At 43.0% G+C, this 121,063-nt stretch overlaps 1 protein-coding gene across 1 annotated transcript; it reads left to right on the top strand.

Annotated features, from left to right (window-relative positions):
* Positions 1–6,814: 6,814 nt before the first annotated feature.
* Mdr50 (Multi drug resistance 50) lies at positions 6,815–81,285 on the top strand. Its single transcript, XM_080279986.1, has 25 exons — positions 6,815–6,853; positions 10,191–10,287; positions 14,375–14,586; positions 17,390–17,540; positions 21,777–21,877; positions 22,409–22,580; positions 25,610–25,734; positions 27,161–27,347; positions 32,551–32,728; positions 35,472–35,644; positions 38,969–39,172; positions 39,582–39,752; positions 44,019–44,211; positions 45,282–45,481; positions 48,778–48,927; positions 49,142–49,246; positions 53,196–53,357; positions 60,087–60,290; positions 66,347–66,476; positions 70,898–71,009; positions 75,271–75,427; positions 76,830–77,027; positions 77,733–77,939; positions 79,425–79,571; positions 80,838–81,285. Exons 1-25 carry the CDS (start codon positions 6,840–6,842, stop codon positions 81,027–81,029), a joined length of 3,942 nt encoding a protein of 1,313 aa, XP_080136112.1. The 5' UTR covers positions 6,815–6,839; the 3' UTR covers positions 81,030–81,285.
* The last annotated feature ends 39,778 nt before the right edge of the window (positions 81,286–121,063 follow it).

Below are 121,063 nucleotides of genomic sequence, written 5' to 3' on the forward strand. Positions count from 1 at the left end.
GATGATGTGTGCCAGGGAGGAACTGAGGGTTTAATAATATAAAGTTTATTGTTAACCTGAAGGTCCTGTGAGGATTTCCAGCGTTCGCGGAAGAGATGAAGGAGTTTAGAGATCTACAGGGTGGGCCTTAAATAGCGCCGTACTAGAAACACCTAGCGGTTTCCTATGTGTTGCAGGGAACGGCTCAGTCTGCTGGTGTGGGTGGGGCAGTCGGAGTAGGAAATCAATAAATGATGCTGGATATGTTTTGTTAACACCGACAGAGCCCCATTCACACAACACATGAGAAATCACTTGGCTAAATGGAGGGGAGCGTTATATATGTACAACCATGCACCTCAGCTTGAAGGCGTGATTTAAACAGTCCAACGATTTATTTGATGGAGGGGTGATCTCTCGTAATGAAGACGGTCACGATGCCCGCACATGCCCTAGTTTGCACAGCGTTATCAATGATTAGCTTAACCGTCCCCAGATCCCTCGCTAACCCCCCCGGTCCCAGACGCACAGCCATGAGCAAAAGTTCGTTGGCAGCTCCTCATCTGGATGTGGAAATAAAAGGTGTTTTATATAATAATGCTGTATGAACTATGTGATAGCAGTGGGAAGCACGCAACAAAAGAACTTTATGAAAAGAGAGGATACTCACCGTTGTTTAGGAAGAAAAAGAAATAGGCCACAGAAGTTAGGATAAATACTGACACAGGATTGTCGACGAACTTTTGCCCATGGCTTTACTTTTGCAGGTTAGTCTTTCCACCTCTACACTATTATATATATATATATATATATATATATATATATATATATATATATATATATATATATATATCATACAGTATATGGTATTTCTTTGTTCTTTGTGCATTAGAAATGATTACGTATGCAGTCCCTTCTCCCAAGACACGTCCTTCAGTTAACATCCATTGTTAGTTTCCCCACGCACACCAAAACAACCATCACGTTATTCACCGGACCCTTATCAACTCTTCCATTCAGATCACCCACCACACTTTCTTTAATTCCCTGGTATGATTTCTGTTACTCGTCTGTGTTGATTCCAAATCCTAACCTTTTCTTCTGTCTTCATGTGGTGCATATACAGTGATCAGATTCGCTGTAAGCCATCTTACATGTAAACTTTACATATAGTCTATATACGCTTTGAGTTTATATAGATACATTCATAATCAGTCATTCCTGTCAATTATTCTTCATTAATCAGTAAACAAATGCCCTTTTTATTGCGTCAGCGAGCGTTAATACTTAAGTCCTAAACATGTCACCCCCTTGCATTCATCTACCACACTCTCACTTTCACCTTCGTCTTTCACAGTATCACCTTATATCTTGTTTCTTTGAGCACTTTCATTGTCTCCTCCCCTCTCTCTTACCCTCCTGATTCATTCCCCTAACATTTAGTACAGCCTCACAAGCCTGCCTAGTTTTACTGGACCCTGGGAGTCCTGGACAGGCACCTGTGTCAAACAACGCCAGGTACATAAGAGCGAACCATGCTTAGCTTATTGTTCGTCCTTGTGGAGAAAGCTTTACGTTTAAACCACGAGCACGAGCACATCATCCAATCTACAATGCCACCAATGTGATTTATTTGATTAACGTATACATTATCTTTTTTGAGGCCACGTACAACTTACATAACGTCGAATATAACTGTCATTTCATACTGGGACGAATGAAACCTCTTTTTAAATAGTTCACTAACTCGGTTCTTTCTTTCTACTCTCTGCAATCTTCCACACGATTTCCCCGTGGGCAGCTATCAGTAACACAAGTTCAGTCCTTCATCTTCTCTCAGTAGTATATCCTTGGTATCTCGTTCTCGTGATCAGTCTTCAATTGACCACATAACTTCTCTTGCGAAATCAGCACCTTAGCGATTGCGATACGTCTCCTGAGTTGCCTCCGTCCTCCAGTGCTGGAGAGTGACGCTTCACGTGGTGGCACTGATATCATCTGTCGGCTTTGCTGTCCGGTTATACATATGTTCCTCAGCTCACTCCCCGTTCCCCTGAAAGGTGGATGGTTGACTGCTGGATGAGGGCAACCTTAGTCTTCAGTTCAGATGAGTCCGAGCTTTTTGTTACCCTTCAGACATATATATATTTTTTCTGTCCGGACAATTTTGTTCAGCTTAGGACAGACTTTTCTAACTGGAGGGGTTATGTGTAGCCTTCACTCACCTCTTCATTATGAGACACCTCCATAAAGTTGAATAAAACTGTGTAACTAAGAATTAAATACAACATACCTAACTGTAGCCAGGGGGATAACTACTTCAGTGTAATAGTAGTAGTAGTAGTAGTTGTTGTTGTTGTTGTTGTTGTAAATAGTAGTAGTAGTAGTTGTAGTAGTAGTAGTAGTAGTAGTAGTGGTGGTGGTGGTGGTGATTGGAAACCAAGGCTCATATGAAGTGTGAACCCAGGGGACAGCAGGTTGAAGTGCCCCACCTCCTGTATTCCACCAGCTTCCTTTCAGGGGACAGGGAAGTTGGCAGGGGACGTTTGTATAACCAGTCAGTAGATCGGGCCGGCTTTATCAGTGCCAACACGTGAAGGCGTCCCTCTACAGCACCCTTTTGACTGGAGAGATTCGATATAGCTTTGATTCCCCCTTTGCCAGCCACAGATCCTTCCTGATTGAATAAAATTGACAGTGAACTGATTAAGATGAAAGTACTTCATGGGACTGAAGGGTTGAAGGAGAGTATGATCCTCGGGTGGTTAAAAATAAAAATGAATAAGGTTGCTGTGTCGTCATCGTAGGGAAGGCGTTTTGAAATCCGCCGGAGTTGTCTGTCCGAAGCAGAATCGATCACCATGATTAAGTAGGCCTAGCTGACTCTCTCTCTCTCTCTCTCTCTCTCTCTCTCTCTCTCTCACACACGTTATTCTTGCATCCTCTCGACGACTGTATTCAAATTGGTACGGTATTAAGCTTTCGTCCTGGGTTAAGTTCAGCCTTCAACATTTACCTCAACAGGACAAAACTTTTCCTCAAAGCTGAATAAAATCCCCTGGAGGTTGCTGGAATAAAATGAATAATGCAGGGTGATCCGTAAATAACGCTTCTACAAACTCATCTGGCGGTATCGTATGTATTGAGGAGACAGGTAAGATTTGTACTATAGGCTTGGGGGTGGCAGTCGGTTTAGGAAGTGAATGAATTATGAAGGGGAGATATCATCATTATTATCAACATCGTCATCATTATTCAGACCTCTTTTCTGACCTAAGAATGGAGTGAACTTTTCTTAAGTCTTATCAGCGAGTAAAGATAGTGTGTGGGGTAACTCTAATCTCTGCCCACCAGCTCCCCTTTTCCTATCCCTGCAGGGTCGTATGGTTACCATCCAGTGTAGTAAATGGTTTCCCAGGTTCCAGGAGACTGTTTGGCTTGCCACACAGCATAGATGTACACATAGATAACATAATATGGAGTGAGTGGATGATGGGCGCCCCAGCCTAGCACATATTCTTTTATTGTACTCTTGCTAATCGCTAAACAACTTTCATAAACTTAGGAGACACCTTAAGTAGTGAAGGAGTTAATGGAGGGTACATCTAACCTCCCCCCCCATTCAAAATGTATTTCCTAAGCTGACAAAGATGGTCTGGATATAGCGGGAATAACTAAGGAATGTATGTTACGCAGTGGAGGGGTTAAAGTGTAGAATTGAAGGTTATTCGGCTGGTTAGCTCCTCTGCGCACATGATGCCTTCAGCATCGTCTTCTTGCGTCATCTCTCCTTACTCCCTCTGTTACAATGGACACAATTTCTTCTTCTTATGGTGGCGCGCGCGCGCACGCGCACACACGCACACACACGCACACACACACACACACACACACACACACACACACACACACACACACACACACATCTATGCTTATCTATGATTATCATAGATGTACTACTTTAACTAGGTACAAACGTCCCCTTGTTCCAAATCCTGTCATACATGTAGACGTTGCGCCATGGGATGCCCTCGGCCAGGTATTTCCAGTGTAAGCATGAGTAGGCTGCTTTCATCACAGGCATAAACGTGCCTTATTTAGTTCCCCATTGTGCCACGTATTCATGTTCCCTGATAAGATAGGGTTTATCGCCAACGCAGCTGCTCTTATCCGCTGCCTAATTTTTCCATTATATTATTCTTGAATTTCTCACTTCCCTGCAACATTCCATGTACGTGGAGGTCAGTTCTTAGTTCTCAGGCTGACATCAATGCATTCGTAATCTTACAGGAAAGGATGTTTTGCGTATTATCCATGGTATTCATGCAATCTCCAGTCGTCTTTATTGATCCTAGAAGAGGCTTGTGGGACTAGAGGAGTAAGTCTGAATTAATTGCATCAGTATGATAAGTCTTTCCTAACCGAGAGTTTTCTTAAGTAGCTACCGAATCTCTCTCTCTCTCTCTCTCTCTCTCTCTCTCTCTCTCTCTCTCTCTCTCTCTCTCTCTCTCTCTCTCTCATACCTTTTATCACATGTCCTGATGATTACCACTTGTATTTGATAAGACACTGTTACGTACCCCTGTAATATGAAGTGATATGAATATGGCGATCGTGCATTAATCTTGCAGTTATTCTGACAAAAAAAAAAAAAAGTATTTGTCAGTTAATTAAGGTTTGGATTTAACATAATTTTTGTGTGTAACAGTTTTGATTAATACTGACACAACATTTTCATGATAGCCCACCCTTGACTTTTATGAGCTACGGTAACTAATACAATAATTTTTATTATAACTTGGCCCAACATTGTCATCTCTTCACCTTCATTGCTGAGCTATAACACTGAATTTATAGTAGACTATGATGTTAATCATGATAAAGTGCTGAGGAAAATAATGTAGAGTTGCAGCATTGTCGTTTTCTGCCACTGAGCTTCATGAGCGTCACGAGGACGAAAATCTAGGCCACAGTAAGGAGACCAGATTATACCGTATACACGTTCTTTACCATTTATTTGTTAAAGAAGAAAAGAAAAAAAACGGAATGTGTGCGATGCTGTCCGAAATGATCAGTGTACCAAGTAAAGTCTCTCGAAGATTAATTTATTATCGTCTGAATATGCATACAATAACAACGCTGACTACACAGCGTCACAAGCAAGTGACATATTGCATCATATGTGAGGAGGTTTATCAGCGTGAGGAAAATACTTGAGTATTTTGCAGTTGCCATCGTCTTTGTTGTCAGATTGTTTTGTGCCAAATATGCACCGATACTTTTTTGATCGACTGTAGCAACTTTAAATATATATATTTTTTTTACTATCATGCAGTATGCGTTGTCATTTAATAGTTTTGTCCTCCAGTGTTATGCTTTCAGGTGCTTATTTGAAGTTTTGGCATCTCATTAAATCTTCTGTTTTGACTAACAGGTGTTCGTCAGCTGAAGTACACCTGCCGCAGTAAAAGGGTCACGGGTAACTGAAGTGACAGCGAATAAGTGACAAAGCGTACTCAGCGATATTTATTAATTTATTTTTAAGACTTCCTTTTTACCTGTCTTGTGATGGTTACAGGTAGTCTTATCTAATCCACGATTCTGTTATCAGATCCAAAGAGACGTAGTGTATGTTGAATGAATGAACTGCTGGGAAGTGGAATGCCAGGTTTAATACGCAATACATTTTCCGGGTAAGATACGGAACTGCACGATATTTATATCAAACAAGATCATACAAGGCTTCAGGTAAACTAATTACGTAAGTTGTATTTCATTCATGCCCCTAAAATATGTTTTTATTATCAGTTTTTTAATGCCATAATGAATATTATTTTCCTTCTCTTTTATTTCTTTGCTTTTGCTTTCTTTTCTTTTTTTTTTTTTGTCATCGTGAAATAAGAAATGTAGAGAGATTCTTGGCATTCGGTTTGCGTAAACAGTTTACCCCTCAGGTCTAAAATTATCCCAAGCTAATATGGTACACACTTGTCCACGAATTCATAGTCTTAGTATTCTGTGTGTGTGTGTGTGTGTGTGTGTGTGTGTGTGTGTGTGTGTGTGTGTGTGTGTGTGTGTGTCTTTTTCTCTCTCTCTCTCTTCATTCTTTTTTTAAGAATCTCTCGTACCTCTGTCCATAAATGGATAGCCGCTCGAGTAAATACTGGAAGAAATTGGTAGAAAAGTTCAAATTGAGCGTAGTACACAGTCATGACAATTTATTTGAGATTCTTTTCTATCGCTTTGTCCACTGTTTCAGAACATAAAGACGAAAAAGTTACAGATAAATTTTTGATCGACCTCTCTGTTGCTGACTAATATCGCTCGAACATTTATGAAAATTTTACATTATTTTGTGAAAGTGTGTTGGGCTGTAAAGATGACATCACTGTTCCAGAAGATATTGTTCACTGTCTCCATACTTATCATTGTTGCTGTTGTTGTTGCCTAACCCTGCCTAACCAAGCAGTCCCATCGACCACACGTAACTGCTTCTGTCGGGCCGTCCTACAGGTACAGTATAGTTCCTTCCCAGGGCAAGGTGCGGGGAAATATGGGCAGGTGTAGCTGATGGGCAGACACAGCCTCTGCTCTACCCAGGGGGTACAGCACCACCAGGGGTAGACTCCCCTTCAACGCCTGTCTCGTTACGTATCGTTGCGAAGTGATTCAGTGTATATGTCTGCTATTGTACATTGCCAGTGTGTATATATGCTTTTTAATGTTACAGGGATCACCCCCCCCCCCCGACACACACGCACGACATGGGGTTGAAATCAGCAGTAGAGGACAGCAGTGAGGTGGCCACCAACGGCGTCTATGAAATGAAGAATGAAATTAATGATACTCAAGTTGTCAGCATGCCGGCGGACAGGTGAGCTCGAAAAAAAAAAGGCAATTATATAAATTAACAGGTATTACATATATATATCCCATTGGATCCCCGGGGTGCTGGGCGAGCCATGGCGCTGGCTGGATCCTAAGCGTACCGCCCTCCGCCTATCGGCTCATTGTCGCGAAGCTCATAGGTCCCTACCCGGGGGTTCCATACTTTATAAAAGACTTGAAAAATCCCAGTTCTGTCCAGTATTCCGGACACCAGGCTTCAATGGGATATATATACATACACTGTGAGAAATGTGCGCAGCATGTGATGTGGTGTGTGGGAGGAAGAGAAGACGGAGGGGGATGCAAGGAACAGCGTGGTGGACTGAAGAGGTGAGACAGGCTGTGGCACAAAAGAAGAAAGCATACAATGAGTGGATGAGTAATAGGGGCGTGGAAGAAGTTGAGAGGCGGAAGAGAGAGTTATATGTAGAAAGAAAGAGAGAGGTGAAAAGATTAGTAAGAGAGAGTAAGAAGAGAGTGGATGAGGAATTTGGAAGGAATTTGAGTGTAAAGTGGAGGGACTGTAAGATGATGTTCTGGAAAGAGGTGAAGAGAGTAAGACAGGGTGGAAGTGAGGTTAGCAGGGGAATGAAAGATAAAAATGGTAGATTACTAGTGGAGAAGGGAGAAAAAGTGAGCAGATGGAGAGAACACTTTAAGGAATTGTTGAACATACAGGATGGAAGTAATGCGAGTATAAGTGGCTGGGGAATGGCTGGGAGAAGGAGGGAGGTGAGAAGACAGGAAGAAATCAGTAGGATAGGGGTTGTGGAAGCAATGAAGAAAGTCAAAATGGGGAAAGCCCCAGGAATTGATGGAGTGTGTGGTGAAATGCTGAAGCATGGGGGAGAGATAGTAATAGAATGGATGTGGACGATGTGCAGATTGGCCTGGGAGGAAGGTAGAGTCCTGGAGGATTGGAAGTCAGGTATAATTATTCCCTTGTACAAAGGAAAGAGGGAAAAAGAAGTGTGTGGTAATCATAGGGACATTTGTCTTCTTAGTATAATAGGAAAAGTGTATGGTAGGATACTTATTGACAGAGTTAGAGAAAGAACAGAGGAATTAGTTGGAGAAGAACAGGGAGGCTTTAGGAAGGGAAGAGGTTGTGTAGATCAGATATTCATTCGTAGATCTTTAGTGGAAAAGTTTCTAGAGAAGGGAAAGAAGTTGTATGCGGCTTTCATGGATTTGGAGAAAGCATATGACAGGGTGGATAGACAAGGATTGTGGAAAGTATTAAGAATATATGGAGTAGATGGAAAGTTGTTGAATGCTGTAAAGAGTATGTATGATGGTGCTAAGGCTGCAGTGCGTGTGGATGGTGAACTAAGTAAATTTTTCTCTTTGAAGGTTGGGTTGAAACAGGGATGTGTCATGTCTCCATGGCTGTTCAGTCTGTTCATGGATGGGGTAATAAAAGAGGTACAAGGTAGGGTAGTGGATGTTGGAGTGGCCCTGGTGAGAGAGGATAGTGTTTGGAAACTCCCTGTACTGTTGTTTGCAGATGATACTGTGTTCTATCGGATGCGCCAAAAACATTCACCACGTTCTTTAGCTTCACATATAATCGTATATATATATATATATATATATATATATATATATATATATATATATATATAATCATAGAAACGTCATTTTACCACGTAAGATAGATGATTCAGGGTTCAGAAGACTGGGAAAGGGAAATTACAATAGAGGGAGAATTCTCAGTGGCATGCCCAATGAAATTCGCTCACTGTTTAAAACACCAGATTCTGGGCTCTATCTGCACATTCTTCTTTTTTTTTTTTCGCTTTTTTAGATCTTGTCTATATAGATGGGCTTTACATTATCTGCCGCATTGAGCTGCAAGACAATGGTGTAAATATAAGTAAATTAATGGGTGAGTGTGTGTATGCGGCGTGATGTGAAGGTAAAAGGAGGTAAAAGTAAAACAGTAGTTGAATGACTCACTGAGATGGATTGGTTGGGTTATTGTTGTTGTTACCTCAGGCTCGTCTGAACGTGAACCACTTGAAGAGTTAAGTTGCCCGTCTCGTACAATCCATCATCGTGCTTTCGGGGAATATGTAACCTTGTAACGTGGAGCTGCCAAATGTCCCTCACCAGCGCCGTAATTTGGTAAATGGAGATAAACAGGGAGTGGTGAAGGAGTTTAAGTTCCTCTGAACAGTGACAAATAAGAGAGAGGTAAATACTCGTATGCAGTGACAGGACAGTAGAATGGCCCAGGGTAGTAATGTGGTAGATGTTGATGCCATGAACGCCTTAACACGAATTAGGGATTTGATTAAACGATACAAGAGGACTGCATGAAGGTGTGTTTGGTATCCAAATTAACGTATGGGTGTGCCACGTTGAAATGAGTATAAAGAATCAAGAGAGAGCAGTAGAAAATGTGAGATGCATAGGTTGGACTGGATAGAAATGTTAACCGAACCGTGAAAGATCTGGAGCAGAGAAGCCTTGTCGATCAAAGAGTGGAAGATATTGTGTCTGTACGAAATAATAACATGATCAGGATAAATATAAAGTAAAAATAGTATTGGTGAGTAAGTGTAAGGAAAGAAGGGAAACGTGACAGGATAAAGGACGATGGAATTAGTGAGTTTGTGAAAGGGAGAGGTAACAAGGTTGGAGTAGAGAAAGACCTGACGAATAACATCCCTGGATGAAAATGAATGAAGTTTACAATGCAGTCCAACTATTTACTGTCTTCTGAGGTGTTTTAAAATTGTCTGTCAGTCAGTAGCCTGCCTTGGTTCCGAAAAGGGTGGCCACAAGAGAATCGCCTCTATGTACCCCTGTCTTTCACCATTGCGCTGCCGGTCGTAAAACCTACTCCACCTTCATTCACATAGCTTTTCACCCCATTCTTCCATCACATCCTCAGTCTCCCCCTCCTACTTTCCCTTTCCACGCCACATATACACTCTTAGTCAATCCCTCATTATTTTTTCTCTCTACATGGCCAAACCATTTGTGGTGCTTATAACGCTTCCCAACACATCCACATCAACACCGCAACGCCATATAACTTCCTCATCTGTCTGTCTGTCTCTCCTCGTGCGCTAACTTCACATTGTACTTTCAGGTAACTCCTTTCCATAGCTTCAGTTCCATACATTAGAGTGGGAATCACAGTGCTGTCATGCAACGCCTTCTTTACCTCCTTGCTTTCCCAGTTCCTTATTCCTCTCATGGTTCGTGCAACTTTCCCGTCTGTACCCTCCATGGAATATATCCTTCAAATATCCGTCAGGTTTTATAATACGAATGTTAGAGTACTGAAACTTTTGTATACTTTTGCTTTTCAGTAAAAATGAAAAGCGTAAAGGGAAGAAAAAGAAGAAGGATAAAGACAAAGACAAGGAAGAAGAAAATAAACTACCCCCGGTTCCTTTAACACAACTGGTAAGTATTTGTAGCACATCATTGTATTGCTTTCACAGAGGTTCAGTTTATAAACTCTAAGCATAAGTTGGGTTTAAGATTATTTGTATATATGTTTGTCTTCACACACACAAACACACACACGCCTACCAAACATTTCACACTCAAATTAGGGTAAATATTGAAGTGGTAAAATTTAAAAACAAAAAGCAAAGCAAAACGATCTGGTTATAGTTAACAGTCATGGAGCTCGTTTATCCTGTCAGTAGGTTAACCACTCCGATGACGTATTGTGTATACTGTTATTGTTAGCACAAGACAAATATATTTGACTTTGAAGACACTTTTCCAAATGGAAGGGTTGGATAGGGCCTTCCTTAAACCCTTTGCTATGAGAGGTCCTCCTGAGATAATCTAGTAGTGGTCTAAGTTAATTACTTCTTTGTAGTGAAGGTGTGAAGATCCTTTTTATAAAATACACGCCATAGTTTCAGGACCCCTCGTGTCAGGTGTCATATTTTTAAAACCTCGTGACCTGCAGCATTAACTGGTGTCTGTAACAGTTACCTGTGATTGCTGGTCATTTTGTTTTTCAGAGTTAGTCACCATGATATTGATTCGAATCTAATTGTGAAGTGTTTTCTATTTCATACCCACTGCCCTTCTCCAGCACAGAATACAGCAGGGGCAAAGCTCGGCCAGTAGTTGACTTCTCCTACTTGTCGTGTTGGTCTGGTGGCTAATATTCCTGGCTTGGGAAAGGCTTGGCATGTTTTTCCACCCAGTGATAATTTTCTCGGATAAAATGCATCAGGGAGGCAAGTGACTGGTATGCCTTAACCCCGCAGTCCCGTGATGTAGTATAGACTCTCTTATTGCTGCCTCCAGGCGATTTTATTCCCTTTAGACTTTTCCAAGTGGAGGAGTTAGATACAGCCATCATTACCCCTTTCCCAGGTTGATAAAACCGTCTGGTAGCAGTGTATAAGAACTAATGTCATTGTACTGAAGAAGGTAAGTGTAAAGTAGATGCAGTAGAATATTAAAAGAACTTTTGTCCCGCAGCACTTTACATGCTGGTAAGTAGCCTTCTCTGTGTAGTGTGTGTGTGTGTGTGTGTGTGTGTGACTCGCTGTCATGTGCTGTATCTCATTGACTTTCACCATCTCTCTCTCTCTCTCTCTCTCTCTCTCTCTCTCTCTCTCTCTCTCTCTCTCTCTCGCTCCACTCTTTCTCTTTCTCCTGTTATCAATAAACCCCAACCAACCCTCGGATGTAAACCTTTACGGGCCTCATCCGGTTTGAACACCTCCTCCGGCTACACCACCAGGTGTCATATGGCTATATGGTTACCACCCAGCGTAGTAAATGGCTTCCTGAAATACAGGAAAGCATTTAGTGTAGATTCGATGTAATGTCGCACTTCATCGAGTGAGTGGATCGTGAGCGCCCCCACTTACCACAGATTACTCATCATCATCATCATCATCATCATCATCATCATCCGGACCTCCTTTCCCACCCTAGGGCAGGGTGAGGAGTAGCAACGTCCAGACAACTAAAGTTTGCCCAGTTCAATGGGCCACGCTTCCATTCACTCGTCATTCAAGCCCACGGAATCCTGGCTCCATCAGATAGGCCAAAAAGCTTTCACCACGTTCTCTATCCTCACATACACCTGTCCGATAGAGGTTACTAAAAAGTATAGGAGGACTGGGTTACTGGTAACCTTGGCCCACTGAGTGCGAGTAACTATACCAACAGCGGACAAGCATGACTTGCTGAAAGACTAGCTAGCGTGGTAATGAATAAATATTTTTGTCCACTGGGTAAGTTTCACAGTGCCATGAGGTGAGCGTCAATATTTTATCACAAAATCTGCCATGGTTTAGCACTGGATTGCACTTCAACTGTCAGAAGTTACTTGCCATCTCATTAGCAGACTTTGTTTTCCCTGATTTTCACTATAAAGTTATCCTGAATATCATTATACCATTCAGTCATAAAAATGTAAATTGATAGTTTTTGCATTTGTTTTCTATTCCAAATCTCAGTACGAGAAGCAAGGTAACCAGGTTGCTTCGTCTCGCTGCCTCGGAGAATATATTTTACGTTTTCCTACCCACGATATACTGTATAGTTATTATGTTCCCTATTATTGTAAGATTAATTCAACTGTCTTAATAGTGTATCACTTATCTCGCTTTTAACTTCGTGAAAACCCATATTATTGAGAAGTGAAGTCGACTTTTTGAACGTTCTTTTTTGAAAATAAGGTCCATAGTATATTAACTAAAAATTACATACTGAGGTTCCATTTCTAACGGTAAAGCCAATTTACAAGTTCTCACAATCTACAGCAGTAGCTGTTTAAATAAGTTGACATTTTGGAACACATGCATGGCTTATAACGTAGGCTACACTCCTTGAGAGCTTTGTGGGAAAGCCCGGTCCCGGCCATGGCCTTCCTTAGGGACTCGGGGCTGTTCGGCCAGACTTCCTAGGGAACAACTACTGCCTGCTACTACTACGTAGGCTGCGTGTCTCATCCCATAATTACAATGAACACAACCAGAAGTGATCTTGGTCATCACATACACCAAGTTGATGTCAGTAGGGTACTGTCTATTGAAGAGCATCATTTACCCCTTCAGCCTGAGACTTTTTTTTATGTCCATCTAGTGCCTGGTAATTTTATTCAGCCGTGAGTGCGTCATAGTTGTCTGTAAAACTTAACATTTCAGTTTTTTTAGTCTTTGGTTGCACTTCAGTCGTCGCTGTCATCCTAACCTGATTTTCCACATTGAGTAAACCCCTTCACCAAGAAGACCAGCGTTGACGGGGAGCCTAGACGTGGTACTGATGTGCACCCTAGGTGGAAAAGATGCGGTGTTCACCCAGAAGGCAAACCTCCTCATATTTAACTGTACCTTGCCGTGGGAAGGACCCCTGGGTGAGTCACCGACTTCCACAATGGGGCGCCGGATCCCCACACAATGTATACATTGTACTGTACTGTACTGTACCTGTAGCGGCCCCACAGAAGCAGCCGCTTACCTGTGGTGGACGGGTCTGCTCAACCAGACATATCGGGGTTAACCAGCAACAGTAACAACAACAGCTGCTACTACGGTGGCTTTTGCGTTTTCATTCTACTCAGGCGTCCACCAAATGATTATACTTTAGTTAGAAAGGAAATTTGACAATGATAACCTGAATGGGGTTAGTGAAAGCTGTTTCTAACCCTTGGAAGTTAAAAATGCCTCCCCTGAACTAAATAAAATAATTAGGAAATTGCAAGAATAAAGTAAAGTGTACCATCGCACTGAAGGGCTAAGAATCAGAGGAGGCTCGGTATTGTGCAGTTGGTGACAGAATTTAATATTTAAGAGGAGCTTGTGGAGTCACGTGGAGAGACAGGCTGACGAATGAGGATATAAAGGAGCGTTGTGGTGTTGATGTGGATGTGATAGGAAGCGTTGTGAGGAACACACTGAGGTGGTTTGGCCATGTGGAGAGGATGGAGGGTGAAAGACTGACGAAGAGAGTGTATGTGAGTGAGGTGGAGGGTGGAAGAGGGAGGGGGAGACCGAGGATGAGATGGAGGGATGGGGTGGAGAGGTATATGAGAGAGGGGGGTGTGAGTTGGGAGCAGGGTAGTGAAATGGCGGGGGACAGGGCGACTTGGAGGCGATTTGTTTGTGGCCACCCCAAACGGGATTGAGGCGTCTGGCAATAGATAGATAGATAGATAGACCTTTTCTTCTCACTGTCCTCTGCTAGTTAATATTCCTAAGCTCAGTGTGCCTGGTCATAGATGAAGATCTCTGATGTGATGTGCCAGGGAGGAAAGTGACGGACATGCCCCTAATGCGAAGTTGACGTAGTTGTAGTAGGCCAATCTCTCTCTCTCTCTCTCTCTCTCTCTCTCTCTCTCTCTCTCTCTCTTATGATATGCCACAGGAAGGGGAAAAAAAAAACGCTCACGGTCTTTGGTGATGTAGCGGCGTTTGTGTCACAGGTCCGTGTATGCCCGTGTCTTTCATCCTTTTGGTCGAAGTTGTCAATGCCTTCTTTAATTATTTTTATTATTATTATCTTTTTTTAGTTTCGCTACGCCACTGCAAAAGAAAAAGCGCTGACGGTCCTTGGCATTGTGGCGGCGTTGGTGTCAGGTCTGTGTATGCCCGTGCTGTTCATCCTCTTCGGCGATGTGACCAACGCTTTTGTCTACCATGAGATGATCAACAGCTTAGACAACGAGACTTATCTTGAATATGTTGAACAGTATCCGGACTTGGAGAACTACACCTTAGAGGAGTAAGTATGGTTCTGCTGTACTGTATATGTTAGGATTGTGTGTGTGTGTGTGTGTGTGTGTGTTTAGGGCATTAGTAAGTAGTAATTGTGGGTATCGCTGATTTTTGGTTTTCTTATTAATGAAAAGGAAAGTAACGGCTTTCCTAGACGCATTAAGCAAGAGTGCATGAACGAATCACAGTTACATCAGAAATGGGTAGGAAGTTATATCACGGACAAAAGTTCTCTGACATTTTCTTGTAAGCGGTGGCAATGGAAGATTTTACATGAAATATTAGTCCACTATGTCATGGCAATAATAAGCATACGCCAAAGAATTTGAGGAGGAAAGATGCTCTGTGATTGTCGCGGGAGGAAAGATACTCTGTGAGTGTCGAGGGGAAATGAGGACTACAGGAGGTAGGATACAGGAGGTTTGGCTACTGGGTGGATGCCACGTCTGCCCACGAAGAGTGCATAGCGATACCACATGGAGGTTCCTCGTCAGAGCCATGTTATATTCGGAATTAACAATTACAGAGGTAAACACTTAGTTTAAAACGATGAATAACAAGAGTCAACAGTGCCTGTCGAAAACCACTGATGCGATCTTTGGAGGAAGCAAAATTTTGAAAGTACAGAGTGCTTCAAAAATATTAACGCTTAAATGGGACCAACATTTGTAATGGGACAGACCATCATGCAGGGTGCTTCAGAAATATTAACAAGACTAATGTTAAATTTTGTAAAGCTAGTCCCACCAGTTAACGATAACAAATGCATGTTCATTCATAGCTTCATAGAGTCGGTCTCCGCTTACCTTCTTTGCTCAGAAGTCAGCTTCCGTGTCATTTAGTCATTGCATATAAAAATAAGGTAACAAGATATTTTCCATATACAGTAAGTGGAACATTTTTAATCACCTTGTATCATGTATGAGATTCATAACTGTTAGAGTAAAAAGTTGAATTATATTTCCAGTTAACAGAAGAACGTAAGTGTGAGTGTGTATGCCTGTGAGGTGCAGTCGGGATTCTGAGGGCTTGAATGGTGAGTGCCTGAGTGTGACCCATTCAGTTTAGCAGACTTTGGTTAGTTAATCTTTGTTTTTCTTTTGTGGTTGATCCCTATCTAATTCTATCCTGGAGTGGGAAACGAGATCTGGATGATGATGATGGTGATTATATTTTGTAGGTACATTTCACCAGGCATTGTTCATTGTTGAATTATAATTTTGTCTTCCTTCGTGCTATATTTCTGAATCCTTTCTGCCTAAACATCAAATCATAGCATCATATAACGTCGCATAACCTCACATAGCATCACATAACGTCGCATAACCTCACAACCTCACAGAACGTCGCATAACCTCACATAGCATCACAGAGCGTCGCATAACCTCACATAACCTCACAGAACGTTGCATAACCTCACATAACCTCACAGAGCGTCGCATAACCTCACATAACCTCACAGAACGTCGCATAACCTCACATAGCATCACATAACGTCGCATAACCTCACTTAGCATCACATAACGTCGCATAACCTCGCATAGCATCACGTTACCTAACTTTGTAAAATTTTACCACACGGCCTAGCAATTCTACCTAGCTTCTTCATTTTCTTGAGGAAAGCAACTTTAGTACAGTATGCAACACACATAACTGCTTGTTGATTCCAGACCACAAAACATATATAGAACAAATTTAACCTATTGTAGGGCATTTAACCCGCCCTGTACCGACTAATGTATTACAAAACCCACCCCCAAAACCTGACAAATTTTCACCTTTTTTTTATTTGGCTCAAACCTCCGCCTGTTATGAGAAGTCGCTCACCTTAGGTTTGAAATTCCGCTACAGGTAACAATACCCTTACCTGGGTCTGTTTTCAATGGGGTCTAGCCCCAGAGAAAACGTTCTGTGGGAGGGGTAACTATTCCAAACAACTCATAATTGGTATTTATTTATTTTTTGTACGAATTTATATGTAGTACAAGAGTATATTAGTTTTCACACAGTAATATAGGCGAAATAAGCCTTGTTTCACCTACTAAACACATCAACATATCGCACCTTTTTTGGCGACATTACCTGATCATCATTTCTGACTGTTTTTTCTTCTAACGCTACGTAAACTTTGTCCTCCACATTGTATCGATTGGGGAATCACTTTGGCCTTGAATGTCGTACCGTGGCGCGGCATATCTTTACTGGCCAGGTCAATGGTAACAGGTGAGTTGCCGAGACAGTGGCGTGCGGGGTTGGGGTGAGGTCACGTGGGGTAAGGCATTTCCCCGCCGGGCATCGGGTAGAGGAAAGTGCCTCGTGTATACGGGCCAAAAATCACTCACGAAATTTGAAAAATGTGCAAATGACGGACTTTGCAATAGGAAAACTTTCATCGTACGTGAAAAAAGTTGCAACGTGCATCGTACGTTGTGAGTACGGGGCGGGTTAATTAAGGAAGCTTCCTGGACGCCCACGGCAGCTTGTTTACTGATGATCCCACCAACCTAACCCAACTTAACCTATTTGGGAGGCTTCACCCCCCCAGACCCCTATGATTTTAACCACCTAGGATTGCTACTACACATAACGTTGGAAACGTCTAATTCCTATCAGGCTAAAACTTCTACCTTAACTTAATCATCCTGTGAAAGACATTTGAACAGGAAATTTGGAAGACTTGCGCCCACTTGGTAAACTGCTAATCCTAACTTAAGTTAACCTGACCAAATGAAGCCTAATCAAGCGTAGAAATTGGGTAAGGGTGATGATACATTTCCCCTACTATCCGTTGCCTTGCCTTTTCCCGTCAGAGCGAAGGAATATCTGTCAAAGGAGTTGGGAGTGGAGGACTTTTTCCAGGATGTGATCAACTTTGGTGTGGGTACCACTGTCATCGGTGCCATACAGCTGATCATGGGGTACCTCTTCATCTCATCCATGAACTATGCAGCTGAGGAACAGGTGGGTGGGGGCATGCATGGTTAGAGGACAGGTGGGTATAGGCATGCATAAGTAAAGGGCAGTTGGGTGTAGGCATGCATAGGTAAAGGGCAGGTGGGTGTAGGGATGCATAAGTAAAGGACAGGTGGGTGTAGGGATGCATAAGTAAAGGGCAGTTGGGTGTAGGCATGCATAGGTAAAGGGCAGGTGGGTGTAGGCATGCATAGGTAAAGGGCAGTTGGGTGTAGGCATGCATAGGTGAAGGGCAGGTGGATGTAGGCATGTATAGGTGAAGGGCAGGTAGGTGTAGGCATGCATAGGTAAAGGGCTGGTGGATGTAGGCATGCATAGGTAAAAGGCAGGTGGGTGTAGGCATGCATAGGTAAAAGGCAGGTGGGTGTAGGCATGCATAGGTAAAAGGCAGGTGGATGTAGGCATGCATAGGTAAAAGGCAGGTGGGTGTAGGCATGCATAGGTAAAAGGCAGGTGGATGTAGGCATGCATAGGTAAAAGGCAGGTGGGTGTAGGCATGCATAGGTAAAGGGCAGGTGGGTGTAGGCATGCATAGGTAAAGGGCAGGTGGGTGTAGGCATGCATAGGTAAAGGGCAGGTGGGTGTAGGCATGCATAAGTAAAAGGCAGGTGGATGTAGGCATGCATAAGTAAAAGGCAGGTGGATGTAGGCATGCATAGGTGAAGGGCTGGTCGGGGGGGCATGCATAGGTACAAGGCAGGTGGGTGAAGGCATGCATAGGTACAGGGCAGGTGGATAGGGGCATGCATTGGTAAATGGCAGGTGGGTGAGGGCATGCATTGGTAAATGGCAGGTGGGTGGGGACATGCATAGGTACAAGGCAGATGGGTGAGGGCATGCATAGGTACAAGGCAGATGGGTGAGGGCATGTGTAGGTACAAGGCAGGTGGGTGAGGGCATGCATAGGTACAAGGCAGGTGGGTAGGGGCATGCATAGGTACAAGGCAGGTGGGTGAGGGCATGCATAGGTACAAGGCAGGTGGGTGGGGACATGCATAGGTACAGGGCAGTTGGATAGGGGCATGCACTGGTAAACGGCATGTGGGTGAGGGCATGCATTGGTAAATGGCAGGTGGGTGAGGGCATGCATTGGTAAATGGCAGGTGGGTGAGGGCATGCATTGGTAAATGGCAGGTGGGTGGGGACATGCATTGGTAAATGGCAGGTGGGTGAGGGCATGCATTGGTAAATGGCAGGTGGGTGAAGGCATGCATAGGTACAGGGCAGGTGGATAGGGGCATGCACTGGTAAATGGCAGGTGGGTGGGGATATGCATACTGTAGGTAAAGGGCTGATAGGGGGGCATGCATAGGTACAAGGCAGATGGGTGAGGGCATGCGTAGGTACAGGGCAGGTGGGTGAGGGCATGCATAGGTACAAGGCAGGTGGGTAGGGGGATGCATAGATACGGGGCAGGTGGGTGAGGGCATGCATAGGTACAAGGCAGGTGGGTAGGGGGATGCATAGGTACAAGGCAGGTGGGTGAGGGCATGCATAGGTACAGGGCAGGTGGGTGAGGGCATGCATAGGTACAAGGCAGGTGGGTGGGGACATGCGTAGGTACAGGGCAGGTGGATAGGGGGATGCATAGATATAGGGCAGGTAGATGAGGGCATGCATATGTACAGGGCAGGTGGGTGAGGGCATGCATAGGTACAGGGCAGGTGGGTGAGGGCATGCATAGGTACAAGGCAGGTGGGTAGGGGGATGCATAGGTACAGGGCAGGTGGGTGAGGGCATGCATAGGTACAGGGCAGGTGGGTGAGGGCATGCATAGGTACAGGGCAGGTGGGTGAGGGCATGCATAGGTACAGGGCAGGTGGATGAGGGCATGCATAGGTACAGGGCAGGTGGGTGAGGGCATGCATAGGTACAGGGCAGGTGGGTGGGGACATGCATAGGTACAGGGCAGGTGGGTGGGGACATGCATAGGTACAGGGCAGGTGGATAGGGGCATGCACTGGTAAACGGCATGTGGGTGAGGGCATGCATAGGTTCAGTGCAGGTGGGTGGGGGCATGCATAAGTGCATGGCAGGTGGGTAGGGGCATGCATAGGCACAAGGGAAGTGGGTGGGGACATGCATCGGTAAATGGCAGGTGGGTGGAGACATGCATAGGTTCAGGGCAGGTGGGTTGGAGCATGTATAAGTGCATGGCAGGTGGGTAGGGGTATGCACAATTACAGGATTATGTAGCTGAGGGACCAGTGGGGGGGGATGTCTCGTACAATCTGCGACATGAGTTTGATGTTTTCACCTTTTTGTCTTTTCCCTTCCCGCTGCTGGCTAATATTGTAGAACTGAGAGAGGCTGGGTCTTCTACACACCTACTCCCTTCCCTTTGCTGGCTAATATTGTAGACCTGAGAGAGGCTGGGTCTTCTTGTACACACCTACTCCCTTCCCTTTGCTGGCTAATATTGTAGACCTGAGATAGGCTGGGTATGTTTCTGCACATCTGCTTCTCCCATCCCTTTAGTGGCTAATATTCTAAAGCTGAGATAGGCATGTGCAAGTACAATCAGGGACAACTTTTCTCCTGTAGATCGCTCACCTTAACTTATCCTAGGTTTTCGTCTTTTTGGAGCTTATTTCACCTAGCTCAGTGACAGTAGAATGACAGTGATATGGTTCTACATTCTTTTCATAGCGCTTCTTCGTGACTAGCATCATAATCTGGTGTTAAGCTATAATACACCACCTGAGCAGTAAAAATGGAGAGTTGGTAATTTTAGGTCAAGTTGAGTAAAAAGAGAATGGTGGGTTGTGTTTTCAGTGGATTTTGGGATTTCGTAATGCTTTCTGTTTGACAGTTTATTTACTGCATTGCACTTCAGCAACATGTATGTCATTGATGCAAACTATGTCGATATCAAAGCGATATAAATAGCATACAAGATCAGGTTAAGGTAAATATGCTAAAAAAACTGCAAAGGAATAGATGCTGCGTAACCTCCTGTGCCACTTATCAATTTCATATGCTGGTTAGTATTCTAAGCTGAGAGTTTCTGTAAGTTATCGTACATCTGTACTGTTTGTACACTAACTTGGCTCAAAATCATCACTCCATCTTCAGTGCCGAGTTGTAATAACATAGTAACAGCAGAATATATTGCTGGTCACGAGGAAGTGCAATGGAAAGATTGCAGAGCTGTAGTACTGGCTTCTTCTGCCACTGAACTACGTGAAGTAAGGTAAAAAAGGACGAAAATCTGTGCCAAGTTTGTGTGAAAGTACTCTAGTTAAACAATCTGGAACAGCCTCTTAATGCTCGTAATGGTCAGACTATAATGTTATTTATGCATTGCCATATCAAAAAACACTGATAATTCAAGCCTCGGTACCAGGAACTTCTGATCTCTGCCGTACATAGTAACATGGAACTGTACTCTTTTGATTTTAACTTGCCCAGAATGTTATTCCCTTTGCTTTGCACCGTATTTCACGTAGCTCACTGGCAGAAAAAGGCAGTACAACGATTATACATCCTTTGCACAGCATTTCTTCGTGACTAGCATCATATTCTATTGATAATTGATCTCTTGTTGCAGCTCAGCATTCACGATGAAGAAATGGCGATTTTAGTTCAAGGTAGGGGAGTATAGTTCTAAAAACTTAAGACCTTCCTTTACATCGCGAAGAGGGAAGTAAACTGCATTGATGGGTATTTATGGAATTATAGATTTGATTAGCCTGTATCCCAGAATGCATAGTGCAGCCAGCAGCGATATGAAGAGACTAGACACGTCCTACCTGCGTCACGTGTTCCAGATATCGCCAAAAACTGAGAGCTTAACTTCCCATTCGTGACATTCATTTATACATTTTATCTCGGCTTTAAGGTCTCTGCATAATGGCACGGATTAAGATGAAGGAATAAAGTTGGGGAGTGTGTGCAGGAGAGTGAAATATGAAAATGATGACATGTGTGTGACAAAGTGGATAGGGAAGGATGAAGGGAGGTTTTATATACATATGGTGTGGATGAGAAAGTGCTGAATGCTGTACCGAGTGTTTATGATAACAGTCAACCATGTGTAAGAGCAGACATATGACTGAGTGGATTACAATCAACAGATTAGAATCAGTGTTGGAGTGAAAGTGAGCCAGGGAGTGAAAGTGAGCCAGGGGTGTGTTAGGCTATGTCCCTGTGGTTGGCTGTTCATTTGAGAGAGAGAGAGAGAGAGAGAGAGAGAGAGACGCAGTAATAATGATATGCTTGCAGATCTACCGTCTACGTGGCATGTTCCTGCACAGCATCTTGAGGCAAGAGATTGGTTGGTTTGATACACATCAGACCAACAACTTTGCGTCTAGAGTCACAGAGTAAGTTGCATTCCTTGATAAATATGACACGTGATAACTATCATAGTTTTTTTTACCAGTGTAGTAACTATTCAGTATGTTTTGTACTTTATTACTGATGTTTCCATACAGTTTTATTCACCCTAAATAGTCTATCGTATTGAAGGGGTTAATGAAGGCAATATATAACTCCTCCAGTTCCAAAGCTTCCGAGTTTAATAAAATCGCCTGGAAACAACAGTAATGAAATAGAAATGGGGTTGCTGTTGCTGTTAATGTTATCCCAGGTTCATCTCGTGAAGCTAAAATCATTGCTCACTGAAATGGGTTACACACTCATTTGCTAACCATTGAAGCTCTGGAATCCTGGCTCCACCTTAAAATTCTTCAACTGCAGCATGCTGTAGTAGAGGACATGGTTTTGACTGCTGTGTATTGTAACAGAGATCAACAAAAATAGTTTCTATCCATCCATCCACCTGTCAGTTTCTGGAGATGACTAAATGTGCTTCCTATTTATAGATCCCTAACACAAAGTCTCACCAACCACAGGGACCTCAGCAAGCTGCAGGAGGGCATTGGGGAGAAGGTTGGCATGTTCGTGTTCTTCATGACCATCTTTATCGCCTCGCTTATCAATGCCTTCGTTCATGGATGGGAACTCACCCTTATTATCCTCTCTGTCTTCCCACTTCTTGCCATCACAATGGGAATCATTGCAAAGGTAATGCATGTATTTCATCAACTATATTCTGTTCACTATAACTGAGTGCAAAATTGCCATCTCACTATCTTGAATACTGAGTTATAGAAAGATTTTTACAGTAGAATGTGATGTTAGTCATGAGGAAGTGGAAATGAGTTATTTGAGAGGAGCATGTGGAGTCACATGGAGTAGACTGACTGACAAATGAGGATGTGAAGGAGCGTTGTGGTGTGGATGTGGATGTGATAAGAAGCATTAGGAGAAACACATTGAGGTGGTTTGGCCATATGGAGAGGATGGAGAATGAGAGACTAACATGGAGAGTGTATGTGAGTGAGGTGGAGGGGGGGAGAGGGAGGGGGAGGCCAAGAATGAGATGGTGGGATGGAGTGGAGAGGTATATGAGAGAGGGGGGTGTGAGCTTGGAGCAGGGCAATGAAATGGCAGGGGACAGGACGACATGGAGGTGATTTGTTTGTGGTCACCCCTTAGGGGATTAGGGTGTCAGGTGATAGATACAGTAGAAGTCCGAATTTTCAGCATCTATGGGACCAGGCAAGTGCCGAAATATCAAAATTGCCGAATTATCGAAAACCCTACCCACTCAGTACCTTATATGTTTCGGTGAACACTATCATCATTACTCACATCATTACAAATGTGTTTGGAGAGAGTACTGTATACTGTTTGATACTGTACAATACTGTAATGAATACAGTACTATACATGAATATGAAAAATAAAGAAATTAGTGAACATACTGTATATAAATGTAATGGTACAGTAGGCCTACAAGTTCACATGCACTTACCTAAACTTATAGTAGGTTCCTTAATTACATATGTATAATAGAAGGGGTTGATTGGAGTCTGCTACTGCTGGAAGAAGTCCCCAGCAGTAGAGGGTCCTGCAACAGGCTCTAAGGACTCTTCTCCCTGTTGCTGCGGCAGTAGAGCTTGAGGTTCAGAGACTGCTGTTGGTGATGGAGAGGAGGGAGCAGAGGAGCTTACGTTAAACTCATCCATAATCTGTTTCCTACTCATGCCAGCCTTTAATTTTTTCAACAGCTCAATTTTCCGAGCAATAGTCAACATCTTATGTGTAAGCTTCTTGCTAACACCAGTTAACTTTCCACACGTGGAGGCCATTTTCAAAGCACGCAGAAGATGTTTATACTGTTCACAACACACGGCTGGTCCACTCAGGTGTTACAAAGCTCCTGTCTGATGTTACGGTGCTTACAGCACACTCGAATAGTAATTTCAGAGGTATTTCGGTACGAAGTTCACAAAGCACACAGAAGAATCAAGAGAAGTCGGCAGCAGCACGGCAACAACTCGGAAGAATGGCGGAAGAATGGCAAAATAGATTCTCTTTCCCATGCTAGACTCACTACATGTTTGTCCTCTCTTTATTCTATAGGAGAAAGAGCTAGCCTCTGAGCTTCATGGCAGTGGTAGACTCGTTCCATCACTTTCACTATCTCACTCACTAAGGCGGGTAAAGGCGGGTAGCTAGCTGGCGAGCCTCATGGAGAATTTCAAGACTGACGAAAAAAATCGAAGAATCTGCTGAACGATCGGAGATTTTCGTAAATGGGACTATTTCTCAAAACTGCCGAAATGTCAGATTTGCCGGGGATTTGGATGCCGAAATATTGGACTTTTACTGTATATAGATTTTTTCCAGATTTATATAAGATATTTTTATTGGTTTTAGTGAGTTATTTACAGGTGTTAGGTTAGCTTCTTTTACAGCTGTTAGGTCATTTAGATTGGCTTTAAATTTGTTTTTGGGCTCATTTGGGTGAATTTAGGACTTGGTTGGGGGGATAACCCAATGCTCAAAAATGCATCCCTATACTTTACATGTTAAATCTACCCCAAGATACAATACCCCACCAAACGATGGGTTTTTACCTAACATTTTCATTGTTAAACTGGGATATACCTATATCTATCTGTCTGTCTATATATATACATACTGTATATATATATATATATATATATATATATATATATATTGCTATGAGATGGGAGTAGGCAACACAAGATAACAATCTGAATGCATAAACTCTGAGAAAAAAACAAGTAAAAGGGGAACTGAACTAATAGTTAAGTGATGAAAACAATTAAAAAAACTAACTCCAATCCCGCAACACAGGTCCGAAAGTAAATAAAAAGCTGATGTTAGCCGGGCAAAATAAACACAGTGAAAACTACCTAATATAATACAGGCTAACAATATTTACAGTATTTACAATGAGATAATAAGTTGCCAAAGAATGAGGGAAAAAAAAATCACTTGATAATACCCTGAATAATCACACTAAAGTCTGGGAACAAACTTGCCAAATAAAAGAAATGAAATTATACAAAAAAGAGATGACTAAACTGCACTCAATTGCCAATAATAATAATAATACAATAATACTTGCGACTGGATGCTGACACGAAGTGAAAAAGATGTTCAAAAATATGTGCAATACACAAAACACTGCTTCTCCTCCCTCTCTGAACTCCAACTAAACACACCCTCTCCCGATGCCAACCCACAAAAAACTCTGTCTCCATCCAAAATCCTCCACCTTATATACCCCTCCCCGGTTTTGCACGCATCAACATGCAGCTAGGCCAGACAAGGAATATACAGAAAAGAGTTAAGCAGTTTAGTCTCTCCCCCATACTGCAAACGTTATAAATATCACTGGTGAATACAAATCTTTATGTCGCCAGTTAAAGCTTCACAGCAAGTCACTGATATTAAAAACAATTTTGGTCACACCCGCATCAAGAGAGCAAACAGAATTAACTAAGACTTTATAAATGTGTAAGCAACGAATCAGGCAAAAACAAGTACACACACACACCCTGGTAATGCATGCACTATACATAATATACAGAAAAAATATGTATACTGAATATTCTTACACACATAACAACATACTGTATATATATATATTAGTACTGTATATATATTCACGCTTTGTGTGTGTGTTGAATGTGACAGTATGCTGTGTATTATTTACCACCTCTTCACCCACTTAGATCGGTGCTGGCCTCTCAGCAACAGAGATGAAAGAGTATGCGAGGGCTGGCAGTGTGGCCGAAGAAGTAATCTCATCCATTAAGACTGTAGCAGCTTTTGGGGGAGAACGGAAGGAGGTGGAAAGGTCAGTAAAGAAGTTAGAATACAGGTACAGTATATGTAAGTGGCAACTTTTGCCTTTCATGTTGACTGAAATGTCAGAAGTATTGTCACTTTTCTGAAGTTTAGTTTTTCATTTTGATATCAGTGTCCAGCAATGGAAACATCTTTTTACATATAAACTTGTTTTTCTGTTCCCTCACAGTAACTTTTCTCATATCACTTGTAAGCCCTAACAAGTATTACATTTGTTGCCTATATTTAGTATACAGTAAAACCCCAAGCTTAGCGACATCTTCGTTCGTGGTTTCATGGTTAGCGGTGGCCTGCAAATATTCCCAAACACTGGGTTTCGCATGAAAACTCCTCTGTTCGCAGCAAGAAAAACTTAAACAAACCTCGCACATGGAAAGCGATCGTCACTTGTAGAGGTGCCAGAGGTGGCGGGGCGTAGTAGCCTTACCACCTGCCGCAGAAATTACACCCCTGTCCCTTCTGTTAAGCAGCTCCTTCCAGCCTTCCAAGTGAGTTTCGTTGCCTATTATGTACTTTGTATGAATGGTAGTTTCTTTACAGGTGTGATCAGTAAATTTTACATTTCGTTAATGGGTTTTACAGGGAGTTGGCATGGGACTCGGAACCAATTAGCCTATTTCCCATAGGATCAGTGCCCCAGATTTAGTGGTTCCATGGTTCGTGTTACTTTTCATGGAACCAGATAGGCATGAAACTTGGGGCTTTACTGTAAACACACACACACACACACACACACACACACACACACACACACACACACACATTCACATACATAAATGAAGACATGCTAAGAAGGATAATAACATCATTCATTAGACCAACCCTGGAATATGCATCAGTAGTCTGGAGTCCTCATCTCAAAAAGCATATAGACAAGATTGAAAAAGTTCAAAGGGCTGCTACAAGATGGATACCAAGCTTAAGGGACCTAAGCTACGAAGATAGACTAAATAAACTGAATCTACCAACACTACAGGAGAGAAAGAAAAGAGGAGGCATGATAATGCTATATAAGTGCATATCAGGGAAGGAGAAAATAGACATAAATGATTACTTAACATATGGAGAAGCATCAGCAAAAGGACACTGCAAAAAACTGCATAAGAAGAGAGGTGATAAAGACGTAAGGAAATTCAGTTTCCCAAACAGAGCCATTGATCAATGGAATGCACTGCCGAATGAAATAGTGTGTGCCAGAACAATTCACAAATTTAAGGATATGGACGATAAATATGGTTTAAGACACGGGACAGTACGAGCTTGACTCATTCCTGTAAAGATACAATTAGGTAAGAACAATTAGGTAAGAACATATACACATACAGATCATATCCTTGTCACCTTCACCCCATCACACAGCCTCTTCTTTACTTTCACACCTCAGACTGTCACTCACTGTTACTCTTCACGTACAGATACTCGTCCAACCTAGTGTATGCACAGAGGGCTGGAGTACGACGAGGTTTCACAACAGGGGTGGGTGTAGGGATGATGTGGCTGATCATCTATGCTGCCTATGCCCTCGCCTTTTGGTATGGCATTAGCCTTATTCTGGATTCACGTGGAGGAAGTAACGACTATGATCCATCCAAGTTATTGATTGTGAGTTGCTTGTTGTTTTACTTGTTGTTTTGTTGATGTGAAGGTAAGGTTATTTTGCCAGTTTGTCTTTGCAGCATGAGTACTCCCTAAGCACATTACTTTCTGTTTGTCAATACCCAGATTCCTAAATCCCACAAGGTGTGGCCACAAACAAATCGCCTCCATGTTGCCCTGTCCCCTGCCATTACACTGTCCTCCCCTCAACTCACACCCTCCTCTCTCATATATCTCTCCACTCCATCCCATCATCTCATCCTCAGTGTCCCCTTCCCTCTTCCCCCCCTCCATCTCACTCACATACACTCTCCTCATCAGTCTCATTCTCCATCCTCACCACATAGCCAGATTATCTCAGTGTATTTCTCCTAACGTTTTCTATCAAATTCACATCAACACCAAACACTTCTTCACTTCCTCACCTGTCAGTCTGTCTCTCCATGTAACTCCACATGCTCTTCTCATGTAACTCATTTCCATCACTCTCTTTCTTGATTAGTGTCCTTCTAGCAAGGTTCAAGCTTTGCTTCCATATGTTAGAGTTGGTATCACAATAGTGCCATGCAATGACTTTTTTACTTCCATGCCCACTTCCATATTTCTTAACACTACTTTCAAAGAACCAGCAACCTTTCTTCTGTGTTGCACCCTTTCAAGCACAGCATCCCCTAAACATCAGTCCATATCACACTACCCAGGTACTTAATTGCACTCACTTTTTCCATTTCCTAACTATCCAGCCTCACTGTGCATTCAGTGGCTTCATTTCTCTCAAATACCACAGCTTTACTCTTCCTTACATTCATCTTTAGATTCCATTTTTTACACACTCTGTCAGACTCATTCATCAAGCCATGCAGTTCCCCTTCATCCTTACTGAAGAATACAGTATCACTTGCAAACAACAGAACAGGAAGTTTCCAAATGCCACCCTTTCTCATTAGGGCCATTCCAACATCCACTGCCCTGCCTTGTATCTCATTTATAGCTTCATCCATATACAGATTGAACAACCATGGAGGCATGACACATCCCTGTTTCAATCCAACATTGAGATGGGAAAATTTGCTCAGGTCACCATCCACGTGCACTGCAGCCGTAGTGTCCTCATATATACTCTTCACAGTATTCAGCAGCTTCCCATTTATGCCATATATTCTCAATATTTTACATGTTCCTGATCTATCCATTCTGTCATATACTTTTTTAAAATCCATCAAGCCACATACACCCAGCCCTTGGTTTTCGACTGATCGTTAATCGAAAATTCGTCGTTTTGACATGTATAAATTTGAACGCTTTTTCGTTATTTGACATGGTTATCCCCGCCATTTTGACAATTCAGACCGCGCGTTGCCAGACAGCTGAGCTGCCTCAGTCTCCTGCGCTTAACCCTGCTCATCGGTTGACTCTTCATCCGTTTGCATTTTTACACAACGACGTGGAATACTACAGCACCACCATGGCTCCACCCAAGACCCCTACTACTACCACTGTCACGCAGTCATGTGCTTACCAACCTGAGTGAGTGTTTATGTAAGTGTGTGACTTTCGTATATAATTTATGGTGTGTATTTACCTTGTAGTAATATACAGGAAATGAGCTATACTCGTGGGGTCCCGTTTCTGTTTCTTGATAAGTCAGATTTTGCGTTGAACTTGTTTAAGTTTTTAGACTGGATGATCTCTTTGTCCAGGCTATTCCATAGATCTGTGCTTCTATATTTCTTAATATCCTTCAGACTACTTGGCTTTTTCAGTTTCATTCCGTGTGCTCTTGTTACTCTCCCATCCCCTAAAAACAGATATTCTGTCAATTTTTCTACTCCCCATCATGGTCCTGAACACTGCAATCATGTCACCCCTCTCTGTCCTTTCTTCTAAGGTGGGCAGATCTAGCGTTTCCAGCCTTTCCCTGTATGATAGATCTGCCAGACTAGGGACCATCTTGGCTGCTTTTCTTTGTATTTTCTCTGTCTTGTTTATGTCTTTCTTTTTACGTGGGGACAACACTACTGCTGCATATTCCAACCTGGGGCAGATCATGGCCTTTATCAATTTTTTTTCATCTCTTCATCCATGTAGTGAAATGCTGCTCTTATGTTAGTCAAGAGATTGTACATCTCTCAAACTATCTTGTTAATGTGCTTTTCAGGTGACATGTTATCCTGGACCGGCACTCCCAAGTTCTTCTGTGTTCACTCTTTTGTGTGTAGTTCATTACCCATCAAATAATTCAGTGATGGTCTCTTGGTACTTTTACCCATTTCCAATATTTTACATTTTTTTCCATTGAATTTCATTTCCCTCATCCATCTCCAATCATGAATCCTATCCTGGTCCTCATGTGGCATTTTACAGTCTTCTTCATCTTCTACTCTCCTCATGATCTTTGCATTGTCAGCAGACTTGCACAACTGTTCATTCCATCTATCACATCATTTATGTAAATTTGGGATATTATGGGCTCTAACACCGAGCCCTGTGGGACTCCATTTATTACTTCCCTCCATCCAGGCATCCTGTCTTTTACTACTGTCCTCATTTGTCTGTCTCTCAAGAAGTCTCTCATCCACACCAAGAGGTTGCCGTTCAGTCCTCCTATGTGTTCCAGTTTCCACATTAGTCGCTTATGGGGTTCTTTATCGAAAACTTTCTCCAGTTCTAAATACAGTAATCCCTCATTTATATGGACATTATAGAGCCACCTTGACCCAGCACCACCATGCCATTGCGCTGTGGCCCAACAAGATGTCACAAGAGTCTGACCCACGAGCAGGAGCTTGATGTCATGGAGCAGAAGGAGAAAGGAGAACGTAATTGTGACATCGCCAAGCTATATCAGGTCACTGAGTCTACAATACTCACCATTTTGGGAAAGAAGGATGCCATTGTGAAGACTGGGAGGGCCTATGGGGGATATCCTATGGATACTGGGATTCAAGTGTCTGACTCTGTCCATGTGATGATGGAGAGGTTTCTAGTCAGGTACTGCAACTGAAAGTAAAGGGAAGAAGTTCCAATTGACTCATTAAATATTAGGAGGATGGCCCGCCACCTGTGTGCTGTTGCCTGTCGTAAGCTGTCCAGACCTCCAGGTTTATTTGCAAAATTCAAGGAGAGGAAAGACTTGAAGAGAGTATGTGTGACAGGAGAATGAGCTTCAGCTGATAAAGGAGCAGCAGAGATGTTTGTGGATGTTCCCGAAGAAGTGATTAGGGATGGAGGTTACACTACTGAGCATCTTTACAACATTAACAAGACAGGGCTGCGATACAAGAAGTAGCTCAGGACAACGTTCATCTCAAAACAACACAGGCAAGGCAAGTTTAGAAAAGTTGAGAAGGTATGCATCACTCTACTTCTGTCATGCAGTATAGTAGGCCAAAAAATGTGGCCATTATTTTTGAGTAAAGAAACCAAGGTGTTTCAAGCAATTAAAGGACATGAATAAGTCTGGGGTTTATTGGGAGAAATCAGAGATGGAGTGGATGACCAGGTTAATTCTGAATAGGTGGCATAAAAAACATTTTATTCCTGATGCAAATAGGTGTGAGGAGTTGGGCATACCATTTAAAATCCTGTTGATGATTGATGACGCACCAGGGCACCCAGCCCACTTGGAAGGGTTACATCAGAGTGTCAAGGTATTGTTTTTGTCAGGTAACACCATTTCCCTCTTGCAACTTCTAGACCAGGAAGTGATAGCTAGTTTTAAGTACTAGTATGAGGCCATCATGTTTGAGTATCTGAGGGAGGTCACAGACAATTTGGAGGAAGAACATCTCCTCCAGGAGGAAGTGCTTGATGGTGATGATGAGAAGGTTATTGATGACCCAGCAGAACCCCAGCCTGGTCCCTCCCATGGGCCTGACCCTGACCCAGCTGAACCAGTGCCCGGTCCTTCTCTTGAGCCTCACCGTAACCCTTCACAGCGTTGCCCTGTTACAATGAGAGTGATTTTGGAAAAGCTATGCTATGAGGAATGTTGTCAAGAATATTCTTAAGGCATGGGATTTGGTGTCAGTAGGAACAATAAATCACACCTGGCACAAGCTGGCATCTGAGTTGTGTACCGTGAGACGTTGTGAAGTTCAGTTGGTCCACTCTGTGGCAGGAGGCAGTGAGAGCATACAGGTCTGTGCCCGGCTGCGATGAGGTGCAAGAGGAGGATTTGGTGGAGGTGTTCAAGAACAACATGACATCAGAGGAGGCCATGCAACACATTGACGACATGGACAGGGAACATCGCGAAGCAGAGGAGTAGGGTGAGCAGGCTGAGGCTCTAACCACAGCACCAGTGATTACCATGGCTCACAGATATATCTTGGCTGGTGCAGAGGTGCCCTAGGAAGCCATAATGGCTTTTGAGGTGGATGAAGTTCAGAGGACTGATATGCTGGGCACTTTGTTGAGTGTAATGCAGCCTTATGAAGACCTAAGCAAGAGAAAGTACAACAACGCCGCCAAACTCTACTACCAGGTACTTTCGTTTTGGACAGATGGCAGAGCAGCAAGAGCAAGAGGAGCATGCTGTGTCTGTGGGTTCTCTTGGCTCTGAGGGGTTTGTGCAGGAGGCAGAAGAATTGCAACAGAGGATTGGGGATGTACAGGATTTACCTTCTTCCTCAGATGAGGACTCTATGGAAGCAACACGGCAAGAGGACGGTGCTGGGGATCAGTAGGAGTCCTGTACAACCTCGGAAACCCCACTCCACCTCTCGCCAGCAAGCCCACAACCTCTTCAATTCAAGGTGAGGAATCCTTTTTAAGGAAATCTTATTAGGTAGGTAAATGTCCTGGAAAAAAAGAAAAACTGAAAATTTACCCAAACTTCGAACTCAGGCTGGCTTGGTTACCATGAAACCCTTTAACATGTAAACATATGGTCCTATAATACGGAATTCTCAGAAAGCGGGATCTTCCGGGTAGAATATTAGTGCGTTATGTGAGACCTGGCTTTATATTAAATTCAGATATATCAAAGTTTTACTGTACGTTTTTTTCCAATATATTTTTTTTTTTAATTCTAAATTATTTTTTACATGAATATTTTTTTGCCTGCTAACTTAGCTGTACTTCTGATGAAAAAAATGCTGACTATGAGGCATTTTACTCTGTTATAAAATATTATGACCCTGCATAATTCATCAGGCTGCTTTTCCGGCAACCCAGAGTACTCTCATTCATATACTTGTGTGTTCAGGTGTTCTTCAGTGTGCTGATGGGTGCCATGAACGTGGGTCAATCCGCACCATATGTTGAGGCCTTCAGTGTGGCAAGAGGAGCAGCTGCCACCATATATGACATTGTGGAACGCAAGTCACTTATTGACCCTGCAGACACATGTGGAGAGAAGCCAAGCTCCATCAAGGGAACTCTTGGTAAGTTGTTTTACCTTTGTCCTGTTTGCTCAGGAGACAGACAGACAGACCATGCAAGAGCCCCATGGAGAAAGTGGTGGGAGTCATGTCATAGAGTATGTACTTTGAACGAACCAACAGGACATCAGTGATCTTAGGGAAAGGGTAACATGCTATGTCCCCCCCCCCCCAGACTCTGGACCTAGACCCAGCAGTTCTCCTATGTGCCAATAGCTAATGTGCGTGGTCGGACTGTCTCATTCAAAACTGATGTGTTGGTATTGAGGGAGGGAGAAAGGGAGAGTGATTTTTATGACATGCAAGTGGGTATCATGGAAAATCAGTAAACTCTGCTGTAACAAAATTCAAACCCAACTTCCTGGCTCCAATTTGGGATTGAATTTGCATCTTTTTGGACAGCAGATAACTTTTGTAATCACGTGGCCGCCACCTCCAGTACACTCTCTCTTCAGCTCTGCATGATGATATTGTAAGAAAGCCTCTTCCTCTGGGTGTCTCCAGATTCACTTACAAAGTGTGGAAATTTTTTTTTTTTTTTTTTTTTTTTTTTTTTTTTTTTTTACATTGTGTAACTTGAGTTACACATAACAGTTGGGTGCAGAAAGTGAGAAGTGTTAATGTTGGGGATAGAGTTGTGTGAGGTAGACCGAAAAAGACCTGGGACGAGGTCATTGAGTGTGACCTCAGGGATAAAGGACTGAATAGGGAAGCTGCCAGAGATAGAGCAGCATGGAGGCCAAGGCTGATGCATGCAAGCATGTTGGACCCCTCAAAAGTGAAATGAAACGAAACATAACTTGAGTGTCCTGCTGAAGTGTGGTATTTTGTGCAGTATAGCTATAACTGTTTTATCTGTTTATTCATTTTTTTTCGTTTATCATCATCAGCATCATCATCATCATCTGGACCTCCTTTCCCACCCTAGGGCAGGCCTGCAGAATCCTGGCTGTATCTGATATGCCAAAAACATTCACCACATTCTGTAGCTTCACATAAATGTATCCGACGGAGTCAGTCCGAACGCTATCATGTTAAAAAGGGGTGCCAGATCCCTGATCGTGCACTTCTCCGTACAACATTCATCCATGCAGTGTGATCTCTTGTCAATCCCCTAGCCTCACCGACATCCAAACCTCTCTTCCTCTCACACTCATCCACCATATCCCTCCACCTTTTCCTCGGCCTAACTCGCCTCCTCCCTCCTTCAGATTTGCTCAGATATACCTTTTTTCACCATTATTGTTATCCATTCTCTCCACATGACCATACCATTTCAGTACACTCTCCTCAATTCAGGTGCCCACAGACTACAGTACCTCACTCCACATCTTTCACGAATCACATTATTCCGTATTCTATCCACTCTCTGTACTCCACGTACATTCTGCAGCAGTCTCATCACCACTGCTATTACTCTTGCCTTTTCATTTTCATGCCACACCATAGTCTCACATCCATATGTTAAAGTTGACACTAACACTTCTTCATGGAAGCCTCGAGCAGCTGCAGCACTCATGTCTTAGTTTCTTATCAAGGCCCTCGTAGCACCAGCGACTTCCCTTCCTTGTGTCATTGTACTTTCCACTTCTTTTGCACATTTTCCTCTCTTTTCTATCACTGTAACCAAGTATTTGACCTCTCTCGCTAATTCCAGTCACTCACCATTCACTGTAACATCACACTGGGAGTCATCTTCTGTCTCAATTACCATCACTTTTCACTGTTCTACATTTACTCTCAAGGCACGATGCTCAACATCACACAGGGAGTCACCTTTTGTCTCGATTACCGTCACTTTACTCTTTTCTACATTTACTCTCAAGGCACGATGCTCACAGACACTAGGAAAACTTTGCAGTTGTCTACTAAGTTCTTGTCTGGTACAGTACACTCACTATTTTCATGTCTAATTGGTACCGCAATTGCGGCGTGAAACTCAAACTCACGAAATTCGTGCGTATACTTTACACGTAAGAAGTGGTAATGGTTCCAGGGTCAGCCACCTCATTCCCCCTTAGCTACCTATTAAGGACACAATACCCCTGCTATAAATTACATACAGGTAATCAGTCTGTCCACCATTGGGAGGAAGGTGTCCCTGATCTTAGGCCTTCCATCACAATCCTCAATTTGCTCTTTCAAACGAGCAGTGGTTGCCAGCAAGTCTGTGATTTGGCGAGATGTTGGCTTACCTGGTGGGATAGGTAAGGGTTCCTGAACTTCATTGTCTTTGACTCGTTCATCTGTTTCCAACATCTCAATGGTCGGTTCAAAACAAGTGACCGCAGAGATGCGGGGGCTCGTGAAAATCGTAGGAAAATCGCGAGACTCCTGGGAAAAAAATATTCTCTTGCCATCGCAAAACGAAATTTGGCGAGAGTATATATCGCCAAAATAGTGAGTGTACTGTATTTGCAAGTAGAACTGCATCATTAGCATACAAGAATTTGGAGATATTCCATCCATCACCATTTGTTACTAATGCCATCCCCCTCTCCATTACTCATGTTTTTACTTCTCTTATCATCCCATCTATCTATCTATCTATCTATCTATATAGAACAGTGGAAAGAAATGTGAAAGTTTGAAGGATGAGTGGTAGATTATTAACCCATTGGGATGAAGTAAGAACTTCTGATAACTCTCATATTTTCTCTATAATAATTATTCCATATACCTTCCCTACAACACTCATTTATATACATTTCATTATGATATGGTTAGCATGTATATTATCCAACAGAGTTGCAAGACATCCACTTTCACTACCCATCACGCCCTGATGTGCCAGTGCTGCGTGGTGTGAACGTTAGGGTGGAGCCAGGCCAGACAGTGGCTTTGGTGGGGTCATCTGGCTGCGGCAAATCCACCTGCATCCAGCTAGTGCAGCGATTTTATGACCCTTTGGATGGCAAAGTAGGTCTCCCCACTGGTTCCTCTAATCATTCATTCATTCATTGCCAGACGCCATGTATCCCAAATGGGGTGGCCAAGGCTTAGAGTTAATTGTTTTACAGGGAGGGGCACTAATCCTCCACCAACCCCACTTGACACGTAGGGAGAACGTTATGCAGTTGGTATTATTTTTCAGTCTATCCTGTGATCACCACTTAACTGTTGTTATTTTTGTTGTGGTGCCAGGCTCATCAGGACATGAACATGGAGAACTGCATACTGAAATTGCCTTTCTCTTGCAGTTCACAATCCTTCTATTGGTAGATACAAAAAAACTTGAGGAATGTTTGTGCATCCATTTGCCTATTTATGTCAGTGCCACCTTGTGAAGTTATCATATTAAAGCACTTACCATTTGGCATTGAAGGATTTTAGATGAAAATAGAGCAAATGTAGTGAGCATAAGAAATGTGTAAATTGATGTTCAAAGAGAAAAATAAAAGGGTACTTGTAAATTATGTATGTAGATGAAAAATTACTATAAACTTCCCAGAAAACATGAAACTGTTATGAAAAGAGGTGCAATGACTTGTCTTGCTCTCGTGTTCCTGAACTCGACTCTTCTGAATTCTTTACACTCTGGCTTCGCCTTTCCTGTCTTTCTCTGACTAAATATATCTGCGCTGTTTACTTATCCCCTAATTCTACTGACTATCAAAAATTCTTCGAATATCTTACTTCTATGATGGAACACATTCTATCCATTTCTCCTTTCTTTGAAATCTCCAGTCTAGGAGATTTCAATGTTTACCACCACCCTTTGGCTCTCCTCCCCTTTCACTGATCCACCTGGTTAACAAGCCTACATCTTTTCTATCCTTAATGACCTAGAGCAACTTGTACAGCGCCCTGCCCATATCCCTGACCGCCTTGGAGAGAGCTCCAACATACTTGACCTCTTCCTTACAACTAATCCTTCTGCTTACACTGTTAATCTTTTCTCTCTGTTGGGCTCCTCCGGTCACAACCTTATTACCTTAGCCTGTCCTATCGCTTCGATACAGTCTGTGGACCCTCCAAAGAAACATCGTCTGTGGCACTTTGGAGCTGCGGATTGGGAGGCCCTCAGGCAGTACTTCTTTGATATTCCCTGGAATGATTATTGCTTCCATGGCTGGGAGCCAACTGAGTGTGCCTTAAGCATTGCAGAGGAGACAGGACAACACAAGCTTAGGTCAATTCCTGTATACTAGAAATAGGTAAATACAGATAGGTAAATACACACACACACACACACACACACACACACACACACACACACACACACACACACACACACACACACACACACGTAGAGGGATTCAACCGAGGTGGACGTGCGACATCGGCGCTCCGTACCGAACCAACACGGCCAGTGGCACTACCTAAATTAGTATCTTTGTATGAGTCAAGCTCTGTACTAGGTTAGACTAAATGATTTTTCATTATTAAAAGGAAAAAAATAATAAGTTTAAACAAGACTTGTTCAAACAAGAAAGAGAAACAAGACGAAAGAATATGCTGAGTCATCTGAGGTTTGTTTAGACTACAACAACATGGGGATTGTAAGTACATACTTTGCACTTTTAGTATTGCAAAATGGATACATACTTTAGTAAAGCAAATTTGGAAGAGAAAAGGGATAAAAGTAAAAACCAAAACGATGATTTCTACCAAGAACTGGTTGAAGTGGAGACTCACAATAGACTGGTTGAACGTGTAAACAAACTAGAAATGGCTTTCAAAAATGAAATTGATGAAATAAAGAGCCAAATGCAGTTGCAAAAGGAAGAAATAGAAAAACTAGGAAGGGAGGCCAATAAGAAAGACACAACCATCAGTGAACTAACAGTGGAATTGAGTACACTCAGGAAGAAAATGAGTGAAATGGCAAGTACAGTAGTCAATCACGAGAGTGTTATGGAAGAGTTCAAAAATGACACAGAGACAATTAGGCAAGTAAGCAGTCTTATAAACCAGAGCAGTGATATTGAGGAGAAGATAACACAGGTGAATGAAGCTGTGCAAAGCTACAAAAATGATGTGGAAACCACGTATACTGAAATGGTGAAAGTAAAGAAAGACTTGGAAACAACGGTGGAGGAAAAAAGCATTAAAAAGGAAGTGAAAAGAATAATCCAAAACAATCCAAAGTTAGTCAGAGATTCAGTAGATATAAACAAATCTATAGAAGAGGAAGAAGTAAAAAACAAGATCGCAAGAGACAAAAAGGAGATGGCAAATGTAATGAGCTTACTGAAGGAAATATCAGAGGAAATCTGTAGTAAAGACATAGAGGAACACAAAAGGTTAGGGAAATATGAGAGAAGCAAACAGATAACTCAGAGTCAAATGGCCACCCCTTATGGGATTATGGCCTCTGGCAATAGATAGATAGATACATAGATAGATAGTTTCACACACCAGAAAATGTATATATCACTCTCATATGTTTAATGGTCACCGCACAATCAACCGTAAAAGATTTTAAAAAGTCGCTCTTCGAGAATGGGATGTCCTTGAAATATAAGGGGGAATAGGGAGGTGGAGGGAGTGTGAGGTGGGGTATCAGGCAGAGGGGAAAGGGAGGGAATATGCCTGCCACACACAGCCAATATGGTCTAGAGAGGGTATGGGAGATAGTTTGGGTGGGAAGGGACACAGAGGGCAGGATTCAATGGGGCAGATGGAGGTGGAGAGATGTCCTGGGAGGGGGTAGGGGGTCCCCACACCCTGGAAGGGGGCCAGATCATGCCTCCCACCACTGTATCTCTTTGTTTCCATTGGCTAGGTACCATTGTACATCATTAAAGCGGTGGGGTTACAACTGTCCAGTTTTATGTAACCTTGCTATGATCATGGTACATAGGACCTCACGTACCAAGCTCGGAAAACAGCAGTCATGGTACATAGGGCTTATGGGGTAAACTCTGGTCTGTCTACTGAGCAGACCCATCAACCACAGGTACAGTTCATACTGGTATACTGTGCTGGGAACCATCACCCTTATGTGGTAGACATTGCCTTGCTAAGGTCAGGCCATGGTCCTCTCCCATGGCAAGATGCAGAGAAATATGAGTGGGTATAGTCTTTGGGTGGATGTTACAGCTGCTTTGTTCCGCTCAGAGTGCATGGAGCAACCATGTATAGACTTTTTATCGGTCCATGGTGCTGTAACGAGTTTTATGGTAGTAGTGCATCATATTTTGTGTGAGGGTAGATGGATGTCTGAGTAAATGGTTTGTATCAGTTTGGTATCAGTACAATATGTTTAAATTGTGTGACCTGTAATTGGATTTTTGGCAGGTGCTTCTGGATGGAACTGACTTACGAGACCTGAATTTGGGTTGGTTAAGGGATCAGATTGGAGTGGTGGGGCAGGAGCCAGTCTTGTTTGCCACCACCATTGGTGAGAACATTCGATATGGTCAAGAAGGTGTCTCCATGGCTGATATCCAGGCAGCTGCAAAGGAAGCAAATGCTCACAACTTCATTATGAAACTGCCAAAGGTAGTGGAGTTCATTGCTAGTTGTGCCATAAATAATAGTAGACAGTATGAATTTATTCTTTGTTTGAGGTACAATACCATGTTAAGTGAAAGGCAGTGTAATGTATGTTTTTTTATTCACAAATTCAAAGAACTAGTGTAATGGGTGTTCAGAAACAAGTACAGTCTTTGAGTTATGTTCGAGTTTGGGGGAAAATGATCAGTGAATATTCTGGGGGAAAAAAAACACACATTAATCTTAAAACCATGCCTAACATGTACAGTTTATATTTTTAATTAATATTATAAAGTGAACTTCATGTATTTTTACTAAATTATTAATGCGCAATCTTCTTTGACAGAAGGAAAGGGTTAGAAAGACTGACAACACAAGTTTATATATCAAACTTAATAGGTCATTATCTTTATAGCAATATGATACTTATGTTGGGGAACGAGGTGCCCAGCTGTCAGGTGGTCAGAAACAACGAATTGCCATCGCTCGTGCTTTGGTGCGTCAGCCATCTATATTACTGCTGGATGAAGCCACGTCAGCCCTGGACAACCAGAGTGAGGCTCTGGTGCAGCAGGCCCTTGATAAGGTCAGTGGCTGATATGCAATTTTGTAACTTTTGTGCTGAACCATGGTGACTATACTTGTACAGTAGCCCAAAGAAGTGATGGCAGAGTTTCAGATTGGTTCGATCACTCTGCACTGCCATACATTCAATGCAAACTTAGTGAATGTAAGATAAAAAATTCTGTGCCTTCTTCACGTCACATCGAATGAAATATACTATAGCGCACTAACAGTTATGTAAAATGAATAACATGAGGCAGTGATATATTAGAAGTTAACACATAGATAAGTTTCCCGACTTGAATGAATGAGTAATGTATTACTCCGCACGCGGCACGTAGCATAACCCCGTGTTCGTGATGTAAATTTTGTTTTCCAGGATTTCTAATACAAATGCTCTAGTTTCGAAGAGCAGTTATGGAAAATTCTTGTGACTTCAATATACTACCTTATTTTCCAATGCTATGATGATGATGTAGCAACCATAAGGATGCCACAACAATGAAATTGTTCATATTAATACGAGTAATACCCTACCTTCGGTAGCAGCAAGACCATCCTGCCTTTACTTCTTGACTTCTCACTTATAATAATTTTAATAGCTACTTTATTCCCAGTGATGCAAACTTATTTTCAGTTGTAAGGGGGTATAACAGATTTTACCCTTTTCCCTTACATTAGGCAATAAAGAGGATGAAAACATGAGTTTACGAGTATAAACTTTTGCATTACAGAAGCACATACTACTCTATCTTTTAATCTATAACATCTTTCATTTTAAATAAACCACTAAATCCTGGGTAACTGAAAATGCTGATTTTGAAGTTTTGAACTCAATGAATTTGTTTATAAACTTCTACATCTGATTACTCTTGACAGTTGTTTATGCACAGAGGATACTAAGCTATGACACAAGTTGACATTCTCCAAGGAGCTCTGACTCTCGGCTAATTTCCGAGGTTCTTTCTTTATATTTTAGTCACTGACCTATATTGATTCTTCCAGGGATTTTTCTTAATGGATAACTGGTCAAATGCAGTGTAATAACTGAACGTCTTTCAATAAAAGTTGTCTCCTTTTGTGCTTGTTGAGCGAACCATTTAAAATAGTCCTGCTAACTTACGCCGCTTTCCCGCTTTCTGTCGTTGACCATGGAGAAAACAGACGGAAATAAATTACTTTAAGTTATTCCAAAGAAGCCTATCGCAAGCGAAATTATTTTATAAATGATGATGGCAAATTTTACTTCTTTATTGAATCTCTCTTCTTTTCAGTCTTATGATATTAAGAATTATTGCGTGTCACCGTACCTGATATGAACTCTGCAAATTATTCTTGACCGTCCCTGAGTGATGGTTCTGAAATTTCAATTAGTTCCTTTTAGGATTTTTTATTATCATAAAAAATGCATTGCTTCCAATAATTTTGATATATACTGTACTGGTATTTTGACGTTTACATATTGTTATCTGTAACAGTTTTACATAATAGGTTTTGCCTTGTAAAGATATAAGCAGGAGTATGTGCATCATTGCTGACCGATAACTTCTGGATACTCTGCCATCACTTTTTAGGGTGACTGTACAACATCAGTCTTAACATGGTGAGGGAAGGGAAAAAAAAAGTTCATTACTTCAGAGCCATCGTTATCTTTGGCAATTAAGTAACTGGGGTTGGAGTCACAGTTATTAATCAGCTCTGATTATAGGCCCATGATGAATATACACTTGAGAGTTGTTAGTTTACCTTATTACAGTATATGACTGGGCATAGAGTGTCCTTTTGTATAGGCTTGAGAAAATTCCCTGCTGTAGGTACTGTTGGGCACAATGAAAGGGATGCACTTATTTCCAAGGTTGTGAAATGTTACGACTTATGGCAGCCTCTACTAGGCTGTAGTTTTCTTTTATGATTGAACCTCCCACCATTCATTACATGGGCTTGAAACAAGCATGGTGATTGACTGACTCACAAGCGTCTGCCTCTGCAATGTGTTTTACCCTCAGTATCGTGAATATGCCTCCATTCCATAGTTTACGTGTGTGACCTAACATTGAATTACTGACTGCAAAATGTTCCATGGATTCAACAGAAATTTTTGAAGCAGATGTAACAATCTCAGCACTAAATAAAATAATTGTTGGCATCTGCAGCACTCACCTCATACGCTGATGATCAGCAGCTCAAAGAATGAAGCATTGATCACAGTATAGCTTTTTTTTTTTTTTTTTTTTTTCAATGCTAGGAAGAAGGAACATGATCCCACAATAACTGTTCCTTCCGAGAGAAAAACAAAATACAAGAGAGAGAGCCATATTCAAGATCTGATCAAGATGCCTGGACACACTGTGTTTGAAAGACTAGAGATCATAGCTAGCGGGAAATACAGACAGAGGGAGACAGTGCCAGAGCTGACCTGTTGTATAAATGAAGGACTGGGAGTAACGGTTAACTCTTGCATTAGAGAGCTGGACAGAAATTAGACGAGAGCTTGCTGCTAGACGGGTGCCATGCACCCGTTGCAGAGGTGGAGGAATGCAAGCAGACAGTTCAGAGGAACAGTGACCACTGAAGCAGCGACAGAAAAGAGACAAAGATGCAACAGTGCTGAATTAATAATTATGCTAGTACTTCAACACAAATTTAGCTGAAGATTTTGTAGGAAATAACATGCAGCTGTTAGGAAAGTTAAATGAATTACATACTAGAAAATGAAGTGTTAATGTTAGGGGTAGGGTAGGAAGAGGTAGACTGAAAAAGACCTGGGACAGGGTCAATGAGAGTGGCCTCAGGGATAAGGGACTAAATAGGGAAGCTGCCGGAGATTGTGCTGCTTGAAGAGTCGTCATTAGGTGACCAAGGTTGACGCATGCAAGCATGTTGGAGCCTTCAGAAACGAAAATGATGAAAACGACATGAATTTCTGCCGAGAGACTGAACACGCGAAGGGAAAGTAGGTCATATGAAAACCTCAATGAGATATGCTGATGGTGCAAGAAGAGCGTGCATAGACGTCTGTAGAGATGCATACACAGACACAGTATTATACAAACATATTCCTGTTGAGTTAATCCATAATAATCTTTAGATTAACGAAATTTAAATATAACCACGTGGTAGCCTTAGGCATTAGCATATCTTTAAGTAAATGTTATACTGTCATAAGTGAAGACATTTTGGCCTGTATGCCTGTCAGTCAAGTATTATGCAAAATTCTGTTGCATGTTGCAGTCAGATTTTACACAGTATTAACGTATTTAATTTAATCTTTCACCTCATCATTCGCTTCCCTTACATTCCAGGTTCCAATAACCATGTCCTTTGTCCGGTCCTTGGTCGTCATCGTTTGGTCAGTCCTTGTCCGAGGCTTATTGTTTGTTTTTTTAGTTAGTTGTTTTCCGGGGAGTTACATCTGCTATAAAATTTTCCGTTAATTACATGTAATATTTTGTACTGCACAGTACTGTAGTCAGTAATTCAATGTTAGATCACACATGTAAACCATGGAATGGAGGCATATTCAAGATACTGTGGGTAAACTATATAGCAGAGGCAGATGCTGCATGTCAGCCAATCACCACCTATGTTACAAGCCCATCCAAAGAGTGGTGGGAACTTCATTTATAAAAGATACTATGGCCTACTAAGGGTTGCCGTGAGTCACATTTTGCAACCTTGGAAAAAATAGTATACCTTTCATTTTGGCTAACTGTACATTACATCAGATGGCACCACATTTGATCACATGTCACCTCTTTGGAAGGCATACTCACCACCCATGCTTAACTCCTTGAATCTTGTGATGTCATTTTTTTTCTTTAGCTTATCCTTGCTGCATCCAGACATTATCAGTTAATTTAGAAAAACCATCTCATACTAAAAAGATTAATGAAGACTATGCAGTAACTTACTCCTCAATTCGAAAGCTAAACATGTCATAGAGTAGAAAAAATTTAACAGAAATGGCATTATCAAACTGAAGAGGTTAATACAAGCTAGGCCATCTCATTCTGGACCTGCTTATTAGCAGGGATATCTTTATGACATGGCAGTAAGTCTTAGAGAATATCAGTGAAGACTCCTCAAGTGAGATCAAGATCTTGAAAGTTCCCTGCTCTGGGACCTTTTGGTCAACAATTTACAGTTACACTACTTGACTCTCACTGTCTAGCATGGTTATAATAAAAAAAACTCTTACATAATTTACAAAATTGTGTACTGTATATTAAAATCTCATATTGTATGTTGGTTGTAAACTATCGTTAGTATTTGTATGTTTTTTGTGCAGGTACGTTTAGGGCGGAGCACAATCGTAGTGGCTCACCGCCTGTCCACTATCAGGACTGCTGACAAGATCATGGTATTTAATGAGGGCCGCATTGTGGAGGAAGGCAGCCATGGTGAGCTCATGAAGCTCAAAGGACACTACTACAGTCTAGTCACAGCTCAACTCATGCCAGAAGAACTCAAGAAGTTGGAAGGTATGGGATAGTTGTGATGGACAACTAAATCAGAAATATTAGCCACATCAAATGAACTATGTAGCCAAGTCACTTTAAAGCTAGGTTAATTGGTTTCAGAACAGTTTTTGTTGGGTATGACTAAAGTTTAGTAAGACATACATAGAAATGGTGCCATGCATCCTTTTACCCTGTCCAGTGCCAGAGCCTTTGTCGACATTTGTGCCAAGATTGCCAAGAATCTGTGTGGCAAAGATACCTAGAATGCTGGACATTTTTTTTTTTTTTTTTCATGAATAGACCTGAAAAGAGATCAAAATAATGCTAGTGATAGTAAAAGTGTTCACTTCAGCTGTTTTCTACCTGAAAACAGGTGTTTTGGTCTACCACACCGAGATTTGTGTCAGATGGCTGGCAAGCTGCTCGTTGCTCTCTCTGAACGTCTTTTATATTTTCTGTTCTCCAATGCCATTTCAGCACAAATTTGCATTGGTCGAATGTTAGTCTGGGATTAGCCATATTCAAGGGTGATTTGCACCTTGAAAAGAAAACAAAAATTTAGATTTATAAGTTGTTAAAGTGTGTATACATCTTTCTGGGACACCCTGTATACATATACATATGCACACAGTATGTGCAGCATTGCAGCATCCTGTATGCATTGTGAGATCCATTTACAATTTACTCCTTCCACCTGTGGAGGTCTTTTTCATTTTATTCTTTCATCTACCTAATTAATTCATGATGGAGATTGTCTCTAACCCCTTCACTGCAAGAGCTTTCCCCAGACTTCAGTAACATCATCAGATAATAACAACGATAAAACAAATAATATGTCATGTGAGTGAAGGGAGCAATAATTACAGTACAGTATTGTATGGACTCTACAGCATAGTTGTAGACAGTATCATGTAACTTTCAGACAAGCAGCAATAAAAGTCTAACATAGTATTTTGGAAAGATTTTGAGGTTTTGAAGATTGCATCACTGGGTTTTCTAAAACCATTGTTCACTGCATTATAGTTGATTATCATAAAGTTGATCAAAATTTATGTTCATAGGTGTACAGTGCATTTATATTCTCATGGCAGCCAAGGATGGATTATCAGACGGAGACGAAACTGAAGATGAGGATGTGGACACCATGGTTGAAATTGGTCAAGACTTTGTAGAGGAGCTGGTTAACATGCCCCCAGTGGCTATTTCACGAACGCCTTCCCTCCGCCACAGTATGAGAAGAAGAAGGTCATCAGCAAAGCCAGCCAACCTCCGTGGGAAGAAGAATAAAATTGTAGAGGTTAGTAAATAACCCTTTGACTGATGGGATTTCTATGGACTAAACAAAATTGTCAGATGTTACCCTAAATAACATTGCTATAGTTCATTCACTTTAACTTGCTGGAGATTTTTTTACCTATGGCAGCTCATTTTCTATAACTCAGTGGCAGAATGAGACAATATTGTGGCTTTGTGACCTTTCCAGAGTATAGCACTTCTTGATGATTAGCATCATATTCTAGTGTTATTCTGTTGTTACAGCTCAGAAAGCAAGATAAAGTGAATAATCTATTGGTAAATCAACAGCAAAGAAACAGTTGCTTGAGTTTAATATATTTTGTTTTAATTTTCCAAAGACTCCATCATGCTCGCATGCATCGGCCTTGGTCACCTAATGTCAGCTCTCCATGCTGCTTGATCTCTGGCAGTTTCCCTATTCAGTCCCTTATCCCTGAGCTCACACTCAGTGACCACATCCCAGGTCTTTTTGGGTCTGTCTCGCACAACCCTTCCCCTAACATTAACACTTCTCACTTTCTAAAGGTGAATGTAGGGAAGAGTAAAGTGATGGTCTTTGAGAGAGGTGAAGTCAGTGAATGTACAGCGAGGTTGGATGGTGAGGAATTGGAAAATGTGAGTACGTTTAAGTACTTGGGTAGTGTGATGAGTAAGGATGGAGGTTTGAAGGGTGAAGTGCGTGAAAGGGTACAGCAGGGAAGAAAGGTTGCTGGTTCTTTGATAGCAGTGATAAGAAACAGGGAAGTGAGCATGGAAGTGAAATAGTTACTACATGACAGTATTGTGTTACCAACTCTAACGTACGGAAGTGAAGCATGGACATTGTTGGAAGGACACAAGTCAAGAGTGAGAGCAGTGGAAATGAGTTATTTAAGAGGAGCCTGTGGAGTCACATGGAGAGACAGGCTGACGAATGAGGATATAAAGGAGCGTTGTGGTGTGGATGTGGATGTGATAGGAAGCATTATGAGGAACACACTGAGGTGGTTTGGCCATGTGGAGAGGATGGAGGGTGAAAGACTGACGAAGAGAGTGTATGTGAGTGAGGTGGAGGGGGGAAGAGGGAGGGGTAGGCCGAGGATGAGATGGAGGGATGGGGTGGAGAGGTATATGAGAGAGGGGGGTGTGAGTTGGGAGCAGGGCAGTGAGATGGCGGGGGACAGGGCGACTTGGAGGCGATTTGTTTGTGGCCACCCCAAACGGGATTGAGGCGTCTGGCAATAGATAGATAGATAGATAGACTTTCTGCACCCAGCTATCATCCCCCATCTTATTCACAGGGTAATTCCTCCAAGCTGCCTCCTTTGTGTTATGTAACTTATATAGCTAGTTGCCTGCTTTTGTTTCCACTCATATCCATCTACGCATCTCACTTTAATAAATAATAAATGTTCTTAGTTCCTGTAGCACCTTGTGAGGAAAATGATAAAATGTTTACATAAACATTCATGCATATGCTCAGTTCCTGGCCATGTTGACACATCACCACACAGGACTTGAGACTGTCGGCACTTGGCAGACCACGTTTTTTTTTTTTGGAGGGGGGGGGGGTGGCATTTAGGGATTTTTCCACTCAGACAAGATTCTTTCCTGTGTAACAAGATTCAGGGTAGGGTTTGTCTCTCCATGTAGATGGTAAAAATCGCAAATGGAACCCGCATGATTGGAGGGTCACTGTACTGAGCTGAATCCCACCATGAATGTCTGTTTAGGTCAGAAAAATAATTGGCTCTTTTGTTTTATTTTATGATGCAGCTCAAGCATGTGGTTGACAATTGTGTGTATTTATCATCTCATTTTTGTGGCTAAGATAAAAAAGTTTACACTTTTATGGATCTTTGGGTATATAGGAGGATATGAGAAAGTTCATACTTTTATGGATCTTTGGGAATATAGGAGAATATTGTGTGTGTGTTTTTTTTGTTTTTTTGTTTCATAAAATAACATAAAGGATGCATGAATTGTGTCAGTAATCCATTCTCCATTCCTTTTTTTCATTAGTTATGTTGTGGCTTCAGGCTTATGGCTGAAATGTGACCCTAGTAAACTGCAAGCTTGAGATGCCTTTATCTTGCAGTCCACCATTCAACTTTCGGGGGCAGGAAAGTACAGTAGTTGAGGGACACATGTATAATCATGGAGCTCAGCTGCCTTGGTACATTGTTGCCACCATATGATAGAGTCCCTCTCTAGCACCATTTTCTGTAGTACAGTACAGGCTCCTGGTAGTTGGTGGTGACCATTATCCACTTACTTGATGTGGTGCTGCTACTCTTCCATCACCTTTATCATTCTTTTTCTGTGTCTGTCCTCCTCACTTCCTATTGCTCCCATCTTTTCTGTTGTTTTTTATTACTCATTTTTCATTTTCATGAGGCTTTGCATTGAGTGGCAAGCCTAATGGTATAGTGTAAGCCAGGAAACCATTTACAACGCTGGCTGGCAACCACATAACCAACCCATACATGTTCCCTGTGTCAAAAAGTGGGTTGGCGGAGGGTTAGTGCCCCTCCCCATAAACCAACTAACTCAAAGACAAACACACACCCCTTATGGGATTGTGGTGTTTGGCCATAGGTAGATAGATAGACAGCACAGGTATATGAGTATGTACTACAGCACACAAGAAGTAGGAATTAACAAGGACATTTTTCTCAGTGTTGTTCTTTAGGTCTCCCAACCCTATGGGTTCATGGGACAGGACAGTATTCTTGAGTGATTTGGAGGTTTTCTGGCACTTTTATCTTAGGGATTTATCTTGTACTCTGATATCCCCCATGTTATTACTGATACGCTTTTGTTGTCAACATAGCTCATAAATATATCGCAAATAATATTTACTGACTTACTCTGAGCAGAAATACACAAGGAAGGAAGAGGTACCTTACAAGACTAATGGTAAAGGTAACAACCAGTCCCATATTATCCCATCAGAGGTGGAGGTGCCTAAGGTCACAGTAACCTAGTTAGGTACATTTGAAGGCAGATGATTAACATATGTCTCTTTATAGCATGATATGATTGGAAAACCTCCAGTTGGAGCTTTGGCATTTAACTCATGCAAGGCTATTACACTGACTGGGGCATTCTAACCATTAGACCACCTGCTATTGCACAATACTGTAATAGGGAGTCTTCTTAGCCAGTTCAGCTTGAAGATGGTGGTGATTGTGGATTATAATTTGTTTTTTTTTTTGTCATTTAATGTATATTAGTTAAAGTGACATCCAATAGCTACAGTAAACTAATACAGTAATGTCAAATTTATTCCAGACGCAGGATGATGATGAGTATGGCGATGAATATGAACCAGTGCCAGTATCAAAGATCATAAAGCTGAATGAAACTGAGTGGCCATACATGCTTGTTGGTGTGATAGGGGCAGCAGTCCAAGGTGTTATCTTGCCTCTCTATGCCTATATGTTTGGAGAAGTTCTCGGGGTGAGTTGCATATCAGTATTGTATTTCTCTGCAGAGCTAGGCAGAAGAGAAGGGTTGGCAGGGATTAATGGTCTTTCACCTTCTATTTTGTATTCTCTTGTGAAGGTACAGAATGGGTCTTTATTTTTGTGAATCTTACCTTACCCTGTCTTGAGATGAAAAAGAGATTGTCATGATGATGATGATGATTTTTGTTTGTTTGTACCATATACAGACACTTGCTGTTGCTGATCCAGATGTTGCCAGGGAGGAAGCCAACCTCTACTCTCTTCTCTTCCTAGTAATTGGAATCATTGCTGCCTGTTCCATGTTCCTGCAGGTGAATATAATTGTAAATAGTTTATTTTGTTGTGGAAGGTTCGTTTGTTTTCGTTTTGAAAGGCTTCAACATGCTTGCATGCGTTGGCCTTGGTCACCTAATGGCGGCTCTCCATGCTGCACGATCCATTGCAGCCTCCCTGTTCAGTCCCTTAACCCTGAGGTCACACTTAATGACCTCGTCCCATGTCTTTCTCGGTCTACCCCTTGTAACCCAACCCCCAATATTAACACTTCTCACCTTCCTCACCCAATTATCATCCCCCATCCTCTCCACATGTCCAAACCATCTCAATCTACCTCTTCTCATCACAACACCAATACACTCCAGTCCCATTCTACCTTTCAACTCTTCCATCGTGAACCCAGCCCCCCCGGACCTTGCACACAGGGACGCACTACACATCCACCTAATCATTGTCATTTCTGTACGTCTGAGCCAGTGAGCATCCTCCTCCTTCATTGCCCAGGTCTCACTACCATACAGCATTACAGTCCTAACACATGCTGCATACAAAGACCCCTTAGCATGTAGGGAGAGTCCTCTCAATGTCAGGAGAGGCAAGAGCTCCCTGAACTTCTTCCAACCACTTCTCACCCTAGCCACAGAGCTAGCTCCAGCCCCACCTCCAGCACACAACATGTCTCCCAAATAACAAAACTCTTCCACACACTCAAGAGGTTCACCAGCAACTTCAATCCTTTCACGCCTGACAATCTCCACCTGCTCTCCCTGACACACCGTACACATAAAATCAGCATAAAATCAGCTGAAATGGTCAGGCAGTCCGGACTGTTTCGGGCTTTATCAGACTTTTTCTGATATATGAGAATTTAAATTTTTTTATTGTACCATATTTATATAAATCGTGTATACATTCATATTCATTCATTCATTGCCAGACGCCATGTATCCCAAACGGGGTGGCCAAGGGCTTAGAGTTAATTGTTTTACAGGGAGGGGCACTAATCCTCCACCAACCCCACTTGACATGTAGGGAGAAAATAAATTAAATGTTGCGAGGATTCGAACCAGCGCTTGCAACTGCCTGAGTACAGCAGCTTACCAAGCGAGCCATTTAGGTATATACTCGTACTGTATATGTTTGCAGTAGAAGCCCAGTTCAGTGGACTAATTCAGCTAACCCCCATTCCGTTATCTCGAATTTTCTGCTAAATCGAGTTATGTAACCAAGGCTATATATAAGGGAAACTTCTCCAGTAGTTGGAGGTACAGTACTGTACTTTCCGCGGTACATATGAATGAAAGTGACGCAGGAATTTGAGCTGTTTTCTTATGACCTACGTTCTCAAGGAAAATTATTTTAGTACTAAATATACCTCAGGTGATTAACATTTGATTTTTGATAAAATATATTGGAGAACAAACAAAATACTGTATGGGATACCTACTTAGCGATGGTATAGAATGCTGCCTGAATACCCCCAATAGTGTTTGCTGCTGATCTCACCGACTGGACGTGATGTCACCACACCAAAACAAACTCAGATGTATACAGTTTAAATTCATAAATAGCAGTGGAGGCCTAACTAGAAGCACTGAAACCTAACTTGGAGGCTTTTGCCCCCCAGACCCGCCAATAATTATAATCTACCTGACATAGTGCAAACTAAAATGCGCATTACATAAAACTTGAGCCAAAACATTATTGTTTGTTAAGAGTGTTCATTAATCATGGCGCAATTGTCATACAACCATTTGGTGGTGAAGGTAGGTGTGGTCATAAAGCAGATTTTTATATACTTCACACAGGAGACATCCATTAAAATATGATACCGGTTAGTAAAACAGCACTCGGCGATTAAATTAAATTTCGTCATATTCCATAAAATATAAGATACATGCTGTATTACGTATGATACTGGAACCCCCTATTGATGAACATTTTAATAAAACAACATTAAAAAAAAAAAAGCCCAGTATATACGCTAGTCTGTAAAAAATAACAAAGGCTTTGGTAAGTCGATGGTTTTGGGAACGGAATTTCCTTAATGGAAGTAGACTAATGTTAAACTGAAATTTTTCCCTTAAATAAGGCAAATAAATACTGGAATAAAATGCTTTCATTTTGGGGGGCTTTCCTTTGTATCGAGCTTCATTATATCTTTTATCTTCTGGGTTCCAGGACAACTCGCCATCAAGTCAGTTCACCATCACAACAATAACAAGACAATTCACTGTCAGGACTTTTCGCTGTCAGGATGATTCCTCGTCATTTATTTACATATCAGTTTATTTAGCAAGTATTCTAGTTTTTGAGTTATATGAGTTAAAATTTTGGTGGTGGTTTATCGTTTTTATGATATATGTAAAATATGACAGCAAATAGTATGTATTAACAGAAAAAAAAATTAATATATTGAAACATGAATCAGACGATGTAGGATGTTTCACATCATTGTTTAACATAGGCCACATACGAGATATTAGTATTTATATAAATGCGTAATAACCTTAAGTGAACGGTCAACATACTTTAGAATTGTACGAATAATTTCATAATACGTCTGTATAAATATTGTATGTAAGTTTGAGATTCTCAGCCTGCTGTATCCAAAAATTACAATAAGCTTCACCAGATGTCACTACTTGCACAAATTAGAGCCAGAGCTTGGATCATCAGAAATATAATCAACAGCAGGGGGAAGTGTTGAAATTATTTTGTTTTTGTTTCTGCATTGTTGCATGACCTTGCTGGACAACCCATGCAAGGCAGCTCACATAACTGTGACCATGAGTGCTATGACAAGACAGTGGCAATTAAAAAAAAAAAAATTCCCTGCCAGGAAAACTGAATTTTAGTTGAAATTTACAGAAGCTGAGGTGGAACATCGCATAGTTTAGGAACTGACATGGAAATTATATTGGAAGGGACAAACAGTACAGGTATACCTTGATATATGATACTCCTAGATGCGATACCCTGGCTTTATAATGGACATAGAAATACTGTACCACCATGCCCCGCCTAATGATGGCCACACCCTGGTTTAATGATGATTTTGATGATTTTTTAGACTAAAATTTTGTGTTTAGGTTGATTTGTAAACTGTTTTAAACTTAGATTAATGTGTTTCAGCCATAGGTGAGGTGAACATTGTCATTTTGGTGTACCGTTTAATAAGCTTGATTTTTTCCAGACATATTTGACAATTTTCAGATTTTATTTGTTGGTTTTAGTGAGTTATTTACAGGTGTTAGACTTAGGTTAGGTTCTTTTACAGCTGTAAGGCCATTTAGATTGGCTTTAAACTTGTTTTTGGGCTAATTTGGGTGAATTTAGGACTTGGTTGGGAGGGAAACCGAAGGCTCAAAACCACATCTCTATACTTTACATGTTAAATCTACCCTGAGAAATGATCCCCTGCCTAATGATGGGTTTTTACCTAACCAGTTGCATCATTAAACTGTCGTATACCTGTACAATAAAAGTGAAACCTGGAGAAAAAAAAGCTAGTAATTCTTTCATGAGAGTAATACTGACTCAGACGATGTTATTCCCCTCTTTAAACTTTTGTTATTTACAGGTACATCATTTTACAATCCATTCATTATCCCCAGAGCCAATTTTATTTACTTTAGGCAAGATCTCCTTTATTAGGAGATTTATCAAGTGTTTAAGGTTGCCTCAATCGTTCCAAAGATGTTTCCTCTTAGTCTTCATCAATATGCCTGCTGTACTTCACTAATTTTCACACACACTTTGTCACTTCATTTAATAAATCACACAACAACAGTCAATCCATACTCCAACTTGATTAATATTTTCCAGCTCCACAGTTTGTGGGCTAATGTGTGTGTACTGATTTCGCATATATATATATATATATGGTTAACTGTGTCTTTTTTCTGGTACACAATCACACTGTCAGCCACATAATCTCTTAACTGAATTTCCTGCTGCTGTTTTTTTCTTCACCACTGACAGGCATACATGTTCTCCCTCTCTGGTGAAATACTGACATCGCGACTGAGAAAGTTGACATTTGCTGCAATGCTGCAACAGGAGATGGGCTGGTTTGATGAGACTAGGAACTCTGTAGGTGCATTGTGCTCACGACTCTCTGGGGATGCAGCAGCTGTGCAAGGGGTGAGTTGGTGGCACTGTCTTCATTTATAACTTGTGTGGGTACCTGGTATTGCCTGGCCACAATTTGCTGTGTTCATTTATCACACTTCATTATGAATAGACCGGTAGACAAACTATATGCACTATGCTTCAAATATGTTGTGTTATTAGTAATATGTTAGTATTAGTAATATTATTATTATTACAGTGGGGTCTCATAATATGCAAACTCAAAAACGAAGGAGCGAACGCATGCTAAGTGTGATTCTAAATTGTGAATCTGTCGTCTGAAAGCAAGGAAAAAAACAGTGTTCCTGCTCAAAATTGTAGTATCTGAAGCCACCACCAGATGGCTGATTGGTTTCCTGCCCTTTCCCATTCTCATGGCGTCCCTCAAGTCAAGTGTCAAGATCTCAGTCCATGTTTGCCTGTGTTGCACTCACATATTGCTGTGTTTTTAGCATTGTACAAATCCAGCACTTGCTCACCTGTTACGTCATGGCACCACCTCTTCATTCCAAGAATGAGGGTACCACTTTGAAGCTGAAAATGATGGTTATAGAGTTAAATAAGGAAAGTAAAAGGAACCAAAACACTTGACGTGAACTTGTCTTAGGTGAACTGACATTGAGGAACATGCTCAAGAACAAGGAGCAGATTTTATGAACCATCAAAACTTATGGAGGGCAGCAAGTGAATGGATGCAGTAAGGTTGCTAATCCCGTAATTTTACTAATGGAGTGCTACCTAGCATACTTCATTCACAGTTCTGTTATCTTTCTTTGAGCAAAAAGTCTTTCTTAAAATGATAGTCAATAATGAGGAAGTACTGTAAGTGACAAAGATAGAGGAGGCGATGGCTGAATCGGTAGAGAGGTGGTCTGCAGTCCTTATGGACCCAGGATCGAATCCCGGCTGGGGCAGGGAACAGTTTAAGGATTTGAATTTCCTAAAAAGCAGACTTTCCTGATCTACCAGGTGACCCGCCGACATGTCGTAAAAGTACCCCCGGTAATACCAGTACACCAGTCCTGTATGAAACGGCCCTAGCATGTATTCAATATGGAGGGTGGGTGTTAGCGTCGAAGTGGTGACATGAGGAGGTGTAGGAGGACTACTGGGCCTTGGGATAGGTGACTGTCCCCAAGAAATAGGCCCTGAGCCTTTGCCTAGAGTTGAACATGTAAAAAAAAAATAATAATAATAATAATATACATTTATTTCCATTGATTCTCTTATTTCTAATTTGTGAAATTTCCATTATGCGGCGTATTTTGTCGACCATATTCTTGCATATTTGGAGACCATATTAATGGCAGGTGAAGCCACCTGCCATCCATTCACTCTGTATAGTGTGGGCTTCAGATGATTGTGCACAGAGTGACAAATAAAATATATCCTGTTATCCAGGAAATCATTTACAGCACTGAATGGTAATCATGTAAGGTAATAGATGCTTTTTGGTCTAGTGGGTTAAGGCTTTCCATCCAGATGGAGTCCTAAAGGATTTCCATCTGAGGAGTGGTTGGGGTTTTATTACATCATCATCATCAAATCCAGTGTTTCCCCATTTTATCATCGTCATCATCATCATGTAATCCAGTGTTGCCCTATTTCATCATCATCATCATCATCATCATCTAATCCAGTGTTACCCCATGGGGCTAGGCAAGGTGGTCATGCCATTTAAGATGAGAGTGACCAGCCTCACTCATCCTTGAGTGACATTACTGTCTATCTATCTGTTGCCAGTCACCTTAATCCTTTAAGGGGTAGCCACAAACAAATCACCCTCATGTCCTCCTGTCCCCAGCCATTTCATTGTCCTGCTCCCAGCTCACACCCATCTCTCTCATATACCTCTCCACTCCATCCCTCCATCTCATCCATGGCCTCCCCCCTCCCTCTCCCCATTTCCACCTCACTCACATACACTATCCTTGTCAGTCTTTCACTCTCCATCCTCTCCACATGGCCAAACCACCTCAGTGTGTTTCTCCTAACGTTTCCTATCACATCCGCATTCACACCACAATGCTCAATCACTTCCTCATGTGTCAGTCTGTCTTTCCATGTAACTCCACATGATCCTCTCAAATAACTCATTTCCACTGCTCTCACTCTTGACTTTTGTCCCTCCAACAAGGTCCAAGCTTCACTTCCATATGTTAGAGTTGGTATCACAATACTGTCATGTAGTAGCTTTTTCACTTCCATGCTCACTTCCCTGTTTCTTATCACCGCTTTCAAGGAACCAGCAACCTTTCTTCCCTGTTGAACCCTTTCAAGCACTTCACCCACTAAACTTCCATCCTTACTCATCGCACTACCCTAGTACTTAAACGCACTCACATTTTCCACTTCCTCCTCATCCAGCCTCACTGTACATACATGGACTTCACTTTTCTCAAAGACCATAACTTTACTCTTCCCTACATTCACCTTTAGATTCCGTTTCTTACACACTTCCCCAAAGTCATCCACCAAGCCTTGCAGCTCCCCTTCATCTTCACTTAACAACACAGTATCATCTGCAAACAACAGTACAGGGAGTTTCCAAACACTACCATCTCTCACCAGGGGCCACTCCAACATCCACTGCCCTACCTTGTATCTCTTTTATAACCCATCCATATACAGATTGAACAACCATAGAGGTATGACGCATCCTTGTTTCAATCCATCCTTCAACAATCCAACCTTCAAATAGAAAAATCCACTCAGTTCACTATCTACATGCACTGCAGCATTAGCACTCTTATACATACTCTTCATGGCCTTCAACAACTTCCCATCTACTCCATATATTCTTAATACTTTGCACAATCCTTGTCTATCCACCCTGTCATATGCTTTCTTCAAAAACATGAAGGCTGCATACAACTTTTTTCCCTTCTCTAGAAACTTTTCCACAAATGCTTTAAGAATGAATATCTGATATACACAACCTCTTCCCTTCCTAAAACCTCCCTGTTCTTCTCCAACTACTTCCTCTGTTATTTCCCTAACTCTGTCAATATGTATCCTACCATATACTTTTCCTCTTACACTGAGAAGACAAATGCCCGTATGATTGCCACGCACTTTTTTTTCCCCTTTTCCTTTGAGGAGAGGAAAATTATACCTGACTTCCAGTCCTCTGGGACTCTACCTTCCTCCCATGCCAATCTGCACGTCTTCCAAATCCATTCTGCTACTATCTCTTCTGGGGCTTTCCCCATTTTAACCTTCTTCATTGCTTTCACAACATCCATCCTATTGATTTCTTTCTCTCTTCTCACAACCCTCCTTCTCCCAGCCATTCCCCAGCCACTTATACATGCATTACTTTCATTCTCTATGTTCAACATTTCCTTACAGTGTTCTCTCCATCTGCTCACTTTTTCTCTCTTCTTCACTAGTAATCTGCCATTTTTATCTTTCACTCCCCAACTAACTTCTGTGGCATCCTGTCTGACTCTTTTTACCTCTTTCCAGAACATTTTCTTACATTCCCTCCACTTTAAACTCAAGTCCCTGCCAAATTCCTCACCCACTCTCTTCAAACTCTCTTTTACTATTCTTTTCACCTCTCTCTTCCGCTCTACATATAAGTCTCTCTTCCATCTGTGAACTTCTTCCACGCCACCGTTTCCCATCCACTCACTATATGCTTTCTTCTTTTGTTCCACAGCCTGTCTCACTCTTCATTCCACGATGCTGTTCCTTGCACCCCCTTTCATCTTCTCTTCACTCCACACACCACCTCATGTGCTGCACAGATTTCTTCTGTGAATATCTTGCACACACCTTCCATGTCCCCCATCTACTCCAGTCTATGTTTACCCAATCGCTCCTCCACTTCCCTCTTATATTCTGCCTTTTTCCATCCTCTTGTAACTTTTCTACCCTCCTTGTATGAAGTACTTCCTCCTATTATTCCCTTCTTCTATTTCTCCATTTCCTTTGGATTTCGATTCTGTCCACCACCAAGTGGTGTTCCGACAGTCCACTCCCCCAACCTCTATATGCTTTTACATCAATTCTTAATAGAAAAATTTTAAAGCATCTTTCCTATCGCAACCTTCTTTCTGATCGTCAGTATGGGTTCTGTCAGGGACGCTCCACTGGCGATCTTCTCACCTACCTTTCAGACTCCTGGTCATCCTCCTTTCGGGACTTTGGCGAAAGCTTTGCCATTGCACTTGACATCTCTAAGGCTTTCGATTGAGTTTGGCATAAATCTTTAATTTCCAAACGGCCCTCTTACGGTTTCTATGCTTCTATCTTTTCCTTCATCTCTAGCTTCCTTTCTAGTTGTTCTATAACCGCTGTTGTAGACGGCCATCATTCTTCTCCTAGCTCTATCAACAGTGGTGTTCCTCAGGGCTCTGTCCTATCACCAACTCTCTTCCTTTTATTCATCAATGACCTTCTAAGCTGTATATCTAACCCTATCCACTCATACGCTGATGACTCCACCCTTCATCTTTCCATTCGGTTCTCGCAACGTCCATCTCAGCAGTTACTTCAACAAGCAAGGGATGAGGCTATGGCACACCTAATGTCTGACTTGGCTCGTATCTCTGACTGGGGTAAAAATAATCTGGTTGTTTTTAATGCATCAAAGACTCAGTTTTTACACCTATCAATCCGACAAAATCTTCCACAGGTATACTCACTAATGTTTAATAATATTCAGCTTAATCCTGCATCATCCTTGTACATGCTTGGGGTTTCATTTACTAGGGACTTATCTTGGTAAGATCATATTACATCTCTTGCAAAATCTGTTTCCATTAGATTAGGTGTGCTAAGCCGATTCTGTTCCTTCTTTACCCCTGCACAATTGTTGACTCTATACAGAGGTTTTATCCACCCCTGTGTGGAGTACAACTCTCATGTGTGGGGAGGCTCTCCATGTACAGCTCTTCTCAACAGGGTCGAGTCAGAGGCTTTTCGTCTCATTAGCTCTCCTCCTCTTACTGACTCACTTCAACCTCTGTATCTTCGTTGCACTGTTGCATCTTTATCTCTTTTCTATTACTACTTCAATTGTTACTGGTCTTCTGAACTGCCTGCATGCATTCATCCACCTCTACAATGGGCGTGTAACACCCATCTAGCAGCAAGCTCTCATCCCTTCTCTGTCCAACTCTCTAATGCAAGAGTTAACCGTTACTCCCAGTCCTTCATTCATGCAACAGGTCAACTCTGGAACAGTCTCCCTCTTTCTGTGTTTCCTGCTTTTTATGATCTCCAGTCTTTCAAACAGTGTGTCCAGGCATCTCGAAATGATGGGATCTTGAATTTAGCTCGCTCTTGTATTTTGTTTTTCTCTTGGAAGGAACAATAATTGCAGGCTCACAGCCTTTGGTTTCTTCGTCTTCGCATAAAAAAAAAAAAAATTACACCTTCTCATCCTTTCATCCAGACATACATAATCAGTCATTGCCTTCCGTTCATTCAGTTCACCACCCACTCTTCTCATCACTTGCCATGTATACCTATGGATCATTTTGTGCCTGAAGAGGGTATTAGCTATCACCAACCCCCTCCCGGCACAAATGTCCACTAAAGTGGCATTACGTGAGCAATAAACCCCAATCACCCATTGGATATAAACCTGCACTGGCTCAATCTGATTGGAGTACCTTAATTACCCATTAAACCACTAGGTGCCATAATTTGGTTATTTGGTTACCACCAGGTGTAGTAAATGGTTTCCTGGTGTACAGGAAGCCATTTGACATGTCACTCAGTGTAGAGTCACCCATAGACAGAAGGAAGAGGAAATAATGAAAGATAGACAGAGGAGAAAGGAACGAAAGAAGGCAGAGAGGAAGTGCAGGCATCTGAGAGCAGCACTATATCGAGTGAGTGGATGTGGTTTATTGGTCTTTTTATGCCAACCACAGGTAGGCAAGACTGGTCACCCATTTCCTAAATGGCTAGACTGAGTAGCCTCTAGCCTAGCCCTGGATCCCTCAGCTCCTGATAAGGCAAAAAAGGAAAGAATGATAGTATTGCAGTGGATGGGTAGATAGATTACATATAGAAATATATCTTATCATGATTGTCATCTTAACCCAATTTTGCCTGTGTATATGGTGTAGGGAGATTAAGTGCAAGGTTGTTCGATATCTCTGAGGATTGGTTTCAGGGAAGAAGTTTATAGGTTACTTGAATTAATCTACCAACCATATACGATTTGTATGTCACCTACAAACACTGACTTTCATACAGAACACCTTTACACAACATGCAGTCCACAAAACTCACTTATCCCTGTTTGTTTAGCATTAAGTGGGGGATGATCGCTTTTCCAGTGTTGGAATTTGATGTTTCATGGGCCTAGTGATCAGTTATCCTTAATTGCCCATAAAACTGTGTGAACGTGTATACCATACATGGCTGTCTATGTTAAGTATGTGGTACCCAGCTTTCATTTACACCTATTCATCTCTGCTCATCAGTTTTTATATCTGCAATATGACTCATAAGGGTTTACATATAAGGCAGGGCTGTGGTTTATTGCTCAGATAATTGCCCAGGGGAAGGCTGCTGGTCACTCTCATTTAGATCACAGTTAAGTAGCCTAGTTCAGGGTCTGTACACTTCTGATGGAGTAATAAGAAACTGGTTGATAGACAGACACATTTGTCCCTGTTGTGAGCTGTTCCTCTAAGCCTCTACCTCTTACACTCTGATCATATTTATATAGTGCTTCATCAAGCTATGTTAGTCTTATGCCTTACATTCTACCCACAGGCCACTGGGTCACGTATTGGTACCATAGTGCAGGCCATCACTACCCTTGGGACATCTATTATCATGGCCCTGGTACTGGACTGGAGGCTGGGACTGGTGTCCTTTCCCTTCATACCCTTCGTCCTTGTTGCCGTCTATTTCCAGTCCAAAATACTGATGGGCCAGAGTGTCACTGAGAACAAGACCTTGCAGAATGCTGGCAAGGTGTGTGTGTGTGTGTGTGTGTGTGTGTGTGTGTGTGTAGTTACCTTATCTAATTGTTCTTACCTAATTGTATCTCTACAGGAATGAGTCAAGCTCATACTGTCCCATATTTTAAACCAGTTTTATCATCCATATCCTTAAATTTATGAATTGTTTTGGCACACACTATTTCATTTGATAGTGTATTCCACTGATTAGTTACCGTATTTTGGAAACTGAATTTGCTAACCTCTTTGTCACCTCTCTTTTTATGCAGGTTTTTACAGTGTTCTCTTGCTGATACCTCTCCATGGGTTATATACCTATTGATGTCTATTTTCTCTTTCTCTGAGATCCATTTATATAGCGGAATCAAGTCTCCTCTTTTCCTTCTCACTTGTAATGTTAGTAGGTTCAGTTTCTGTAGTCTTTCTTCATAGCTTAGATCCTTTAAGCTTGGTACCCATCTCGTAGCAGCCCTTTGTTCTTTTTCGGTCTTATCTATGTGTTTTTGATATTAGGATTCTAGACCACTGATGTGTATTCCAGGGTTGGTCTGATGAATGATGTTATTATCTTTCTCAGCATGTCTTCATTTATATTTATGAATGCTATTCTCATTAGCAAGCAGTGTGTGCATGGTTTGTACCTTCTCACTGATGTAGCCAACTGGAGATATTCTGTTATTGATAGTCACTCCTAGGAGCTTCTTCTTTTCTGATATGTGTAGGGTTGAACTTCCTAGCTAATAATCCCAATCAGGTCTTTTTCCACTTTTATCAAACTTAATTACATGACATTTGTCCACATTGAATTGCATTTGTCATCTATTGCTCCATTTATGAGGCTTATTTAATTCTTCTTGTAGCTCTCTGCAAGAATCTGTGTTTGTAATTCTCATTTGTATTTTTGCATCATTAGCAAACATGTTTAGGTAGCTTCCATTTCCAGTGTTGCTGTCTATGTCATTTATATACAGTAAAAACATAATTGGTGCCTGCATTGAGCCCTGTGGAACTCCACTAGTCACTTCCCTCCTTGATGAGTAATTACCCCTTACTACTGTTCTCGTTTTCCTTGGATTCCTCCATGATGGTACAGTTTCCATATAAATGTTTGGTGTGGTACTCTGGTACTCTGTCAAATGCTTTCTTAAAATTTAAATAAATCATTGGTGCTGTTCTGTCAAATGCCTTCTTAAAATTTAAATAGTTACTGTCCACCTATCCCTCTCTTTTCTGTAGTGTTTCTTCAACCCTGTTGTAGTAGCTGAATAGATTTGTAACATATGATTTTCCATTTCTAAAACTGAACTCTCTTTCTGGTATCTTATTGTATATTTTCAGCAGGTTTATCCAAATTTTTCCTATTAGCTTTTCTAGTACCTTACTTACAATACTGGTCAGGGATACTGGTCTATAGTTGCATGTATTCTGTCTGTTCTCTTTCTTGAATAGGGAAACAATGATTGCTCTCTTCCATATATCAGGTAGTTTACCCTGACTTAAGGATTCCTTGAATAGTAAGTATATTGGTCTTCTTAACTCTTCTGCACATTCATGTAGGACCCAACCTGAAATTTCATTAGGACTGTTTGCCTTTTCTTTGTCTCATGTACTCAACCCTTCCTTTTTACCTCTTGTTCTGATAATCGTATTTCCGCTAATACGTGTGGGCATGCATGTTCCTTATCATCTCTCTCAAAATTACTTTCTTCAGTAAAAACTGACTGGAAATTTTTTTTAAGAACTTTGCAGATATCTTTTGCTTGGATATTGTCATCCCCTCATCCATGATGGACTGTATTTTATCTTTAACTTTGGTTTTGCTTCAGATGTAGGTGTAAAATAGCTTAAATTGATCACTATTTTTATGTATAATGTTTTCCTCAAACTGCCTTTGAGCTTCTCTCCTTATCCTTGTATAATCATTTCTTGCCTTTTTATAGTTGTTATATGCCCTCCTACTCTTGTGTCTTCTGTATCTATTCCACAGCAAATCTCTTTTCACTTTTGTTTTTTTTACATTGTGTTACACCACTTCTTTATTCTTATTTCTGTTTCTTTGTGCTGAGGGATATAATTTTAGATTCGTGTTTCATATAATTCATAGAATTTTCTATATATAACACACAGTGCAGCCTTAGCCCCCTCATACATACTTTTTACAGCATTCAGGAGCTTCCTATTTATGCTTTCTCCAACTCCATGAAGGCCGCATACGACTTCTTTCTGTTCTCTAGATACCTTTCCACCAAAACTTAAGATTGAATATCTGATCTACACAACGTCTTCCCTTCCTAAAACCTCCCTGTTCTTCTCCAACTAATTCCTCTGTTATTTCCCTAATTCTGTCAATAAGTATCCTACCATATACTTTTCCAACTGCACTAAGAAGACAAATGCCTTTATAATTACCACACTCTTCTTTTTTCTCATATCCTTTGTTCAAGGGAATTATTTCACCCTCATCTTAAATATCAGGACCAACTTGCTTAGCTCCAGGCTTCTATGCTCCTAATGGGGCGCATAGGATTAGATGATGGATGGATGGACTTCCATTCCTCCGGGACTCTACCTTCCTCCCAGGCCAATCTGCACATCATCTATATCCATTCTACTACTATCTCTTCCCCTTGCTTCAGCATTTCACCACACATTTCATCAGTTCCTGAGGCTTTCCTTATTTTGACTTTCTTCATTACTTCCCCTACTTCCATCCTACTGATTTCTTCCTCTCTTCTCACCCTCCTCCTTCTCCCAGCCATTCCTCAGCCACTTATACTTGCATTACTTTCATTCTGTGTATTCAACAGATCCTTAAAGTGTTCTCTTCATCTGCTCATTTTTTCTCCCTTCTCCACTAATTCACATTAATGATTTCTTATTTATCACCCATAGCCCTGTTCACTCATATGCTGATGACTCAACACTTCACAGGTCCTTCACACTTAAACACCCATTCGCAAAGTTTAATATCTCTAACTTGCTACTTAGTACAGCAATCTCCATAAAGCAGTCTAAGGTTACTGAATGGGGACAAAGTAACTGTCTCATTTAATGCTAGGAAAACCATATACAGATATATACAATTTACTAATAGACAGGTAGTGCCAAATTCCTGGATTACCTTCAATGCCACTAATATTCCTATTTCACATAGTATTGAAATTCATGGTGTTTTGCTTAAGAATACCCTCAGTTGGACCTCTTATGTTAGATCACTAGCTAAAACCACTTTGAAGAAACTTGGATTATTGTATAGAATCCACAACTACTTCACTGATGAGCAGGTGGCTATACTGCTCATCAGTGACATGACAAGAATCGTATGCACTTTCAGCTGGAATATTGCTCTCCCATGTGGAGTGGATGTGGAGAGGGTGCACAAAAACAGCTGGATAAAATTCAGAACAAAGCTGTAAGAATAGATAGACAGAACTCTCCTCCTCTTATTGGCTCCTTTCAACATCTGTCTCGTAGCTGCATTGTTACATCTTTATCTCTCTTCTATCAGTGATCCCTCAATTATCTGGATGTGTCCAGTATGTGGATACAGGACCTTGGCTCTATTAAATCATTATCCGAATTTACTCGCTATTATCTGGACATAAAATTGCCTGAAAACTTTGGCCAGCCGGCTGATGTGTCCAAACATTCGATATCGTGGCTGCTGGGCCCACAACCAGCGTGTCATGTTCTCACAGGCAACTGGTGTGGTGGTGGAGGAAAACGTCCCAATTTTCTGCTTCCTGTTTACTTAATGTGTAAGTTTATGTACAAATATACATCACCAATAAATGGACTCAAACACTCTGGCTACTCCAGTACAGTGTGCTAAGTTAATTCTGTAAGTTTCTTCCGCACAAAGCGGCTCCTAGACACACAGCCCTGTCCACTATGGGACGCTCTAGCTTTTTCCCTTCCTCCTCTGAGCCTTTCCACATCGTCAACTTCATTGCCTGGTGGTGTGGCTCATTGAACCAATGAAACATTATGTAGCAAAGCAAGCTTCAAAAACTATACCCTCATAATAAATTAAGTTAAAGGAAGTATACAGATATAGGTACAGTTCTCTCTTTTATACTGATAAGGTTCCTTGATATCTTTCATGTAACTGAATATAAAATTATTGACAAATAGCAGTTCAAGCTAGACATCATTATTCCTCTAGCTTATTGGTAATAAATCCAAAACCCTAACACTGAGAGAGATAGTTCCTCTTTTACACAACTAATAGAAACAGACAAGCAAAATGCTTAAGGTTAACTGTTACAAATACCCGAGGTATATTAAACATTAAGAAATAACCGCCAAAACAAAGAACAATAACAAGGGACAAATGAGTCGTCCTGACGCAGAGCTAAAATGTCCGTCTGCCTCTGTACTGAATGGTAAAAATCACGCACTCGTCCTATCACTCCCAGTGAACCTTCAGCAGCTGAGTAAATAATTTTTGGTCCAGTTCAACAATTTCCCATGTACACCTCCATAGGTTTTCAAATTCAATAATAATCATCTGTGTGGCATTCTGTCAGAAGCCTTCTTTAATTAATTCATTCATTCATTCATCATCCAATCCTACATTTCCCCATGAGGAGTGAAGGACCCTGGGGCTAAGCAAGTAGGTCCTGACATTTAAGATGAGAGTGACCAGCCTCACTCATCCCTGAGTGGCATTACATAAGCAATAAGCCCTAACCACTCCTTGGATATAAACCTTCACCAGCTCATTCTGATTGCAGTGCCGTAATTACTCACTAAACAAACCAGGCACCAAAATTTGGTTATATGGTTACCACCCAGCATAGTAAATGGTTTCCTGGCGTACAGTAAACCATTTGGCTTGTCACTCAGTGTAGAGTAACCCACAGGCAGAAGGAAGAGGAAAGAATGAAGGAAAGAAAGACAGAAGAAGGAGTGTAAAGTCATCCATAGACAGAAGGATGAGGGAAAAAATGAAGGAAAGACAGAAGAGGATGGAAGGAAAGAAGGATTCCTTCTTTAAATCCAGGTAAATAGAAACTGCCCATCCTTCCCTTTCTTGAACAATGTTTATCAATTTACTCTAGAAGCTCAACAAGTTCGTAACACAAGACAGCCCTTCTCTAAATCCAGATTGCCTGGACGTTATCACCATATGCCCTTCAAGGAATTTTATCCATCTTCTTTCTAATGACATTTTCAAATAGAGTGCAGACTATACTAATAAGGGAGACCAGTCTATAGCTAAGCGGGCCCTCCCTGTCCCCACTTTTATAAATCGGAACTATATTTACTCAGTAGGCAGCTCCCCACTTTCTATGGAAAACCTTATAACATCATAGATATGCCTCACTAACTGGTCTGCACATTCTTTCAAGATCCAGCCAGCTACTTCAACTGGTCCCAATGCCTTTCTCACATCTGTATCCTTTGTCAGCTGAAGTATCTCATTTCTCTCAACTACAGTACTATTATTTCCAGTTTCAAGGGTTGCATCTCTGTTACAGGCTCTAGAAATTTCTCTTCTGTTACAAGTACTGACTGCAGTTTATCATTCATTATGTTACACATTTCCTCTTCCTTTTTATATATTACATCAGCATCTCTCAGTCTCACTATGCTGTTCTTTGTTCTCATTTTACTATTAACAAACCTGTAGAACAGCTTGGGTTCTTTCTTGCTTTTATTAACGATCTCCTTTTTGTATTTTTGTTCCTCCTGCTTCTTACTTTTACATATTCATTTCTTACTTCTTTGTACTCTTTCCAAGCTTTTTCAGTATATCTTTTTTGTACTTTATCCCATGCTCTCATCCTGATGTCAAATGCCTCCCTACATCTTTTATTAACTCAGCCTTTCTGTCTTCCTTTTTTGCAGCAAATTTAGGAACATGGTTTCTGACTCCCTCCTCATATTTTCATAAAGATATTTCTCCTAGATATTTTTCCCCCACTCCATTGTGTGTGTGTGTGTGTGTGTGTGTGTGTGTGTGTGTGTGTGTGTGTGTGAGAGAGAGAGAGAGAGAAAAAAAAAAAATTGTTTCCCATTAAGTGACATACATAGCAATGAAAACTCTTCCTGTGAATTTTGTAGATCGCCATAGAAGCAATCACAAACATCCGCACAGTGGCCAGCTTACACAAGGAGAAGCACTTCACTACCATGTACTCTGAAGCCCTCCTTGGACCTCATAAGAAGGCCCTCCAGAAGTCACATGTCAGAGGTAGATATGAGTGTCTGCTGTTTTATTTTTTCATGGTGACGTGATAGTCATTGAACTGATTGTGGCTGATGGGTAGTGTGAAGCATGTAGGTGTGGATGATAATGCTTGTGAGGTGGAGTCTGGATTCCAAGAGCTTGAATGGTGAGTGAATGCCACAATATTTAATTTGGTAGATTCTCTCTCTCTCTCTCTCTCTCCTGCTTCCAGATATTTGCCTCGCTTGCAACAATATTTCTCTCATCTGTTATGCCTTTATTGATGGTGGTTTTTGTTGATCCAGTCACTAATTTATCTAAGGTATTTGCTCTTATATTCTGACATTAGTTAGTTGAATTCTTGTCCGAAAGGCCATGAAATCAAGGCTCTTGCCTAGTCACCAGGATTTGTGGGATGGACTCCGCATTTACTTCTGTAATCGCGGCACATGACTCTGAGGATGTCATTATCGTACCCTGGCAACTTACTTGTCAGCAGTGTATCTGATTTTGTATTATATTATACACGAATATATTATACACGAATATTATTATACACGAACATATTATACACGAATCACATGCGTATCATATTACAGTATACAAGAAATCGGACACATTGTTGATGGGTAGGTTGCCAGGACATGATAACAACAATTTCAGTGTCGCACGCCGCAACTATAGTCCATATCCTTTCCCTCACCCCAGTCTGATGACTCTCGCTAGTATAAACGCAATCAGGTTGGGCTTTGAATCTCTGAGGAACCTGTTCAGCCTTGGTCAGTTGAGAAATAATAATTTTTAAAAAATCAACAACTAGTGTCTCCTCCCTCTATCCCTCTCCCTTCCCATCCCTCGCTATCACTTCTCCAAGTGTTTTTAAAGAGCGACGCCACTGAGACGAACGCCTCACTACATAGTTGACCTGTCGTCTGTGTCCCGCAAGTGACCTTACCTTCCTAGTAGTACGGCTCGCGGAACAGTGTTAACATCTTAAATGTCAGGACCAACTTGCCTAGCCCCGGGCTTCTATGCTCCTTAAAGGGCAACATGGGATTGGATGATGGATGGATGGATTGATGTATATATATATATATATATATATATATATATATATATATATGTGCAGTAATCACTCTAATATCCGGACGCCCAATAACCGAACATCCCCACTACCCGGACATAATCGTCCTGGGATCCAACATTCCCAAAATGGTCCGACCCCCCCCCCCTCCCCCCCCAAAAAAAAAAGTTTTTCCCGTCTGTAACTTGAACTTACCGTGCGCGTCGCGGGAGAGCATTGTTTTGGCGCGTCATTCCTCCGACATCCGATTGAGCGCCGCTGCATCCTCCCCACTTTCCACCTGTCTCTCACCGCGAGTGTACGCTCATCATAATGGCTGCCCACGTGATCGCTTTTGTGGTGGTGCCCTACCTGCTGTAGGGCCTCCTGCTGCTCTCGGGCCTCCTCTTAGTGTGTGTGATGATGGCCCCGCCACCTGAGAAAAGGAAGAGAGTGGTGTTGACTCTGGAGAAGAAGAGGGAGATATTGGAGAAAATAGATGCGGGGTGGTCTTCTTCCCGCATTCTCCGCGAGTTTAACCTGGCCCGGTCTACTTTGGTCGATATCAAGAGGTCCCGAGACAAACTCATGCAGTACATGGCTGACTTCTCGTCGAGAAGCAAACGCAACGTGGAAAAGGAAGGTTATGTTTACCCCCAAGTTTGCAGAAATCAACCGATCCACGTTGATTTGGTATCGACAACAACGTGCTGCTGGTGTGATGGTACGTGGAACGGAGCTGAAGGCTGCTGCTGAGAAGTTCGCCAGGCTTCACGACGCCCTAGACTTCAAGGCATCCGAGGGTTGGCTCTTCGCGTTCAAGTTGCGGCATGGCCTTACCAACCGTAAAGCACATGGTGAAGCATTGGACGCTAACGAGGATGGAGTTGACGAGTTTCGGCACAAGGTGAAAGGCTTGATCGACAGGGAGGGCCTAACTCTCGGTCAAGTCTACAACGCTGACGAAACTGGCCTATTCTATCGCTCGCTGCCAACGAACACTCTAGCCAAGGAGACGGAGAAGCATGTACCTGGCCGCAAGCTTTCCAAGGAACGGATATCTGCTTTGTGTTGTGCCAGTGCTAACGGCATGCACCGGCTTAAGCTCGTTGTTGTTGGCCGCGCAAAGCAGCCTCGGTGCCTTCGTGGGGTGATGGATGTCCTTCCTGTCGTCTGGTACCATTCTTTGAAGGCATGGTTCACAGCTGTGATCTTCAAAGACTGGTTTCACCGTCACTTCGCCAAGGAGGTCATCCATTACCAGACGAAGACACTGGGAATCCCACGCGACCAGGTAAAGGCCCTCAATCTACTCGACAATGCACCTGCCCACCCGTGCGACAAGGACTTGGTTGCTGAAAATGGCCGTATTAGGTGCATGTTTCTGCCACCTAATACGACTGCTCTCATCCAACCAATGGACCATGGAGTGATCGTGGCAACAAAGTGCCTATACTGTCGGAAGTTCCTGGACGAGGTGATGGTTGTTCTCGAGGACGAGGACGAGCGCAGGGAGGGACGGGACTCGCGAGGCAAGCGGACTTTGGAAAACCTTCGCCGCTACAACATCAAGTCTGCGCTGTACAACTGGGCTAGTGCATGGAAGGAAGTCCCTGTGAAAACTCTGGAAAATGGTTGGTCTCGTCTGCTTCTCGGAACAGATATGGAGTACGATTTTCTAGGGTTTGACGTGGACGACTTCCATGCACGGCTACGTACGCACAGCGACAATGTAGATGTGGACGATGTTCGTGAGTGGTTGGATGACGACGAGGGCGATCCTGGGTATCAGACGTTGTCTGATATCGAGATCGCGTCTTCGGTTGCAGGTGTCAGTACCGAACTTGAAGATTCTGACGCTGAAGGCGACGATGATGCGGACTCCTCTCAGCAGAACACTACTCCAGCCAACCCCAAGCTGAGCGCACTCCGGGAACATCTAGAGTTTGTCCTAGACTACCTGGAACACCCGGACTGCGACAGGGAGATGGGGCCCTTGGGACTCGTGGAGGAAGTGCGTGCTTTCAGGCAGCGCATCATCAATTGTCAGAATCGTCGGTCATTGCGTCAATCAACCATTGACAGTTTTTTCGGGCCCGTGACCCCCGCTGTGCCGAGCCCTGGCTCCACTCCGTTGCCTCCCCAAGACAGGCCCTCATGCTCCGAGCCACAGCCCAGCACATCATCCACGGTGGAGTCACTGCTCGACGTGAGTTTGCGGCTGTCTTCAGAGTCCTCTGCAGTGGGTACGCCATCACCACGACCCAGCGATGCACCCCTAGTTCGCCTACCAGTGATACTCTCGGACTCTGACAGTGAATAAACAGCACGAACTTCTCCACTAGACCACACGGGAATTTTGAGTGTTGTGCAGTGAAAAAAACAGTGTGTTGTGTTAAGGATTTAAAGTTGTGAGAGAAAAGACTATAGAAAAAAAATTTAACGTAAATAGACTTGTTTGTTTTGGCTTTGGAAAATGAAAAGAATGGGAAAAGTTAAAGTGCAACACTTAGTAAGTTACAATGGAGCATTATTTAGACAAAAGTGCACACTGTGAAGAGAACGGACTTCTGTGTGTTATTGACCAAGTTCAGTGCAAGACTTCAGGAACAGCGTACTGCAAGTGCTTCAGGAAATCGTTCTTATTGTCAGAGTCCGAGAGGAGGCGGTTATTCATCGAGGTGGCCAGGGACTTGCTGTAAGTAGCCAGAATGTTTCATACTGTACTTTTTTCCATACAATACTTACCTCATTTCACTCTTTAATGTCCTTTATTGGTGTGAATAGGGTGTTAGTAGCTATGCATGTGCAGTAGGAACGTGTTTTTCTGAGTTAGGCTAGGTTAGGGTCCATAAGTACCAGAATGTTTTTTAATGTATGAACATACTTCTAAACCCTCATTTTATGTTTCTTTTGCATTTATTTCAGTCATTTATGTGCCTTATTGGTGTGATTTGGGTCTTAAATAGGTGCTATGCATGTCCAGAGGGAGTTGTATAGGTGTTTCTCTGAGTTAGGGTCCATAAGTACAAGTCCATAAGCTGGGGCCCAATATCCGGACAAAACCAATAACCGGACCTACCAATAACTCTATTATGTCGGATATTGGAGTGATTACTATATATATATATATATATATGGAAATGGCACAGCTTATGAAGTGTGGACAGCATTCCAAGGGCTTTAGTGATGTGTGATTGATTGTGTGGTGCATTTAATAGGACATGGTGTTGATAATTCTCACATATTTGTAGTTTCTCTGACCCTGTTATTATATCCTACTTCAGATTTTAGGTGGAAAATATGGTCACAATGATGGTGATGATAAGAATGTTTACCTTGTTACATTTCTTGTGATTCTATTTTTTTTTTTTTTTTTCAGGAGCCACTTTTGGGTTCTCTCAGGCTATTCCGTTCTTTGCCTATGCTGTCACAATGTTTTATGGTGGTTACCTCGTCAACGTTGATGCCATCTCATTTGATAAAGTCTTCAAGTAAGAGCATTTCAGTGTGTGTTTAGTTTACAGAGTTTTTTGTTTTTTCCTTCAGCCCAGTGACATAATTGTTGCTACTGCCAAACAGTTATAATTAGCTAAAGAGAAGAGAGATTTTTTAACTGGAGGGATTGGATACAGTCTTCATTATTCCCTTCACTGTTAGAGTGTCCTCCTGGCCTGAATATCGTCTGGTAACTCCAAGACAGGGTAATAAAGAAGTCAGTAGGGAAGTGAAAGATAAAACTGGTAGATTGATTGTGGAGAAGAAAGCAAAAGTGAGCAGATGGAGAGAATACTTTAAGAAACAGTTAAACATAGAGAACGAAAGTAAAGCTTGTATAAGTGGCTTGGGAATGGCTGGGAGAAGGAGGGTGGTGAGAGGGGAGGAAAAGATCAGTAGGATGGAAGCAGTGGAAGCAATGAAGAAACTCAGAATGGGGAAAGCCCCAGGAATTGATGGAGTGTTTGGTGAAATGCTGAAAACTGGGGGAGAGATAGTAGTAGAATGGATATGGAGGATGTGCAGATTGGCCTGGGAGGAAGGTAGAGTCTTGGAGGATTGGAAGTCAGGTGTAATTATTCCTATGTATGAAGGAAAAGGGGAAATTGAAGTGTGTGGCAATCATAGGGGGATTTGTCTTAGAGTAATAGGAAAAGTATACAGTAGGATAATTATTGACAGAGTTAGGGATATAATAGAGGAATTAGTTGATGAGGAACAGGGAGGTTTTAGGAAGGGAAGAGGTTGTGTAGATCAGATTTTCATTCATAGGTTTTTAGTGGAAAAGTTTCCAGAGAAGGGAAAGAAGTTGTATGCAGCCGTCATGGATTTGGAGAAAGCATATGACAGGGTGGACAGACAAGGATTGTGGAAGCTTATGACAGAATAGATAGACAAGGTATGTGGAAGGTATTGAGAATATATGGAGTGGAGGGGAAATTGCTGAGTGCTGTGAAGAGTATGTATGAATGAGCTAGGGCTACGGTGCGTGAGTGAGTTCTTTGATCTCAGTGTGGGACTGAAACAGGGTTGTGTGATGTCTCCATGGCTGTTTAATATATACATGGATGGGGTTGTAAAGGAGGTGCAAGGTAGGGCGCTGGATGTGGGGCTGGCTCTAAGGAATGAGGGTGAGATTTGGAAGATTCCGATGTTGTTGTTTGCTGATGATACAGTATTGTTGAGTGAAGATGAATGGGAGTTGCAAGGCTTCGTGAATGAATTTGGGACAGTGTGTAGGAAGAGGAAGCTGAAAGTTAATGTAAACAAGAGTAAAGTTATGGTGTTTGAGAGGAATGAAGTCACAGAATGCACGGTGAGGTTGGATTGTGAGGATATGGAGAATGTGAGTGCATTCAAGTACCGTACTTGGGTAGTGTGATGAGTAAGGATGGAACCTTGGGGGAAGAAATGTGTGAAAGGGTACAGCAGGGAAGGAAGGTTGTTGGTTCACTGAAAGCAGTGATAAGAAATAGGGAGGTGAGTATGGAAGTTAAGAAGTCACTGCATGATAGTATTGTGATCCCTACCCTGACGTATGGAAGTGAGGCATGGACCTTGCAAGAGGGGAACAAGTCAAGAGTGAGAGCAGTAGAAATGAGTTACTTGAGAGGAGCATGTGGAGTGACATGGAGGGACAGGTTGACGAATGAAGAAGTGAAAGAACGTTGTGGGGTAGATGTGGATGTGGTTGAGAATTAGGAGAAATACACTGCGGTGGTTTGGACATGTGGAGAGATTGGAGATTGAAAGACTGGCTAAGAGGGTGTATGAAGGTGAGGTGGAGGGAGGGAGAGGGAGGGGTAGACCGAGGATGAGGTGGGGGGATGGAGTTGAGAGGTATATGAGGGAGGGGGGAGTGAGTTGGAGGAGGGTAGTCAAATGGTGGGTGACAGAGCGACTTGGAGGCATTTTTTCTGCGGCCACCCTTTGTGGGATTAGGACGTCAGGCTATAGATGGATAGATGGATTAAGACTATATGAAGTAAATGGGAAGTTATTGAATGCCATGAAGAGTCTGTATGAGGGTGCTAAGGCTGCAATGCATGTGGATAACGAGCTGAGTAAATTTTTCTATTTGAAGGTTGGATTGAAACAGGGATGTGTCATGTCTCCATGGTTGTTCAGTCTGTAAATAGATGGGGTTATAAAAGAGATACAAAGTAGGGCAGTGGATGTTGGAGTGGCCCTAATGAGAGAGAGCAGAATTTGGAAACTTCCTGTATTGTTGTTCGCAGATGATGCTGTATTGTTAAGTGTAGATGAAGGGGAACTGCAAGGCTTGGTGAATGAGTTTGGAAGTGTGTGTAAGAAACGTAATCTAAAGGTGAATGTTGGGAAGAGTGAAGTTATGGTCTTTGAGAGAAATGGTCACTAAATGTACAGTTAGGTTGGATGATAAGGAAATGGAAAATGTGAGTGCATTTAAGTACAATACTTGGATAGTGTGATGAGTAAGGATGGAGGCTTGGAGGATGAAGTGCTTGAAAGGGTACAGCAGGGAAGAAATGTTGCTCGTTCTTTGAAAGCAATTGCTGTATGATAGGATTGTGATACCAGCTCTAATGTATGGAAATGAAGCTTGGACCTTGTTGGATGGACACAAGCCAAGAGTTAGAGCAGTGGAAATGAGTTATTTGAGAGGAGCACGTGGAGTCACATGGAGAGACTGACTGACAAATGAAGAAGTGAAGGAGCAGTGTGGTGTGGATGTGGATGTGATAGAAAGCATTAAGAGAAATACATCGAGGTGGTTTGGCCATGTGGAGAGGATAAAGAGCAAGAGAGTAATGAGGAGAGTGTATGTAAGTGAGTTGGAGGGATGGAGAGGGAGGGGGAGGCCGAGGATTAGATGGAGGGATCGAGTGGAGAGGTATATGAGAGAGGGGGATGTTAGGTGGGTGGAGGGCAGTGAAATGGCAGGGACAGAGCAATGTGGAGGTGATTTGTTTGTGGCCATCCCTGGTGGGATTGAGCTGTCTAGCAATAGATAGATGGATCTATCTATCTGTCTATTGCCAGACGCCTCAATCCCGTATGGGGTGGCCACAAACAAATCGCCTCCATGTCGCCCTGTCCCCCGCCATTTCACTGCCCTGCTCCCATCTCACATCCCCCTCTCTTATATACCTCTCCACCCCATCCCCTCCATCTCATCTGCAGCCTCCCCCTCCCTCTCCCCCCCTCCACCTCACTCACATACACTCTCCTCGTCAGTCTCTCACCCTCCTTCCTCTCCACATGGCCAAACCACCTCAGTGTGTTCCTCCTAATGCTTCCTATCACATCCACATCCACACCACAATGCTCCTTTATATCCTCATTTGTCAGCCTGTCTCTCCATGTGACTCCACAGCTCCTCTTAAATAACTCATTTCCACTGCTGTCACTCTTGACTTGTGTCCTTCCAACAATGTCCAAGCTTCACTTCCATACGTTAGAGTTGGTATCACAATACTGTCATGTAGTAACTTTTTCACTTCCATGCTCACTTCCCTGTTTCTTATCACTGCTTTCAAGGAACCAGCAACCTCTTTTCCTTGTTGTACCCTTTCAAGCACTTCACCCTCCAAACTTCCATCCTTACTCATCACACTTCCCAAGTACTTAAACATACTCACATTTTCCATTTCCTGACCATCCAACCTCATCGTACATTCACTCACTTCACCTCTCTCAAAGGCCATCACTTTACTCTTCCCTACATTCACCTTTAGATTCCGTTTCTTACACACTCTCCCAAACCCATCCACCAAGCCTTGCAGCTCCCCTTTGTCTTCACTCAACAACACAGTATCATCTGCAAACAACAGTGCAGGGAGTTTCCAAACACTACCCTCTCTCACCAGGGCCACCCCAGCATCCACCGCCCTACCTTGTACCTCATTTAGATAGAATTCCAAGGATAAACTGCAAAAAATATCTCACCAGACTGAAAGGTTAACAGTTCATATATGTACAGCAGTTCCCTTTACTCACTTTGAGTGAGCAGAAAAAACATTTGACGGTATTGGAGGAATGTTTCTTGCCTTTTAAAGCATTGTAAACACACCTTTCTCTTGTCTTTGAGACTGGACTGATTCCTCATATCCCCAAAATATCAGTGTGGTGTCCTAAGATGGCCGAAGGCTTGGTCTTTTGGATGCCTCCTACAAAGGAACATGTAGAGTGAAAAAAAGATATGACCAGGAATAAAAGGTAATATGCAAGACTGACAACATAGGAAGGATTTTACTACAATTTGTTTAATGCCCTCAGGGTAGCCGAGGCCTTAATTTTGGGTACAATGATGGTGGGACAGGCAGTGGCATTTGCTCCCAATTACCCCAAGGCCAAAGTAGCAGCCGGCCACATCTTTAAGCTGTTGGATCGCAAACCACTCATCGATGCTTCACCAGACGTTGGCCGTAGACTGGTGAGTTCAGCTTTCTAATAAGTTAAAACTGAGATTAGTTTTTTACTGGTTAATCCTTCAGTGAACACCTTTGATGCAGGTCATCAGTTTTCTTGGTGCATCAGAATTACTCAGAACAGTTTAGAATACACTTAGCATTACTTATGGACAGTAACATGAATCATATATCAAGACATATTATATCTTATAATACCATTACGGGAAATTATGAATTGTGAGATTCCAAATATTATGCTGTATATTATATGGTAGAATACTCATTGATAGGGTTAGGCTTATAACAGAGGAGCTAGTTGGAGAAGAACAAGGGGGATTTAGGAAAGGAAAAAGGTGTGTAGATCAGATATTAGTTCTAAGATGTTTAGTGGAGAAGTATCTAGAGAAGAGAAAGAAAGTGTATGCTGCCTTCATGGACTTGGAGAAAGCTTATGACAGAATAGATAGGCAAGGTGTGTGGAAGGTATTAAGAATACATGGAGTGGATGGGAAATTGTTGAATGTTAAGAGTATGTACGAGGGAGCTAGGGCTACAGTGCGAGTGGATGGTGAGCTGAGTGAGTTCTTTGATCTCAGTGTGGGACTGAAACAGGGTTGTGTGATATATCCATGGCTGTTTAATATATACATGGATGGGGTTGTAAAGGAGGTGCAAGGTAGGGCAGTGGATGTGGGGATGGCTCTGATGAATGAGGGTGAGAATTGGAAGATTCTGGTGTTGCTGTTTGCTGATGATACAGTATTGTTGAGTGAAGATGAATGGGAGTTGCAAGGTTTGGTGAATGAATTTGGGACAGTGTGTAGGAGGAGGAAGCTGAAAGTTAATGTAAACAAAAGTAAAGTTATGGTGTTTGAAAGGAATGAAGTCACAGAATGTACAGTGAGGTTGGATGGTGAGGATATGGAGAATGTGAGTGCATTCAAGTACTGTACTTGGGTAGTGTGATGAGTAAGGATGGAACTTTGGAAGATGAAGTGCATGAAAGGGTACAACAGGGAAGGAAGGTTGTTGGTTCACTGAAAGCAGTGATGAGAAGTAGGGAGGTGAGTATGGAAGTTAAGAAGTCACTGCATGATAGCATTGTGATCCCTACCCTGACGTATGGAAGCGAGGCGTGGACCTTGTAAGAGGGGAACAAGTCAAGAGTGAGAGCAGCGGAAATGAGTTACTTGAGAGGAGCATGTGGAGTGACATGAAGGGACAGGTTGACGAATGAAGAAGCTCTTTGCAGTGAATAGTAACTTTGCTATGTTCAGTAGTAAAACACATCTATGCGACTGTTCATACAGCGCTTCAGCTAAAGTCACATGCCACAGCAATTTTTTACAAGCACCCATGACAGGAAAGGATTAAAATTGTGTGTAAGATCAGCCAGACATCTTTAAGGTGTATATTTTGTTGCAGAGTGGGCCTGTGTCAAGAGTGGAGATGAAGGAGGGACATTTTGCATACCCAACCCGGCCTAATGAGAAGATCCTAATGGGGCTGAGTGTTAGTGTGGAACGTGGTAAAACTCTTGCTCTTGTTGGGGCATCGGGCTGTGGAAAATCTACAATTATCAGCCTGCTTGAGCGATTCTACGATCTCAACAAAGGGGAACTGGTTAGCTCTTTTTAGAAACTTTTGCTAGAGTTTTTGTATCTCAAGCTGAACACTAAGAAAACACAAAGTGCCAGTAAGGCATGAGTAGATGGAGGTATGATAATGTAGTGATAGAAGTGTAGTAAACTGTGTATGGATAATATACCTGTAAGCTTTGATGGGCATGATATGTGCTGTGTTTGAACAAGCAGCGTATAGAGATTGATGACAGGGGATCAAGTTGATTGGTTGAATTTTGTATATATATATATATATATATTATATATATTCTATGTTTGCACAAATGAATAGAGTCAGCTGTGTAATGTATCCAGTAGGAAGTACTGTCTTTGATATCTTGGATGCATAAGTTTGCTAAGTGTAATGCACCATCAGTCACTCATATGATTTACTGGTACTGCTACTTTTAAATTATTACACTTAGTAACAATTCATATGGCTTATTTAACTAAGGAAACATTATTACATTGGTTAGTAACACTATAATCAATTGGATGTGAAGTAGTTTAGTGGGTTACAGTGCTCGAAGTGGATGTGATCCATAAGGGCTTACATCTAAGGAGTGGTTAAGTTTAATAACTAATTTAATTCTACTCACCGTAAGTGTGTGGACTAAGTAGCTTAGCTCCAGGGTCTTGTTCACTTGATGGGACAATGAGATGTTTGATTATAGATAGTAATGTACATTATCCATTTGTTTTCCAGTGCATCAGCAATCAGGATATCCAGAGTGTAAATATTGGGTGGACACGAGGGCAGTTGGGTCTGGTGTCCCAGGAGCCAGTGCTATTTGACCGCACCATAGGGGAGAATATAGCATATGGGGACAACTCTCGAACGGTCACAAAGCAGGAAATTATTACTGCTGCCAAACAGGCGAACATTCACACCTTCATAGACTCACTTCCTGAGGTATGTATTGATTAAATTCTCAAAAAGTGCACTAGATATTAATTCCTTCAGTCCGTTGCTAAGGTTGAATGAGACTCATTGAGTTAATTACTGTACCAGACAGAGTTTGAATTTGGGCCCTTGTGGTCCATGAGCATTACTGAGCCAAAAACAGGATCCCCACTTTGTATCTGGGCTGTGAGGGCTTTTATAAACCTTATTGCACAATGACATACTCTAGTTTGTCACTTTATGCATGGTACATACAGATGATTTTATTTAGTTTAGGAGAGAGATTTCTATTTGAAGGGCTCTGATGTTGCCTTCAATAATTGCTTCACTATAAGCAATTGTTGCAAATGTCATTAAAATTATCTGGAGGCAGCAACAGTAATATAAAACAATACATCATCATGGTGAAGAAATTAAGTGCACATGGAACTGAATAGTCATTAAAATTATCTGGAGGCAGCAACAGTAAAATGAAATAATACATCATCATAGTGAAGAAGTTAAGTGCACATGGAACTGAATAGACTTAATTTCCAGATTTTTTCTTTGCTGCATAGATTTCTCCATGCTCTCTGTATTTGCCATTCTGTGTTGTTTGCCATTTGTCACATATAATAATAGTAATAATAATCTGGTCGTGTTTCTCAGAAGTGCCAGTTCTTCCTAAGGAATTCACTAGCACTCATCACTCACATACACTTTTAAAATAACGAAAGTTATAGCATCGATCATATGCACTACAGACTTCATCAGCAAAAAAGTGGAAGCAATTAAACCCTATAATCGTTTGCACAACACCTCTCCCCATATCGAAGCTTTTTGAAAAGAGAAAGGCTTTGAGCCGCCCTTGAAAACATTCAGTAGGAGTCAGTTGCCTCATGAATAATGGCATTTTACTACATAACCTAGGGGCTGTATACGAGAAAGACCTGTCAGAAAAGATGATGCTGAACACCTACTGGCCCATTAGGCGCAAAGATTCGTCATCAGTTTTTATCATCACATCTAGAAGTGCTGACTGAAGTTGTAACAGTTCAGCAAGATGCAGCCATGCCTCGGTATATGTCAGTTTGGTATACTATAAATCGATAGAACAATGAGCTAAAAGTTTTACACAGTTTTGCAATAACGATGGCGAAATTCGCTTATATGATAATTGTGGTAGCTGTGCACAGCAGTCCCATAGCCTTCCCCTTCCTCTCCCCCCCTCCACCTCACTCGTATACACTCTCCTCATTAGTCTCTCACTCTCCATCCTCTCCACATGGCCAAACCGCCTTAACTTATTTCTCCTAATACTGCCCATCACATCCACATCCACACCACAATGCTCATTCGCTTCTTCATTTGTCAGTCTGTCTTTTCATGTAACTCCACGTGCTCCTCTCAGATAACTAATTTCCACTGCTCTCACTCTGGGTTTTGTAATACAGGATATATAAGTGTAGTCTTCAGTGTCACTTAGTGTACTGTAACCACTCATTTTACTTGCAGAAGTATGATACACGTGTGGGATCTAAGGGAACACAGTTGTCTGGAGGTCAGAAACAACGCATTGCCATTGCTCGTGCTCTTGTCAGGAACCCCAGCGTCTTACTCCTTGATGAGGCCACTTCTGCCCTTGACACCGAAAGTGAGAAGGTCTGTCTACACTTACTTTCTGTTTCTGTTCGGTGGTAGGTGACAGCACCTACCATCCACTCACTTGATGGATTAATACCTACAGTAACTAGTGGATACTGAGTAGACTCTAGCACCAGTCGAGCAGGGCTGTACTCCCAAGGTGGATGGAAAGCTGATGACAGGGAGAGCTGGTACTCCCTGTTCATCAGCCCTCAGAACTAGTTCCTGACCATCCCCCTTTGCTGAACTTTTTCAGTGTTTCAGTAACACAGAGAGTAGGCCAGGATGCTCTCTAATACATGTTTCTCTAACTGTCAGCACCAAACTACACGCACAGTACATACTACACTTACTTTTCAAAATTGAAAAAGTAAATATGGCGCATGTTACTGATGCCTCGGAGTCCCCGGGGGGGGGGGGGAACATAAATGCCCCCACCATTCGCCCCTCTCCTGGTGATGAGTCTAAGAGCTGCCCGGAACCACTGTCAGACTCACTTCGTCTTCATTTCTGCAACATTCGTGGCCTTTCCTCTAACTTTCTCTCTGTTGAACATCACCTCTCCTCCTCTAAACCTCACCTTCTCTTCCTTATCGAGACTCAGCTGTCTGAGGCAAATGACAGCAAACCCTTTTCTGTATCCTCCTAGTTTCTCTGTACTCATTTCATAGCCGAAGGTGGCTGTTGTGTATATGTACGCAACGACTTATCTTGCTCTTGTGTTCCTGAACGTGATTCTTCTGAATTCTCTACACTCTGGCTTCGGCTTTAGTGGGTAATTATGGCGCTCCAATCGGATTGAGCCGGTGAAGGTTTATATCCAAGGGATGGTTGGGGTTTATTGCACATGTAATGCCACTCTGGGATGAGTGAGGCTGGTCACTCTCATCTTAAATGTCAGGACCAACTTGCTTAGCCCCGGGCTCCTATGCTTCTTATGGGGCAACGTTGGATTGGATGATGGATGGATGGATGTTTGTTTAATTTTCCTTGATTTTGAATCCTATGGTACCCCATTTTATCTTGAGATGGAAAATGTGTTAAGATAATGATTTGTGATTTTGATAGTCACTTGTTTTAGAAAATGGCCATCAAGTGATATGGGATGTCAATTATTTTGTCTCTTTCCGCTGTGCTCCTGTCAAGTTTCTTGCAGATATGTTAGTATTAATGTAGTGCAGTATCTGTACTCTATTACATCACAGAATCTCAGTTTCCTCATGATCTTTCCTGTTAAATTAGTGATCAAGCACCAACAAAATGACTTTTGTCTCTTTGGTACAGGTGGTTCAAGAGGCCCTGGAGAAAGCCCAGGCTGGCCGTACCAGCATTGTCATCGCACACCGACTCTCAACTATACATGGAGCAGATAGGATAGCAGTGGTTGAAGGTGGTGAAGTGGTGGAGTTGGGCACGCATACCCAGCTGATAGAGAAGAAGGGACACTACTATTCCCTCTATCAAACCAATAAGTAGAACTGGACTGTTAGAAGAGTTTAGAGTGGTAGAATTAGTTACTGAGGTGACATTAATGCCATTTTGTAGTACTGGTATGGCCTTACAAAACCATGGTAGTGAAAGAGACACTGTGTCTCACACAGTTTTACCTATCAGTATACTGCAGTTTTTAACAGTGACAAGAGTGAATGGGGAGAGCAGCAGTAGCAAAGTGAAGCTGTAGTGTAGAACCGAAGTTGCAGTTGTTGCTTTATTTTTTAAGAAGTAGGTGATAATTATGGCCATCCTTGTAGATCAGCAGTAGCAGCAGCTGTACTAATGTCAGTATTTACTTTTTTTTTTTTTTTTTAATGGATCTTCATCTAACCAAGCATACCAGAAGGAAACAAGAAGTAAAAAAGTGCCTATTGTCCTGGTCACTGATAATGAAGAAAAATAAATGACACACTGAAATGTGTTTGCAAAGTGTTTTCTGTCCTGATAGTGGTGTTTCAGGACTCAATTTTTTGTGCATATGTGCACATATATGTAATGGAATTTAAGTGTTCATTGTTTAATTAATGCAGTTAATTAGGTTTCCAGAATACCAGTTTATGAAGCAAAATTGCCTGTAAAGTTTCTGTTTGCGTTAGATAAATTTTAAATGTAGTTTATATAGCCCTTACTGTATCCAGAGTAAATATATTTTGCTGCTGTGCTTACAATTTGAAAAGTATTGTAACAATTCTGCCTGTGTTGTTTTGTAGTGTGATTTATTTTATTTTATTGTACTCTATTCCTGTATTCTTCTGTACTGTTTATACCAGTATGTAGTACTTCTCTGTCATACCTAATGGTGTAAGTACACTCAGTCCTCGTAAATCGCGTGTTCATAGAGCACGGATTGGTAAATCACGGCTAAGTGGCCGTCAGACTGCCAGCAACCATAAATCACTGTTAAGTCACGAAAATCTCTGACCTAGGCACCCAAGTGGGCCTTTTCCGAGGAGAACCGTAAACTGAGGCATTCAAACTGAAAATCGCGACCCAACAACCAATCACCGCGTGTCCCTGGTGGCAAGTGTGCATACTAATGCTGCCATGTTGTTGTTGTTCTTGTCCTGCCAATCCGCACACTACAGACTGTCGCCATGGAGTACGAGAGCTACCTGCCTTTTTTGTGCAACTTCCCCCTGCCTCCTCCCTGCCATGGCCCCTCCCAACCCCCTGATGAAGCACTCTAAGCAGTATGACGTCAAGAAGCTGCCACCGTTGTCGTACAGTCAACGTTTGGAGCTCATTTGTCGTGTTGAGAAAGGAGATAAGTTTTCAAAGCTGGCAAAAGAGTTTGGGAAGAACGAGTAGACCATAAGGACAATCTGAACCACAGTTTGGCCCTTCACACACTGAGGACGTGGATGACGTAGCATCTGTCATCTCTGAGGCAGACTTTGAGGGCTTCCTGAGGGAGGCAGAGGAGCTGGAGACGGGAGAACAGCATGATGGAGCACCCCCACCTCATGCTGAGAGATTCTAAGTTCTTCCCAACACCACCCAACTCCAATCACTTAAGCAATTTTGTCATAGGATTAAGGTGAGATGCCTTAACATTGCTTATTTGTATTTAATACATGCACTGAATATTCCTAAATGTGTGTGTTTGTGTTTGATATTGCCTAGATAGGTGTAGGTAGGGTGCTGTGGGGGCGGGTTGGCCAGAGTCCAGACCCAAATCAATTTTTCACATAAGAGTTATTATTCATAAATCATGGCAGTGGTCCAGACCCCAATTGCCGCGATTTACGAGGATTGAGTGTATGTTTTAGAACTGTGCCAAATAAGTTAATTCACCTTCCCAAAAAGAGGCATTGTGCCATTTAAAACAAAAGACCATGGTAATAGGATTTGCTACACCAGGCCAAACATTTGAAGTACACAGTGACTTTGGTTTATAGTAGTGATGCAAAGTATGAAGGGGGTAACAGCATATTCTTGTCATATTGTTGTAAATCTCATCACATACATCTGTAAGTTCATGTCAACTGATTTCTGTGACTTTGCACATACCAACTCTTGTTGATTTGCAAAGAAAGGGCAGATTGTTATTGAGCTCTAGCTGGGTGGACAGTGTATTCTTAGTCTTAAGGTAGTCTGATCAAATGTTTTCAACCAGACAGAAACTAGCAGTAAAAGAAAAAGGTGGTAGAGGAAGGAGAGAATACACATTGTAAGGAATGATGCCCCCTCCCCTAAAAATAGAGAGAGAGAGAGAAAAAAGAAAAGAAAAAAAAGAAAGAAAAAAATAGGAGATGAGAATGGACTTGCAATCTTAGGATCTGATGTGCCAGCAGAGCATTGAATGCATATTGAAGCAGACTTTTCCCTCGTGCTTGAAAATGCCAAAGTGGCATTTTCATATATATACCTGTATATATATATATATATATGAAAGTAAATGTAGAAAAGAGTAAAGCGATGGTTATTGAGAGAGAAGGTGACTCCCAGTGCAATGAAACAGTGAATGGAGAGAAATTGGAATTGATGACAGAGTTCAAATACCTGGGTACAGTGATAGAAAAGAGGGGAAAATGTGCAAAAGAAGTTGAAAGTAGACTGACACAAGGAAGAAAAGTAGCTGATGCAATGAAGGCATTGATAAGAAACAGAGACTTGAGTGTTGCAGCTGCACGAGGCTTACATGAAGGAGTGTTAGTGCCAACTTTAACATATGGATGTGAGACTATGATGTGGCATGAAAATGAAAAGTCAAGAGTAAGAGCAGTGGAGATGGGACTGCTGAGGAATGTATGTGGAGTACAGAGGGTGGATAGGATACGAAATAATGTGATTCGTGAAAGATGTGGAGTGAGGAAGTCGGTGGACACTAGAATTGAAGAGAGTGTACTGAGATGGTATGGTCATGTGGAGAGAATGGAAAACAATAGAGTGGTGAAGAAGGTATATCTGAGCGAATTTGATGGAGGGAGGAGGCGAGGTAGGCCAAGGAGAAGGTGGAGAGATATGGTGGATGAATGTATGAGGAAGAGAGGTTTGGAAGTTGGTGAGGCTAGGGAACTGACAGGAGATCGAACTGGCTGGATGAATTTTGTGAGATGTGCATGATCAGGGATTTTTGGCACCCCTTTTTAACGTGGCAGCGTCTGGATCGACTCTGTCGGATACAATATGTGAAGCTACAGAACGTGGTGAATGTTTTTGGCCTATCGGATAGAGCCAGGATTTCGGGGGCTTGAATGATGAGTGAATGGAAGCGTGGCCCATTGGATTGGGCAATTTTGGGCTGTCTGGACATTGCTACTCCTCACCCTGCCCTTGGGTGGGAAAGGAGGTCCAGAATATGATGATGATGATATATATATATATATATCTGTCTGTATTTATATGTCTATCTATCTATCTATATATCTATCTATCTATATGTATATATATATATGTATCTATCTATCTATCTCTGTATTTATATCTATCTATCTATATCTATATACTGTATATATCTATATATCTATCTAATCTATCTATCTATCTCTACTGTATACACACACATAGATAGATAGATAGATAGATACAGATATATTGAAAAGCTTCTTGTTATTTACTTCAAAAAATTTCACCAAATTATTTTCCCACCACACCCCTGAGTGGTAATAATAAATCAAGGCTTCCTGACAGCTGACCCAGGTGGAGTACACTGTGCAGTGTTTTACAGTGTCTGCAGTCAGACAGATTGTATTTGACAGAAACTGCATCCCTACTTAGCCAGTAGTTACTTGTTATTATATGTAAGAATAAGAAAATACCATATCCATACATCATTTCATTAACATTTCTTCATAGCTAGCAACATATTGTACACCATACCTCCTACGACAGGTCAGTAGTCCATTTGGAGGAGCAGCATTTTTCTGTCAGATGAGAGTAAACCAGGTATAATAATGCCACAGGTTTCACACAGTGTGAGTCATAGCCCCATTAAATGATCATGATCCAGTGCTGGAAATGTTAAAACAACAAAGGAAAATGTTGCAAGTTTCAGCTTCAGAATAAGGTGATGGTGGTGAATTTTTGATAGCACTGTATGATGACCATCAAAGAAAACAATGATGGCAGGGATTTTAAATATTTTAGTTAAAATTTATATACAGTACTTTAATAAGTGGTAGGTAGGGGCACTCACCATCTACTCACTTGATATAGTGCTGCGTTCAGGTGCCTGCGCTTTCCTCTCTTCCTTCCTTCTTTGTCTGTCTTTCTTTCCTTCATTTTTTTCCTCTTCCCTCTGTTTACAAATGACTTAACACTGAGTAACAATCCAAATGGTTTCCTGTACACCAGGAAACCATTTACTATGCTGGGTGGTAACTATCTATCTATCTGTCTCTTTGCCAGACGCCTTAATCCCGTAAGGGGTGGCCAAAAACAAATTGCCTCCATGTCGTTCTGTCCCCCGCCATTTCACTGCCCTGCTCCCAGCTTACACCCTGCTCTCTCATATACTTCTCCACTCCATCCCCCCATCTCATCCTTGGCCTCCCCCTCCCTCTCCCCCCCTCCACCTCAGTCACATACACATTCATCATTTTGTCACTCTCCATCCTGTCTACATGGCCAGACCACCTTAATGTGTTTCCCCTAATACTTCCTATCACCTCCACATCCACACCATAATGCTCCTTCACTTCCTCATTTGTCAATCTGTCTTTCCACCACCATGGGTGGTAACCATATAAGCAAATTATGGCACCTGGTGCTTTAGCGGATAATTAAGGTGCTCCAGTTGGATTGAGCCAGTACCGGTTTGTATTCAAGGGGTGGTTGGGGTTTATTTCTCACATAATGCCACTCAAGGATGAGTGAGGCTGGTCACTATCATCCTAAATATCAGGACCAACTTGCCTAGCCCCATGCTCCTGTGCTCCTCATGGGGCAACACTGGATTAGATGATGAATGTGTGAATGAAAAATGTGTTGACATAACCCCATTTCATATCTTGGGTTAGACCAAATTATTCAGTATATATTTGGATGTTTAGACTATATCAGAAGAGTGCAAGTGCATTGTTTACCAACTTACTGCCTTGTATATAATATTACTTCCTACTGTAACCAAGAGGCAAGTCATAATCTGTTTGAATGAAACTGTCGCTTTCTTTCAGTGGTGGTATGCAGTAACTATTTTTAGGTGCAAATCATCTCTACAGCAGCCATAGCTTGTGTGTGAGTATTCCAGCCAGGTGGCTTCTGTGTCTGTTTGAGTACAGAAAGTCTTCATTATGTGGCACTTTTTTAAAGTTCAGTTTTGCTTTTAAGTACATTTTTTTTTTTTTTATGCGAGGAAGAAGGAACCAAAGGGTGAGCCCACATGAATGCTCCTTCCAAGAAAGAAACAAAAACAATACAAACGAGAGCCAAATTCAAGATCCATTCATTTCGAGATGCCTGGACACACTGCATTTGAAAGACTAGAGATCATAGGAAGTAGGAAATACAGACAGAGGGAGACAGTTCCAGAATTGACCTGTTGCATAAATGAAGGACTGAGGGTAACGGTTAACTCTCGCATTTGAGAATTGGACGGCAAAGGGATGAGAGTTTGTTGCTAGATGGGTGCTACGTGCCTGTGTTAGAGGTGCAGGGATGCAAGCAGACAGTTCAGCTTGGGGAGGACAAGATGGCGTTTCTGGCGGGTCGATGCAGGTGGAGCCAGGCCTCGTGGTGGGGGGGAATGGTGAGGGTGGAGGTGATGGTAGCGGGGAAAGTGGTGTGTGGGGTGGGGTGGGGGGGGGGCTAGGGGTTGCAGGAGGTATGGTGGATGGCATGATGAGATGGGTCGGGGGGCAGGGAGGGGGGTGGTGGTGGTGCAAGTGCAGTGTGGCTGAGGGGGTAATTTGAAGTGAAGGCACTGCTTGTGGCAATCGATGCTGGTGTGGAGTTTTTTGTAGGAGATCTCGGATACCATTTTCAGATAAAACCCACATCTATTACCCGTTTCACTGTAGGCTAAATACCTAGTTTGGTTTCCTCTCAAATGCCACGTATAAAAAAGTGACTAATTTTTACCCTTTTCCTGTGAAGGTATCGTGATGAGACCTAGCTCACGGGATAGAGCAGTAAAAAATCGGCTAGGTTGGTTAAACGACCGTCGCCGTCGCTCAATTTTGCTCTAAAATGCACCGTTTTCGAGATTTTTGCACTTATGTGTTCTCAATGCTATGCTACTGGAGGTGCCATCTACCAGGCTTAAAATCTATGGCCTAGGAGGACGAGAATTAACCCAGTGAATCCTGGATCACATTTTTAATTTTATTCTTAATACCTCAAGACGATTTTTTTTTTTAACATACTAAAGATCTGTGGCAGTGAAGGTTAACTAAGATATTAATCCATTCGCAGGGGTGACGAGTGGTCAGTAACAGGAGCAGCCAACAGAGAGCTATGTGGCATTTCTTCACTGCAGTGTGTCACCATATCCCGCCCCACACCACCACACATCCCCGCCAGTCCCTCTCTACTGACCAGTCTTCAAAACGTCCTAACATTGTCTTTCCAAAGCCACGAAGTGTAGATGTTGATACAAATAAACGTGAAATACAATTATGTCTGAGTTGTTCTCCTAACCTGAGTATGTCATCAAATAAATAACTATTTACTTGTGTAATTACCATTTTTTGATTTTAACAGGCTGAAATATTAGCCGTAAATAAGTATAATTAGATAAGCATTCTGTAAAAATGCTCTGAGTACATATTGGGTTAACTGAGGACACCGGACTTTAAGAACAAACCAAAGAAAAGCCATGAACTCAGGCATGATCAAAAGCACCCCACATGGCCTCCCTAGCATTGGAGTACTGGATATGTTGGTACTCCACTATCTGTGTTAGTCATGAAGGCTCAGTAGTACCCTTAAGACAAACTATGAAAATCTGGTCGGAAAACTTTGAAATCTTTGAAGTGCATTGACACCGAGAGCTGAAATAATGCTCAAAATGTCGTCTATTGCATTAAAAGAAATTGATCAAGTGAGACACTGCCCAGATGCCGTAACTCTACCGGACAGCGCTAGCCTGAAGGTTCCACTGTATTCGTCAATTAAATCTGGAATGCTGATCCCTCAAACTAATGATTCTACTACTACTACTACTACTAATAATAATAATGATAATAATGATGATGAAAATAATAATAACAATAAATTCCCAGCCTAAAAACAGTCAAGATACAGAGGGATCCCAGCACCTACATCACTCCAAAATCTCCTTACCTAAAGGCTCGTGGCCAATGAAGCGCAATGTTATCGCACAATAGGACAAAATCAGTTCACGTTTAAGAACACTGTACGTAGAATGAATAAAATGTTAGTTTATGAATTACAGGAGTCTGCCACAACTCTCCATTCGGGGAAAAAATGGTTAAAGGGAAAAATCCAGGCAGAGACGAACGAGAGAAGGTTGTGGTATCAGACTGTTGGGGTTACTACCGATGTTTTCACTGCCTTTTTCTCTCTTATATAAAATGAAACTAAAGCTTTATCAACCCCCAAATAAGCACATCACTGTTAACGGACGTGATCTGGTACGAGTATGGCTGAAAACAATGTGTAATGAGAAAAACGACCAGAAAAAATAATCGTTTTTTCTACAATTATAGCCAACGGAGAAGGTCCGATGAAGCTATGTGTTTGGCCAGGTTTATATATCTGTCTATCAGCCTGTTTCCCTGTCTGCCTGCCTGTCTGTCTGCCTTTGTCTGCCTGCCTGTCTGTGAGCAAGATTACTGGAAAAAGTCAGCAGATTATCCTATTTTTTTATTTAGGTTTTGAATAAGCCATTCCGAATAAAACCCTTACAATCTGGGGAACGTTGTCGTTGGAAGCCAATCAGGAAGAGTCAGCGGACAGTGACTAATTTTTCTCAGTTACCCATCCATTTTACTGCTCTTCTCTGAACAGAAAGCCCATCCCGACTTAGTCTGTGGCGTCACAAAAGTGCGCGGGGAAGTCATGCGAGCAGATTATCTGTCATTACACTTTGAATTAGGTTAGGATGAAGTAATTCGATATTTACAGCATTCAGTAAAAGGTCAGAGCTACAAGGATAAAGATTCGGCCACCCATCATGTCCGAGACAGAGACTCATCAGTTTCGAAGCATTGTGACGAACATGCAATAGAAACAGTAGGTCAGAGGTAGACTCCGTGGAGAGAGTGCGTCAGTACATCACGTCTTCACGATTATTTAATTTTCTGTTACCATACTTTAACATCACAGGTGTTTATTGATAAAGTGGACGGGCGTTTGAACCGACTGTGAGGCACGAGTGTTGTTGGTGTCACTTCATAAGCTGGTGGTTATATTTTGCTGGATATTTCCGCCATTGTCCTCCTGCCTGTGATCTGTTGCCTTGTTCTCGCTGCACCCACCAAAGGTATGCTGTTTAGCTTTATTAATTCTGTACCCGTTTTACTCTAACTTGGCCTAAAATTTCCATCTCTCCAATCTGAATGTTGAGATGTAGCAATAGATTAATACAAGAATATGTAAGACACAAGAAAGGGCTGTGGAAAGGTAGCCACAGCGTTGTCTTTTTCTAGCAATGACCCATGTGAAGTAAGCAGCAAAATGAGGAAAATCTGGGCCAAGTTAAGATGAGAAAATTTGTATACTGCATGATGGTATGATAATCAAGGACGTTGTGGAAGGATGAGAGGTAATTGTCGCTTACAACAGAGGGACAGGCAGACAGTGAGACAGGCATATAGAAGACAGATAGACGAAGGTTAAGGAGGCAGGAGAGGCGGGAAGAAGCGTGGCGTATTGATGAGAGTAGCTGACTTCATTGTACATTACAATATATTTGTGCCCTAACTTTAATAACATATCTTCTTATGTATGATCGAGGTCCTTTGACAAGTTGTGAGCTAACACACACACACACACACACACACACACACACACACACACACACACACACACACACACACACACACACCTATATATATCTATCTATCTATCTATAAACACACACTAACGTAGCCAGTCTAGCATTCACACACAGCCACATGTCCACACACACAGCCACGCCAATACACCCCCGTCCCACACACACAGCCACGTCGCCACGAAGTTTCCAAAGTCACATGCAGTGGAGTACGACACAGAAGACCCTGCTTGTGTTATGGGTTTGTGTGGGCTCAGTTTGGGGTGTGTTTGGGGGGTTGTGTGGGTTCTGTTTGGGGTGTGTTTGGGCGGGTTGTGTGGGTTCGTTTTGGGGTGTGTTTGGGGGGTTGTGTAGGTTCTGTTTAGAGTACGTTTGGCGTGTGTTTGGGGGGTTGTGCGGGCTCCTTTTAGGGTGTGTTTTGGGGGTTGTGAGGGTTCTGTTTGAGGTGTGTTTGGGGGGGTTGTGTGGGCTCTGTTTGGAGTGTGTTAGGGAAGGGTGTGTGGGTTCTGTTTGGGGGTTGTGTGGGTTCTGTTTTTTTTTGTGTGTGGGGAGATTGTGTGGGTTCTGTTTGGGGTGTGTCTGGGGGGTTGTGTGGGTTCTGTTTGAGGTGTGTTTAGGGGGTTGTGTGGGTTCGTTTTATGGTGTGTTTAGGGGGTTGTGGGTTCTGTTTGGGGTGTGTTTGGGGTATATTTTGAGTGTTTTTGGGGTGTATTTTGGGTGTGTTTCAGATGTGTTTGCAGTGTGTTTGGGATGTGCTTGGGGTGTTTGGGGGTGTATTTGAGGTGTATATGGGATGTACTCTATACATCCCAGATACACTCCATACACGGCCCAAACACACACACCAAACACTCCAGATACACTCCATACACACCCCAAACACACACCCCAAACACAACCCAGATACACTCTATACACGCCCCAAACACACACACCAAACACAACCCAGATACAGCCATACATGCCCCAATTACACACACCAAACACACCCCAGATACACTCCATACACACTCCAAACACACACCCCAAACACACCCCAGATACACTTCATACACGCCCCAAACACACACACCAAACACACCCCAGATGCACTCCATTCACGCCCCAAACGCAACCCAAATACACTCCACACACGCCCCAAACACAACCCAGATACACTCCATACACGCCCCAAACACAACCCAGATACACTCCATACACGCCCCAAACACATATACCAAACACACGCCAGATACACTCCATACATACACCTAATACACCTAATAAACAGCCCAATACCCCCCCCTCCTCCGAGTTCGACACACCCCTTTGAGTTAAATTTCGGTAGTGAAACTTGGGTTGCTTTATCCGTAGACTTCTCTCTTGAACCTTAGCTGGGATGTCCGTATACTTTTACCACAAACACTTTTGACACGCCTTCGCGTGGTGGCACTGATGAGAGAGAGAGAGAGAGAGAGAGAGAGAGAGAGAGAGAGAGAGAGATGGGGGGGGTGAGCGTTATTTAGGTGGAGTGGCGGTTTGCACGAGGCGGATGAGGGTGTTGAGTGGGGTTTGTCTAATTGGGGCAGCTCCTGCAGCATCTAGGACATGAAGGGGGTAGGGGCGGAGGGTTCAGTGGGTGGGATGTCTGGGTTGGGGTAGATTCTCCCGCTCTGAGTAGTTCGGTTGCTGGGCATTTTAGTAGATAATGTAGTAGGGGAAAAGGAGAGTTTGCGTTGCAGTGTTTGCAGTTTTGGTATTGTTCGTCGATTATATTGGGAGGGGGGCGATGTCCTAGCCGTAACCTTCGGATCAATGAATGAGTGTAGTTGTTTTCTTGTCTGGGATATGCTTGGTTAAGGGCTGATGCTTTGTTTAATATTTTCTTTTTTATTTGTGAGTGGCTAAGTGTGATTTCGATATCGATGTGGGGGCAGTTTGTGGTTTGTTTGGCGGCGTTGTTTGCTTTTTTCATTTCCGCTTATGCCTACGTGGCTGGGGATCCAGTGTATGATTATAGTTTTTCTTGCTGATATTTGGTATGCCGTGTTGACAATGGTGCTGCAGATGTTGATATTGTCGTAGCGGTCTGGTTGGCGTAGTACTTGTGTTGCAGAGAGGGAGTCAGTGTGTATAATGATGGCTAGCGATACAGTGGTGTTTTTGGCGTCTATTAGGCTTCACGGATAGCTACGAGTTCAGTGAGGAGGGTTGATGCTCCGTCTGTGATTCGCCAGGCTGCTGTCTTGTTCCCGCAGATGAAGGCGGCTCCTGCTTTGGGTGGATTAACAGATCCGTCGGTGTAGTATGTGATGAAGTTGGGGGGAGTGAGGTGAGCGATGAGTTCTAGGCTGAGTGGGGGTGTTGGCTTTGGCGGAGGAGTGTGGAGTTATTAGTTTGAAAGGGGATGAAGCCCAGGGTGGTGGCTGCCGGTATTCTGGGTCGGGAGCAACTGGTTCTTGTTGTATGACGGTGTCGAGGTTGAAAAGTCGGATGGCTTTCACAGTGCAATGGGTCCAGTTTTGTTTCAGGAGATCAGGGTGAAGGTTGATGCTGGCTGGGACTCGTATTAGGGGTGGGAGAGGTGTCGCACTGTGGGTTATTTTCGCTATGATTCCTGCAGCTCTAGCTTTTATTCGGTGTTGAATGGCTTCGATCTTGCACTCCATGCGGAGATTGCAGAGGCGTGTTCATCTGGGTGAGTTGGTCATTATAAGGAGTGCCTCGTTGTGGGTGGTTTCGAGTTTTTGGATTAGGGTGGGGTTTGCGCCGACGGGTATAGGGCACAATCGTCGGTGACGGAGCTAATAGATTGGATGTCAAATAGTCTGAGGACTTTATATGAGGCCCTTTTGCTCTTGTCTGTAAGGGATCTGAGGGCGCTGAGTCTAAGGTTTGTTCTCTCTTTTAGGAAACGGATTTCTTTTCTGAAGGATAAATTGGAGTCGATCCACACTCCGAGATAAAGGTGAGAGTTTACATATTCAATCGGGCTGTAGCCGAGATGTAGAGGACGTGAGGAGGGGGGTTGCATGCCTAGTGGTAGTGCTTGGGTGTTTTGGGTGTTTATAGATAGACCGAGATCTATACATCCTTGGTGGAGTTGGGAAAGGGTTCATTGAGCTTTGTCATAGAGGGGACCTCGGTTTTCTATTAGAGCTAGATCGTCGGCATAGCAGAGGACGCATATGTCTGGGCCGATGTTTGTTTGTAGGAGACTGTCCATGAGGGTGTTGTAGAGAGTTGGGCGATTATACTGCCCTGTGGAGTGCCGTTAATGTGTATGTGGAAAGTGGAAGAGCGTCCTTGGAAGGGTGCAAAAGCTTCTCGATCTCTGAAGAAGTCCTCGAGCCAGCCGAGGAGGCGACCCCCAATTCTCTTGCTGGCAAAGGTAGAAAGGGTTGCCTCGGGACAGGCGAGCTCGAAGACTTTTTCGAGATCGAGAAAGATGACTAGGCTCTTCCCGTTGCGTACTTCTGCCATGAATGTGGTGAGACATTCTGCTGTCCCCCTTCCTCTGGTGTATGCAAACAGATATTGGTGTGGCGTGGATGTGTTCCGTTGCAGACGTTGGTGGACCATCCTTTCCATGGTTTTTCCGAGGCAGATGAGGAAGGATATAGGTCTGTAGTTACCAAGGTCTTTGGGTTTAGGGATTGGTTGAATGGCAGCCTTTTTGTTTGCAGAGGGAAGTTTGGCTAAAGTCCAGAAGTGATTTACGAGGTTGAGAATGGCAGTGGTGGCATTCGGTCCAGCGTGAGACAGCATGGAGTAGGTGATTTGGTCAATACTGGGGGCTGTGTCGCTGCTGGTTTTGAGTGAACGATGGAATTCTTGGATAGTAAAGGTTTGGTCTGTTTGGGCAGGGGTGTTTTTAGCGAGGCGTATTCTTGCAGCGCACTCGGCGTGTAGGGTGTTGAGGCGGTTTTGTATGTGTCGTGGGGTGCAGAACAGAGAGGTTTGATGGGCGAAAAGTGACGCTATTCTTTCGACCTCTTCCTGAGGGTTGGGGGGTGTTGGGGGACGGGGTTGTGGGGGTTTAAGATGGCTCTGAGTGTTTTCCAAATGTGGCCTAGGTTGATGTTGGCGCTTAAGGATCTGCACCACTCCAGCCATTTGTTTTCTCTTATGGTTTGTTTTTCTTTAATTGTATGCTGGACAACTGCCTTAAGATATTGTCTGTTTTGTGGGGTGGGGTGGACTTTATATATTTTTCTGGCACTGTTAGCGCGATGGTTTAACTCTTTGACTCTGTCACTATAATACCAATAGTCCTTGAAATGTCGCTGTTTGTGAGGGGTTGTAGGAATTGCAATTTCGGTGGCAGTGGTGAAGGCTGCTGAGATTTGTTGTTCGTGTTCGTCCAGGTTGTCTGAAGGTTCGAGTTGGGTTATGATTTCTTCCAGTAAGGCTGTGAAGAGTCTCCAATTGGCTTTTTTTGTGCACCACCTGGGCGGGGGTCCGGGGTGGTCGGGGTAGTAGGGGGAGATTACGTGTGCAGACGATGGCGAAGTGATCTGATGTCAGGGTTGGGTGGGGGTCCCATTCAGTGTGTGTTGCGATTCCTGTGGTTAGAAGCGTGAGGTCGAGTCTGCAACCTTGTAAGTGTGTGGGAGCGCCTTGTAAATGTGTGGAAGCGCCTTGTAAGTGTGTGGGAGTGTTGGGGTCATTTAGGAGTTGTATGCCAGGAGTGAGGGTTAGGGGTTCTGATATGTGTCGTCCTGCGGGGTTGGTGGGGCATGTGGATCTAGGCAGGGGTGATGGGCGTTCAAGTCGCCTTCGATTAGCGTCATTTCATTGGCTGCGAGGGTGAAGAATTCTGCTAGGTCGAGGGCGGCGCTAGGTTTGCGATAAATGTTGAAGATATTTAGGGGAGTGTTGGCTAAGGTGATGGGTACACCCTGAATTTCGACCACTTCGCCGCAGTGTGGTGGTTTTGGGATTTTGTTTGCCTGAATGTGATTACGTATGAGAATGGCACAGCCTCTGGAGCCGCCCCGGGAGTGAGGAAGGAGAAAGGAGTTAAAGCTCTTTAGCTTGAGGGAATGTTGTTCGGTGATGAGGGTTTCTTGTAAGAGGAAGATGTCTGTTTTGTCTCTGTGCGCAGCCTCGTGAAGAAGTATGAGTTTGTTTTTGGCTCCAAGGATGTTCCATTGTAGGATCATTAGGTTGTGTGTTGGGGGTCGTGGGCTTGCTGTTTGGTTAGGACGGTGTTGTGGCCCGGTACTAATTAGGGGGGGTGTTTGGTCCGCATGAATATTGTCTAGTCTTAAATGGCTGTTGTGGAGTGTTCTTTGATCGGGAAATGGGAGCGAGGGCGTTCTCGTTTGTCTAGGCCCTCTGAAATGCTCCGTGGTTTGAGGCGTTTGGTTTGTGGAGGCGGGAGGGTTAGGCTGGGGCGATGAGGATTGGGTTCGTCTGGTTGTTTGTGAGAGGAGGCACTCGTTGCTAGGGTGTGTTCTGGGTCGGGTACGGTCGTTGTGGATTGTATTGGATTTTGTCGATTTGGCTGAGGATCGCTGAACTGGGCGAGACTGTTGGAGAAGTGTGTGGCCTCTATCCAGGTGTCTATCATGGTGTTGAGTGCTGGTGAGAAGAGTTGGGGGTTGAGGGGGCAGTGGAGCTGACCCCCAACACATTTTGTGATAGCTGTTCCGAGGTAATGGCAGGAAGATCGTAGGGTTTCTTTGGTTTGTGGTATTTGTTCTGGGTTCGTGACGAGGGTGTGCAGAAGGGATGGTGCTGTTGTTTCTGACTGAGGTGGAGGGGGAGCTGTATGGGTTGCTGCTTCGTGTGTTATGTGGGCAGGAGACGGAGGCTCGCCAGAGGCTTTGGTCATACAGCGGGCGGCTTCCTCCACTTGTGGGTGTCGAATGACGGGGCGTAGGGGGTATTTGAGGGGGTAACCCATTAGGATCAGTTTTCGGGTGTTGAGTTTAGGGTCGATCTTCTGTAGTAGAATGGGTTGGTTTCCTGCCGTGTCGATCGTTGCTAGGAGGTTGAGGGAGTCTTCGTTGAGTGGAACCACGACCGTGCTGTTGTTCTTGTCAGGTATGATTGTGATTTTTAGTTCGAGGTGTTCCTCTTCCAGGGCCAACAGTGTCGTAGCTGGTTGGGAAGGGGTTCTGTCGTGAAATCTGGAAGCCTGGGAATTTGGATGGGGGTGAGGTTAGGGGTTTCACTGGGATCATGGGCTGTCTTGTGTTGTAGGTGTTGGGTTGCGGTGATGGATGGCTTCTGGCCGAGGAAGTGGCGTTTCCCGAGGGTTGTGGTGTATGAAAGGGGGGGAGGGGGGTCGCTGTATTATGATGGGGGTTCTCAGTGAAACTGCGGCTGTCTTCTTTTCCGCGCCTTCTTTTCTTGGAGGCCGGCTGGAAGACGTCGTCTTTGATGGTTGTGGTGGAATGGGTGGAGGTGGATACAGTGCTGGCGGTTTCGTCTGGCATGAGGGCAGTAGTTGTTCGTGAAGCGAAAGAGTTTGAGGAGGCGGTTGTGCTGGCTGTGCGTGTTTCCTCTGTTGTGCTTGTGTTCATTGGCTCCTCCTGATTGTGGGTGTTTTGGTTGCGAGGAGTAGCTTGCGAAATGTCCATGGGGACACGAAAGTCATCGTCGTTGGGTTCATAGCTTGATGTTGGTGGCTGTGGCGGGGGGTTCTCCTAAGTTCTGTTGTTGGGGAGTTGCTTCTTCGTTGCAGCAAGCTGAGGTGTGGGTGGCTGAGGCTTTTTTGCCCTGTTGTCTGCACGTTTCTGTCCCGCTGCTTAGTTTTATGCAGATGAGCTTTGTGGATTGCCTCTGTGGATGGTCTTTGATCCCGATCTCGAGTCCATTGTGTGAGATAGTAAAGTTGGGTGCCCAGGCCTACCTATGTCAGAGATCCTGGGCGCCGGGTTTTTACCTTCCACGCCCTCTAGAGGGCGTCGTGAGGAGGGACCCTGGCTCCTACTCCGGACTGCCCCTTGAAGGGGAACCTAATCCTAACAGCGGGGTACCTTCCTGTTACCCCCTGGCTCCCCAGTCACACTAGTGACCCCCGTCGTGTCAGCCCTAAACGGCCTTCCCTCGGGGTTCAGTTCGTCAGTAGCGGGGTAACAGGAAATCTTACGGCAAAGTGGGCAAGAAGAGCAGGGGGTAAGGAGGGGATAGGATGCACTGAGTGTGTGTGTGTGTGTGTGTGTGTGTGTGTGTGTGTGTGTGTGTGTGTGTGTGTGTCTGATGTTGGGGGAGGATTGGGAGGAGGAGTGAGGCAAGAGGAGAAGTGTGCGAGGATCAAAGCTCTACCTGACTGCAGTATACAGCCGCCAAGAGAGGCAGTGTATATCTGCAGTCGAGGTGAAGGAAATCTTGGTAGAGACGATGGTGATAATGCAGGGTCGGGAGGTGGTGTGGTCAGAGTAAGTGAAACCTGGGTAGCAATGTCCGTAGAGTTTTATGCAGGACTGTGCTGCTGGGAGAGACGTCTTTTCTCGGCAGCTGCTCGACCGGATCTGTGGGAGGTATATGAGAGAGCGGAGGTGAGCTGGTAGCAGGGCAGTGAAATGGCGGGGGACGGGGCGACATGGAGGCGATTTGTTTGTGGCCACCCCTTACGGGATTAAGGCGTCTGGCAATAGATAAATAGTATTCAAAAGAGTATATGATATTTTGGCAGGCTCGTGCAGTGACCCTGGCCACGCTCCTCGGCCAATAGGGAAGGACTGGACAATCGGTAGCACCTGTGATGGAAAGCTTTGGGTTACAGTGAGGCCACACTTGAGCCAAACATGTGACCGACAAGAGGAAATGACGCTCAGGGGCCCTTCCAACGATCAGACTCGGATATTGCAGCGGCTCTAACCCGGTGCTTTGTGTCGTCTTCTCGGTCACATGTCTCGCGCAAGTTTGGCCGCACACTAAGAGTTGCTTGCTGCTGCAAAATGAATCTAGATGTAATTCTTAGTCCTGTGGTCTCATCAGCTTAAGTACCGTATGCATTCCTTAAGCTTTCTCCATAGCAATATCCTAGTACCCCTGCTTGTCGTAAGAGGCGACTAAGAAGGGCCCTTTTGTCTCCCATTTTTCTCTCCTTACTGTCCTCTTCTTCTCCTCTGTCCTACCTCTGTTCTTGATATTTCCTTGTTTCTCCCGGCCTATATTTTCCCTCTACTTCTGCATTGCCATATAGCCATATTATGGCTCGGTGCTTGCTATTGATTATTCCTTCCTTCCTTCCGTAGCGATATTTCGTGTTTATTGCTCCTAGATACTGTATTGTGTTGTCTGCAATTTGTATTTTTGTGATGTCAATAATGACTGCGTGAATAACATACAAGAATGCATTAACTAACCAGATATTTAAATAAATTGGTAAGTTACAGGTATTAGGGAGTTAGCATGTGTGGTACGCAGATGTCTGGAGAGTGACTGAAGGGAGGATTGACGGAAAATGAGAGAGAGAGAGAGAGAGAGAGAGAGAGAGAGAGAGAGAGAGAGAGGAGTTTGGGGTGTGTTTGGGGGGTTGTGTGGATTTTGTTTGAGGTGTGTTTGGGTGGTTGTGTGGGTTCTGTTTGGAGTGTGTTTGGGTGGTTGTGTGGGTTCTGTTTGGAGTGTGTTTGGGTGGTTGTCTGGGTTCTGTTTGGAGTGTGTTTGGGTGGTTGTGTGGGTTCTGTTTGGAGTGTGTTTGGGTGGTTGTGTGGGTTCTGTTTGGGGTGTGTTTGGGGTGTGTTGAGGGGGTTGTGTGGGTTCGTTTTGGGGTGTGTTTGGGGGTCTTATATGGTTTCTGTTTGGGGTGTGTTTGGGGTGTGTTTGGGGGGGTTGTGTGGGTTCTGTTTGGGGTGTGTATGGGTTTTGTAAGGAGTGTGTTTGGGGTATATTTTGGGTGTTTCGGGGGTGTATTTTGGATGTGTTTGAGGTGTGTTTGGTATGTGTTTAGGGTGTGTTTGCTTTTTTATTTTGGGGGGATGGGGGATGTACTTTGGGTGTATAATATACATCCCAGATACACTCCATACACACCCCAAACACATCCCAGATACACTCCATACACACCCCAAACACATCCCAGATACACTCCATACACACCCCAAACACATCCCAGATACACTCCATACACACCCCAAACACATCCCAGATACACTCCATACACACCCCAAACACATCCCAGATACACTCCATACACACCCCAAACACATCCCAGATACACTCCATACACACCCCAAACACAACCCAGATACACTCCATACACACCCCAAACACATCCCAGATACACTCCATACACACCCCAAACACAACCCAGATACACTCCATACACACCCCAAACACATCCCAGATACACTCCATACACACCCCAAACACAACCCAGATACACTCCATACACACCCCAAACACATCCCAGATACACTCCATACACACCCTATACACACCCCAAACCGTAGATCACGAGGAACGTCCCAAGTCTCCTCGAGCTCTACAGCCGACTTTGCAAGTAAGTCAGCCTGCTCATTGCCGTAGATACGACAATGACCAGGCACCCAGATCAGCGTGAATGACTTGTTGCATGAATGCAACTTATTAACGATGCGGCCCTGGATCTCGTGAGAGTCCGTAGTACAAGATGCAATTGCCTGAAGGGCTGATTTTGAATCTGAAAATATGACAAATGAGTCATGCCTAGAATTGAGAGCATAGTCTATGGCTTTGTCAATAGCAAAAAGTTCTGAGGTAAACACAGATGTATGAGTCGGCAACCGATACCTGAGGGCACATTCAGTCGACCACACACTTGCACCCACACATTCACTCGACTTGGAGCCGTCGGTGTACAAGTGGTGGGACCCCAAGTGACGAATGATGATGTTACGAAACAAGTGGTGGACCTCCGCCTCCGGCGCCTTGGCCTTTGGTGCTGTCGATGGTTAGCCCGCCGGTGAGGTTGTCTCCGATCCAGGCTCACCTGGTGTCGGGGCAGTTGCGGGGAGAAGGGGCACAGGTCAGTGGTGGTTGGGTGACCCTCTTGCCCTGGGTCATTAGCCCCCCCGTTGTCCCTTCCTGGGGTGGTGGGGTGGGGGGTGGCGGGGTGGATGGTCCGGCGGCGGGCATTTTATATATATTAATATCTTGAGACTCGGTGGCAGATATAATTAAAAAGGCGCATCTTACGTGGAGGTTAATGGATGATGATGCTATAAGCGATCATTTTCAACAGGTTTTACTCTAGATAATTAAAATCGTCTGACAGTAATATGAACAGAGGCAAAGAGACGTTCTCAAAGTGAAGTGGTTAATGTATAGATAATGATAATGTTTAAGTATATAACACATAAGTGAAAAGAGTATAGTTAAAATGAAATATACAGTAAAGCAAATGTTACCGAGCATGATTGAAATGAGTCTTCTGTCTCGAACTGGAACTCTGTGAACCCTTGAAGCTCCGAATCCCATCAGTCACCCTTTAACCGAGAAAGGGGGAGGTCGCAGGTGCTGTGTGTATATTAACTCGGTGATAGAATTATAGTGTGCAAACAGCTTCCCCGTCTTCTTGAGGTACAGAAGGGTAAGCGAGGATACTGTTCATTCGTTCTTTGATAGCTACGAGTTCTCTCTGCTGCGCCAAATCGTCTGTATTAATCTGAAAAAGTAAAGATACGCTGTGGTGTTGATGTGGATGCGCTGGAGGGTGTTGGGAGAGGTACCTTGAGATGATTTGGCCATGTGGAATGAAGACTGAGAGATTACCTATAGTTCTTCCACCTTAACTTGGCCCAGGTTTTCGTCCCTTTGTAGCTTATTTCATGTAGCTCAGTGGCAGGAAAATATAATACAGTGCTACGGTTCTACGTACGTTCTTACCATGATGCTTGTTATTTATTTATTTATTTTACGCGTCATATTCTGGTATTCGTATTGCTACAGCTCAGAACTGAAGACAGAGACAGTAATATTAGGACAAGTTAGAGAGAAAGGAGTATAAGAGAGTGTATGTGAGTTAGGTGGAGAGACGAGTAGTGGGAGACCGAGAATAATGAGGTGGAGGGATGCGGTGGAGAGGTATGTGAACGATGCTGGTGTGAGTTGAAGGAGAGGCAGCCTGATGATGCATGACAGGGTAACATGGAGGCGGTTTGTTTGTGGTCACCCCTCCAGGGATTAGTTTTAGATATAAGAAAGAGCACCGAAATATAAATACATCCATAGTAGCGAGTCAAATGATTTTTCTTTTCTGTTGCTCTGTAAGGTCTTCTCTCAGCTTAACATAATCCTGGAGTTTTTGCTTGAATATATATCTTTATTAATCTATGCTACGTTCAGTGTAGGGTCGGACCTTACAGTCGGAGGGAGAGTGATAGCCAGAATTAACTACCATGCTGACGACGTGCCAGTGGGAGATGGGTGTCCGTAGGAGGGATGATGCATATGAAAGTGGAGAAATATGAGGGAGAGTGAAAGGCAGAATTAACTGCCACATGCTGGCAAAGTACATCTGGGAATGGGATGGGTGTGTAGGGAGTGTGATGTTTGTGAAAGTGGAAATATTGTAAAGTATTGGTTGTGTTTATGTGTCAGAGTGTGTGTGTGTCATTGGTAGAAGTAATATGGTGTGAATATATGTAAGTATATATTATCTTTATTGATAGACAGTGGGTGATTCTGTACTTAGGAAATAAGAGGCTTTACGAAATGTTGATATACATATTTAGACACCACGTTATGGAGATGGTTTGTGTAATATCCTACAGAGACACACAGCCACACCTCCATACACAGGCACACCTTCATACACAGGCACACACACACACACACACACACACACACACACACACACACACACACACACACACACACACACACACACACACACACACACACACACACACACACACACACACACACACACACACACACACACACACACACACACACACACACACACACACACACACACACACACACACACACACACACACACACACACACACACACACACACACACACACACACACACACACACACACACACACACACACACACACACACACACACACACACACACACACACACACACACACACACACACACACACACACACACACACACACACACACACACACACACACACACACACACACACACACACACACACACACACACACACACACACACACACACACACACACACACACACACACACACACACACACACACACACACACACACACACACACACACACACACACACACACACACACACACACACACACACACACACACACACACACACACACACACACACACACACACACACACACACACACACACACACACACACACACACACACACACACACACACACACACACACACACACACACACACACACACACACACACACACACACACACACACACACACACACACACACACACACACACACACACACACACACACACACACACACACACACACACACACACACACACACACACACACACACACACACACACACACACACACACACACACACACACACACACACACACACACACACACACACACACACACACACACACACACACACACACACACACACACACACACACACACACACACACACACACACACACACACACACACACACACACACACACACACACACACACACACACACACACACACACACACACACACACACACACACACACACACACACACACAGCCTCTTCCCTTCAGTAGAGCTTCATCCATCTTGGGAGAAATCTCTAGACGCTGGCAGGAGTAGAGGAGACTGTTGACAACCCAGTTACCTGCATAGTTCACACCTGAGCCAGTTATAATCATCAGGTTGTACCAGTTAAATAATAATAATAATAATAATAATAAGAAGAAGGTGTCATGATGTTGAATAAATAAAGAATTTTCACATAAAACCATCACTGATATTATGCACCTGTACTGATGTGTTGATTTTACCTGTATGATATCTTAATTAGGAACTCAAAATGTGGCATGCAGGCTAATAAATCTGATCCCTGCTAGTCTTACATTAGTGACCGTCAAAAACTGAGGTCTTTAATTCTCCTTTGGTCTCATAGTTTTAAGATTAAGGACTAAATTAAGACGATGTATTGAAGGAGTCTGTATTATTTGTGTATTTTTTTTTATGCAAGGAAGAATGAACCCAAGGCCATTTTTCCTGGATACCTCTATGACAGGTTTCCCTCATTTATTTATACAGTTTTCTTATTTTTTTAAATATTCATTACCTTTTTCCTGATGTTCTCTGCGTGTTCCTCTCCGCCAAATTCCTAACAGTAAGTGCTAGCAATACAATATACTAACACTATTTCATTTTTCAGAGAGAAGGAACCAAAGGCTGAACACCAACGCAAGATAGTCAAACAAGCAAGCCAACGTCAAGACCATGCTGTACCTGGACACACAGCGTTAGAAAAATTGAGGTCGAAGGCAGGGGGAGATGCACACCAAGTAAGAATGCTCAAGAGATAGAATTTTGGCAATGCAGGTGAGTGATTACAAGACACGTAGTATTTTTCCACATCATTTCATCAACTCCCCCACCTCTCTCTCTCTCTCTCTCTCTCTCTTTCCCACACACACACACACACACACACACACACACACACACACACACACACACACACACACACACACACACACACACACACACACACACACACACACACACACACACACACACACACACACACACACACACACACACACACACACACACACACACACACACACACACACACACACACACACACACACACACACACACACACACACACACACACACACACACACACACACACACACACACACACACACACACACACACACACACACACACACACACACACACACACACACACACACACACACACACACACACACACACACACACACACACACACACACACACACACACACACACACACACACACACACACACACACACACACACACACACACACACACACACACACACACACACACACACACACACACACACACACACACACACACACACACACACACACATTACATTACATTAACCCTTCCACTACAGTGAGGAGATGGAAGGAGCACTTTGAGGATTTGTTGAATGTAGAGGGTGACAACAGTGCGAGTATAAGTGGTTGGGGAATGGCTGGGAGAAGGAGAGATGAGAGGAGGGAGGAAGAGATCAGTAGGGCGGAAGTAGTGGAAGCAATGAAGAAGATCAAGATGGGAAAGGCCCCAGGGATTGATGAAGTGTGTGGTGAAATGCTGAGGTATGGGGGTGAGATTGTTGTGGAATGGATATGCAAGTTGTGTAGATTGGCTTGGGAAGAGGGAAGGGTTCCAGAGGACTGGAAATCAGGTATAATTGTTCCTTTATACAAAGGAAAAGGGGAGAGAGAAGTATGTGGTAACTTTAGGGGTATTTGCCTTCTTAGTGTGACTGGTAAAATATATGGTAGAATACTCATTGATAGGGTTAGGCATATGACAGAGGAGCTAGTTGGAGAAGAACAAGGGGGATTTAGGAAGGGAAAAGGGTGTGTAGATCAGATAATTGTTCTAAGATGTTTAGTGGAGAAGTATCTAGAGAAGGGAAAGAAAGTGTATGCTGCCTTCATGGACTTGGAGATAGCTTATGACAGAATAGATAGGCAAGGTATGTGGAAGGTATTAAGAATATATGGGGTGGAGAGGAAATTGTTGAATGCTGTGAAGAGTATGTACGAAGGAGCTAGGGCTACGGTGCGAATGGATGGTGAGCTGAGTGAATTTTTTTATCTCAATGTGGGACTGAAACAGGGTTGTGTGATGTCTCCATGGCTGTTTAATATATACATGGATGGGGTTGTAAACCCGGTATCCATATCTATTTCTTCCTCGTTGTCACCCAAGGGGGCCTCCCTTCCCTCGTTCATGGCCATGGCACTAGCCATTTCAGGGGACGTTGGTTTTGTAGTGCATCCGATCAGTTTCAACTCAGTTTGTTAAATTACTGTGTGATGAAGCGCTCTGGGAAGCACGTCTGCCTGCCACGGAGGTCAAGGACAGAATGAAGAGGGTGTATGTAGGTGAAGTGGAGGGAGGGAGAGGGAGGGGTAGACCGAGGATGAGGTGGAGGGATTGAGTTGAGAGGTATATGAGGGGGGGGGGAGTAAGTTGGGGGGAGGGTAGTCAAATGGTGGGTGACAGAGCGACTTGGAGGCGTTTTGTCTGCGGCCACTCTTTGCGGGATTAGGGCTTCGGGCTATTGATAGATAGATAGATCTATCGGTGGATAAATCAATAATTATATGGTGTCACGGTAGGGTCAGGCTCCATATTACCTCACCCTTACCAGCTTACTTCGGCATTTGTCAGGTTAATATACATAATACATTCACTGTTATGTCCATCCATCTCTCTCATTCTCCTCATCTCACCCTGTTTACTCCCTTCTCATCATCATCATCATCAGCAGCAGCAGCAGCAGCATATTTCCCAGTTCTGTATTATTTAACCATCTTTTTTTTTTTTTTTTTTTTTTTACATACTACATAAATGTAAGATGTGTTGTACTTCATGAATATAGGATATGGCTGTATGATAGGCCAGCCAGTTGCAAGTAATGGTGTGTGTGTGTGTGTGTGTGTGTGTGTGTGTGTGTGTGTGTGTGTGTGTGTAATTCACCGGGTCGGTCAGGATCACTTGATGGTCGTGATCGTCAACTTTTACCCTCCCAGAAGGGAGCTGAGAGCTCATATAGTCCGATCTAAGGGCAAGGCTGTGACTACACACGCACACACCAGTCCCCTTGCTCAAGGGGGACAGTAACCACCCACTTCGTCAGTGAAACTTTTCGCAACGTGTGTGTGTGTGTGTGTGTGTGTGTGTGTGTGTGTGAACTTAACCCATTAGCTGTGGTGGCTTCTCTTCAGTTAACATAAAATCGCTTACTGTATGCTGAAGTATATATACATATATATTTATTTTCCGGTCACAGCGTTCATCTAGCACGTCATATACTGTTCAGTTCTGCCGAGTTGCTCTTAGCTGAACTTATCGATGTAACGTTAGCCAAAACAAAATACCGTCTTTGTAACTAATTCGCATCTTACAGTTTCAATATCTAATCTCATTGTTCGTACATCACGATACTTTAGGCAGACAAGAAAATAATCTACCGAAATAGAAAACGCTAGTTACATGGATAACTGATATATTTTTCGTTCCTGGACTAGGCACATTTTACCCCTCTCCTATTCTGTCCTACTTTAGCCTAAACCAACCCATCCTAACCTACTTTTCTCTGCCCTACACTACCCTACCCCAGCCTACCCTGCCCTAGCGTTCCCTACCCTATCCTACCGCTGAGGTCTCCTGTAGGGATACTCGTTCTTCGGTTTTTGCCAGGCTTAGGGAGGTGGAGGAGATTAAGGTGTTGGACATCCGTTCTGGGGGCGGAGAGACTTACAACATCCCTTTGTCTTGTTGTAAACTTTGGTCTACCCTTTCCCTGTCATGACACTTCTCCGGAGTCGATAATATTCCCCATGCAGTGCTGAGGTACCTGGATGATGAAGCAGTGTCCTTCCTCCTGAGTCTTATAAATAGAATTTGGAGAGATTCGTCCACTCCTGCTTCTTGGCGGGGGGCTGTTGTCCTACCGTTTCACAAGCCAGGTATTGCAGGTCACCATCTTGGTTTGCGTGGTAGGTTGCCTTTACTGATTATGGAATTTTTCCGTATTGGTGCCACCTTGTTTCCCTCATATCCTCAAAGGGAGGGAGTGCCTCAAACTAGTGTCCTTAGTGTCACCGTCTTTGCTAAAGTTCAGGAAGATTTTGTTGGCTCTGTTCCGGAGGGAGTGTCTGCCTCGCCGTATCCTCGCTATCCACATCCGTTTGGGTACAGGGTGAAGGCTGCCATGGGGGATGTGGATGTTCAACCTTTCTTGTTTGTCCTGTGCGTGTACCAAGGATGGCTCCCTGGGTCCTCTCAGGGGTGCAACCGTGTGTTTACTTTCCTGAGAGAGGGGCCTTTCTTTCCTCACAGGCGGCTCTTTGCTATTATATTAGAACATGCTTCCTCTCACAGTGTCTCGATTCTCGTATGTACTGATGGATTGAAATCCCGTGAAGGGACAGGCTTGGGTGTTATATTTCCCGATTTCATTCGTGGTAGGAGTCTTCCCCCCATCGTATCTACTTTTATCACAGAACTTACTGCTATTTTACTCGCAGTCAAATTGATATTTAGCTTCCCTCCTGTTTGTTATACAGTTTTTAGCGACTCTGCCGATCTCCATTTTGTGTTTTCCCGTCCAATCCTCTTTTGTTGTCTACAGTGTTTTAGAATGGCTGTGCTTGCTAGGGACTGCTTTGTGGTTTTGTACCATTGTGGGCAATGAGCATGCTGACGCTCTGGCAAAGGCTGCTGCCTCTCGCCCATCCTCACCTCTCTCCTGCCTCGCCCAGTGATATTCATCTAACCACTCACTGTTTGCTCCCATTGGCAGAGTACGTGGGATGCGGTGGGGGTCAACAAAACGTGTGATATTTGTGGGTAAACGGGCCCCTTCATTTGCCGAGGTCTGAATGCAGGTGGGAGACGGCTTTATGCTGGCTCCGAATGGGCCATTCCTGGTTCCCTCATTGATTTTTAATGGAGGACTCTCCCCCTACTTTCTGTGTGGAATGCTTCGTCCCCCTGACTCTTCGGCTTTTGCTGATAGTGTCCACTGTTGGGGAATTGCGCCATCGTTACCTCTCTGAGCACCGGGCAGGAGAGGGATTGTAGTCTTCTGTTGGTACTTGGAGAGGATGCTTGTTGTGGTGGAGGGGGAAACCTTTGCTTGGTGTAGGCAGCTGCACTACCGTGTAAAATTTAGTATACAGTGGTTTTAGTGTTCTTAGTGTTTTAGTGTTTTTCTTGTTTTAATTATGAATTGTATTTTGTTTGTTTGTTTGTTTGTGTGTGTGTATGTGTGTGTGTGTGTGTGTGTGTGTGTGTGTGTGTGTGTGTGTGTGTGTGTGTGTGTGTGTGTGTGTGTGTGTGTGTGTGTGTGTATTTAATATTTTCGAGTGCTTTTATTCTCGTTGTCGTCCGGCGGCATATGACCCTGGTTGTTGTATCGCCAGATTTTATTGTATGTACTTATTCAGTTCAATTTACCCTACCCTACTCTTCTCAACCCTACACTAGCCTACCTCAGCCTACCCTACCCTACCCTGCCATTGCCGACCCAACTCTACCCTACTTTAACCTCCCCTCCCCTGTACAGCCCTTTCACCACTACAATACTTTTCCTGTTTTCTTTTCTCTACCTTCGGATGATTTTCTTCACCTCTACAGTAGAGAGAAATTTCGAACTGGAAGGGTTAAATACTGCCATCATCAACCCCATCTCTATCAGGGGATCTCCTAAGCTGAATAAAATCATGCGGTCAGCTAGGACAATGTAAATAAGTTGTTCTCGGCTTGAAAGATTAAATGATTCTGTCCCGTCATCCTAAGAGGGTTTTCTGAAGCTGTAGGATATCGTCAGAAGCTAGCAAAGAGTAAAAGTGACATCCGCAAACCGAGAGCTCTGCGTCCAGCGCTCCGCGGTTCAAGTCCCAGAGGTGGACAGATGTTTTGACGTGTAGACGTTCCAGGGCGTAGCTTGGTGGCCTACTCTCTAATATTCTGGACTAATGGTGGTCTAGCCTCGTGCCCCTGCGCTCCACCTCATTAAAAAAAAAAAAAAAGGAAAGCCAAGGGTCATGAACGAACTAAAGGACCGAACTAAGCGGAGAAGAACAAAAATCGTAGAGAAGATCGCCCCAAATTTGATGAGACACTGTAGTATAACTGAGTGAAATAGGCGTTGGATATGACGGAACTAAACGGCAGTTATACCCACCTCTCTTCTGTACCCTACACTACCCTGATTCAGCCTACCCTACCCTACCCAGCCCTACACTACCCTACCCAGCCCTACCCTACCCAGCCCACCACCACCCAGCCCTATCCTACCCTGCCATAACCTATCCTACCCTCCCAAACGCAACTCGACCCATCCCTACCCCATACTGCCAAAACCAACCCAACCTTACCCCCCCCCCCGTCAAGACCGACACAATCCTACCCCACCCTGCCCAAACAAACCCAGTCCTACTCCACCCTGCCAAACCCGACCAATCCTTTCCCACCCTGCCAAAAACCGACCCAATCATACCCCACCCTGCCAAAACCGACCCAATCATACCCCACCCTGCCAAAACCGACCCCATCCTACTTCACCCGGCCAAAACCGACCCAATCCTACCCTACCCTGCCATAACCTACCCATCCCTACCCCACCCTGCCATAACCGACCCAACCTACCCCACCCTGCCAAAACCGACCCAACCCTACCCCACCCTGCCAAAACCCACGCAATCCTACTCCACCTGGCCAAAACCGACCCAAGCCTACCCCACCCTGCCATAACCGACCCAACCCTACCCGACCCTGCGAAAACCGACCCAACCCTACCCCACCCTGCCAAAACCGACCCAACCCTACCCCACCCTGCCAAAACCAACCCAACCCTACCCCACCCTGCCATAACCGACCCATCCCTACCCCACCTTGCCAAAACCGACCCAACCCTGCCCCACCCTGCCAAAACCGACCCAATCCTACCCCACCCTGCCATAACCGACCCATCCCTACCCCACCCTGCCAAAACCAACCCAACCCTACCCCACCCTGCCAAAACCAACCCAATCCTACCCCACCCTGCCAAAACCGACCCAACCCTGCCCCACCCTGCCGAAACCGACCCAACCCTACCCCACCCGGCCAAAACCTACCCAACGCTACCCCACCCTGCCAAAACCGAACCATTCCTACCACACCCTGCCAAAACCGGCCCAGTCCTACGTCGCCCTGTCAAAACTAACCCAACCTTACTCCACCCGGCCATAACCGACCCAATGCTACCCCACCCTGCCACAACCGTCCCATCCCTACCCTACCTTAACCAAACCTGTCTTATCTAACTCATTGTCCACACTAACACTTTTTTCCATTTTCATCTTTCTTCCTCCAGACGATTTTCTTCAACTCTGGAGAGAAATTTCGTACTGGAGGGGTTAGATAGTGTCACCATCAACCCCTTCACTACGAGGGGATCTCCTAAGCTGAATAAAATCGTCCGGTTACCTAGAACAAAGTAACTAAGTCATTCTCTGTCTGAAGGGGTTATTGTGTCTGTCCCATCATCCCGAGAGGGTTTCTTTAAGCTCCAGGAAATCGTCTAAAGGTAGCAAAGTGTAAAGATGACGTCAGCACTTGTTCTAGGCGCCACATATCGAGTCCCGGAGGTGAACAAAGGTTTTTATATCATATAGACGTTTTATATTTTATATTTTGCAACTTTCAGAGGCATTTACTCAGCTTTAGGAGTCTTATGGATAGGCTCAATCAAACGTATCGAACCTCCCATGTTAGAAAAAATAGCTTACAGAAATGCGTCCTCGTACTGAAGGGGCGGAATGGACAGATCGAGTGACTAAGATATTGAATTATGTATATGACTGGTTTTGTTGTTATTTCTGTTATTATTATTATTATTATTATTATTATTATTATTATTATTTCAGGCAAATGTCCCAGGCTTCTAGACTGGCTGACTAGCGAATATTATTAAGTCTTCCGTGGCTCCGTGCTCCTTCCACTCAAGAGCCTGCACTTCACGCATTCCACGCACAAGATGGCGCCACTGCTGCATTCCTGCGAAGACGAGAGGTCAAGAGGACGACACTTGCTTTTTGTTTGTTTGTTTACTGTAATTGCTTAAAGTTGTGATCCCTCCAACTTGAATGCTCAGTTGTAACTATAGATAACTAGAATACGATGCTAGTCACGAAGAAGGGCTATGAAAAGATACAGAGCTCGTAGTATTGGCTGGATGAATCACTCTTGCGTGATAATCAAAGACGGTGAATAAAACCCACACTTGTAGACGAAGAATATAATTACCAAACAGTTTCGGTGGACACTGCCACCATCTTCAGTGGTCAAGATAGTGAGAGGGAGTGACATACTGATTATATAAGGGTTCCTTTTTATGCGTGTGTGTGTGGAAGGGTGGGGTAAAGGTAGTGGGGTGGGAGTAGATTAAGCGGGGATTAACCAAAAGGGGATTTTGGGGGGACATTACCGGACAGGTCAGGTGTATTCCTATCTGACCTGTCCGGTAATGTCCCCCCCAAAATCCCCCTTGGGTTAATCCCCGCTTACAATCTACCCCACCCCACCTCACCTTTACCCCACCCTTCCACACACAGGCATAAAAAGGAACCCTTGTAGTGTCAGTAAGTCACTCCCTCTCACTATCTTGACCACTGAAGATGGTGGCAGTGTCCACCGAAACTGTTTGGTAATTATAGTCTTCGTCTACAAGTGTTGGTTTTATTCACCGGCTCGTAGTATTTTTTTCTTTTAACTAAGATACATGAAATAAGCTGCAAAAATACGAAATTACGAGCTTACTTAATGTAAATGAATTATAGTACGTTCAAGATGGAGGGAAGGCATTTTGTATTTTGTTTATGATGTTATAGTGTCTCTCAGGATCCTAGGATCCTGTCTCGGCTGAACCAAATTGTCTGGCGTCAGCTGGAACATGATGCTAGAGTTATGTCGGTCGTGAGGGGGTTAATGGTGACGGTATTGACACTGTCAGGCTCCTATGACTCACTCAGTCGAATAAAATCGTCTGAGTCAGCTGAAATGGGGTACTAGAGTTGTCCCAAGCACCAGAGTGTTAAGATTCTTAACCCTCTGGTGCTTGGGACAACTCTAGTATTCCATTCTAGCTGACAGACGATTTTGTTCGGCTGAGTGGGTCATAGGAGCCTGACAGTTACTACACTGTCACCATTAACCCCCGCATGACCAGCATAACTCTGGTATATCATGTTCCAGCTGATGCCAGACAATTTGGTTCAGCCGAGTGGGTCTGGGGCCTGGGGGGCACTAAATGAAAATATCCAAAAAATATTAAAGGGGGGGCTATATCAATTTTGCCACAGGAGGTATACCAAAATTGGACTTTTTAATAAAACCCCCTCCTCTCTCACTCCCTGTGTTTTGTATATGTCCCACTCTGTCTGCCTGTGGTGTGTCTGTCCTACCCTCTGTGTGTGTGTGTCTACTGTGTGAAGGTGGCTGTGGCTATGTACGTGTCTTGTGTGTGTAGTAGTGTGTGTCTCTTGATGTGTGTATGTATGTAGTAGTGTGTGTGTGTGTGTATGTATGTAGTAGTGTGTGTAAGTGTCTTGGTGTATGTGAGCTGAAGTGTAAGTATGGGGCCTTGTGGTTTTAAGGAAAGCCTGCTACGCAAACTTCCCTCAGCCACATTTTAAAGAAACCTCTATCACACCGGGACTTGAACCCGGGTCTTCCTGATCAGCAAGCCAGCACCATGCTGACCATGCTACCGCGACCCCACAAGGATAGCGGCTAAAACTTCTACTGTATTTTATTTCTTTACATGTTACAAAAAATGGGAAATTGAACAACATGCACAGACTAAACTAAATTGTCATGTACCTATTAATGTCGCTTTAGGAGGAGATATCTCGAAATTTCCTGAGCTACTTGGAATACCTAAGCCTGCAGTTTAATGCTAATCATGAACAAGTGCTATGGAAAGAATATAGAGCAGTTGCTACTTATATAAAGGGAGAAAGTAAAAACTGCAACTTAGACTGCTATCCAACGGCAGGACTTAAACGATTAACCATATATTACATAAACTTAACACACTGAGTGACACAGAAACTAAACATATGATACAAATTCTTTAATGAAACTTATAATGAGAGTACAAATGACAAAATATACACTGCACAGGAAGACAGTACAGTACTCATTGGTTATACCTTCTGTGAGAACTGAGAATGAAAGCCTGTCTGTTGTACCGATTTATAAACGGAAGAGATGAATCGCTAAATTTGATCCACAGTAAAAAAAAAAATAATAATAATAATGAATACACAAAACAATAAAGACAAACCATATAGACTACATGTCCACCCTAAACTGACAAAAACCTGGCATCTCTCCACCTTGAATGGCGAGCTGTTTCTAGAGATAAAGACTAAATTATCATGCAAATCACAATGAAGATCTATGGGGAGGATGCAAAACCATAATACTGTCTTATTCTGCCACTTAGATACAGGAACTAAGCAGCAGAAGGACTAAAATTTGTCAAGGTGAGCCAACTACAATGACACAGATGAAGTCTGAGATTATATAATGTGTAATCATGAACTGATTGCATCATTCAGTAAAGATTACAAAAGGAAAAGCTATCAAATCTGAAAGTGTAAGTACTATACAAGATATGATTAACCTTGTACATCCATATTCTGAGATATGCTTCCTATATCATAGCCTACACACAAATTCATCCCCCTCAACAGTAATGGTATATTCCTGCTGTCTCCTGACTTCCAATCAACTTATGAAACCTCTCTCCTAATTACAGTACAGTAATATGTTAATGAAGGCTGCTAGTAATTACCTTCAGTATGATAATTCTTATTTAAAGGTAGCAGCAATGGCTAATGAAGGATGTAAGGTATGCAGTCCTTCCAGTTCAATATACTATATCTCCAATCAGGCTTTATTCAGTGTCTCTCCTACACATGTTAATACCTTCAGTCTTCACTAGTTTAACTCACACAGCAGGGATTTTTTTTTTTTCATGCCATCTCATGATTATATTTAGCTTTGTATAGACTTCTGGAAGTGTAGGGGTTAGGCACAGCCTCACTGAACTCCTGCAATAGCAGAGACTTTGCATAAGTTGAATAAAATTGCCTTCTGGCACTATGAATAAACTGAAAAGGGCATCACAGGGATTGCAAGAGTTAAAGGGACTCGCGGAGTTTATATCCCCGATGTAAACAAACTACCCATTAGTTTTTACACACATCCCCTCATTTTTTCCAGCCAATTAACCTACTATGCCTGCCCATGTACAGGATCACATTCGACCTTAAAACCTAAACAGATGGTGTGAATATCGGGGGATTTAAGTAGCACTGCTTACTCGAGTTTAAAGGGACATCTTGGTCACCTGGAGATACACACCGCCGTATATCATCCTTATAGCTAATAATTACAACTTACATCAGCCGACTACACCTCTCGATAATGACAGCAAACACTGATAAACACATGGGCATAAGAATTACCATAATATTATTGAAGTAGACTAACACCGTAAAGAATAAAATCTTCACTCACCTCCAGCATCTCTCAACGTTGCTCCCATAATGCACCAGTGACGTCACACTTCAAATTAAATAATTACTTATTAAATTTTAAGAAGAAAATTTCGTGAATATATTATCAGTCTTTTAAACATTAATTTTCGTGCAAACTGAATAGAGAGGTAAGTAAAGTGTTTCTTGTTAAATTAAAGATAACCCCATGAATCAGTGGCATCATCTGCCTCTCTGAAATTCCATACAGAGTACCAGAGTAGGATCACTATTTACTGTCCTGCCGATATATCTCTACAGTTTTACAAGGGGATTTAAAAATAAACGGCCTGGTGGTGGTGGCAGGGGATAAAATTTTGCGATACCAGTCTCTAATCTGCTGCCATTCCCTACAGAACCTGAGCATAATAGACGAGAAATTAGCCCAGGTTGATGCAGCAATTCTTAACTCAAAATTGCCCCAAGAACAGCTTTCTGAAGTTTGTCAAACATTTCATGCAACACCCTGTATGGGAAATTTGGATAAAATATTGGTGATATAATTCCCTAACTGTGTGCCATTCCCAACAGAATCTGAGCAGTCTAATGAGTCCACGCTTTGAAGGTTGGGTTGAAACAGGGATGTGTCATGTCTCCATGGTTGTTCAATCTGTACATGGATGGGGTAATAAAAGAGTTACAAGGTAGGGTAGTGGATGTTGGAGTGGCCCTGGTGAGAGAGGGTAGTGTTTGGAAACTCCCTGTACTGTTGTTTGCAAATGATACTGTGTTGTTGAGTGAAGACGAAGGAGAGCTACAAGGATTGGTGGATGAGTTTGGGAGAGTGTGTAAGAAACGGAATCTAAAGGTGAATGTAGGGAAGAGTAAAGTGATGGTCTCTGAGAGAGGTGAAGTCAGTGAATGTGCAGCGAGGTTGGATGGTGAGGAATTGGAAAATGTGAGTACGTTTAAGTACTTGGGTAGTGTGATGAGTAAGGATGGAGGTTTGGAGGGTGAAGTGCTTGAAAGGGTACAGCAGGGAAGAAAGGTTGCTGGTTCTTTGAAAGCAGTGATAAGAAACAGGGAAGTGAGCATGGAAGTGAAAAAGTTACTACATGACAGTATTGTGATACCACCTCTAACGTATGCAAGTGAAGCTTGGACGTTGTTGGAAGGACACAAGTCAAGAGTGAGAGCAGAGAAAATGAGTTATTTAAGAGGAGCCTGTGGAGTCACATGGAGAGACAGGCTGACGAATGAGGATATAAAGGAGCGTTGTGGTGTGGATGTGGATGTGATAGGAAGCGTTAGGAGAACACACTGAGGTGGTTTGGCCATGTGGAGAGGATGGAGGGTGAAAGACTGACGAAGAAAATGTATGTGAGTGAGGTGGAGAGGGGAAGAGGGAGGGGGAGGCCGAGGATGAGATGGAGGGATGGGGTGGAGAGGTATATGAGAGAGGGGGGTGTGAGTTGGGAGCAGGGCAGTGAAATGGCGGGGGACAGGGCGACTTGGAGGCGATTTGTTTGTGGCCACCCCAAACGGGATTGAGGCGTCTGGCAATAGATAGAGATAGATAGAAGATTAAATAACTAAAGCTAACACTGATTTGAACTAATACACATCTGGTCCACGGGTCATGCTGGAGTCTGCTGCCTTGACGCTGCTTCCTTGCCACACTGGTCATACCCTGCTGAAGTTTGGTCTGCCCTGCTGTGAGAAGCCTGACGGTGGTGTGGTGTCTTCCCCTACTCTGAGATGCCTGGTGGTGTGGTGGTGGTGGTGGTGGTGGCGGCGGCGGCAGGGTGTCGTGTCTTCCCCAGCCGTGAGATTACTTGCTGCTGCTGCTGGTGATCTGCCCTGACCTGCCGAGAGAAGCCTGGTGGTGATGGTGTGATCTGCCTTGCAAGTCCAGGATGTTCTGTGGACAAATGCTACTTTTGAATGCATATTTTATATTGCTGTCTCTGTTAATGTATTTTGTACTGAAGTATTAATAATGAAAACTTAAATTTTCTGTCTTGTTTCATTACCTTTTTAACTGTGGCTTTGACTTAATATAGGTGATAAGTATATTGCGCTCTGCAGTCTTGTGTGTTGTGGGGACGGCTTTTGTGATGAGCTAAGACATTCTGATCGCTTCACCAAATTACTGCTCAGCCGTGTGATCAGTGGGCATAAAAGATTATACAATACAATGATATACAGCTAAGCATAAAAAAGGTTATGGGAATTCTCCACCATGCAATCAATGGACCTAAATTAAAGCCTATATTATAAAGCTAAGCCTGAAGAGGGTTGTGGGAAGTAGATAATGATGCAGGGTAGACACTGGTAATGTTCACTGAGCCGTGCCCGCAACACACAAGAACTGGGTGGCGTAATATATGGACCACCTTGTATAATGAGAGGCCGTAAGTGTGTGCTGACCCACAAAAATGCCCCGTCATAACTATTACTGTGTCTTGTAGGAAGCAGAAAGAAAACAGGCCACAGAATACCTCCTTGTCTCTCGTTCCTCCTACACAAACATACACGCCTTTCACTTTAACTTGACACAGAGTTTCATTTAAAGCATATGAGAATGTCACGCAGATCAGTAGCAGAAACAGCCAATACTACAGCCCAGCATCCTTTCCACGGCACTCATTCGTGACTACCATCAAATTCTAGTGATAACTATCGCTACTACTCGGCAAACCGTATGGAAGCTATAAGCTATCTGTCTATCCATCTATCTATAGCCAGACGACTTAATCCCGTAAGAGGTGGCCACAAACAAGTCGCCTCTATGCCACCCTGTCCCCCGTCATTATGCATCACTCCCCCTAATTCACACCCTCTCTCATATACATCCCAACTCCATCCTCCACTTATAAGTAATACATTAAAACAACCGTGAATTACTGCCGCACAAGCTGAGCCGTAATCATATCCAACACAAACACGAAGGAGCTTTAAAGAACAGAAAACAATACCTTGATAGCAGAAGACACTAAGACCACAAGTACTGACAGCCTACACCAAGAAACATAACTAATTTCAGTCAGAGACCAAGTGAATATGAGAGGCACACAGTTCATCACTTCAGCTCAAGATCCGTCCCACCTTTGTAACCTTATGTTGCATCATCCTCTCCACAAACAAAATCGAACAACCGCCCAACACTACACAGAGTATCTTTGCAACATATCCCCTCCTCCACCCGACTCTACACTTCCCAGACACATTCACAAACTCACAAACACCCCAGCCAGCCAAAACTTTCGCCAAACACATACATAAACACACCCCAGCCAGCCAAAACATTCTATACCAAACACATTCATAAACACACAGACACCCCAGCCAGCCAAAACTTTCTATACCAAACACATACATAAACACACAAACACCCCAGCCAGCCAAAACTTTCTATACCAGACACATACATAAACACACAGACACTCCGGCCAGCCAAAACTTTCTATACCAAACACATACATAAACACACAGACACCCCGGCCAGCCAAAACTTTCTATACCAAACACATACATAAACACACACACACCCCAGCCAGCCAAAACTTTCTACCAAACAGCATCCCTCATGTGCCACCACCAGACATACACCCTTCAGACACTACCGAACCCAGAGACACGAGTACACCAACCTTCCCTGCTACAATACTAACACAAAATATAAAACACATACAATCCCCTGTGCTCATACTGCAAAGTGGCACCCCCACACCACAGCACACCCACTCACTTCCTGCACCACACCACCACAACACAGACAATCCTTCAATATAACACAGGGTTCACATCCAGAGGAGCCTAAGATGTAACAAGAACAACAACAACAACTAGGCCAAGTTAAAGTGAAACGAGTCTAGTTACGAAAGGAAAATTATTTCAAGTCTAGGTCAAGAGAATTAATTCTCTTGACCTAGATTTCAAGTTATTTTGTAAGAGCTTCGGGTACACAAAGTTACAAGGCCACAGGGAACGAACTGCTTACGGAGGGTGTAATACTACGGCGGCTTAGGGGGGTTTATACCACTTTTCTTCAGTGATTTATTGTTCAACCGAGCAAGCGTAGAGAGCAAGCAAGCGAGAACACTATACCCTTTCTCAGGAAACATGGAGAGAATTTTACAAAGCCTTTGCCAAATTCGGAACACGAGTGACCGTGTGAAGGATTAACAGGGCCCCTCGGGATTCTGGACCTTCCTCCTTCCCTCTTCCTTTTTCTTTCCTCTACACACACACACACACACACACACACACACACACACACACACACACACACACGACGCTTAAATAATAAAACAATGTGTAGCCTCTATTTATCTGTCAGTGTCCTGATATCGGTCCATATGAGGAGGGATGGAGGATGGGAGTGGCCCGGGTCGGAATGTGGGGAGGGGTTGGGTAAGGAAGCAATGAAATAGCCATGAAAGATGAAGAAAAATTATTTTATTTTATTTTATTGTTTTATTACTATTCTTTATGAAAAAACATAAACTGATTTACAATAGTATTACTGATCGAAGGATCAACAGTAGCATTTCCTTTATAAATATTCATTATATTCTAAAATTTACATTGAAATTACAATCTCTCTCTCTCTCTCTCTCTCTCTCTCTCTCTCTCTCTCTCTCTCTCTCAGTCACTCGATATTCATGTCTCCCTCATCTAAACCTTCTTCTTCACTGGTGGAATCCCCCTCCCCCCATCCCAGTAATCCGATCCCTCCTCTTCCCTAGGCTACTCGGCTATCACTACGAAAACACACACACACACACACACACACACACACACACACACACACACACACACACACACACACACACACACACACACACACACACACACACACACACACACACACACACACACACACACACACACACACACACACACACACACACACACGACGCTTAAGTAATAAAACAATGTGAAGTCTCTATTTATCTATCAGTGCCCAGCAGGGGCGCACCAAGGAATTTTCTAAGGGGGGGTCCCCATTTGCCAGTTGCCTGAAGTTTACATATAAGTTTTATAGTTCTACGTTGTATATATATATATATATATATATATATATATATATATATATTCTGATAGAATGATAGATTTTTTGGTAGGTCGTCAGTTATTTAAAAAAACGTGTGTGTGTGTGTGTGTGTGTGTGTGTGTGTGTGTGTGTGTGTGTGTGTGTGTGTGTGTGAAGTGTGTGAAGAGAGGGGATGGGGATGGATAGGAAGGCAGGAAGGATGATGTTTTGAGTTCAGGGGGGGTAGGTCTGCATGCTAGAGAGAGAGAGAGAGAGAGAGGTGAGGAGTGACCACTTGTCCCCTGGGAATGACCAGCCCCCCCTAAGGCCTTCTAAAATTAGAAGGCCTCGTCGGTGGGGGGGACGGTAAGCCGTGACGTGGGTAGTGTTGGGTCAGCTATGGTCGGGAGAGGTCCCGCTGTGTGTTCAGTGACAATAAGGACAGAAAAACATTGTATTATATATTGATATTTACATTATTTGTATGTTTTATTAAGGTAATAATGCCTTACATGTGTAGTGTTCCCAGATGTAAGGGAAATTATAAAAGTGAACCAAAAGTAAGTATTTTCCTTCCCGCAAGATAAAGAACTTGCCTCCACGTGGCTACGTGCCATTAAGCGCGACCAGTTCATTCCAAATCGCAACAGCAGGGTAAGTACAACATTATTTTCTGTTCATTATTATCAGAAAAGTGTAGAAAGTACAGTGAGAAGCTTTAAGTCATCGTAGTTGTACTGAATATAAGAAAAATGAGGCCTTAGCCATGCTAGAGTGTAGGACCAAAGCCAATACACAGACGTGGCTGGAGCTGGATAAGAGAGGAATATATAACCCTTCATTTTTCCTACATATCTCCACAGCTTTCCTCTATAAAGAAACTGAATCGAAATCTGCATTACCTTGTTCACCCCGTATATAAGAGGCCCAATATAATACCTCCAGTATACCATCAATATAACACCCCAATACACAGTAAGATTCTCAGTGTAACACCCCAATATACTACCAATATTACAGCCCCAATATACCACCAATGTAACACCCCAATGTAATACCAGCAATATAGCACCCCAATATACCACCAATATAACATCCCCAATATACCACCAATATAATATCGCAGTATAAGAACATAAGAAGAGAGGATAACTGCAGTAGGCCGGTTGGCCCATGCTAGGCAGCTCCTAGAGGAGTAACTGAACTACTAGAATGAGATAAGGATAGCAAAGAAGATGGCTCTCCCCCGCCCTCCAAACCCTCCAGCCGAAGCCGGCAGGAAAAAGTCAGAAAGAACACCACGCCGTATAGAAAAACTGGCGTGGACATTTTACAGGAAAGTGTGAAAGGAGAATAGAGACTATCATAGTGTAACCTGAAAAGAATTTTTTTTTTTTTAATTAGTATTGGTTATAAGATTTTCTTTATTCTATATCCACCCGTTATTTGTCATATGCTTATCTAGCCTAAGCTTGAAACTCTCAATGGAAGAGGCAACAACTACTTTACTAGGTAGCTTATTCCATTCGTCTACTACTCTATTACCAAACCAATTTCTACCGATTTCCTTACTGAAACGGAATTTTTCTAGTTTGAAACCATTATTTCTAGTTCTATCCTGTATGCTCACTTTAAGTACCTTGCTAATATCTCCCTTATTTATACCATTCATCCACTTAAAAACCTCAATTAAGTCTCCCCTTACTCTACGCCTCTCTAGCGAATGCAGACTTAGTCTTTTCAGTCTGTCTTCATATGACAGGTTCCGGACGTCATGTATCATTTTAGTCATTCTTCTCTGTACATTTTCTAACGAATTAATGTCCATTCTATAGTAAGGACACCAAAATTGTACTGCGTAGTCTAAATGTGGCCTT

This window comes from Coenobita brevimanus, chromosome 82 (assembly GCF_032717465.1).
Source record: "Coenobita brevimanus isolate Jiangsu-jjx chromosome 82, ASM3271746v2, whole genome shotgun sequence".
Classification (NCBI taxonomy): Eukaryota; Metazoa; Arthropoda; class Malacostraca; order Decapoda; family Coenobitidae; genus Coenobita; species Coenobita brevimanus.

Bases quoted from the DNA above. Each gene is read 5' to 3' on its own strand.
- Mdr50 (XM_080279986.1), top strand. The intron at 17,541-21,776 runs GTGGGTGGGGGC...ATATGCTTGCAG, and splicing joins ACTATGCAGCTGAGGAACAG to ATCTACCGTCTACGTGGCAT. The intron at 48,928-49,141 runs GTGAGTTGCATA...TACCATATACAG, and splicing joins TGTTTGGAGAAGTTCTCGGG to ACACTTGCTGTTGCTGATCC.